General features: G+C 40.4%; 2 protein-coding genes across 7 annotated transcripts; both read right to left on the minus strand.

The window, feature by feature from the left end:
- Window positions 1-12,420: 12,420 nt before the first annotated feature.
- Window positions 12,421-74,984, minus strand: LOC119855859. 2 transcript variants are annotated; one of them, XM_038402699.2, is made up of 13 exons: window positions 74,790-74,984; window positions 72,412-72,503; window positions 68,696-71,269; window positions 64,343-64,534; window positions 54,317-54,484; window positions 52,692-52,793; window positions 46,592-46,702; window positions 39,898-40,076; window positions 24,709-24,866; window positions 22,414-22,456; window positions 17,149-17,335; window positions 13,384-13,519; window positions 12,421-12,669 (listed from the first exon to the last, which is right to left on the minus strand). In XM_038402699.2, exons 2-13 carry the CDS (start codon window positions 72,467-72,469, stop codon window positions 12,570-12,572), a joined length of 4,008 nt encoding a protein of 1,335 aa, XP_038258627.1. In that variant the 5' UTR covers window positions 72,470-72,503; window positions 74,790-74,984; the 3' UTR covers window positions 12,421-12,569. The 2 variants fall into 2 exon arrangements, with proteins under 2 accessions (XP_038258627.1, XP_043370097.1); XM_043514162.1 differs by lacking the exon at window positions 74,790-74,984 and having other exon boundaries at window positions 72,412-72,707.
- Window positions 74,985-86,446: 11,462 nt separating this feature from the next.
- On the minus strand, window positions 86,447-110,368 carry NUDT12 (nudix hydrolase 12). Of its 5 annotated transcripts, XM_043514166.1 has the most exons (9): window positions 110,221-110,368; window positions 106,917-107,130; window positions 100,989-101,569; window positions 99,361-99,528; window positions 93,158-93,271; window positions 90,865-90,909; window positions 90,122-90,321; window positions 89,124-89,216; window positions 86,447-86,640 (listed from the first exon to the last, which is right to left on the minus strand). In XM_043514166.1, exons 2-8 carry the CDS (start codon window positions 107,120-107,122, stop codon window positions 89,160-89,162), a joined length of 1,371 nt encoding a protein of 456 aa, XP_043370101.1. In that variant the 5' UTR covers window positions 107,123-107,130; window positions 110,221-110,368; the 3' UTR covers window positions 86,447-86,640; window positions 89,124-89,159. The 5 variants fall into 5 exon arrangements, with proteins under 5 accessions (XP_043370101.1, XP_043370098.1, XP_043370100.1 ...); XM_043514163.1 differs by lacking the exon at window positions 89,124-89,216; XM_043514165.1 differs by lacking the exon at window positions 89,124-89,216 and having other exon boundaries at window positions 110,180-110,240.
- Window positions 110,369-144,179: the final 33,811 nt, after the last annotated feature.

Genomic DNA, 144,179 nt, shown 5'->3' on the forward strand with positions numbered 1-144,179 from the left:
AATGTTCTGCTCCTGGCATTTGTTTAGGAGTTTCCACAGATTACCTCCTGTTATCATGGTCCTGGATTACCTCCTCTTTGATATCTTTATAGATTGGCACTATATTTGCCCTTTTCCAATCCTCTGGAATCTCTCCCATCTTTCATGACTTTTTGAAGATAAATGCTAATAGTCATAGTGGATCACAAGTTAAATACAAGCTAACAATGTAACACTGTTGCAAAAAAAGCAAACATTATTCTGGGATGTATCAGCAGGAGTGTTGTAAGCAAGACAGGAGAAGTAATTCTTCCGCTCTGCTCCTTGCTGATTAGGCCTCAGCTGGAGTATTGTGTCCAGTTCTGGGTGCCACATTGCAGGAAAGATGTGGACAAATTGGAGAAAATCCAGAGAAGAGCAACAAAAATGATTAAACATCTAGAAAACATGACCTATCAGGGAAGATTGAAAAAACTGGGATTGTTTAGTCTGGAGAAGAGAAGACCGAGAGGGGACATAACAGTTTTCAAGTACATAAAACGTTGTTTCAAGGAGCAACCTCTGAGGATAGGAGGAGAAAACCTCTGAGGATAGGACAAGAAGCAATGGTCTTAAATTACAGCAAGGATGATTTAGGTTGGACATCAGGAAAAACTTCCTAACCATCAGGGTAGTTAAGTAGTGAAATAAATTGCCTAGGGAGATTGTGGAATCTCCATTATTGAAGATTTCTAAGAGCAAGTTAGACAAACACCTGTCAGGGATGGTCTAGATAATACTTAGTCCTGCCATGAGTGCAGGGGACTGGACTTGAGGTCCCTTCCAGTTCTACGATTCTGTTTTCTTATACATTTAGAATCTTATCAGCTATGATCTGGCTGTCTAGGATTCCCTTTAGCATAGGTGCTGGAACTAGAGGTGCTGGGGATGCTGCTACACTCCCTGGCTTGAAGTGGTTTCCATCATATACAGGGTTAACAATTTGGTTCAATGGCTCTCAGCACCCCCACTATAAAAATTGTTCCACCACCACTGCCCCTCTAGTGCCTATTTCAGTTTACACTGGAACACCTCTTGGACTGGGTTGATGCCCAGAGGCATTCTCACCCAATGATACTTTCCAAAAGATGTGGCAAAAGTTATTAGGTGGCTGGCTCATCTGGCTTAATATGCTGGAACCCATTCTTGACATCACAAATAGTTACTACTTTTGGCCTGGATAAATCGGGTAGTATGTACTCAGTCATTGGTAATATTTAGTGACTTCTTTTCAGTGCTCTGTTCCGGTGGCGTGGGATCAATGCAGGTCCTCAGTTTAACTAAAGGTTTTCTTAACACAATGAGGCTGCCGGTTCACTCTGTGCTAGTTTCAATGGGTGTAATGATGCCTCTTGTTTATAGGCTTGCCAACTCCTTGTTCAGTGGCTCCCCCAGAATTCTGCATTTTAGTAGTCTAGTAGGTTGCACAAGGGTCTATTTGTAACTTTGTCTTGGGTGTTAATGTCCTTAAAATATGTCCTTATATTGTTAGAATGCTGGACGGGACCCACAATGACAGTTCTCCCTCCTCTCTCAAGTAGATGATATTGTAGTGTTGTGTTTTCTCATTGCCCTCAGAATGGTTTTGTTGCATCTCACCAGCACCTAGTTACATTTCTTCAATCTAATATTGCTGCTTATCAGTGTTGTTGGGATTATGTTGCAGCTGGCTCTGCAATCCATCCGGAATCAAATTAGTAGTTAATCCAATAGCAGATATGGCAATAGAATGGCTGGTAGCTTTCTTCTGCAGTGCATGTACATTGAGAGTTTTTTGATCTGCTCAACTCATGTTGCAAGATATAGGAATGCTCATTGGAAAGCTCGATATCATCAGTCGCTGCTTGTACTGCTTAATTTTCTTCCTAGGGTTACTGTGGCATTGGGACATAGTGTTTCTGCTTCTCACAACCCTTACATTATTGCCCATAGGCTCAGTATTTTTCTATTTTTTGTATTACTTTTCAAAACCTATACACTGGGGACCATGATGCCTCCATGCTTGGTCGGTCTGTCTCTGTCCTACTTCCTGCATTACATTAGCTTGAGCCTGTGTACTTGTTCTGAACTAGAGGCTGTCATTGTTTAGATATTTTCTCTGGAAAGTTCAGCTGCCCTTGCTGTTCGGAAACATTTCTTTAGGATTAGATCTGTTTCTTTCAACAATCTCTCCTGTAAGCTGGAATCACGTGTTCCACAGATGATCCTGTCTTTAATTAGGGAATCTTTAATTTCTCCAGAATTACATGTGGAGTTCAGAATACTCAGCCATGTAGCTGTTCCCTTGTTTGCATCTTGGCTTTGCAAAAAGAAAAGGAGTACCTGTGGCACCTTAGAGACTAACAAATTTATTAGAGCATAAGCTTTCATGAGCTTCAGCTCACTTCATCTGATGCATGCAGTGGAAAATAAAGTGGGAAATTTAATATACACAGAGAACATGAAACAATTGGTGTTACCATACAGACTGTAACAAGAGTGATCAGGTAAGGTGAGCTTTTACCAGCAGTAGAGTGCGGGGTGGGGGGAGGGGGAACCTTTTGTAGTGATGATCAAGGTGGGCCATTTCCAGCAGTTGACAAGAACGTGTAAGGAACAGTGGGGAGGGGGGGAAATAGTTTTAGTTTGTGTAATGACACATCCACTCCCAGTCTTTATTCAAGCCTAAGTTAATTGTATCCAGTTTGCAAATTAATTCCAATTCAGCAGTCTCTCCTTGGAGTCTGTTTTTGAAGGCTTTTGTTGAAGAATTGCCACTTTTAGGTCTGCGCTACATTGATGACATCTTCATCATCTGGACCCATGGAAAAGAAGATTTTGAGGAATTCTACCATGTTTTCAACAATTTTCATCCCACCACCATCTCAGCCTGGACCAGTCCACACAAGAGATCCACTTCCTGGACACAACGGTGCTAATAAGCGATGGTCACATATCCACCACCCTATACCGGAAACCTACTGACCGCTATTCCTGCCTACATGCCTCCAGCTTTCATCCAGACCACACCACATGATCCATTGTCTACAGCCAAGCTCTACGATACAACTGCATTTGCTCCAACCCCTCAGACAGAGACAAACACCTACAAGATCTCTATCATGCATTCCTACAACTACAATACCCACCTGCTGAAGTGAAGAAACAGATTGACAGAGCCAGAAGAGTACCCAGAAGTCACCTACTCCAGGACAGGCCCAACAAAGAAAATAACAGAACGCCACTAGCCATCCCCTTCAGCCCCCAACTAAAACCTCTCCAACGCATCATCAAGGAACTACAACCTATCCTGAAGGATGACCCATTACTCTCACAGAACTTGAGAGACAGGCCAGTCCTTGCTTACAGACAGCCCTCCAACCTGAAGCAAATACTCACCAGTAACCACACACCACACAACAGAACCACTAACCCAGGAACCTATCCTTGCAACAAAGCCCGTTGCCAACAGTGCCCCCATATCTATTCAGGGGACAGCACCATAGGGCCTAATCACATCAGCCACACTATCAGAGGCTCATTCACCTGCGCATCTACCAATATGATATGTGCCAGCAGTGCCCCTCTGCCATGTACATTAGTCAAACTGGACAGTCTCTATGTAAAGGAATAAATGGACATAAATCAGACGTCAAGAATTATAACATTCAAAAACCAGTCGGAGAACGTTTCAGTCTCTTTGGTCACTTGATTATAGATCTAAAAGTGGCAATTCTTCAAAAAAAACAAACAAACAAACCTTCAAAAACAGACTCCAATGAGAGACTGCTGAATTGGAATTAATTTGCAAACTGGATACAATTAATTTAGGCTTGAATAAAGACTGGGAGTGGAGGGGTCATTTCATAAAGCTATTTCGCCTTGTTTACTTCCCCCCCCCCCCATTGTTCCTCACACATTCTTGTCAACTGCTGGAAATGGCCCACCTTGATCATCACTACAAAAGGTTCCCCCCCACACACCACTGTCCTGCTAGTAATAGCTCACTTTACCTGATCACTCTTGTTACAGTCTGTATGGTAACACCCATTGTTTCATGTTCTCTTTGTATATAAATCTCCCCACTGTATTTTCCACTGAATGCATCTGATGAAGTGAGCTGTAGCTCATGAAAGCTTATGCTCAAATTTGTTAGTCTCTAAGGTGCCACAAGTACTCCTTTTTTCTTTTTGTGGATACAGAGTAACACGGTTTCTACTCTGAAACTTAATAGAGGGAGTTTTTCTCTTCGGCTCCTCCCCAGTCCTCCTCTCCCCTTCGTGACCGTGTTGTCCATGTCCACCCAATAGTGATCACACACCATCTTTGTGGTAACTATAGTTGCTTATATAGAGAAGTAATATTTTTACATAATTTAATTACTATTGCTCTTTTAATGATAAAGCAATCTAAGCCACTGGCAAGTGCTCCAAAGTTTGAGACTTACTGATCTAGGCATTTTGGCTACCACATGTGTGGTGATGGACTCTTTGCAATGAAATAATTGGTTGTGCTATATTTGTTTACAATTCCAATATGTCCTCTTATACTTCCAAAGGGTCATGAGCATAAGAGTAGTTCTGTCTAAATGCCAGGAAAGACAGAAGTGCCAAGGATCTGGTTTAGTTTTTATCATCTTTGAATTAATTTTGGATAATTGAAGAGACACAGTGGTCCAGACCCTCAGCTGTAGTAGTTTAATGTAGCTCTAACTAAAGTAAGTGGAGCTATGTTGTTTTACACCAGCTGAGGATCTGGACCAGTGTAGTTGGCAAAATATCAATCCCAAACTGAGTCAATTTATTTGTCTGTGTTGCATATTGTGTTTTCTATGATTCTTTTCTCTGCCAAGGAATCAGAATGCAGCATTCACCTTTCTTTCTCTTACCAGCTGAGGCCTCCAGAGATTAGAGAGTTCTTGAATGGTGACTGTTTAGCTAATATCTCAGGAGGTATTTTTACTTGTGGAATTATGAATGATTATTCTGGGAAATTATTCCTGCTCTCTGATGGCTTATTTCCATATCTTTCCTGAAGTGAAAACATTTATGGCCTACCTGTTAAAATTAAAGAATTGTTTGAGATGTGACCAGCAATAAAATAACTAGGCAGTATTATGTCTCAGTAAAATTATCTTATTATTACTTAAAATGCCTGTGATTGTGACTGCTAGATGCTTCTTTACAAGTTCAAAAGCCTCTCTAATAATAATAATAATAATATGTACTTGTAGGGTGACAAGTTTCATCATCTTGCATCAACCTCTAAGTGGTTTATTAATTATGAGGGAGACCTAAATGGAAACAGTAATTAACTAAAGGCCTCAGAATGTCACTATTTAACACGTTGCACATGACATGCCTTTCTCTTTTCATGTACAAAATTCTGAGCACCAAGACTCTTTAGAAAAGAAAAAAGAAGGTGAAAACCCTTATTGATACTGACAGGTTTCAGAGTAGCAGCTGTGTTAGTCTGTATTCGCAAAAAGAAAAGGAGTACTTGTGGCACCTTAGAGACTAACAGATTTATTAGAGCATAAGCTTAACGAATCCGATGAAGTGAGCTGTAGCTCACAAAAGCTTATGCTCTAATAAATTTGTTAGTCTCTAAGGTGCCACAAGTACTCCTTTTCTTATAACACATAAGTATCAGCACTGAGCCCTTATTCTGAAGTGTCTAGCCAGCCCATTTTAGCATTACTTGCCCCTAAGAGGATCTTTCTGAATAAGAGATGTTAATTCCTGTATACAGCAGAGAATCCATCTGTAAACCTTTAGTTGCCTCTACTTTCTTAAAATTAGCATGTTATCTTGCCAGCATAACGATGTGCATAAGTCTTGATATATAAGAGAAGTCTGGGTATTAGGCAACCTGATTTCCATCCAAGAATGCAGTGTCATAGGTTTGGCTAAGGCATATTCCATCATTCCTGCACTTTAACACTAGATTAACTCTGCTAAATCAGGCTCCAGGAGCTGATGGCGGGGGGGGGGAAACAGAACCAAACAAATAACCGTCCTTGACCAGCCCTCTATTGCCAGCAATTATGTACTTGGCAAAAACATTTTTGCGGCACAACTGTGTTTCCTGCTAATTGCTCAGCCCAGCGTGGGAAACATATAGGTGACCTTCTGTGGCTTCCTCTTGTGTACATTTTCTGCTGAATAGGGCAGAAAAAGAGTTCCAGTTGGAGTGTAGCAAACCTGCTTAATAAATCATGCTTCAAGAACATGACCTGCAATATCATACTCAGCTATACTGAAACGAGAATGCTTCCATTAGCAATCTTTTTCCTGGCAGAGGTAAGAAAACCTTGAATATGGATGGATCTTAGCAATAACTATACACTTTTGAAGGCAAACAAATGAAACCATACGAATTACTGATAATGTAGTAATTGCACAGCAATCCCCGTGCATCCTGCCCTGAAAACACCATCAAACTTAACTCGCATCTTTCCCCGAAGTTTCATTTTTGAAACTTAATAGCAACAAAAAACTAACATGCTATTTTGTTTCTCTTCCTCCTCCTCCCTTAAAAATTAAAATTAAAATCTAAAGTGGAACTGAATCAAAACTTGGGACTCCAAGCACCTCCCCCATTGGGAAAGCCTGGATTGGGAATTGATATTCCTGGCTGACTGCTATTTCTATCCAACTCTAGTTCCATACCCTGTCAACAGTTTAATTGCTGACTAGTGGTACACCAGCAGTGAGACCAATACCTGTCTTCTTCTAATAGAAAATGGAGTGTCATGATTGCTTTCAAATTTAGACCTATATAACACTGGCTTAGTACTTGGATTATTAGATATTTTTGTAACCCTTTTGCAGCAGGCAGGGCCGAGTTCAATATCTAGAGGTTCCTTTTCAACAATACAACATAGTACCAGCTTGAGCTCCCACCCAGTAACCTGGGAAAATTACACCCCACTCTTGGGCACCCCTGAGAAGCAATACTTCCCCCCCTCATAAACAGAGTCTGAGTGTGGAAAAGAAACTTTTAATGAAAGGAGGGCAGTCACCCAACATTAATTAGGGAAAATGTCACAATCATAAAACTGTGATCAGGACACCCACCCTAGAGTGTGTGTGGGGCAGTGCCTTCTGCCTCATGTTCTTGAGTTCTATAACCAACAGTTCCATTACTGTGCCCCCTCACCATACCCCACTCATTGTAGTTGCCCTTGGACAGTGAGGACACAACTCTGTGTGAGTTCACCTCCCACCCGGAGAAGAAGGCACCTTGCTTGCTGTGCCATTTGAGCATATGCTCTGGCTGGCCACCCCCGACAGTTTTTCACTGCCTGGCCAGCCACTGTTCCTCAGCCAACTGCTTGCCACTCTCCTGATGGCCACCTGTCACTCACTCCTGCTGCTATCTGCCTCTCTGCTGTGACTTCTGTAGATCAGTCTCTTAGTGATTTTTAGCTCTCAGCAGACTGGGCAGAAACACTGCCCCACCACAAGTGATTTCAGCTCTTATTGAGTACTTAGAGATAAATAGGCTTCATTAGGAGCCCTTTGTTATCCTGTCTTTGAATGGTGGGGAGAAACAGGCTCAACCAGAGTGGGGCCCCTTAGGGAGAGTCCACATCCCCTGGCTGGGACACCTGTCCCCACCCCTCTTACTTTCTCAAACACATGGGCTGGGGGGGGCTATTTCCTGCAGCCTGCCCCCGGCCTACCTCCAGGCCAGGGGTGGGCAAACTACAGCCCGTGGGATTGCCCCCCAGTGGCACAGTGAGCCCCACGCCACTCCCTGAAGCAGCCGGCAAACGGCCTGGGGACGGGGATGGAAGGGGGGGGCAGAGGGCTCCGTGCAGTGCCATGGCTTCCAGGCACCGCCTCCCACATCTCCCATTGGCTGGGAACAGGGAACCGCAGCCAATGGGAGCTTCGGGGGAGGTACCTGGAGGAGCAGCAAGGCAGTACATGGAGCCCTGTGCCCTTGTTCCCCCGGGCTGCAGGGAACATGATTCCGGCTGCTTCCCGGAGCAGAGCAGCGCAGGGGCTGGGGGCCAGGGCAGGCAAGCAGCCTGAACCCCTTGCTGCACTCTGACCCCCTGCTGCACCCCAACCCCCTCCTGCATCCACTGGGGGTGGAGTTGGGGTGTGGACTTTGGTGAAGGGGTTGGAATGGGGGCAGGGAACGGGTGGAAGAGGTGGGACCGGGGGCAGCGAGGGGGGGGGGGGTGTCAGAGTTGTGGCCTTTGGGCCAATGCACTGGCCCTTGGGGTCATTTGACCTACGTTCAGTACTAAAGTGATTTGTAACCCAACACCAGCCAAAGTTGATCAATTTGAGCAACACAGCTCTATCTCCTGGATAGCGTGGCAGAGTAGGTGGGTTCATATAAATACAGTTTGCTCCTGAAATCTCTCCTCCACCTAGCTAGCTGTCAGGGGAGAACTCTGTCAGCCCCTGCTTACATTTTAAAACTTCCTAGCTCAATGCTGTTGACTTGGACTGATATATTTATGAAGCTTTTAATTCCAAATGTATGGTTGACAACCACTAACAAGTTTATTCATACAAGTTAGAGAATTGGTTCATGAGTAGTAGATTGTGAAACAGAAAAGCAAGATATGTGGGGGGGTAGCTAATTTTCATTTCAACTTCTGTTAGTGCCTATCTAATGCTTCAGTCACTTTGCACACTGCAAACCGCACAGTAATAAAATATTACATATTAAAAGACTATATAATGTAATCAAATGCCTACCTGCTAAATTAATAAAATAATAATGCATCCCACAGCTAATCATGCTTTCCAGCCTCCTACCCACAATGCCTTCAATACAAGTTGCAAGTGCTGCTCAAGAGCAGGCGTGAGCATAATGTTTCCTATATTGAACAAGTGTCTACTCTCATCTGAACCACTATGTCTAATGATGAAACCCTCCTGCGTTAGGGAAGGTGTAGTGGATGCTAAAAAGGTCCAGAGGAAGGCAATGACAAGGGCTTAGGTATACGGGAAAGTTAATGTGGTGTTGTGAGCTGGCTTAAACTTGATGGATTGAGTTAAAAACTTGTGGCAATTGATGGGTGTCTGGTGTGAACGTTTGCTTCACATCATTGTAAAGCTGAGTTAATCACAAGCCCCCACCTTAGACAAAAGGAGTATGTGAACCCACGCACACGCTTTGGATTGTGTGGGTAGAAGGTTGGGGTTTTTTTTTTTTTTTGGTCTGAGTATTGTTTTAGAAAAGTGTGTGGAGGTGAGAGAGAGAAGGCAGAACACAGACACAAAGAGCAACCGAGACAGCCTAAAGAAAGCCACACAGGCGCCTGTATGCTGGGTGAAGCCACAAGGGAGAATTTTGAGTCTGATCCTAGGCAAAGAAGCTACCCCTTGTTCTTGGTTCCTCCTGTGTTCAGAGAAGCAGGATTTTGTACATTCTTTGTAAATTAACAAGAGTGCATCAAAGAAAATACCAGGCTCCATCAATTTTTCTTCCCAGCTGGAACATCCTCAGGGCCCTGAACTTTGACTAGTCACTTGGATCAAAAAGGGGTAACAGTATGATGAGAGATAACAACTAGGATATTTACCAGGGAAAGGACAAGAATCAGAGGAGACTAAACTGAAGTATTCAGGATTCTGAAGACTAAAAAGTGACTAGGCCTTCCCTATGTTATTCTGTCTTCCTAATTCAAGAAGTGTGGTCTTTTGATTAAATAAATGGCCACTAAAGCTAGACAATCTAAACAGAAATACTTCATCAAACAACATGCAATCTGTGGACTTCACTGCCACAGGAGGTCATGGAGTTAACTACGTTAGCTGGATTTCTAAAACGTTGGGCTAACTTTATGTTCATGACTAACATTTTATGCTGCAGTTCTATGTATGCTAAACTAAGGGAATCCTATCTTGTGATTCAAGGTGTAAGCTGATTGCTACAAGGGTGAGAGGCTTCTTGCTGTGTGAAGCAGGGGACAATTGACAGGATACAATTTTTTTCCCCCCTTCCTCTGAAGCAACACAAGCAGGATTCTGGACTTGATGACTGAAAGGTCTGATAAATCCCATGGTTCTAATTATGTGTTAATTTGTTTTAGTGAGTGAGCTGCAATAATGTCAAACTAATGCAGAAAAAACAAACACTTGCAATAATATAAATGGATTTTTTCCAATCTCCCCCCACTTTTCAAATATAATTAAAATGATGAGGCATATTAAAAAAAAAAATCAATCTCTACAGCCAGAAAGAAACAATCCCCTTCAGGTATCTGGGAAAAAACTCTTGAGGGAAAAATGTAATAAACACAACTTGACAAACACCATCAATAAATTTTAGTGACATAAGGAACTCGTAATTAAACTGATTCAAATGTATGAACACTGAATTATATAGTGCTATTTATAATTACAGTTGTCCAATTAGAATTAGATTACACGTGTATTGAAAAGTCAGATTGAGAAACTTGTGTGTGTTGAGGGAACATTATTCAGAAAAATTCCTTTTGGACATCTGCAAGGAGACTGGGAAAAAATCCCAGGAGAAACCACTCAAACAAAATATTATACATCAGATAAGAGTGCTGTGAATACTTTAAAAAATGAAAATAAAATTAGCCACATTGATGACAGCTAATTATGACCCTGAACTACTGACTATTATTTCTGCTGGCATGGGGTCACCAGTAGGTATAGAGAGCTCCTTTGTATGCCAGCCTTCTCGACCCAAACACCATTGTCTCCCAGCAGTTTTAGGAATGGGAAGACGTATGCATTGCCCTATGGCAATTTCTGGCTGGCAAATTGCCACTCAGGCAATGCTTCCATTAGCTACTTGACATAAATTAGAACAACTTTCAGGCTGCTGTGATCTATGCAGGCATTAGTGCTGGGCGAGAACCAGCTCTGGTTCAGAGAAACGTGACAAGTCATCTTTTGGATCCTCTTCCTTTGTGCCCTATAGAACCTGGCTACAGCTGAGAGCTGGCTTGTTACCTTTAAAAGCAGTGATATATTTTTCACAGATGGTTTGTATTTATGATCATTTGGAGAAAAATGAAATAGTGATACTTTTCCCTTCAATTTGTTATTGATTTTGCTTCCATTTGGAAGCATCAGAATCAAAGAGCCAGATCCTGAAGCTATACTTATTTACACCAGCTAAGAATCTAGTCTTGATTCTACAGCATGGAAGTGTAAATCTCAAAAATAAACACTGATTTATTCTGCATGAGACTATATTTTGAGTTCTGATATATTTGCAGTAGAACTATAATCATACTTTTGTAAAAATTAGAATTTATCATATTACGTCATTGAATAAATTATTAGATGACACTTTTTTGACTCACTTGATGCAGGGTTATGGTGCTCTCTCTCATCCCTAGGTTCACAGGAAATAGTTCTTCTTAGCCTGAAATCCATTCCTCTCCATAAATGTGGTAAACTGATAGCAGTTGGCCAGACCAAAAATACTTTACAATTAAAATTTACATTAATATAGAGTGAACATGAACAACAAAATAATATACATTCAATTCCATATACACAGCACTGTGCTAGTGGATATGGAGCCTTTGGCCTCTCTGTCAAAATTCTTCTGAACTCAGTCAAAATGCCTCAAAATGGTATTTTGAGCTTCTCTCTTTCACCAATAGAAGTTGGTCCAATAGAAGATATTATCTCACCCATGTTGTCTTTCTAATATCCTGGGAGCAACTTGGCTACAACTTCACTGCATGCTCTGTTTGCGTCTTTTCTCACCCTGGCCCCAACTTTGAGTTAGACAGTCCATATATTTCAGAGAAAACCCAACTGAGGTATCATCTTGTAAAAGTAAATTCTCACAAGGATTACATTTGCATGATAAAAACATATGCATAAAAAACAGTAAAATGTACACTGAAAGTCGGTGCTTTCTCCCTTTAGATTAATACAACAGAACTTCGGAGTTACGAATACCAGAGTTATGAACTGATCAGTCAACCACACACCTCATTTGGAATGGGAAGTATGCAATCAGGCAGCAGCAGAAACCAAAAAAGAAAAGCAAATACAGTACAGAACTGTGTTAAACGTTAACTATTAAATAAATAAAGGGAAAGTTTAAAAAAATATTTGACAAGGTAAGGAAACTGTTTCTGTACTTGTTTCATTTAAGATGGTTAAAAGCAGCATTTTTCTTCTACATAGTAAAGTTTGCAATGTTCAGTTTCAAACTTTTGAAAAAACCATAATGTTTTGTTTAGAGTTACGAACATTTCAGAGTTACAAATAACCTACATTCCCAAAGTGTTTGTATCTGAGGTTCTACTGTATTATGATGCAGCAAGAAGTGTAGTTTATCAATTAAGGCAAAATCCCTGTTCACTGGTATAAATCCAAAGTGACTCTGCTTAAGTTAGGAGACCATGGACCACAAATAGAAACATAAAAAGACTATCCACAATGTAGGTAACATAAATTAGCTTTTATTTACTAACGTTTACAAAAGATGTGTGGTACATACCACGGCTAAAGTTCACCTGGTGCTAAAATATCTCGTCTGTTGGGATATATTGTCTTGAAATGTATTATAAAGAAAAGTATGAAGAAAAACTATATATTTTTTCACATCTTTGTCTCTTCCAGTGGTCGGTTCATGAAGTCTTGAATGGCCTGGTGTAGGGTTATCCATTTATTAACTGAGATTTTCAAAGCAGTAATCCATCTGAAAGAAAGGAAAGACCAAGAACTGCCACTGAATGGGTGTCATATGTGCACTTGGAAGATAAACTTCTCTTGAAATTGTTTTTTATAAATCTGTTGTACTGTCATGTTACTAAAAATGCTAATAATAAGTGGACTGGAGAGGGTGGGAAGGGAAGAATTGGCTGTAAGAGCAACATATCTGAGCACAAGTTTCCAAATTATTTAATAGCTTCTCATTATAAGTCAAATTCTACAACTTTTAGTCTTAGGGACATCAGTGGGAGTTTTTTCTGCACTAAGACTATAGAATGTAGCTTTTAGAAAATGACTTCATAGGCAGTTTTTTAATTATGATGATCAATGTTGGAAGTAATTCATCTGTGAGAACTAGAAGTACCTACTTTTCACTTAGTCTGACCTATCATGAAAGGCACTCAGGTGCTTCCATTTAGTATGACTACTCACACATCCTTATGAGAGATACCATCACAAGGTTCCCTCTTGAACTGCCGCAATTCAGCTTGCTATAACTCCAGTGATGACAATAACAGAAATCATGACTCACATGTGCCAGCATATTTTGCTGCAGTGTGACTAAAACTAATGTTACGGAGAGATGAAAGCAAGCAGGTGAAAACAAAATGGAAAGATGTTAGCAAACGTTCTTGAACCACAGTGTTCTTACTTGCTCTAAGAGTTGGCAAAGAGAAGTGAAACAAAGATCTCAATTTACCGTTTGTTTTCATTTACAGTCTCTGCACATAAGTAGAAGGTTTGAAACTCTTCAGATGGGGGTTTCATTTCAATTACAGATCTCCTGGAGCCAAGTGACTGTTCGCTTACAGTGTAACCTTGCAGGTAAATCCCACCTAGAGAAAGGGAAACAGCACAAATAGAGAGTGGCATGAACCACTCGTTGGTGTAAACTGCATATGTGCCAAGTTCTTTCCTTCTATTTAGCAACGGAAAGGTTTTTACATTCTCTTTTCAGAGACCTAGGCAGTGATGCTTCCAAAAATCATGTAACAGAGAATTAAAATACATATACATAAAAATATTTAGTGAAAAACCATTAATGTCCATTTTTACTTTGAAAAGTGACTGGAGAAATGGCAGTTCCTCAGTTACAATGATTTCCAGATCAAATGTATTCAGTTTACAAGTAAAACAAATATTTGTTTTTCTTACCTGCCAGCCCTGCAATTCAACCTGAGATATGAAAGTCAAACTGAGTTCTTTTAATTTTGCACATCATCACCATCAATGAAGGTTCTACAAATCTTTGGATGAAAAACATTATACCACTGCTAAATATTTTTATTATTACAGTCCAAATTTTGCCCTCGGTTACACCTGTGCTCTCCATGGTGTTGCACAGATGAAACTGATCTGTCCCTTACTGGAACTTAGTAAATAAATTTGTTGCTACATGAAAAGTATTGAAATCCAGCTCAGTGCCTTTTGGCTGTACTGACTGTACAGGGATAATGGAAATAAAAAGCATTAGAAAGATACTTTTGTCACTTATGTCAGCAGATATGAATATGAATACACAAATAGCAGTTCCTTTGAGTAAGAAAATGCCATTTTACATAGCACTTTTAAAACGAAACACGGCACTAGGGCTCTGACTTGAAGTGTCAATAGCAGAGTTATAAAATTAAGACTTAAAATGATTATGGGTGCAAATATTCACAATAGCCTTAACCCATGTTCTACATTCATACACAGAAAATCATGCAGTCAGCTTTTTGAACACACAGTTTTGGGGGCAAACCTCAAAATGTGGATATGTAATTTTGGTCATGAGAATTTAGAAGTTGCTTTTGCAAATGTGGCTCATTTTGTCAAGTACTTTAGACACATCATTTTACCTGCTTTCAAATAATTATTACCTGGTGATGGATCCTGCTTCCACTGAAATCAATGAAAGTGTTACAAGCAGCTTTGATGTGAATAAGATCAGCTGTAAGTAAGGAGTGTACCCCATATATTTCTTTCAGTGTGTTTACTACTGAGCTGTTAACGTGTACAATTCCAACACAGTGCCAGTAATTTATATAATTCCTTTTCATTTGTAGTTGTTCATGCTGGCTGGCATTCAGGTTGGCAGTACCGATGTAAGGATTTCTTAGAAAGAATTTAGCTTGTTATTAAATATGAATTGACAAAAATATATATATTTTGATAGTTTTTGATTTTTATTGTCCCTTTAAATTCAGAAAGAGATGCAAATTTCAAAATTCCAAGCTCCTGCTAGTGGTAGTAATTCCCTTTCTTTGAAGTGTTGCCCAAAGTAGCCAAGACAGTTAACTCTGAAGAGTGGGTGTTACCTATATAACAGCTACGTACTTTTCATGACCTATTCATCTATGCCTCAGTGTCAGCGACTACACTTCCCTAAGAAATAATAACTGTTCAGTTTATGGTTACATGGTGGATAATAGGCTTGAAAGTAATTCTGGGTGACATTTTTCAGACTTTTTAAAATGAAAAATACAGACTTGAGTTGACTGAAACATTTTGCAAATTCATGTTGAATTCACCAAATTGTTTCTCCAATTGAAATACCAAACCCAAACATTCCGTCCCAAAACCTTTCATTTTGACTTTTTAAAACTAAATTTCAATTTGTTGATTTAAAAGGACTTTTCCTTTCAAATTTTACTTTAATTTTACTTTAAAAGATTTTTAAAAATCCTCAAATGAAATGTTTTGTTCAACCCAAAAGGAAATTTTGAGATTTTCAATTTGTTGGAAAATTTTAAAAGTTTTTGTTTCAGGTCAACCTGAACTGTTCAGCCACTGAACTGAAACATAAGTTATTTACAAACTCTACCTTAAATGTCCCAGGAAGATGATTCAAAGTTTATCAAAGTTTGTCTTCCAAATTGTGAGTCCTATATTAATAGTCCTACAGACATCTTATCAGGTATCAGGGAGATACCAGTTAATACAGTGTCAGTGGAAACTGTGTTTGTAAGGTACAATCTGCAATAAGATTGGAACAGTTCAGAAAAGGAGTTAGGGTAGCAAGAGAAGATCCGCTATAATGTCAAAGAAAGCTGGTTTGGTTTATTTTAAAAAATAGTGTATTTAAAGACCAGAAGGGCATGAGGCTGAGAAGTTAGAGCACAGAACTAACCTCCCAAAATACCTGATCACTAATTCTAGTTCTGCTACTGATTCACCGTACGACTTCGGGCAAGTTTCTGTCTCAGTTTTCGACCCCAGAGAGATGTTGTAAGCACTAGTTATTTCATTGTTGTACAACCCTTTGAAGCTAAAGAGTGCTATATTATTATTATTTATTATTAAAGAGTGCTAAAGATTATTATTAAATTATAATACAAAACCTCTTTGTTGATTGAATTGTAACAAATAGTAAAATATTGTCCAATACAACAGCTAAATGTATTTCCCCAATAGGCAGAGGAATGAGAAAAGAGTAGCCAATCAGGCAGGAACGTACAAGGTGAGAGAAATCTGAAGTGTATAGGAAAATCCTACAGAGCTAACAAGTTTGCTCATGTGTGCAGCTAATGACAGTATATATGCAATCATGTTGGGGGCTTGGCCTCATCCCCTAGCAAGCTTACCATTAGGGCCATACATCCAATTAGTGTTGCTACTTATGCTGAAGGGCAGCCTGGTCCCTCAACACATGTAACAGGCAGAGCTCCACCCTCCTCCTCTCTGCAGTGTACCTGAAGCCCTAGTGAAGTGATCTGTCCTTGATCTGAGAGCAACCCTCTTTAGTGCCTCCTACTTCCAACTCCGCAGGACTGGGAGCAGCAAATTTCCTGGCCCTGAGCCTCATCCCCCTTTCTAGGTGACTGCTGCCTCCCTCCCTGCTGCTCCACCTTCTTGAAACACCCCTTCTCCCCAGTGCTGTGCTGGTCCCAAGCACCAGTGCTAGTTCCTGGGACCCAGCTTCCACCCTTACCTTAGGAGTCTTCTATAGGGAACCCCTGATGCCCTTGCTGTCTTGCTGTCTTCAAAGGGTGGCTGAGTGCCCCCCACGCCCCCCAGTCTTGGAGGAGCTGCCAAGGGAAGTCACTACCTTCCCAACTTACAGAATACCATGAGCAGGGTCTGGCCCCATCAGCAGACTGAGCTCAGCTGGCTCTGGCCCTGTTGGCACAGTGGAAGTTCCACTCCCCCAGTGGACAGAGGAGTTTCCCTGCCTACATAATGGGAAATACCATAATCACATGGAAACCTGCTCCAAGCAATAACTCAGGGCAGTTTGCAGCAGAGTGTGCTGTCAGTGGGATGAAGCTAAGGAGCTTGAGCAATTTTTGACCTGCTCTGGCAGGGTGGCTCTTGTCACTAACATTCAGCCAATACTGCTTCACTCTCTAACCTGCCAACCCCAATACGATTTCTGCCAGGAAGGGCAATATTTCACCTTTAGAATAATAAAATACTTGCATTAAAATAGTGTACACTCTTTCATGTTAATATGAATCATTTAAAAACAAAGAGTATCACCTACCTAGGGCATGTGTGGAGCGAATGCCAGCATAAAAATACAAACAGCCATCCTTCAGAATGCAGTAATGCTGAGTCCACACATCTCTGGTTTTGTCCAGTTGGTGGAGGAGACCCAGACACTCTGGGTTTTTGATAGCGAGGGGTGGAAGGCTGGTGTTGTGCAGGGTGACATCTACCCATACATGTTTCTGTAAAGTTAACACAAAATAGTTTCATGAGGAGCATGCTTTTATTCTGCAAAGGCATTAGCCCCAAATCCCCTGTTCTAAAAATAGCTTTTATTGCTACTGTGATTTGGAACTCAAGGGTTCTGGAAACGCAATTAACAAGCATATATTTTATAGCAACTACTCATCGTCTTCTCATTCCTTCTTAAAGGAATTCTTTGTCTTTTTCTACACATATTCTATACTTCAATTTTTGTTGGTATTAACAAGAATGCACCAAAACTGTACTAAGAGGACTATCATGCTAGCTGTTTTAGAAGTTGCCTGACTTCATTTCTCCTTATTTATTACTTCAGTACTCACTGTTGCCAAAGATAGAACTAACAATCATGTTCTGTCCTCAGATTCTTTCACATCAACAGGAGTTGCATAGAAGTATCTGAGAACAGAATATGGCAATGAGACTTGGATGAATTATGACCATGTGCTAGATGTCTGTGGTTGGCCTTCCAATTCCATTCTAGAAGATGGAATCTTTTTGGCTAGTCAGGGATTTCTGTAGAGCCATTTCTAGAAGATGTAAAAGTCCAGGTGCTAATATTATAGAACAGGCCACAGAAAGATAGCAGAGCTAGTAAAAATCAGGAGGAAATACACAAAAGGTCTTTTAGTACAGCTGAACTGCCTACAATGAGTTTAAACAGGAACCGTGTAATTTCCCTCCTTTTTTTTACTTCTAAAGGACATCTGGATCCAAACTTCTACATCTAAACCTAACATGCTTTGTTTATCTGCAATTTTTAATGTTGCGTCAACTTATGTCATTGTCATCTGAAGTCCTTGGGGAGAGTGTCTGCAATATTGGTAGCATCCTGCTCTGTTACTGTAGGGGTTTTCTTTTTCATTCAATTATTTCTTCCTAATCCTTGGCAAGCCAGAGAGAGAGAAAAGAGTTGATCCTATATAGCTAGCTATATTCTTTACTGTGAAATGGAAACCTCCTAGAGCTTACTGCAGCAGAGTGCAATAGATAAATGTAGTGTTACACCGTGCATTAGTGGAATAGATATCCCCATCTAGGTTCATTAGGAGGACATAGCGTCAGTGTATTAGTGTGTTGAGCCATTGCATTTGAGAAGAATTATTACAGCCTGTAATATTCTTTTGCTGGTGGTTCTAAAAATTCAGTTACAGCACCTTGAGTAGCATTTCAGACAATGCAACAAAAAGCTTCTCTGCTAAAATGAAAAATGAATGCAAAGTTCATTTAAAAAAATGGGAGAAAGCAATTAGCTGAAAACAATACTTACTAATGAAACAAGTTGTACAATGAAATCAGTATATAACCCTCCTACCCCAAAAGGGCTATTGTCTGCTCAGAGACAAAGCTAAAAAAAGTCAAATCAATCAAAATAAGCACCCAGTAACTTAGAAAACAGGTCCATAAATGGCTAATTATGCTGTTAGTGGCTGAATCAAAATAAGATCTTTCTATTGCAAGAGATAAGATGGACATTGATAGCTTAAAGCCTTTTTTATTATGATGTTTCCTATCAAACTAAAGTAAGATTATTACTTTTTTTATTTTAAGTACTTTTTGGCTTGTTTTCTAACCTATGTTTATTTTTTATTTCATTGGTTTTGGTGCATAATTATAATTTTTTGTATTAATTTAATTTACTTTGTTTTCAGGCCCAGTTATTAATTTGCATTCACACTCTCAGGTCAGATTTATTTGGCCCCAAATGTAGGTTTTGTAATAATAAGCTCCTATAAAATCTGAAACCAATAGAAATGTTTCTATTGTTGATTTTATTCTAATGGAAATAATGTAAAAAGAAACGACTAAACATTTCCCTTGAATGTTTGCAAAGCCATCCCTGTAGCACACTGATTGGAAAAATGACTCTTATGGAGAAATGGACTATAATCTAAAGCCTAACTAACTAATTTAAACTGCGAAAAATAAACAGCATGAATATTGAAAAGTAAATTAGATTTTTATAAATTCTTCCCTTTTTACTGATTTAGGATGTAGTTTTTAACCTAAATAAGAAAATTGTTTTAACATTTTGATTTATTTTCTTGACAATGTCCTTTTAAAGACATTTAGATTTTTACCCCAGGCTTGACCCCCATCTTTGAATGATCTCTGCTAAGGCTCAAGCCCAGAGAACGAACAAAGGCTCAAAATCTACCCTTATTTAAAGGGATACTATCAAGATAAATATAATTTTTTAAAAGCTTGAATGTCTCTGTAGTGGAAGAAGGTAGGAATTGGCAAAGGTGGCTTCAACAAGTCTTTGCAGCTCCTGGATCTTGGGAGTGGTCAGGAACTGTTTGCTGTAAATTGTGTTAAGAGTACATAGCTATATAACCAGATAGAAAAAGGAATTGAGGCGTATCATATAATTTACTCTACTTCATCTTTTTACACTTCTGAAAATAACAAACAAAACAAACAACCAAGCGCATGCGCGCACACACAACACCAACCAAGCAAACTTTGTTGTCAATGCATTCTGTCTGCTCTGACAGTGGATGCTAGAATGGCCTAAAATGAGTCAGATGGCTTATAGTTACATCAGATTTCTTTAATCAGTTTAAACCATTGGTGGCAGCAGACGGAACATTGATATGACATCAATCACGCACCCTTTTCCTTGTCCAAGATCCTGATGCAGACACTTAGAGAGGTGGCAACAATTTCTAATATAGCTCCACACCACATAATGATTCCCACTCCACTGAGGAAATCCTCAGGAAGCTGATGTGCTGAGACCACAGGCAATGCTGTTTCAATTGTTCTCCCCTATCTATCTATATTGTACCATCTGTTGTCCTTTATCTCATACTACATTGTAAATTCTCTGGGGCAGGGACTTTTATTGTTTTGTGTTTGTACAGCACGTAACACAGTGGGGTCTGGTCACATGACTGGGGCTCCTAGGTGCTATGGTAATACATATAACAAGAACAGCATTTAATTAATTATATACCAGACATACGACCCTTTTGCAATTATTGACAGGTATGATTCAAAGAGAGTAATGAGAGGGCAATTTTCACAATTAAAAACCTGAGGATAAGATTGCCAGTCTCACAATACATCTCCTGGCCCAACTTTGGGATAAATCAAAGCAAGCAGCAAGGAAGGTTATATGGCAAACATTTACAACCCCCTTCTGTGTTTCGCAAAAAAGCCTGCTAAATATAAAGATTCTGCCCTTAATTATGTACCCACCGCTCCCATGGAAGTCAACGAGAGCTTTGTGCATAACTGAGGGAAGACTTTGGTCCTTAGCATGTGTGTGGTGCTGTATATTTTAAGAGTTTTGTGCAAATGGCATAGAATCAAAGAACTGGAAGGGACCTAGAGAGTCATCTAGTCCAGTCCCCTGCACTCAAGGCAGGACTAAGTATTATCTAGACCAGTGCTTCTCAAACTATCTGGTGTGGGGGACCGGCAATGTTTTTTTCCAATGTGCACGCAGACTGGCAGCCCATGGCTTAAGTAGCGCTGATCTAGACCATCCCTGACAAGTGTTTGTCTAACCTGCTCTTAAAAATCTCCAATGATGGAGATTCCATAACTTTCGTAGGCAATTTATTCCAGTGCTTAACCACCCTGACAGTTAAGAAGTTTTTCCTAATATCCAACTGAAATCTCTCTTGCTGCAATCTAAGTCCATTGCTTCTTGTCTTATCCTCAGAGTTTAAGAAAAAACAATTTTTCTTCCTTCTCCTTGTAACAACCTTTTACATACTTGAAAACTGTTATGTCTCCTCTCAGTCTTCTCTTTTCCAGACTGAACAAACTCAATTTTTTCAATCTTCCTTCATAGGCCTTCTAGACCCTTAATCTTCTTTGTTGCTCTTCTCTGGACTATCTCCAATTTGTCCACATCCTTCCTGAAATGTGGTGCCCAGAATGGACAATACTCCAGGTGAGGCCTAATCAGAGTGAAGTAGAACGGAAGAATTTCTCCTAATGTCTTGCTTACAACACACCTGCGAATACATCCCAGAATGATGTTTGCTTCTTTTTGCAACAGTGTTACACTGTTGACTCATATTTAGCTTGTGTTCCACTGTGACTCCCAGATCCCTTTCTGCAGTACTCCTTCCTAGGCAGTCATTTCACATTTTGTATGTGTGTAACTGACTGTTCCTTCCTAAATGGAGTACTTTGCATTTGTTCTTATTGAATTTCATCCTATTTACTTCAGACCATTTCTCCAGTTTGTCCAGATCATTTTGAATTTTAATCCCATCCTCCAAAGCACTTGCAACCCCTCCCAGCTTGGTATCTTTTTAAGTTTATCTTTAATCTTTATAATCAGCTGAAAACTTTATAAGTGTACTCTCTATGCCATTATCTAAATCATTGATGAAGTGAACAGAATCAGACCCAGAACTGATCCCTGTGGGACCCCACTCATTATGCTCTTCCAGCATGACTCTGAACCACTGATAACTACTCTCTGGGAATGGTTTTCCAAGGACCATTATAAGGACCAAAGTCTGCCCTCAGTTTTGCACCCACCTTATAGTAGCTCCATCTAGGTTGTATTTCCCTAGTTTATTTATGAGAAGGTCATGCGGGACAGTATCAAAAGCTTTACCAAAAATCAAGATGTACCACATCTACTGCATCTACCGCTTCGCCCCCTATCCACAAGGTTTGTTACCCTGTCAAAGAAATGTATCAGGTTGGTTTGTTTTTGACAAATCCATGCTAATAGCTCAGATACGTCCTCAGTCAGCTCCTTGAGTATTCTAGGATGCATTTCATCAGGCCCTGGTGACCTGAAAATATCTAATTTGTCCAAGTAATTTTTAACTTGTTCTTTCCCTATTTTAGCCTCTTCTGATCCTACCTCATTTTCACTGGCATTCACTACAACCAATTTTATAAAATTCTGAGACAGAAGTGTAACGGACACCATTCCACAGATGGGGAACCTGAAACCCAGAGAGATTGAGTTGCTTGGAGCCCCCATTGTGTCAAAGAGAGGAATATCACTCAGGAGGTCCTGTTTCCTAATCTTGTGCTCAATTCACTAGATTAGTTTGCCACCCAAATAATAAAGCATTACCTGATGGACAGGATGCACAGCTTTATCCATAGCCTCCAGCCACCTACAAAATGCCAAAAGAAAAAAAAGAACAACTTGGCTTGGTACAATGGAATAAATATGCTTCACAGAGTCTTTTCGTTTGCTGATATGGACATCTTTCAAAGACATGTGCAACATTGAGGACCATCCTAAGGCTTGAAATTATATAACTATATATCCACACACACACAGGCTTAGAGCGTTATTTACAAGATGACACTTCTAACTAGCTGCAGAAATAATTTTTCAGCAACAGACTAGAATTATTATAAGTGCAGCAATGTTACAGAAAATGGATTCTTTTTAATACAGTTTATCTGTAGACAAATTAACAATACTTTCTGTTTCTTTTGTTACTAGACTGGGTAAGAGTTGGAGGTAAACTTAAAATACTATAAGAAACTGGGTATTTTAAAACAAAGGAGACTGCTAACATCCTAACTGCTCTGACAATGGATGCTAGATTGTCCTAAAATGAGTCAGGCTGTCTGAAAGTGTTGCTTAAAAGAAACATTACTTACATGCTGTTTTTTTAAAAACAGTTTAAAACCTTGGGTGGCAGTAGAAGGAAAGCAGTAGATTTCAAAAGCTCCCTAAGATTATGCAAAAAGAAAAGGAGTACTTGTGGCACCTTAGAGACTAACACATTTATTAGAGCATAAGCTTTCGTGAGCTACAGCTCACTTCATCGGATGCATTTGGTGGAAAAAACAGAGGAGAGATTTATGTACACACACAGAGAACATGAAACAATGGGTTTATCATACACACTGTAAGGAGAGTGATCACTTAAGATAAGCCATCACCAGCAGCAGGGGGGGAAAGGAGGAAAACTTTTCATGGTGACAAGCAAGGTAGACTAATTCCAGCAGTTAACAAGAATATCAGAGGAACAGTGGGGGGTGGGGTGGGGGGGAGAAATACCATGGGGAAATAGTTTTACTTTGTGTAATGACTCATCCATTCCCAGTCTCTATTCAAGCCTAAGTTAATTGTATCCAGTTTGCAAATTAATTCCAATTCAGCAGTCTCTCGTTGGAGTCTGTTTTTGAAGCTTTTTTGTTGAAGGATAGCCACTCTTAGGTCTGTAATCGAGTGACCAGAGAGATTGAAGTATTCTCCAACTGGTTTTTGAATGTTATAATTCTTGACGTCTGATTTGTGTCCATTCATTCTTTTACGTAGAGACTGTCCAGTTTGGCCAATGTACATGGCAGAGGGGCATTGTTGGCACATGATGGCATATATCACATTGGTAGATGCGCAGGTGAACGAGCCTCTGATAGTGTGGCTGATGTGATTAGGCCCTATGATGGTATCCCCTGAATAGATATGTGGACAGAGTTGGCAACGGGCTTTGTTGCAAGGATAGGTTCCTGGGTTAGTGGTTCTGTTGTGTGGTGTGTGGTTGCTGGTGAGTATTTGCTTCAAATTGGGGGGCTGTCTGTAAGCAAGGACTGGCCTGTCTCCCAAGATCTGTCAGCTGCTACTCTGAACCCTAAGATTATGTCTATGCTGCAACTGGGAGTGTCCAAGCTCCAGCAGACAGACACATGCTAGCTCTGTTTGAGCTAGTGCATTAAAAACAGCAATGTGGCCGGGAGCAGCATGGACAGTACATCCCCGGAGGAGACTGGGTGGGCTAGCCTGAGCCGCTGTCCTTGCTACCCCCAGCCATACTGCTCCTTGAAGTGGGAAGCACTCTCCCAGCTACTATGTAGACAATATTCCTTAATTGAGAGCCAAAACGAATGCTATGGGCAATGAGATCCAACAGACTCTTTTAAGTGGGTTAAAAGTTTTAAAATGGGGTAAAAAACAGAATGTGACAGGGCAAGCAGAGGGGAGGGTAAGGAAGGGACTGTGCTCTTTTTCAGTGCTCTGCTGGCCAAAACATTGAGTGAAATTATACTTGGGTGTGAAATTATGTATAAACAAGTAAAAATCCATGAGAGGCTTTACAATTCCATTTAAGTAGTGGGATGAGGATATGGGGGTAAGTGTGTGTGGGGGGGATAGGAGGGAGTGGGGTGGTGGTGGTGATTCTCTCTTAAGGTCACAAAAATCAGGCATGTTTTCACCCAGGAAAATCCTAAGTGGCACGAGGACATTATTTGTTCTGAAAACCTGTAGAAAGCTGAAAAATAATTTTTGGGACCTTTCAAAATCAAACCCTCACTCCTATAGGTGAGTGACAGGTGTCTTTTAGAGATATTTTTGCACAAAACACCACCACAAGCTTTAGAAAAAACAGTAATATAAATGATTGTTTACCTCTTCATCTCTTGGTTTGAAGTTGCACAAAAGTAGAAAATCTTGTTTCCGGTTTGAGGCATGCATTTAAACACGAATGGTTTACCCAGGCTGCTGTCAACACCAATTTCCGCACCTTCTAATTTTGTTACATCTAGAGGTTTGCACTTTCCTTCATCCTGTAATTGATGAGATAAAGGTGAAGGAAGCTTTGCCATGTCTTCAGAGCACAATCATGGGGAATTTAACTGTTTCCTGAAATATGAAAACTGTCACTTTCCAAAGGTCTGGGATAAACTAACAAAGACATTTCCAAAGGCACAAATAGGAGTTTGGTGCCAAACTGACATTTGTGCCTCTGAAAATATTCTCCTAATTTTCATTTATTGTGGCAGCTGGAGGCTCCAGAAAACCTCCTCTCCCTGTAGATTCACTCAAGACAAAATTTTCAAACATTGCCTCTAAATTTGCCCCTGCAATTTTGCTCTCGCAACCATTTTTGCTTCAGCAAAATGTGTTCGCACATCTTCCAACTTTTGGGGGCACAACAGTAATTTTCAAAAGCATCTTCATGGGTGATTTAGGAGCACAAGGCTCTTTGAAAGCCAGTGTGGCTTGTCCCTTACCTTATTTCTGCATCTTTGAAACTCTAACTGTGCAGATCTGAGGTACCAAATTCTTGCACTCTCAAAATCGTGTGCATAAATTAAAAGGCTAGATTGCAGTGCTTTTGAAAATATGGCCGTTAATGTCAATCTCTAAGTCAGTAGTTTTCCCCATTAGCATCAGACAACTTTCAAGAGAGCCCATTTCAAAGTCTTTTGGAAAGTGTTTTAAACTGCTTTGCTTTTTAACTATTACTGGAGCACTGGCAATTGCATCAGATTTGCCAGCGGCAAAATGGAAGCTGACCGTTACTTTTGGGAAACATGGGCAGCATTAGTGCTATTAGCATAATGCTCAAATAATGGGATTTTATAAACTAAAAATGCAGGAATTATGAAATTGCATGACCTTTATCAATAAGGGACAATACTTCAAAAACCACAGAAAGTGCTTATGTTGCATCTGAAAAATATAACAAATTCTGGCATGCACGAAGTATCCAGCTGAGTGTGTAAAATGAATATTTGTGCATGTAATAACCTCTAGGGAAATGTGATTACTCATTTGCACCTGTGCATGCCTTTTTCTGCAGGAGTAAAATAACCACCTAATTTTGAAAAGTAGAATCTAAAAGCACACCCGTAAGCACATTTCCTAAATCCTTGTGCTTTTTTCCCCTCTTTCATAGCAACCAAAGTCAAAGCTAGTACAATATCTGAAAGGCATTCCCAACAGTCAGTGCTTTGTGACCTACTTTATAAGTAATACTTTCAATCATAAAAACACATTGAAATATCAGAATAAATGAACGATGTGTTCAGGCTCCAAACCTTGCTCCTGAATAAGCAGTCTTTGAACAAGGAGTTCCGCAGGAGTAAAGGTGATGGAATTCTAACTTCAGCTCATGGTTTGTGTTCCCTGCTCCAGCCCACAGGCTAATGGCCTGAACAACTGCTGTGGTAGTAGGGGATAGGCCACAGGACCCATACAATGGCAGATTCATATCATCCCTCCTCCAACTCCTTTTCTGTGCTCACATAGTGAGCCCATGCAGATCTCCTTCTGCTCTCAGGTGTACGTCCCCTTTTATGGACCCTCGATGGCTGACTTCCAACCAATCATTTTCATTCCCTTTCAACCTTATGTGCTCATAAAGTGGGTTGGTCAGATCTGGGGTTTACATTTCAAAATAAGATCAAATGTCCTTTATTTGTTACCTCCTAGTTCTGTTTTTGATTAGCCTGAGTTTCGAGGGAACTGTTTCTCCAGAAAAGGAAAGCATTTAGCAAAGTGTGTCAGTCAATAAAAGCAAAATCTTATTTGAGTCTTAGAAAGAGACCAGTGAAAAAGATGGACGTGTATATCTAACACTTCATTGAATTAATTGGTCAGTAATATAGAGTGCACAGCTACATGTTCTCGAACCAGCCCAATTTTATTTGGTGTAAACACATCCAGCGAGTAAATGACATGCAGCGCATTTTAAAGTGATTTGCTATGATCAAAGGATTTTGTTTGAATAGAGTCAAATTTACTATTCTAGTTAAGCTGCTTTGTGTAAGAAAAAGAAAGAACTGGAGAGCCATATGAGCACATTTCATTCCATCTGCAGCAAGTGAACTCAAAATCAAGAAAAGGGATAAAAAATAAAAGATTAAAAATAAGCTATTCAAGAGAAGGCAAATCCTGAGGAGATGGTGCAAAAATAACTTTACAGAGAAAGAAATTGAGTCCTAGAAAAGGAAATATGAAAGGGAATCTGAAATGCAGCCAAAAAATTAAACAGCATTAGAAAAAGTGAAAGTGAGGGATTGGGTGGCTCAGGAGACTAGCAATGGGAAATGTAGGCAGCCATCTCCAGATCACTGGATCAGATTTGGCTTAGCAGCAATTGGAAAGTACCTTTGCCTGTTATCTCCTCCTATGTATCCTCCCATTTTCTGAAATTCAACATGTCAGAAACTGAACTCTTCTTTTCTCCTAAACCATCACCCTTCCCCTCTTTCCCACTGTAGATGACAACTCCCTGTCACTCAAGTTCTCCACCCTGGGGTCAGCTTTGACTTCTCCCTATTTTTCTTCAACTTCCGGAGTCTCTCGCTGACTCCTGTTGCTGCTCCCTGTATAACATCTCTAAAAGCAGCCCCTTCTTCTTCGCCTTTGCTGCCTAAAATTCGGATTTGAATCTCAATAATTTCTTGGCTGTAGCCTTCTCCTTTCTAGCCTCCTTTTCTCTCTCCTCTATAGGGTGGGGCACACTTGCTGGGAGAGCATGAGACTTACTTTTCCTGTCAATAAATAGAAGACTTTAGTCTCCGGAGCTGTATGCGTGGCACCTTTCACAAATATTAATTTAATGAAAAAATACTTATTTTTTGAAAACAATAGACATCTAAAAAGAGGAATAAATCTTAGTGAGAGGAAAAATACCTGAGACAGGCCAAGAAAAAAGAAAAGAGTGAAAAAGTGATTCCAGTTTTCAATCTCCCATGTATACCACATATGAACCATAGTGCAGCCATCCATGGATACAGACAGGCAGTTTTGTTGCTATATGAACACTAATATGATTAATTTTCAAGTCCAGTTTGGGTCCTTTTGCTGCTGTTTTTCATCAGGCCTCTGTGTAGCATCAGCAAAAGTTAACTAATGAAAACACTGTTGACTGTTTACATTTCCTGTAAGGGTCAACTGCAGGGTGCCTTACCTCATAAGAAGTAATCAGCATTTTACAAGATCAAACCCCATAGGAGGAACAATCAATGGGCAGAGTTTGAGACTATCTGAATCAGGATAAGTTATGTATCCATGTGTGTGACTAGGTCTCTGGGTAAGATCATGCAACCTGCTGGTCTACCAAATGCAACTTATGCATCACATCAGTGAACAGTATTTTTTTATTTATCAATGAGAGGAATTCAGAAGAAATGGAGGAGACTCAGGAGTAAGTAGCCTTTTAAATGTAAATTGAGAAATATGTCCTGTAGCAGTGGGAGGCATGAAAGGTGCACAGAAGAAATCAGATTGTATGCTGTCTGGAAATAATGTGGCAGCTCCCTGATTGTGATGATAAAGCTCTGAGCAAGAATGAAGAACAAATACAAGTGGTATCTCTACAAGCAATGGCTCAGTCCTAAATCTATTTATAGCTAAGCCTTTTATACGAAGAGCTTAGGCTTAGCAATGAATACCGAGGCCTGTATAAGAGAACAAAGGACTGGATCTTTGTCAGACTGAAATGCTGTGAAAGGTCCACACACAGTAGGCAGAAGATTTCTTTCTTGTTACAGTAATTGGAATCTGAATATACCAAAAGAAATTAGGATAATTTAAAAGGACTCTCTCTCTCTCTCATTCTGATGCTATATTGCGTGCGTGTGCAATCAACAGAGAGCATGTACCATATTGTCTGATTTTCAGATTTCTACAATTGTACTAAGCTGTCATCTCTGTAGTGCACAGTCCCAAAATGTAGAGGCGAGGTGGAGGCTGATTTGGCACTTTGGAAAGTAGAGGGCTACCTACGTTAAAGCTACCTGAAAATTGCTCTGTCCAATTAGGAGATGTTTTCACTTTATTATTCCTAATTATCCCCTGTTCTGTACAGCATGGGAGTGAAGTGATGTGTCAAACTCAGATATGAACAAAACAGAAGAAAGGAGACCTGCATCCATCTGGTCAGAGGCATGTGTCTGTCTGTGTGTAAATGTTGTTAATATTAAGCATTGTTTGGACCTAAAAGAAACAGAAATTTGATGCTTTCATGGTATTCTGAACAAGAAAGATGTTGGGCAAATCTACTAACACATTGGGGCATCCCCTAATAAAGGCAGTTGCACACTGGCTAGCAACAACCATCCAAGAAACAAAGCAAAACTATTCCACTGAAGAAACCACCATGAATGAGGGAGAGACCTAGATTAGGAACCTCTCGGTTGGAACTGATGCTCTATAACTATCTATGTGGCATCTAGCTGCCACAGAGTTCAATGCATTAAATATATCTTATGTAGAGAAGAGAAGATCGATTGAACTATTCAGATGGATTGGCACAGGTTCTGTAATAGAGACAGACATGATACAACATCTCTCATTCAGGCGAGGTGATATAATACTTGTTTATTAGACTGGGCTCTAATCACCTTTATTGGCTGGAAGGAGATTCTGTTGTTGTGAAATGCACAATCCATTCTTTCCTCTCTCCCCTCAATACTCAAGCTGTCACGCAGTCACCCTGTACCTCAGGGCTTCCTACAAGCACTGAACCTGGGAGCCTACAAAATGCAGTTTTTTTTAAACTGTGCTATATATAAGCATGGTGACTGATACAAAGTGTATTGTCTTCTCCTTCACTGAGATACTGGGAGTACAGAGACACTCCTTAGTTAAGGCAGCAGTGTGCCTATTGCAGGTTTCTCTGCAGGTAGCATGTTTCAGAGTATTATAACTGTGAAAGAAATATATGGAAGGCCAGAATTGTGAGACTTGGGCTGCATGTGCTGGAGGATCTAAATGGAAGAGTGGTATCAGTTTTTATTCCTCTGTTTCCATCTTCACTCATGTCCAGGCCCTCCATAGATCATAAAATTATAGAAATGTAGGGCTCAAGAAGTCATCTAATCCAACCCTCCACACCGAGGCAAGATTAAATATACTTAGATCATCCCTAATAGCATGGGTGCTGGGGGTGCTGCAGCATCCCCTGGCTTGAAGTGGTTTCCATCAGATACATGGTTTATAATTTGTTTCAATGGCTCTCAGCATCTCCAATATAAAAATTGTTCCAGCACCCCGGTCTAACAGGTGTCTGTTCAATCTGTTCTTAAAACTCTCCACTGACAGAGATTCCACAACCTCTGTAGGTAATCTGTTCCACAGCTGAACAATCCTTATAGTTACATTTTTTCCAAATATCAAATCTGAATCTCCCTTGCTGCAAACTAAGCCAATTACCTCTTTTCCTACCCATGCCACTTCTGTCTTTACATCATCTCCAAAATTTATTCCATTCCCAGCCAAGACATTAATCCATGTTTTGGTAATTTCCTAGCCTAATTACAGAAGCCTCCTTCTCTCCACCATCCATTCTGTCAATTTTCTCACCTCCAGGCCATCCAAAATGTTGCCATCAACATCATCTTCCTTATTTTAAAAAGTATGATTACAAAGTTCCACACCATTCTCAACTGGTGGAATTGAGAAAGCAGATGGAATAAATAAAAATGTAATAAAAGTATGAGCAACTGAAGGGCACTAACTCAATCTAGACTATAATTTAGGTGGTCTGTAATTTCTGGAAATGCCAATTAGTTTCTTTTGGAGACACACATAAATGCCATACTTTCACATTTGAGGATGGTCATCTTTGTAGCTCCCCATATACTACAGTCTGAATTACTTTTAGTTCAGTCTCCATTTCAATTACCTGCCTGTGTCTCTCTCGCTCTCTTCTTGTCCTATATGTGCTTATGCTAAAGCTCTAGGCAGTAAATATTAAGGACAAGACATTAATATCAAGACATTATAGATTAGTGTTTTAAGTTTTTCTTTTTTTATGAATACATGTTTTTTGTTGGTTTCTCAAAATCCTATGAAGTCCACTCTTTCTTTCTAGAATCATGGCGCCACATGCTGTATTTTCTTTTAATCTTTCTTATTCAGTGACAAATTGATTTATAAACACAAATGGCTGAAGTCTTGAATTTGGAAGTTATTTTCAGCAGTTTAGTAAATTCTTGTATGATCCTCCATCACCATTTTGTTTGTATTTAACTCCAGTGTGTTGAGTTTCTTGTATAATAAATAACTGGAATGACTTCTTCAAATCTGTGAGATCTGTACTCTATTGTTGATAGAAACCAAACACATTTTCATGATGGGGAAGAAGAATTCTGTCCCATCACTTCCCCAGTGAATCAAAAATATTGTGTATGTAGTTCATTAACAAAAACATACCAGCTATAAAGAGAGGAATACAGACTCCACAGACTTAACATTTTTGGGGATATCTGTGAGTTAATTTGTGTCTAGTACAGTGGGGGATTCAAAGGTGGGGGAAGAGAGAGTTTAAGGGCCAGATTTGTAAAGGTATTTAAGTGTCTAAAGATGCAGATAGGAGACCAGAGAGATTTTAAAAAGCACCCAGGTGCCTAACTTCCCAGGGGAAGGACCTGGAAGCAATGGATCAGATTCTCAGCATAAATAATCGTAGCTCCATTGAAGCCAATGAACCGGCAGCAATTTATGCTGAGCATCTGGCCCAATGTTCCCACTCTGACTCTGATATTGCAGACATGCCCATGAGTAGTCCCTGCTGAATCCAATGAGACGATCACTTGTATAAAGCTACTCATATACATAATTGCTTGCAGAATATAGGCCAGTGACATCAACTCTCTAAAGGGATGACAAAATGGCCTTGCAGACAACGTGACTGAAATATAGATATCATTTCACAAATGTGTGAAGGGCGAGAATAAGTTTTCAACAACCACCATATGGGCAAATTATTATATAAACAACTGCGTGAATATCAGGGCAATTAGTTTAACTTTTTTTTTTATAATTTTTCTGTGGTATGGAAAAGCAAATTTCAGGTTGGATAACTTCAGTTTTTGACCCACATGTCTGGAAAATAGAGCTGAAGGAGGACATCCCTTCACCTCTTAGTGTTTGCTGATATGAACTAAAACAAGAGCTGAGTTCAAAATCGCAATCTGTAACCTATCTGTTGTAAGCAGAGGATCCAATTCTCTTCTCACTTACCCTGCTCTAAATCTGGAGTAAATTAGTTGAGGTCAGAGGAATTACACCAATGTAAAACTTACATTTTTGTGATCAGAATCTGGGCCTGGCTATACTTAGAAATTGGTAAATCCAACTAATTTGTTGGAAGGAGATATGCAAATGTCTTTTTGAAAGTACTTTTGTCCTCTGTGTATTGTTTTAAAGAATGTCTTACATCCACTAAGTGGAAGAATCCGTCTTCATCAGTGAGCTGAGGCTGGGGACATAATGTTTCACGCTTTATCTTATAGTTGACATGGACATATAACTCTTGAGTAAAAATAAGAGCATAATTTGTAATTCTGTTGGAAAAGAGAGAGGGATGTGCCAGACTTATCTACTGTTCTTCCCTTGTACTGGCAGAAATTATACCCAGAAGAAATGACAGTGTCAAAAGGCCTTATTCAGATCCCATTGACTTCATTTAGAAACTGGATCTATCAAAAAGTGAAGAAGTGCATTAGGAAGACCAGACTGAAAAGGTACCTATGTAAAGAGCTCTTCAAAGGTCCATCAGACCACAAGAAGCAGTTGAGAGGGCTTCATGTTTTTTAGGTGTTTAAAAATAGTTTAAATAAATAAGTATTGCAACATTGTACTTTAAGATATTCTTTGGAGTAAAGAAAAAGAGGGAGAGCTGATGATTGACAAGAACTGCATGAACTGATGCAGCATGTGTCCCTATTGTACAAAGACTGCTAAGGCAAGAAGATGAATAATAATTATTAATACAAAACATTTATGCCATGCTCTAGATTTACATACCCTTTACTAACACAGATAAAAGCATATTTCCTGACCCAAAGAACCTACAATCTAAACATAACAAGTCAGGGAGGGTTGTAAAAAAAACAACATTCTTTAAAATAAATCAGGTGGTTAGAGGAAAAATATGGAGTCTTTATGAAGTCAAATACAAATCCCAGTAACAATGAGGAACACTTCTTGTCACTAGCTCATGTTAGTTAGAACTCTACCTGATGGAGCTCCCAAGGAGTACTGAATAGCTGGTTGAGTGAGAAAAGAAGATTGTACAGAAGGCATGACTACAGTTTCTTTAGTTCCAAAGGGTAGAGATGGGTGAACTGGTTTGGATGAAATAAGAAACTCTCTACTTAAAAAAAAACCCCTGTAACCCAATAATAGTACTTAACTCAGTTAAACCCTTTTGAGAGTTTTGATTTGGTTTGATACTTTATTTGAGGCCAAAAGAAATGATTGGAGGAAGGCTGAGATATTTCTGGATTCCTCTCAACTGGACTAAAATGGAGTCAGTATACAAGCCCATCCCAGAACAAGCAAAAGGGGCCTACTAGCCACTCCGGAAAGGTGGGGGGAGGTTCTGTACTGGGAATCAGTGACCCTGAAAAAGATTTGATAGGTGTCATAATGGATATTAGCCGAACATGAACTCCCAATGTAATTCTGTGGCCAAAAGAACTAATGCAATCCTGGGATGCATGAACAGGGGAATCTCAGATAGGAGTAGAGAGGTTATTTTACTGCTGTATTTGGCACTTGTGTGACCACGGATGGAATATTATTCAAGAGTTCAAGAGACACAGTTCAAAAAGGATGTTGATAAATTGGAGCGGGTTCAGAGAAGAGCCTCTAGAATGATTAAAGGATTAGAAAACCTGCCTTATACTGATAGACTCAAGGAACTCAATTGATTTATTTTAACAAAGAGCAGGTTAAGGGATGACTTGATTACAGTCTCTAAATAGTTACATGTGAAACAAATATTTAATAATGAACTCTTCAGTCTAGCAGAGCATAACATGAGCTAATGGTTGTAAATTGAAGCTAGACAAATTCAGACTGAAAATAAGACATCAATTTTTGACTGTGAGGGTAATTAACCATTCGAACAATTTACCAAGGGTTGTGGTGGATTCTCCATCACTGACAATTTTTAAATCAAGATTGGATGTTTTTCTAAAAAATATGCTCTAGAGATTATTTTGGGGAAGTTCTATGGGTTGTGTTAAACGGGGGTCTGATTAGATGATCACAATTGTCCCTTCTGGCCTATTGGTTATTGACTGATGGGGCAAGGGGGAGGGAAGACATCCTCTCTCCCCCAAGAGGTAGAGAGGGCCTGCCATGCTGCTGCCTTCCCCTGCTAGATTATTATTATTATTTGTATTGTGGTGGCTTCTGGAGACCCCAGTCAGGAGAGAGGCCCCATTGTGCTAGTAGTTGCACAAACACACAGCTTGACACCCTTCCCCAAGCAATACGAATCTATTATGCAACAAGCAAGGATAACAAAAGAACAGGGCTCATGAGAGGGTTAACGAAATAAGATCATGTAGTTACATAGGTGAGTTATGTGCACAGTTTGATGGGTCTGAATCATTTAGAAGTTTTTTGTTTTATTAATAATTAAATAAAGTCTGCTAGCTCCTATTGCCCTCTAGTGTAACCATTACTAGTTGGCTAGTGTTTGATAGGAATCTCAGTGGAGGTGGAGAGAAAGGCCTATCAGGTTGCCTACTGACAATGCCAGATGGAGAAAAAAGGTACAGCAGGCTCTCCCTGCAATTGTCAGAGGGGGTAGCAGGCTGCTATAGCTCACCAAGAAGCAGGATCACATAGGAGGAGCCACTGCCTCTTGGGGAAAGGAGTTTTGTGGGGAGGAGGGCTGCAGGACCTTCCAAGGCTGGGATTGTTCAAATGATTATCTGAGCTACAAAAATAAATCTGGTCTCAGAACTTTTTTTGAAGTTTTTCCCCTCACTGTCTGTGAGATTTGTTCAACTTTCTACACTGAGAATCCTACTTTATATGCAAACGCCACAAGGATGGTGACTGAAGGTTGTTGCTCCCTTAGTGTAACTACCGGAAGCTAATCAGTCCTGAATGGAGAAATGAGTCCTTTCTAGAGTGGTGGCAGCAAAGAGTGGGTGGTTGACTCTGAATCTGATCAGCTTCATATATGAATTTTCAGTGAAAATAAAAATAAACTCTGTCCTAAGATATTTCAGGAAGCCCATCCTTTTTCTTTAGAATTATAGAAGATTATGGTTGGAAGAGACCTCAGGAGGTCATCTAGTACAACCCCCTGCTCAAAGCAGGGCCAACCCCAACTAAATCATCCCATCATCTTATACTTGTGTTTTGAATGTGAGCTCTTGTATCTGTGGTGAGCTTCTAAGGATCCCTTAGAATCCCTGAAAAGAATAAATTAAAAGTTTTTCAAAGTGAAGTCTTTCTGAAGTGCACTCACCACTCTTCCTCATACTTCAGGAATATTTAATATAAAGTAACAAATATGGTGCAGTTTAGTGCCTACAAATTTACATTATATCATTTTTTTGAATTTGTGAATTGCCGCTATATATTAGTTGGGGCTGGTAGAACATTCTTGGTTCAACCTGGTTTTTTGTCAGAAAACCGAGTTTTCAACAAAATGAATTTTTTTTTGCAAAAAGTGCCTGCTTTCCATGGACATTTTTTATTTTTTGTCAAAAAAGAGTACCTGAATACCAAAATATTTCAGTTTGAATATGCTACCATGGTACCTCATGGGCGTTGTAGTTTGGTTTCCTCATGTCTCTATTCTCCTCTATGGGCTGTGCTCCTCAGCTAAACTATATATTCCATTATGCACCATAGCCAGGGACTCAGATTATATATTGCCTCCGCTCAACAAGAGGAGAGACTGTGGTGCATTATGGGAGATGTAGTCCAACCCTGAAGCCTAACCTATACAAATGGAAGCAGAAGGTACCACAGCAGCATTTCTGAATCAAAATATTTTGATTTCCTACCCCTCCCAAAAGGAGAAATTTCCACAGAAATCACTTCCATTTTCTGTCTAGCCCTGATATTTATGTAAAAAATGGCTAAACAGTATAATAGACATGCAACATCTCCTGCCCTAGAGAGTCAATACTGTAAGGACAGGTATCAAGTTACCATTGTAGCTAGGGTGACCAGGTGCCTGGTTTTCGACCAGAACACCCGGTCAAAAAGGGATCTTGGTGGTTCTGGTCAGTACTGCTGACTGGGCTGAGGACTGTCCAGTTGGCGGTGTTGTGCAGCGGGGCTAGCAGGCTCCCAAGAAGCAGCCGGCATGTCCCCACTCTGGCTCCTAGGTGTAGGGTCAGCCAGGGGGCTCTGCACGCTGCTCACACCCCAAGTGCTGCCCCCAGAGCTCACATTGGCTGAGAACCACAGCCAATGGGAGCTGCACCTGTGGATGGGGCAGTGTGCAGAGCCACTTGGCCCCGCCTCCATGTAGGAGCCTGAAGGGTGACATGTCGCTGCTTCCAGGAGCTGTTTGAGGAAAGTGCTGCCCAGAGCCTACACCCCTGAGTCCCCCCATACCCCAACCCCCTGCCCCAGCCCTGATCCTCCTCCTGCCCTCTGAACCCCTGGGTCCCAGCCCGGAATACCCTTCTTTACCCCAAACCCCACATCCCCAGCCAGAGTCCTCCCCTCCCCTCCCACAACCCAATGCCCTGCCCCATCCCAGAGCCACCTTTGAACCCGCTGCATCCTGAACCCTTCATTTCTGGCCCCACCCCCAGCCCAGCCCATACCTCCTCCCACACCCCAACCTCCTGCCTCAACCCAGAGCCCCCTCCCATACTCTGAACCTCTTGGCTCCACCCCAGAGCCCCCTCCTGCATCCCTAATCCCTGGCCCCATCCCAGAGCCCACACCCCCAGCCAGAGCCCTCACCCCCTCTTGCATCCCAACCCACTGCCTCAGCCTGGAGCCCACTCCTGCACTCTGAACTCCTCATTTTCTGGCCCCACCCTGGAGTCCGCACCCCCAGCCAGAGCCCGCACCCCCTCCTGCAACCCCAACTCTGTGAGCCAGCCCAATGAAAATGAGCGAGTGAGTGAGGGTGGGGGGAGAGAGCGACAGAGGGAGGGGGGATGGAGTGAGCGAGGCCTCAGAGGAGGGGTGGGGCAGGGCAAGGATGTTCAGTTTTGTTTGAGTAGAAAGTTGGCAACCCTAATTGAAGCTGTGGCTATGCAAATAAGATAAGAGTTAATATGCTAATGCTTGTATTAAGCATGCCCAACAGAGGCCTGAGCAGAGTCAAGCTGAGCTGATAGCTCATGTAGTTAATAGAAGTGATGTGCCCCTCTCTGACCAATCCGCCTCCTGAGTGCTAACTAAATGTTACAACTACTGTAAAGGGTCATTTTAGTCCAGTGCACAAACTCCATTATAAGCCTAGATATACAGTACCAAAATCTGTTCTGAGTCACACCAGTTTACACTGGAGTAATTCAAATTCTTTATGTAAAAGCATCATAAATATCTGCTGCCAGATGTCACCACATGAAGGTGCAAACTGCACTGGGACCAGTGCCTACCAGGAAGATTCAATGTAGGTGAATTTATTTGAGCATAAGCTTTTGTGAGCTACAGCTCACTTCGATGAAGTGAGCTGTAGCTCATGAAAGCTTATGCTCAAATAAATTTGTTAGTCTCTAAGGTGCCACAAGTACTCCTTTTCTTTTTGCGAATACAGACTAACACAGCTGCTACTCTGAAACCTGTTTCAATGTAGGTGGTATTTCTTCCACTAGGGGCTCTGTAGGAGTTCTGCTAGTGTAGGCAGCTGAGGAGATGTGCTGATTCACAGCATCTCTCTATTCCCCATTGGTTTGGCAATACGCCTTCCCTGGCCTGCAACGTACATTTGAGTGGTTCTGGTGCTATGTGCTGCAGCATCCGTACTACCAGGGATTGACTTTCCATTACAGGGGCCTATGCCAGGACTATGCTGATGGAAGCTGGCACAGGCCCTAGCATAAGTTCCCAGAGAAGGTTGATGAAGCCTAAAATATAAATTAGTACAAAATGGAGCTAGATTTGTTTCTATTGAAAAAGGGGATTAAGGGTTGCAATTATGCAAGAGAAAAAACACACCTATACAAGAAGGTACAATTACGATAGACCAATTAAAAAGATATATGTGTTCGGAGCACTAGGCTTTTCCCTGTTCCTAAAAGTTCTATGCCATGGGCACAAGTTAGAATGCTGCAAAAGGGGGCCTCAGTTTCTGGGCGATTGCTTATCTGTCTGAAGTTGACATGTTAGTCCTACGTAAAGGAGAACATTAGGAATAACCGAAAACACGAAGAGTTGAATTCATCCCTGCTTCATTCCAGTTTTATGTCAGTAGTACTCCAGTGATTAATCATTCAGGAGGTGTGCAACATACATCTGAGAGAGGGTGCACTGGATGGGGGGAGAAATGGTAATAATAGGAAAAGCAACTGAAAGGAGGATATATGTTAGAGAGTGGGGCCTGCTGTATATTACATCTTCCTATTATTTTCTGCCTGCTATGTCTCTCAATGCACCCCTTACTGTATACATTACGCTTACGTTGCACATCCATTGACTGCCAAGGCAATGCGAGTTACTCTAATTTATCCCTTGCATCTACTTACAAATATTTTCTGGCCAGCTGACACCACCATTTATGTTATTTGGCCTAGAGACCTCCCTAGAAGATGGGTTTACTCCAGCATGAAGGATAGACAGATCCTCAGGTGGTGTAACTCAGCATAGCTCCACAGAGCTAAGGCTCTAGCCCTGAATTTGACCCTCATATCTTCCTGCATTTAATTTTGCTTTAAAATGGGGGGAACTAATGCTTGAGCTGGTTGGCGTGTATCTTTTTATAAGCTATAAAGTGTTTTACTACAAAAGACCAAAAATAGACACACTTAGAAATCAGTATATTTAATTTTGGAAACATAACTTTCTGCTTGAGTAACTTTGTTGCAAAGTTACATAAGGGAAGGGACTGGTAACTTGTCATTATATCCAACGCTTACTAAAGTGCCTTGCAAATTGTGCTATAATAGGATTGTGTAACAGATGAATTCAGCTGCTCTTCTAGGCATAGCAGCTCTGAAAAATATCCGTTATCAAAATACGCCACCTTCTGGACACAGGTGGAAACGCAACCATTGGAACCTTTAGGAACTGTCCAGCAGTATTTAAAATATGAACTTCTGTTACAGTGGTGCTCAGGGTAGCAGATTTAAAGGGAAACTGTAATTTATGTTAAAGATTTTTGAATCTCTTCATATAATTACAAAGAAGAAGAAACTTAGAAGCACTCATATATTTATATTTGACACAAACAGTAAGCCACCATCTTGCCAGTCTGCTGATTTAAACCTAGATCATGCCATTGTAAAGGTGTGTACAGAGGTCCACACTGCAGTGGAAGTCTTGGGAGAAATTTTGGTTAGTTCAGACATTATCCCTTATGGGGCACCAGCTGGCTTTCTTTTCGGGGAGCCTAGTGCTAGCTATGGCATAAATCTTGTGCAGTACCTGTACATCCCAGTCTTGCTGTGGCTGGTCCCTCCACAAGTTTTCACATGCGTGCAGGAGTCCCATGCTTATGGCTAATTTTAAAAATATTTATCTCAGGAAGTGGGTCTAGAGCTTCTGCACTTCCAAAGTTACCACCCCACTTAATGTCTCTTTGAGCCTGTGTTCTGTCTTTGTTCATAACACACTGTAGAACCCTAACCATGGGATAGAATTAGAATTCACCAAAGCCTAACATTGCTATTCTTGAATTAATGTCTTCAAAGGAGTTGCATGGGCATAAACGAAGGTAGAATTTGGCCATCAGCTTGAAGTGAGGGAGCCTCCTTTTAGCATCTATGCAGAAAATACCCATCCAGGTGATAGCAGTTCTAGGAGTTACATGTCAATATATCTGAACACACTTCCATTGCATGTCTGAGTACAACACTGCTGCACCTCTCCATTGTAAACTATGGCACTGTTTGCTTTCTCAACATACTCTCTTCTCTTTACCTTCTTGTGTTTGTAGTAGTAAAGGCAGCCATCATGTTTCAGCACAAACCATCTCTTCCTCCAGCCCTTCAGTATCCCCGAGTGAGTTCGCTTGTGCAAATATCCTCGACATGTTGGCCTGGGAGTGCTGGGACAGCGGCTGATGTCTGATCCAACCAAGAGAGTCAAGATATCAGGGCCTGAAATTTTTCATTACAAATATTTGAGAGTGGACCAGAACTGGAAATAACAATTAAACTATATTAAAAAGTGTATCCTCTTTCCTCGTAGAAATATAAAACAAGGAATGAACAGAAAAAAAATCTGAACTCCATTTTGTACTGGAGACAGCATTGTACCTTCAGGACCCAGTTTCCAAAGAAGCCTCTGAAGTTAGGCCTGCACATTTTTCGTGTGTACCTGTATGTGATTGCAAAGCCTACATTTGAGGGAAAAAGCTGGTAACTGCATATATACCTGAAGGGGACACTTGTAAATCCAAATCCAGATTTGTGTGCAGAAATGTGAATTCACACAGAAATGTTGTGGGTGCAGCTTAGGAGGCTCCTGTGAAACTTTAGCCCTTAATCTCTTAAATATGTTCCTTGGGAATTCTTTCTTTGCATGTAGGAGTCCTCCTGGATTGCCACAACTTCTGTATCAACCACCCTCCAGGCTATGGAGTACTGGATATGCGCCCAATCTGCACTGTCCCTACCCTCCCCCCGCTCCTTAGTTGGCTGATGGGAATTCCTCAAAAGTGACGTTAGATTGCTAGGCTAGCTGAAAATGTGTTTTCATGATCAAAAAGAAAAGGAGGACTTGTGGCACCTTAGAGACTAACAAATTTATTTGAGCATAAACTTTTGTGAGCTACAGCTCACTTCATCGGATGCATTCAGTGGAAAATACAGTGGGGAGATTTATATACACAGAGAACATGAAACAATGGGTGTTACCATACACACTGTAAGGAGAGTGATCACTTAAGGTAAGCTATTACCAGCAGGAGAGTTAGGGGGAGCGGGGAGAAAGGAAGAAAACCTTTTGTAGTGATAATCAAAGTGGGCCATTTCCAGCAGTTGACAAGAACGTCTGAGGAACAGTTGGGGGTGGGGGGTGGAGGTGGGGGGAAATAACATGGGGAAATAGTTTTACTTTGTGTAATGATCCATCCACTCCCAGTTTCTATTCAAGCCTAAGTTAATTGTATCCAGTTTGCAAATTAATTCCAATTCAGCAGTCTCTCGTTGGAGTCTGTTTCTGAAGTTTTTTTGTTGAAGAATAGCCACTCTTAGGTCTGTAATCGAGTGACCAGAGAGATTGAAGTGTTCTCCAACTGGTTTTTGAATGTTATAATTCTTGATGTCTGATTTGTGTCCATTTATTCTTTTACGTAGAGACTGTCCAGTTTGACCAATGTACATGGCAGAGGGGCATTGCTGGCACATGATGGCATATATCACATTGGTAGATGCGCAGGTGAACGAGCCTCTGATAGTGTGGCTAATGTGATTTTCCACTGAATGCATCAGATGAAGTGAGCTGTAGCTCACAAAAGCTTATGCTCAAATAAATTTGTTAGTCTCTAAGGTGCCACAAGTACTCCTTTTCTTTTTGCAAATACAGATTAACACGGCTGCTACTCTGAAACCTATCATTATGCAAGGCACTGAATTTAGCCATATGGAGTGGAAATCTATCAGCTTCGTGAAAAAACTCATACAGGTACAGACAGACATCATCTTTCTTTCCAAATGCAAACAGATGGACATCATACCAAAAGGACTGAAGGTAAAAAATCCATTGCAATCTACATACCACACAGACTATGCTGACAGCTTGTGCCACACACTCTCAAAGAAACTGCGAAACCACCTGATCAACATCCTCTACAGCAAACAGGGAAAGATTAAGAATGAGCTCTCAAAACTGGATACTCACATAAAAAAACAACCTTCTACACAAACTTCCTCGTGGCTGGACTTTACAAAAACTAGACAAGCCATTTACAACACACACTTTGCTTCTCTATAAAAGAAAAAGAACACTAAGCTATCTAAACTACTACATGCCACAAGGGGCCACAACAGTGATTCCCTTAACCCACCCAGCAATATTGTTAATCCATCCAACTAAACTTTTAGCCCAGGAGAAGAATCTGTCCTATCTCGGGGCCTCTCCTTCTGCCCCACCACCCCCACGAACATGATACAGTTCTGTGGTGACCTAGAATCCTATTTTTGACATCTCCGACTCAAAGAATATTTCCAACACACCTCTGAACAGCATACTAACCCTCTGAGACCTTCCTACCAAAACTACAAAAAGAAGGATTCTGGGTGGACTCCTCCTGAAGGTCAAAACAACAGACTGGACTTCTACATAGAGTGCTTCCGCTGATGTGCATGGGCTGAAATTGTGGAAAAGCAGCATCACTTGCTCCATGACCTCGGCCGTGCAGAACACAATGCCATCCACAGCCTCAGAAACAACTCTGACATCATAATCAAAAAGGCTGACAAGGAGGTGCTGTCGTCATCATAAATAGGTCGGAATATGAACAAGAGGCTACTAGGCAGCTCTCCAACACCACTTTCTACAAGCCATTACTCTCTGATCCCACTGAGGGTTAACAAAAGAAACTACAGCATTTTCTCAAGAAACTCCCTGAAAAAGCACAAGAACAAATCCACACAGACACACCCCTGGAATCCCGACCTGGGGTATTCTATCTGCTTCCCAAGATCCATAAACCTGGAAATCCTGGATGACCCATCATCACAGGCATTGGCACCCTGACAGCAGGATTGTCTGGCTATGTAGACTCCCTCCTCAGGCCCTATGCTACCAGCACTCCCAGTTATCTTCGAGACACCAATGACTTCCTGAGGACACTACAATCCATCAGTGATCTTCCTGAAAACACCATTCTGGCCACTATGGATGTAGAAGCCCTCTACACCAACATTCCACACAAAGATGGACTACAAGCCATCAGGAACAGTATCCCCGATAATGTCACAGCTAACTTGGTGGCTGAACTTTGTGACTTTGTCCTCACCCATAACTATTTCACATTTGGGGACAATATATACCTTCAAATCAGTGGCACTGCCATGGGTACCCGCATGGCCCCACAGTATGCCAACATTTTTATGGCTGACTTAGACCAACGCTTCCTCAGCTCTCGTCCCATAATGCCCCTACTCTACTTGTGCTACATTGATGACATCTTCATCATCTGGACCCATGGAAAAGAAGCCCTTGAGGAATTCCACCATGATTTCAACAATTACCATCCCACCATCAACCTCAGCCTGGAACCAGTCCACACAAGAGATCCACTTCCTGGACACTACGGTGCTAATAAGCGATGGTCACATAACCACCACCCTATACCGGAAACCTACTGACCGCTATTCCTACCTACATGCCTCCAGCTTTCACCCAGATCACACCACATGATCTATTGTCTACAGCTAAGCTCTACAATACAACCGGATTTGCTCCAACCCCTCAGACAGAGACAAACACCTACAAGATCTCTATCAAAAATTCTTACAACTATAATACCCACCTGCTGAAGTGAAGAAACAGATTGACAGAGCAGAAGAGTACCCAGAAGTCACCTATTACAGGACTGCTGAATTGGAATTAATTTGCAAACTGGACACGATTAATTTAGGCTTGAATAGAGATTGGGAGTGGATAGGTCATTACACAAAGTAAAACTATTTCCCCATGTTATTTCCCCCCCGCACTGTTCCTCAGATGTTCTTGTCAACTGCTGAAAATGGCCCACCTTGATTATCACTACAAAAGGTTTTCTTCCTCCCCCCCCACTCTCCTGCTGGTAATAGCTCACCTTAAGTGATCACTCTCCTTACAGTGTGTATGGTAACACCCATTGTTTCATGTTCTCTGTGTATATAAATCTCCCCACTGTATTTTCCACTGAATGCATCCGATGAAGTGAGCTGTAGCTCACGAAAGCTTATGCTCAAATAAATTTGTTCGTCTCTAAGGTGCCACAAGTCCTCCTTTCCTTTTTGCAAATACAGACTAACACAGCTGCTACTCAACTTTTCATGATCCGATTCTCCTCTGAATGCTATGATACTATTTTACAATAATCATACAATACCTTGATGCTATTAGCACATGCATGTATTTATCCCTAAAGACCTGAAATCCTTATTACGCAGATGGAACTTCTAAGCAGCACCGGGACAGACAGCAATCCCTAAAAAACCTTGAAAGCTATGACTATGACACATTTTCATTTGCAAAATGTTTGCTATTAAGGCTGCATGTCTCTGTGGTGACAGTTGATGTTGGGAATACTGCTGTTAAGCCAAGTTTCAGACCATGGGGGAGTTTTCTTGGGTGAGTTAAACAGCCCCCACCCCATGAACAGGAATTTCTCCAGGAAATGGCTGGCACGCTCTTAAATTTAACAGTATGAATGGGTCCTCAATATTTAAAGAACTTGCTATGAGTCAAGATAATTCTGACACTGTTTTGTAAAAACATTTTAATTTACTGAATTTCCCTCGAGCCCCTATCAAAATCATATGTGGGAGAATTAAAAGGACTACAGCAGATTGACTCTCAACATGCAAATATGAATGTATTTTGGTTTTAGTCACTACTGCTACCGGAAAAATATGAATGATTATTATCACTGACAATTTGTTTCTGCAAAATGCTGTGCCCTGAAGTAACCTTTCTGCTGTCCATACTAGACCTGGGTCCCCAGTAACAAAGATATTGCTAATGGGCGCATAGAGTCAGACTGTGAATTTTCCCTTTGAGGAAACATCAGACATAAATAGCATATTGGTGTCTCAGAGGCCCCTGTCAGTAGACATCTCTCTTTGAGGCGTGAGCCCCAAAAGCAATATCACAGAATGTGCTCTTTGTCACATGACATTTTAGCTCAGGTTTTAATGATAGTAGAAGTAGGTAATATTAGCACCTAGAGCAAGGAGAAAATTGGGGTCTTATCTAACCCAGATCTTTATCTTGTCATCTCACTATGCCATCAGTTTCCAGCTGCACTCGTATCACATCCCGATGTCAAACCACAGACAGACACCCATAGACAGTAGAAATAGAATACAAAGTTTGTTTCGCTTTCTAAATATTAGGAGAATCAAGCTTGTAGTGTTTTCAAATGCCACAGGAGTGGAAATTTTAACACTTGTCTGGGCTCCTTTCTGTGATTTGCTGCCTCTCTCTCCTTTTAATTACAGAAAGCACTCACTAACAATGAGACATTTGCAAAACATTCTTCTGAAGGGCATAAACAAGGCAGACATAAGAACATAAGAATGACCATATTGGGTCAGACTAATGATCTATCTAGGCCAGTATCCTGTTTTATCCTGCCAGAGGCAACCAACAGAACTAAGGCAGTTATTGAGTGATCCATCCCCTGTCATCCAGCCTCAGCTGGCAGTCAGATATTTACGAACCCCAGAGCATAGGGTTGTGTCCCTAACCCTAACCGCCATTGATGGACCTATCCTTCATGAATTTATCTAATTCTTTTTTGAACCCAGTTATACTTTTGGCCTTCACAACATTCCCTGGCAACAAGTTCCACAGGTTGAATGTGTGTTATATGAAAAAATACTTCCTTTTGTTTGTTTTAAACCTGCTGACTACTAATTTCATTGGGTTACACTTGGTTCTTGTATCATGGTGAAGAGGTAAATAACACTTCCTGATTCACTTTCTCCATACCAGTCACGATTTTATAGACCTCTCTCATATCTCCGTTCAGTCGTCTCTTTTCCAAGCTGAACAGCCCCAGTCTTTTTAATCTTTCCTTGTATGGAAGCTGTTCTATACCACCAATAATTTTTGTTGCCCTTCTTTGTACTTTTTTTTAATACTAATATATCCTTTTTGAGATGGGATGATCAGAACTGCACACAGTATTCAAGGTGTGGGTGTACCATGGATTTATATAGTGACATTGCGATATTTTCTGTCTTATTATCTATCCCTTTCCTAATGGTTCCTAACATTTGGTTAGCTTTTTTGATTGCTGCTTCAAATTGACTGGATGTTTTCAGAGAACTATCCACAATTACTCCAAGTTCTCTTTCTTCAATGGTAACAGCCAATATAGACCCCATCATTTTGTGTACATAGTAGGGATTATGTTTTCCAATGTGCATTACTTTGCATTTATTAACTCTAAATTTCATCTGCCATTTTGTTTCTCAGTCACCCAGTTTTGTGAGATCCCTTTGCAGCATCCTACCTCCTCAGACAGCTCCTTAACTTGTGCCATTTATCTTTTATCCCAAGATTTTTTGTTTACGATATTAAACAAAACTATCTGTTTTCAAACAAATATTATAGTCTATTCCAGAAAAAATCAAAATATGTCATAGCAGCAATATTTTGAAGCATATTTTAAAAATATTTTTTTAAATCACCTTCCTTTTCTCTCATTCCTTAACTGTGAAGAATTTGTTTGTTAAACTGAGTAAATGAGAATAATGTTGCCTGTTTGTCCATTTCCCCATATGTTTTGGCAAGGCCTAGATAAACAAGTGACTCTACATTCAATTTAGAGGGCTGACATCTTAAATTGCTAATGAAGTTTTCTATGGTGTCTATTCACCATCATGTCCAATTGCTCTCTGCACTGTCCATTGATCCTGTCTCACGGAATTAATGATAAGATCAAGCTTACCCTTTCTTGCCAGATTTGCAGCTTGTGAATGTGGTATGCTGGTGACATCAGTTCCATTGACAGCCAGCACAATATCGCCCACCTGAAGCCCTGCTTCCTCAGCTGCACTGTCTAGAACCAAATAGGAACAAAGGATTTTATTTAGGGAAGGTACCACAATGTATATAATTCTGTTACATTAGAAATATTGTTTGTATTTTGAATTATAAACTTCTCTAATATTTAACAGAAATCTTGTTTCTCTTAAATATGAGGGGACTTGACAGTCACTCTTCCACACAATTCTTTTGTCATGTGTTCACTGAGTACATGAACATATAGAGTCAGATTTTTTAAGTGAACTATACCTCGTCTGTAAGGTTTTTATTATGCAAAGGACTCTGAAGATGCAGAGATCCATCTGTGCTGTGTTCCATGGAGAGCCTAACTTTGTACCCCTAAAGCCTGTCTCCCTATATGTTTCAGAGTAGCAGCCGTGTTAGTCTGTATTCGCAAAAAGAAAAGGAGTACTTGTGGCACCTTAGAATGCATGAAAGCTATCTGCATATGCTAATCTGTATTTTTACATGTGAAAAACCTTGGGCATACAATATTGGGCACACAAATTTTAAGGCCCTTTTGACACACACACACACACACACACACACACACACAGAGTAGATTTTACAGCATCTCTCCCTTTAAAGGACAGTTTAGTAAACATTCAATAAAAAATAAACCTCAGAGCAAGCCCCTGCTTAACCTAAGACGATGCTGTCAGACATACTGCATCTTCTCCCAAAGAATTTTTCCTCCATCTTTTTAAAAATTTTAATTATTGTATCTTGTCCTGTGGGCATGAAACTATATGAAACACTTTGGAATCAAGAAGTGAAAGGGGGAATTCTTAATTCACTTTCAGATGAAAAATACCATGCTGAGCAAACACTTCCACTTGAGCAAGCCAAAAATGGTTTTAAAAATATTATTTTTAATACAGTAGAACTTCTTTTCGATAAAATCTTCATTGTCCAAAATAGGGTTATATCCCTTGCCATGAAACATTTACATAAACATTCGCACTCTTACCTGAAATCCCAATAATCAGAATAAAGTTAAACTCCCCCTATTAGATTGGGGGAAATAAGGTTCTGGGGTACTACACATCTAATAAAGGGCTAAGGCAGGGGTGCTGGAACAATTTGTGTAGTGGGGGTGTTGGTGTCATTGAACCAAACTATAAACCCTCTATGTAATGGAAACCACTTCAAGCCAGGCACAGCAGCATCCCCAGCATCCCTATTTCCACCACCAATAGGCTGAGTGTAGTCAGAGAACAGGCTCCCATTGACTGCAATGGGCATTTGATCAGGCTTCAAAATTGTACTCTCTATGCCAATGGCTAAATCCTGCTTGCCATGTTTCTGTCATCACCCCATTGTTTGGGGACTACTGATGTGAGGAAGGCTAACAGGATTTTGCGCTAAATATTTTTAACCTTTCTCCTTTAAGAGAAAAAGCAATTGACATAGGGACAGTAAAAATGTGCCTGCTTCAGAACTGCTACGAGATCACTTTTTTGTTTATGCATTAGTTCCTGAAAACCACACATACAAAAGACTCATGCAAATGCCAGCTAGGAATGTAGGATAAGTTATATAAGCAGAAAATATGCTCCATTTAGGTACACTAATGCATGATCACTTAAATTCTACCTACTTGTGTCTCAGACTCATTTTTTCTTCTTTTCAGCATGTAATTAAGCATTCCCAAAAGTACTATGCAAAAGGTTCTTCAGAAAAATCACTCCATGCCCTTATTGTTTAAAATACATATAATTTTAAATTACCCAAGCACCATCATTTAGTAAATGTGAGTCTACAATATATTTCAGAGGCTGTTTATAAGCAGTGGGGAGCAAATTAGAAGGTTAATGGTAATGGTAATGGTAGTAGACACAGCAGTAGCATGAGTCTCTATCTATTTCAGAAAAATAAAACTCAGATTATAGATCAGCTGTGTATAAAATGGAAACTCAGCCATTTTGAGTTGTATCAGGCTAGAAGATGCCATACAGGGTTTTAAAAGGTAATTTACGGTCCCCCAGTCTTCTATTTCAAAATGTTAAAAAAAAAAAAATCTTAAGGGTGTCACATGCTGTTCCTTAATACAATTAGCCACATTTTGAAGAAATGGAATTATAAAGCAATCTGGCCTTAAAGACTAGTCACTTTTTAATTATTTTTTTCAAACAACAAAAGTGTTTAAAAAACACACTTAATAGCAGAGATAGATAATTTACAGTAGCTACTTAATTTTTCAATTTCTTTTGTTATACACAGTATTAGTGTTACTTCTCTGTGTATTATCTATGACATATGTATTCTTCAGGCCAAAACTGTCCCCTCATCCTAGCCCCAGATACCTTACATAAACTCTTATTATGGGTTACATTCACTGACAGAAGAGGCCAGGAGGAATGTTTCTGCAGAGCAGAAGCAGGCTGAGCTATTTAGTACCAGCGAGAAGAAGCATCTCCTCTTTTTCTCCCCCTGCAGGGTAAGAGCAGAGGTGACTAACTTTGTATGGGTGGCAACGTTAATTCTTGGTTTCCCAGCTTAGTATCACAGCTGGTTTGTGGGTGGTCAGACCTAGCCATTAGAGCCAGAGTCTGCAGTCACAAAACAGGAGTCAGGAGTCAGCTGGGTCAGGATGCCAGGGAAGCGGGAGCTGGAAGCACAGGGCACACAGCCCAGAACAGGATGGAGCACAGATGTTTGAACAGCTTCCTGTTCCTTCCTGCTGCTGTCTTAAGTAGGGCCAGCAGACCAATCAACTGCTCTGGGACTCCACCAATAGATCTGCAGGGGCAGAGCCTCATAGTGGGGCTGGGTTCATGGGGCCCAGGTAAGCAAATACCTGCAGGCTGCCAGATGTAGAGTGGGACCATGGCTGCTCTTTTAAACCCTGCAGACCCAAGTTTGAGACCCACAGATCATGACACCTTGCAACCCTTTATGGCAACTAGCTGTTCCTAGATATGTCACCACATTTTCACTACTTCTAGCAATGATAGGCGCATGTGGTAACTTGATATTTCTGCTAAAATCATCAGTAGTAAAATCATTAGCAATGCTGACATTTAGTTTTGTCATCATTCTGGTTCAGAGTTAACACCCCATTGATAGAAGTGTAAGCAGCTTACAGTTCTCTCAAAATGACTGTTTCAAAATGACATCAGTGTCATTTTATACCTGATTCATACTGTAAAGGTAATCTTCACAACAATCACAGCTAGAGATTTCCTTCTTAAAAAGAATGGAAGCTTAGCTCTGGAGCAAAATTACATGGCAATTTCTGGAAACAGGGCAATTACGGGGCCATTTGAACCACTGCATAATCATATTATAGCTGGGGTCCTGTGTGTATGTGATTCAAAAGTCAAGTTTTCCTAGGCTTGCAATGTTGTCTAGCATTTGATCTCTTACAGGACATATTAATGGTACACATAACATATAGATAAACAAAGCTATAATTTTCTAGGAGGTGTACCAAAAAAGTCATGCTTATTTACTTGCATACTACATGTTAGGCGATCATGGGATAAATCCTAGACAATATAGCGAAGGAAATGTAATATAAATTATCCATTTCTAACGTATTACTTTTTTTTCCACTGGATAAGCCTGTCCTTTGCATGGGAAGCTCTTCTACTCTGAAGGTTTTATTTTTAACATTTAATAAGCAGAACATTTGCTCTGAGGCAACAGGTTAGAATGACTTTTAGAACTGAGCAGATACTTCATGCACAAAGCATGACTGATATACAAATCTAACCATGTTCAGACCTTAAGGCTTTCTCTGGGTTTCTGATTGAAGTCTTAAAGCTGGTAAGATTTTTGACCTTTTCTGCTATGTTTCTGTGCATCAGCTTCTCTATACTCCATTTCTTTCTATCAATCCTGATTTTTTCTCCAGTGCAGTTTTAGTATGATACTGTTTGATAGCGCTACACAGATTGACCTGAAATTTACTTTTTAAGGGTTCTGCACGGTTGACAGATTTGCAACCTCTCAGGTTCAAAATTTAAAGCTCATATAAACTGGCTGCATGCTGGGCCATCATATTCAGGAGACAAGACATTTTGGTACATAAGGCCAGGAAAAAAGCCCTGCTGCACAGCTTTGAATAGCACAGTTGTTCTTGGTTAGGGCTTGTCTATACTTACATGTTACAGTGCTCTAACTTGCTGGCTCAGGAGTGTGAAAAATCACCCCCCGAGCGCAGCAAGTCTGAGCGCTTTCAAGCGCTAGTGTGGACAGGCTCCAAGTGCTGGGAGTAGAGCTATTCCCCTCATGGAGGTGGATTACCAGGAGCGCTGGGAGAGCTCTCTCCTAGCCCTCGCACGTGACCACACTCACACATCAAAGCGCTGCCGCAAGAGCGCTCCCATGGCACTGCTTTGAAGTTTCTAGTGTAGACGTAGGCTATGGCTACACTTGCAGATATAGAGCTCTGGGAATTAAACCAGCCCTCGGAGACAGCAGCAGGGAAAGCGCTGCCATGTGTTCACACTGTCAGCTGCAAGCACAGTGGCGTGGCCCCATTAGCAGCTCTTGCAACACCACAGAAAGCAGTGCATTGTGGTAGCTATCCCAGTGTGCAAGTGGCTGCAGCGTGCAGCAAGTGGCTGCAGCATGCTTTTCATATGGGGGCTGTGGAGTGTGACCGGGAGGGGAGAGACAGTGTGTTTTGGGGCACAGAGAGTGTGTCAGCATGCTGTCTTGTAAGTTCAGAGAGCAGCAGGGGGAAACCCTGATATCAGCTCCCACCCCCCGCCTCTCTCTCTCTCTCTCACACACAAAGCTGCCTCTGCAGCAGGAGCATTCCACAGCAATGGTTTGCTTTGTGTCCCGGAGCAGATAAGCATGCCAGCTGTCAGAAACAGAGCTTTGAAAGGGGATATCTACATGCCTGGACCCGAGTTCAAAACAATGATGAGAGTGGCCACTTGACTTCAAGGGATTATGGGACATTTCCAGAGGCCAGTCACAGCGCAGTAATACAACACGTCATTCACACTGACACCCCAGCCTTTCTGCCAGGGAGCAGCAAGCGTTATGCTTCCCATGGAGGTGGATTACCCGGGGCACTCCAGCCACGGAGTCCAGGTGCTCTAAGTGCCTTGCCCGTGTGGACACCTCAGGAGTTAGGGTGCCTTGGCTGATTTAATGCACTCTAACTTGCAAGCATAGCCAAGCCCGTAGTCTTCCTCCATGCTACTGGAGCCACACAAACAGGGGATGGTAATATACCCAGGACCAGAATAACATTCATTGAGTGGCTCTACCTGCATGTGTGAAGAGCAGGAACAGATACTGGATAGTCTCTCTTTTTCCCGCTGAGTTTCTGCTGTTGCATGTGGGAATAAGGAGCCTCTTCTGGTGGTTGGAAGAACTCCTACATTCTTTTGGAGTAAGGAGCTACCCACTACCAAGCTGATGTTTGTGCTGTGAGCACAGTGTGCAAGACTTGCACAATTAAAGGAATTTTTTCTCCTCTCCCGTTAGGCCTTTGAGACTAGCCATCACCATTCCTTGACTTGTTTTTTTATGCATCTCCTCTTTGGGATTCTTGCCTGAATGGAAGGCAATTGGGGAAAATCTGTCCCATGCTGTAAGTTGGGGGGAATGTTCTTATTATGATCAGTGCATCTTCTATGTCATTCCCAAGGGCTTAGTTGCCATTTATGGCAGTCAGACTAGCAGAGTTTCAGACCCCATCTTTGGGAAGAGGGTTGATTCAGGCAGCTATATACAGCAGAAACAGGTTTTAAGTGGCCACTTCTGAAGGGGAAAAATTCCTTCCTAGTAAGGAGTGTGATAGCATCTGTGGTTTCAGGGTAGCAGCTGGGTTAGTCTGTATCCGCAAAAAGAAAAAGAGGACTTGTGGCACCTTAGAGACTAACAAATGAGACTTGTTGAGCTCCCAGCTGACTAGATCCCTTAGATAGTTTGCCACAATCAATTCAGGGATATTGTTAGCTTGTTTTATTGAGTACTATGTAAGTCACTTTGGTATATTTTCATAATAGAAATTAACCTGTACAGGCACCACTTACTAGTATCCACTTCAGTCACAAGAATGGGCTTTGAGAACTGGATTCGGAATCCCCAGGGGTAATCACCAGTTCCTTTTGTGATCCTCACTGTTCGTTCACGAACTGTAAAGTAAGGAAAAGGATTGACCTCAAAGACTCCCTTTATCTTTGCAAATCAAACTCAGTTGAACAAATAGACACACACTTTTAGAGCTTGCCATCTAAGTTGTGTCTGCAAAATATGGGCTGAATTCTTGAACAAGTATAACTCCATCTCTTCCTAGGGCTGTCGTTCTTTTTTCATGCTGAAAACCTATTTATCTTCTGGAGATGTGTCCCTTCTTCCTCTTCATGGCTATCTTTTTTCATCCCTTCTCTTCCATAACCCCCAGCCTCTCCAAGACCTTGATCCTACGTTGGGAGCTGCCTGCACAGATCCTTAAGCCCATATGGACTGTCTTTAAAGTCAGTGGAATTCAGCATTGATACAGGAATCAGCCTCAATGCGAGATCAGGGTCTAAGCTTCTATTCAAATCCAAACCTGTCTCCCCAATAGTAATTGAAAAGGGATAGAGTTAAGTGGAACTTACACTCCTCAGAAGGTCTGATTCATTAGGAAATGTTATACTGATGAGCGAGTTAAAAATATGCTAGAATGCACTCCTCAGAACTTCAGCTTTTAGCAGTTTGATTCCTTCACCAGGTATTTGTTTAATGGGAACCCATATTAAATTATTTATCATAGCTGTGTTGTCTCCAAATTGTGTAACATTTGGAAGGCAGAAAATGCTTCAAAGGTTACATTCAGGCAAATTGACTCTCTGTGTGTCTAAAAGAGGGTAGACACTGAAATAAATATTTTAAGTAGTGTGCTTTGGGAGAAATTCCTTTGGGAGAAAAGGCAATCAAAATGCACAACATGCTCCTGATACATTTTAAGAGAGATTTTTACAGAACTCGAGATTTATAGAGCACATTTCATTTGCTACAATCTTGGGAATAATCTATGAGCTCCAACATGGGACCAACTCCTGGAAAGCTACAAAGGTATTGCACCTTCTTAGTTGTTTCAAGAAATTTAACACTGAAAAAATGGGTTCTTGATATTATGTTTGCATGACTGGGGTTACACATTGAAAACGGAGCAATGAGAACATTTTCATGCTCCCAGCAAACTGGCACTTTTCCCATTCATTCTACTTGAGTGAGACAGTGTTCACATCACTTGGCTGCAGTGGAAAGCAGATACTGTGGCTGTTATGTGCCTTTTTCTGATTGTGAATAGTCCCTCCTGAGGTTGCCATACCTGCAAATGTTTTGAAATTAACCTTGCAACTCAACTTATAGACTTTGCCCATGCCAGTATTCCCACTGTTCAGCAAATGACTGGATTTTAGTTCTAACCTCTTACAAATAAGAATTTTGTCAAGAAATTAGAACATTCTATCAGAAGTTAATTAAATAAAGAACTACTTTCTAAACGTTTATGCCTTTTTGAACTTATTGGATTCCTCCACTTCCTGCCCTCAGCATCAGTGTTTGGGGCCCTGCCCATAGCTAGAGTTCTCTCAGCATGACCATACCTCCACAGAATACCTAGAGACACTGTGAGGACACTTTGTACTTGTAAGGTTAGAATGCTTACCTGCTACTGGCCTAGGCCTTTTGCTGAGACATCTAGGACTATTATCTGGACTGATATCATCACCTCTGAAAACCCACGAAGCTGAATGAAAGTTCTCTGTGTAGAAACCTCTCTCCTCATTTTCACTACGGAGACTCAGATCCACTGAACGGGCTTCCTCTGAGTTTACTAGGAAGATACAAATGAGAATAATTTAGTTTCACTGCCAAAATAAAAAAATGCAATATGTGTAAAAGGAGTGACAGCAAAGGATGGAGAATAATCGACACACTTTATTATGAGAGAATGAGGCTGGAAAAGGGAAAAATTTTAAAAAATAAGGTTGTGTTCTTTTTTGATTCTTTGTTTATGTATAAAGAATCTGAAAGGGTTTAAATTTTTCTTGCGTCAGGCAGGATGGGATTAGTTCATAGAAAAGAAAGTAAGGGACAGGGGATATTGAGGTGGGGGGGAGAATATGTGAGAAAGAGGGTGAAGCTGACTAGGAGTGGAAGGGTGGGGGAGAGGACAGCAAAGGAGAAAATGTCCAAATGTACTATAGCAGGGGTCGGCATGTGGCCCATCAGGGTAATCTGCTGGCGGGCAGCAAGACATTTTGTTTATGTTGATTGTCTGTAGGCACAGCCCCCCACAGCTCCCAGTGGCTGCGGTTTGCCGATCCCAGCCAATGGGAGCTGCGGGAAGCAGAAGGCAGCACATCTCTGCGGCCTGCTGCTTCCCGCAACTCCCATTGGCCGAGAACGGTGAACCACTGCCTCTGGGAGCTGCGAGGGGGCTGCGCCTGCAGATGATCAATTTAAACAAAATGTCTCACAGCCCGTCAGCGGTACCCTGATGGGCCGCGTGCCGAAGGTTGCTGAGCCTTATACTACAGTATTCCATATAGTTCCTAATAAAATATTCATAACCTCTTTAAATAGTTCTGTAACTTTGGTGCTGCTCAAAATGCATGCTCTCAAAGCCAAAAGATAAAAGATAACACTACCTGAATGCAAAGGTGTAATGCAGTCTAACTCTTCTTCTAAAAGTGGAAATATTTCTTAAATGTGAACATGTCTTTCCTCCCCATTCTTGGCCAAGTTCAGTCTGGTGTAAATTCTATTGGCTTGTTTCGGTTTTCACCAAAAGGTTGGCAGTGATTGGATGTCTAACATAGTGAATGCCAGTGAAAATGAGATAGGATCAGAGGCTAAAATAGGGAAAGAACAAATAAAAATTGCTTAGACAAGTTAGATGATTGGAGTCACCAGGGCCTGATGAAATGCATCCTAGAATACCAAGGAGATGACTGAGGAGATATCTGAGCCATTAGCGATTATCTTTGAAAAGTCATGGAAAACAGGAGAGATTCCAGAAGACTGGAAAAGGGCAAATATAGTGCAAATCTATAAAAAGGAAAATAAGGACAACCTAGGGAATTACAGATCAGTCAGCTTAACTTCTGTACCCGGAAAGATAATGGAGCAAATAATTAAGCAATCAATTTGCAAACATCTAGAAGATAGTAAGGTTATAAATAACAGTCAGCATGGATTTGTCAAAACAAATCTTGTCAAGACAACCTGATATCTTTCTTCGACAGGGTAACAGGCCTTGTGGATGGGGGGGAAGCAGTAGACGTGGTATAACTTGACTTTAGTAAATTTTTTGATACTGTCTTGCATGACCTTCTCATAAACAAACTAGGGAAATGCAACCTAGATGGAGCTACTATAAGGTGGGTGCATAACTGGTTGGAAAACCGTTCCCAGAGGGTAGTTATCAGTGATTCACAGTCATGCTGGAAGGGCATAATGAGTGGGGTCCTGCAGGGATCCGTTCTTTGTCTTGTTCTGTTCAATATCTTCATCAATGATATAGATGACAGCATAGAGAGTACACTTATAAAGTTTGAGGATGATACCAAGCTCGGAGGGGTTGCAAGTACTTTGGAAGATAGGCTTATAATTCAAAATGATCTGGACAAACTGAAGAAATGGTCTGAAACTGAAGTAAATAGGATGAAATTCAATAAGGATAAATGCAAAGTACTCCACTTAGGAAGGAACGATCAGTTGCATACATACAAAATAGGAAATGACTGCCTAGGAAGGAGTACTGTGGAAAGAGATCTGGGGGTCATAGTGGACTACAAGCTAAATACGAGTCAACAGTGTAACACTGTTGCAAAAAGAAGTGAACATCATTCTGGGATGTATTAGCAGGGGTGTTGAAAGAAAGACATGAGGAATAATTCTTCCTTTCTACTCCACGCTGATTAGGCCTCAACTGAAGTATTGTGTCCAGTTCTGGGCGCCACATTTCAGGAAAGTTGTGGACAAATTGGAGAAAGTCCAGAGAAGAGCAACAAAAATGATTAAAGGTCTAGAGAACATGACCTGTGAGAGAAGATTGAAAAAATTGGGTTTGTTTAGTCTGGAAAAGAGAAGATTGAGAGGGGACATGATAACAGTTTTCAAAGTACATAAAAGGTTGTTACAAGGAGGAGGGGAAAAATTGTTCTTCTTAACTTCTGAGGATAGGACAAGAAGCAGTAGCTTAAATTGCAGCAAGCCAGGTTTAGGTTGGAGATTAGGAAAAACTTCCTGTCAGGGTGGTTAAGCACTGGAATAAATTGCCTAGGGAGGATGTAGAATCTCCATCATTGGAGATTTTTCAGACTAGGTTAGACAAACACCTGTCAGGGATGGTCTATATTATACTTAGTCCTGCCATGAGTGCAGGGGACAGGACTAGATGATCTCTTTCGTCCCTTCCAGTTCTATGATTCATTGCAATTGTGTTGGTTTAAGGAACAGGTCTGAATTTGGCCTATTAAGTGCACATCTTTCTCTGCAGTCTTATTAGTTAGCAAACTGAGTACAGTTTACGGAAATTTGGAGTTATGATTCAAGTACTGGAGGTGCTTGGAATCTGCCATACTGTAGAAACTGAAAAACAGCAGGAGTGTGTGGGAAGGAAAAATCAGGAGCTAAAATAAGTGTCATCACTCAAACATTGATTGAAAGGTTTGACTGCCTGTTATATTTTTATTGTTGTTGTAGCCATGTTGGTCCCAGAATATTAGAGAAACAAGGTGGGTGATGTAATATATTTTATTGAACCAACTTCTGATGGTGAGAGAGACAAGCTTTTTCCCTTACACAAACCTCTTCTTCAGGTCTGGAAAATGAGTACCCCCTGCGTACATTTCCCAGACCTGAACAAGAGAAATGGGAAATGTACTCAGGGTGCAATCATTTTCCAGACCTGAAGAAGAGGTTTGTGTAAGGCAAAAGCTTGTCTCTTTCACCATCAGAAGCTGGACCAGAAAAAGATATTTTAAAAAGATATCACCCACCTTATCTCGCTATTATAATTTGGCTCTTTTACCCAGATAAATTATATTTACTTGAAAAGTCCCACACATATAGGTTTCGCAAAAAGAAAAGGAGTACTTGTGGCACCTTAGAGACTAACAAATTTATTAGAGCATAAGCTTTCGTGAGCTACAGCTCACTTCATCGGATGCATTGCATGAAGTGAGCTGTAGCTCACGAAAGCTTATGCTCTAATAAATTTGTTAGTCTCTAAGGTGCCACAAGTACTCCTTTTCTTTTTGCGAATACAGACTAACACGGCTGCTACTCTGAAACATATAGGTTTATAATCTGCACATTTACTGACTGTTGCACTTAAGTCCAAATTTGAATAAGTTTTGAATTGGACTCTGTTACATTTGTACTCATGCAGGTTTCATAAAAGTATAATTAATGACTCACACACATGATATATCCCACTCCAAATCAATACATTTCTATGATGACTTCTGCTAATCTTTCTTTATTAAAAACAGATTTATAAATACATATTGTAAGTGATCTATTAGAGTATGCAGACTATTATGTGACTATCTTCTTGTGTCAGATTTTTGTTGCCCTCTCTAAGTAATACATAACATTACTTTTCAGAGTAGCAGCCGTGTTAGTCTGTATTCGCAAAAAGAAAAGGAGTACTTGTGGCACCTTAGAGACTAACAAATTTATTAGAGCATAAGCTTTCGTGAGCTACAGCTCACTTCATCGGATGCATTGTGAAATGCCAAAAGTAACAATACACATTGATTCACAAGCACACACCAATTTACCTTTGTGTTCTCTTCTTGACCACTGATTGCCCATGTGTAATCAGTACATTATTTCTGTGAAAATCCTGAGATTCTGAGCCTTTAAAGCATAGTGATAATTGTTTATGTTCCATTGGATAATGTGTTAAAATAGGGAGTTTCTTAGGAACAGATCTGATTATATGGATGAGTGATTCACTGTTCATTCAGTTACAAAGACAGCACTAATCAGCATATTGTTACATAAGCTGCAGCATAAAATCTGTGTTGAAGTCTTATGAACCAGCAAGACATTATTTATATACATGGCATAGCTGCATAAACAGGACTGTGCTTAACTTCTTCAACGCAGTAGAATTTGAACCATTGATTGTGGTGTATTGAAAACAATGTTAAAATAATAAACTATCCCTTTAAATTCTCAGGGGGTTTCCTTGTCCTGATTGCATGCTAGGGGACTCTGTAGGGAAGTGTATGAGCCAGGGCTTCAGCAGTCAGTCTGTAAAGAGCCAGCCTAGAGCAAGGTGGGGTGAGTTGTGCCTCTCTGCTTTACAGAATAGATTTGAGTATTGTGTGTTAGGGGTCTGGATTCAAAAATGAATTCAGTACTTGTGAAAGATGCCAGAAGGGGACAGCTCTGAAAACTGTAGTTTTTGTCCTGTAATTTTCCACAAAACAGGGAGACTGTGGGCAGCAGAGAGCAATCTTTACAAACTGCTACATCAAAATGGAGGAATCTTGAGTGTTGAAGTTATATTACCTGTGCATCTGGCTTGAGAATACTATGTCCAGTACTTATGTCCACACTTCAAGAAGGATGTTGAAAAATTGTAGAGGATTCAGAGAAGAGCCACAAGAATGATTAAAGGATTTGAAAACATATCTTATCATGAAGAAAATAAGAAGCTCAATCTGTTTAGTTCAACAAAAAGAAGGTTGAGGGGTGACTTGATCAAATCCTAGAAGTACCTACAAGGGGATCAGAAATTTGATAATAGAGGACTCTTCAATGTCTGGAAGTTGAGGCTAGACAAATTAACCCTAGACATAAGGTGCAATTTTTAACAGTGATGTTGATTAAGCATTGGAACAATTTATCAAGGATTGGGATGGATTATGCATCACAGGAAATTTTAAAATCAATATTGGATGTTTTTCTAAAAGCCATGCTCTAGTTTACCGCAAGTATTGGACTTGAAGCAGGCATTAATTCAGGAAAGTCTGATGGCCTGTGTTATATAGGAGGTTAGACTAAATAATCCCAATGGTCCCTTCTAGCCTTATAGTCTATACATCTGTGAAAATGCTAGCTATGACCTGGAGGGTATCCCCACAGGATGGAAGGATAATCTGCATGCTAATTCTATCTTTGGCTTCTTTACTGACCATGCCAAAAAGTTTCCAATTAGTGCAAACTGTGATAGTGATTTTTGTAAAGTGGACATCTATCTACTAGGTAATGAGATCACTAACTTAGATCTCAGAGACAACCACTCAGCCATCAGATGAGATAGTAGAAATGGTGTACAAACTGACTATCCCCCAAATGTTCAATTTTCTATGGACTTCATTGGGAGGTTTTCACATAGGAGAGTCATGTGCAGAACACTCAACCTTTACTCTTTCAAATACCAGGCAGTTTGTCCACTGAACCCTTTTAACAAGTGGCAATATCCCATATCTTCACTAGTATCACTGACATGCTAATATCCAATGCTTCTGTATGGAGAATTGTTTCATATTTCTTCAGTAAGATAAAGTGCCACAAAACTATTTACATTCTAACTAACAGTATACAATGTTGGGCCATATATTTAAAGATGTTATTATGGAATAGTCTCATCCAGCAGAAAATAGCTTAAGGCAGATTTAAGCGATAAGGGCAGGCTTTGCCTTGTTTAGCATGTATTTGGATGCAGAGTCATGTGCACCTATCATTTCAGAATTGAAAATAAAAAAATTAGATTTTTCTTCCTCAGTTTGCGTTCAGCAAGTTATTTACCAGATGTATGTTACTCAGCATTTTCTTTAGCTCTGACAGATTGATTAACTGTGTTTACCGATGTAAAAGCATCACATCTACTGTCTTGTTATGCAGAAAATTTGAGATGAGTAAGACTAGCAGTTTGAAGAGCACCAAATGAAACTCTGCACTGTAAAGTTGTCATTTTAAAACACATATTAGGTTGATAGCATTTCCTGAGTCTAAAAATGAAGGATAACTTAGGCCACATACTAAACAACTGCTCTACCTGCTGGACTGGATATTTTGAGTGTTATGATCTTTGGCAATAGTTCATATTTCATTATTAAGACGGTAGTAGCATTCAAAGTGCTTTAGAAACTTCCCAAACACAAGGCCATATTCTGTGTTCCATTCCTGCCCCCCTCACATTACCCTGATGATGGTAAATGGGCTATATAGCTGAGGGGACCAGCCCTGGGAGAATACACAAAGAAATTCCACAAGTGGTGCAGAGCTGCAGAAATGGCTCTCCACCCCTCTCCACCACAGCACTTTGCACAGGGGACATATCAAGATTGGGTTAAGGAAGGAGGAGGCTGATCCAAGAGCATGCTGCACTTTGGCTCTTAACTACTGGAACAGCCACTGGGGTACACCCCAGACAAGTACAAGTTAGAATTGTTCTGAGTGAGTGCATACACCAGAGAATAGGCTAAGAATACAGTGAAGTGCAATGATGGCTTAATGACACATTTCCATCACCAAATCATTTCCCTCACCTGAACCAAGTAGACCTTGGGATTAATAGACTCTAATCCACAACAGACAGTCTAAAATATGGAATACTATAATTCTTAATTAAGTAGGTCAGAGTCACTCATGGATTCCACAGGCAACAGCCAGGGAGAACCAGGTTCAGGACACCTGATGGCAAAACATTAGCCTGGAGGGAAGCATCAGTAAGTACAAGGCCCCCTGATACCCTAGCTCCGCAAGTTGCACTTTTGGATTTTTGTTCCTGTTGAAATTGGAGTGTATTTGATCAATGGAACATTACAGTATACACATGATCAATTCCCACTGAAATCAATCAAAGTTCTGCAGGCAAATTTTGTCCTGCTATGTCTGCTTGTAGAATGTTGTGGTTCTTCTAACTCAGGAGATTTGTAATAGATGCTTTCCATGTCTTCAAAGCTGGTTTGGATCTAGCCTAGGTTGGTAACAGTTTGCAGTTGCTACTATCTGTTAGGATATAGATATTCAGGTCTGTCTGTAAAGGCTTATAACTCTAAGAATTTAGGTGTATTCTTATCACTTAGCTAGTTCTAGAGGTATAAAAGAAAGAATCAAAATCACTGTCTACTTGTGTAAGGTCCTTCTCTTACCATGACAGTCTGAGGCCCTGTGCTTAGGCTAAGGCCTTTGGCTAAGCAGCAGAGGCAGCCATAAGCTGGGAAGCGACCGGTCACCTCCTCACATTCCAAACTAGTCACATTGAAATAAGGGCTATTGGGCTGTTAGGAACACAATCCTGTCCTGATAGTGCCTATTGCCTCCAGAGAAAGGGAAGTGCCTAAAAGATGTAAAAGGAAACTTAGTTTGATAGCAAGAACTCACTTATCAATAACTGGGATGTGTAATTCTCATTTCTGTGTTTGTTCTATCACTGTAGTCCCCATTTCCCTATTGTTTGTCTGTATAATCTCTGTCTGGTTCTGGGATTGTTTCTGTCTGCTGTATAATTAATTTTGCTGCGTATAAACTAATTAAGGTGGAGGGATATAATTGGTTAAATAATCATGTTACAATATGTTAGGATTGGTTAGTTAAATTTCAGTATAATGATTGGTTAAGGTATAGCTAAGCAGAACTCAAGTTTTACTATATAGTCTGCAGTCAATCAGGAAGTGGGGGGGGGAAATGGGAACAGGGAATGGGGGTGGGAAAATTGGAATCATGTTTAGCTAAGGGCAGGAATGGGAACAGGGACACAGGTGTAAGGCTCTGTGGTGTCAGAGCTGGGAAGGGGGACACTAAGGAAGGAAACTGGAATCATGCTTGCTGGAAGCTCACCCCAATAAACATTGAATTGTTTGCACTTTTGGACTTTGGGTATTGTTGCTCTCTGTTCATGTGAGAAGGACCAGGGAAGTAAGTGGGTGAAGGAATAAGCCCCCTAACACTATCTAACAGCTTTTAGTGGTCTATGTAAAATGAGTTAGTCACCTCAGTCCAGTTCTTAGTAGATATCTAAGTCTCATTGACTTTTCACCTCCAGCAATTATCCCTCCAGTACAGGATTTCTAGATACAACATAAGCAGTGGCAGAGTGAATTGTAATCATTCTGTGAATAAACTGAAGACATCAGTCCAAGGGCTATCAATCTTCAGTAAGTTCATTTTAGTAAGCAAGCAACCAAAACAACCTCAATGACAAGTATTTTTGCTGGAAGTGGAGCAGTATGTTCTGCATGTGGATACAATTTTCAGATATTTAAAAGGATAAAAAGTTCATTTACCTGTTAAGACAGTTTGTTTAAATTAGCTAATATAACAAACAGAGGCAAAGCCAGTGTTGTGTGAGAAGTACAACATATGTTGTTTCCTAGTTGGGGAATCCATCTGCAAGAAGCATAAATTCATTAAACAGCTCAACTTGAAAATTCTGCCCAAAGAAAATTCTGAGACAAAGAGCCAGTGAGTTTGATATACTCAAACATGTGAAAAGGTGACAGATTTCTTAATGAGACAGTGTGATGGGAGACTGTCTTCCTAGACCGTGTCTCCTAATGGTCAGAGCACTGGCTAGTCATACCACTTTGTGGGTTCAAGTCCCGGATTGGTGGTAGGAGAACCCAGGCCTTCCTGTTCCTTCAGGTTCCTTCCCAGGGCCCTGTGGCACGCAGTTCAGGTGTGCAACCTGGACCAGGGTATCACCCAGCCTTATCTCTGGGTTACAGCCCACAACTTGTCCTCTGAGGAGGGGGTCAGGAGCTTCCCTTCCCCACTCATCAACAGATACTCTGCTGTCTCTTTTGCCATGCTTGTGGTTCTGAGTTGAAGTCTGCTTCTGGAGGTGTGGGTCTCCCAATGGATTTCTGCAGGAGCTACCAATGCAGGTCTGCTCCCTTGGACTGACTGCCCTGTGCTGCGCCCTTTTAAGCTCCACCTTCACTGAAAGCATGCCCTGGAGGCACGGGTGGGCAGAGTCTCCTGTGACCAGAACAACAGTGTAGGGTTGGTACACCCCCCAGTTACAGGTATAGCTGTTCCAATAGCAGAGGGACAGTGAAGGGCAATCCAGGTAGCAAGTTTTAGGAAAAAGGGCTTGATGAATGAATATAAGGAATATAGTGATGGGAAGAGGACACAGCGGACAGCAAGAATTCTACATTATACATTTAGGACCGGACTCTGCCACCATGCCCCTTGCTGAGTAGTGTCTTATTCCCTGACAAGCTCCACTGACTTTTCAATAAGACTACTTACAGTTCAACTTAATGTGAGAAAGGGTGGGAAAATCTGAATGACAGAGGAGCCTAGCTCATATGAGTGGGAAGAAGGAAACATAGCTCAGTTGAATCAGATATAATCACAAGAAGTTTGGGAAGGCATACTTGTATCTATGAATATGATTTAGGTTTGTAACCTTAGTCATAATCCTGGAGAAAACAGAACTGGAGAAAAGCCTCAGGATCAGGAAGTTATTTCTGGTTTACAGTGTGTACCCAATTAAGGACTAGATAGACATCGAAAATGAATGAAAAATTCAGTTTAGAGGACAGTGTCAATACACTCAGCAGTGTATTCTTCAGCAGTGAACAATAGAATCTCTCATATATATGGATATATGGGCTGTGCAACCTGAAGATGAAATCTCCTTGGCTGATAGTTCTGATGGCATTGTCAGTCACATAAGAGAAGAGGTACAATTGCAAGACCATTATGTACTCACTTGATATCTCAGTGATAGTGCTGTTTATGGAGCTCCCTCCAGTTGAACTGCACTTTTTACTGTCTTTGAATTGCTTCCGTTGCCTGGCCCATCGGTCTAGGGCTTCTTCCTGGGAGCTATCACTGGCTCTTGTATCTTTTAACACTGGTTCACCGGGTAGCTTTATGGTCTTATTCACTTCTGACTTCAAATCTAAATTAAGATCAGATTTTATCTGAGAGCTAGATATGTCAGATATAACAGTTCTTTTACAGTTATACAAATTATACAAAATGTTCTGTCAATTATACCTTTTTAAAATTGAGCTTTTCCTCATTATAAATGATGAAATAATGTGTATAACAATAGTCTGTCTGCAAATATATGAGGGACAGAAAATCAAAATAGCAAATAGCATTTTAACTAGTCATGGGCCACATTTAAAAAAGATATCGAAGGCTTATATGAAAAAATGTGGGCATGTGTAATTGCCTTGCTTGTACACATAAAGCAGATCGTGCATGCAGATAGCTAGTTAAGCACCTACATAGCCATCTGCCTGCATAATCCCTCAATTTGCAAACACAAGCATGTTTATTGCATGTGCAAAGGAATCTGTGCATTTATGTGTATGTGTAAAGCATGAGTTTCAGGTGTCCTTATTTAAAAATATGGCCTTAAAAATATAACAAGGAGAAAAGGCAGTTAAGAAGATAGTACAAAACTCAAAGTAGAATACTTCCATATTAATTTATTTCTAAGCAAATTATAAATATAGTAGTACTACTTTATTGCTATTTCAGACATTAAAAACAAATCTAGAAATAAAGACCCTGGGTAAATTCATTTACATAAGTGCAAGGGGTGCTAGCTGCATCTATTTACACCTGGAAGGACAAAGATGTCTGAGCAGAGAGGGCAGGTAGGATTACCAGGAGAGGGTAGGACTAGGGAGACCTAATCTATCTGGAACTCCATTTGGGATGAGCTGAATGAGTGCCTCTTCCAAGCACCATTGTCCCAACAGCCTCTTTACATGGTTCTCAATCCCTGGATGATCAAGGTTTATGCCACTGTGCCTCTATTCCAGACAGACATTCTTCTGCTGAGTGGCAGGAAACTAAATCCTACGAGGGTAGCTTGTTTGGTGGCAAATGATGGGAATATTTTTGATATAATTTACTGTTTGAAAAAAAACCTCCCCCCCCATATACTTTATATCCTTAAAATGATAATTTAGTTTCAATAATGTTTTGAAAACAATATTCAAATTAAGGAAGCTTTTTTCTGGGTGGCATACTTTAAAGATAACATGTTATCTGGAACGCTGACGCTCAATATATTTATTAGAGCTATCATTTCATTTCAACATTTTAAATTGAAATGGGATGATTTGACATTCCTGAACTGTACTGGTTTGATTTCGTTTGTTGAACCAAATCAAAATGTTTAGTGTCGGATCGGTTCAATATTAAACTACATCTGCCTGAGCCATCATGGTATGTCATGTCAGCTGTACTTCATGTGCTTCACGTCCCCATTCTCTTCTATGGGTTGGTCTCCCTCGCCAGACTATATGTTCTATGATGAATTGAAATCACTGATATCCCATGATGCATTGTTGCAGCTCAGTCAGAGGGAAGACTACATTGCATCATATGATCTCCAACCAGAGATCCCACCCCAGAAGCAGAATAGGGGCATGAGGTACCATGGCAATTGAGGCAGGCAGACAAAGATTAACGTTGAATTCACCCAAAATGAAATGTGTTGATATGGTTTCACAAAACAAAATGTTTCTATTTGAATCAATCTGATCGGAAACTAAATATTCTCTTTCAATTTTTCCAACAGAATTTTTTTTTGGAGGGGAAGGGCGAGAGGCACAAAATGTCATTTTCCTACAGAAAATTTTGATTTTGCAAAAACCATAATTTCCATTGAAAAAAAATTTTGATGGTAAATTCACAAGCAGCTTTAATATTTATGTTATAAAAATTGATACACCTTGGTTTTCATGTACAGTATTGGATGCTGAATGATTAAATATTAATATTAAACAAACATAAACAAGGATATTTCCCCATAACCGGACCCTGTTGTAACTAGCCATTGTTGCACACGCTACTCTTCATTAGTGCTTATTACAACACTGGATGGTGGTATCTTTTCTATGTCATGGTAGTACAACACCACTAGATTAAGGTGGTGGTGGGTTGTTTCCTTTCTTTTTTTAAACTTTGGAAGGCCACCGTGGGCTTAAGAACGAATATAGTAATTCACTTATTCAAAGTTTTGCCAGGAAACATGGGAACTGCTGCTTTGTTTCAATGGTGATCTATAAATAAAATCCTGCTGGTACCAGGAAAAGTAAATAAAACTAGAGGAAACATATTACTGGAATTTTATTTGGCCTGGACTTTTTTTTTCCTCCTCTTTCTTTTCTTCCTTTCCCCCTCCCCCCATTGAAACTGCTATATATGTCCCTTTCAAGTAAATTCTGTTGTTGGGTATGGCAAGCCACACACTGCCTCTCTATCTGCAGACTGTTCAATGAAATGGCTGCACTTGACCAGTTGCCTGACAGAGCAGGATGCTGCCATATCCTAAAATGATTCTGTGACCCTTATTTACGCTATATAGTATCTTACTCAACAGCAAAATCAATGGATACCATTCCTCACAAATGTATGTGGTAGAATCAGGATCTTAAGAATTATTTTGGATTCAAAGAAAGAAAAGGTCATGCTTTTCAGGCCATTGGAAAGGACTTCTAAAGACTGAATGTGTGGCCCAGAGCGAACTTGTCTATGTGTTTCTGGCGCATTATTTGAAACAAATTCTAGGGAGGGCAAAATTGTGTCAGTATATAGAACATTACATCGTATCCTGCAAAGTTGGGAGACTGGGTAGGAGGGTGGTGGAAGACATACTGGAACACATAAGCCTATGAAAAGTCAAGGGAGGGGCAACTGCACTCTTCCCCATAGCAAATGATACTCATGATATGTTTACACAATACAAATGAAGTGTAATTCACTATCAAAAATCTTTGTTAAAAAAATAGTGGTTGAATGTATGTTTCACTGGAGTCCCCCTCCCCTTCCCCCGTTACACTTGCTTTACAAAAATCTAAACCTTAAAAATACCTCCCTAAACATTAATAATGTCTGGAAATGAATGGTTAAGGGATCCAGTCAGTTGCCTCTTCTCATATAATACTTCACTACTATCAACTCCCTGATTTACCCTTCCCACCCAACCATCGCTTTGGCCCCCTCCCCTGTTTTGGTCTGTACTGGAACATTAATTTTATATAGGGCACTATTTTCAACAGTGCATTGCACTGGCCTAACTCCACTCCCATTCAAGATAATGGTAAAACTCTCATTGGCCTTTCTCTGGTCCCATTAACATCAATGAGAGTTTTACCATCAACTTCAACAGGCGCAGAGTTAGGCCAATGCTGAGCATTTTGAAAATCTCAATTTAAGTGTGTAAAGTTATATATCTAAAAATTTTAAGAAAGAATTAAGGAGCGATCATGGTTACTACATTGGGAGTTATAAAATTAAACAAAAAAAAAAGTCAGCTGAATTTCCAAAGGATGATCTATATATAGCTGGTAACAACTTAAAACTGTTAAGGACTAGATAACTCAGTCTTTTACATTGCTATGATACAATTTTTTTAAATTGTTACCCAGGTATTCTTATGGGATGTTTGGATGGTAGAAAGGAAGATAAATAGGAAATTTCAGAACTGATGCAGCATCTTATTTAAAAAAAAAACTTCTCTGTACCCCATTTTCTCAGATAGGTATAGAGAGGCAGAAGGAAAGTCAAATGATTTGATTAAGGTCATCTAATGTGCTGAAGGCTCAGCCAAGATTAGAACCAGGATGTGCCTGGCTTTCAGTCTTTTGCTGAGGTCACTAGACCACATGCATCCTTAAACATACTTACATATGTTTCTAAATATAGTACAGAGCTCTGAGAACATGTCTCATGACACCTGTATTAATCCTGATCTGGTATTTGCTTTACTCACTAGGAGGATCACATTGGTAGTGCTTTGTTACAATATATCAAACTCTGTGTAGCAAAGCTGTTTTAAAGTGTTTTTTTGTTAATAAACTATTGGCCCACCTGATTCTACACAGAAGGGAGTGGTGAGCAGAGTACAATCAAATAGCTAAACATATCACCAAAGAGATGAGAGAATGGGATTAGGAAACAGTATGACCCTTGTATATTAATAATTCACCTGTTTTTTCCAAGCTATAAGTCGCCAAAGCACAAAGGGCTAAGCCATTCCCCAAATGTGCAGCATATGCAAAAGGATTAATCATGCAGAGAATTCTGGAATGCCTACCTTTTTGACTAATCTGCTTTCTTGGTGACATTGGTGTGTATGTGTTCTGGCAACAATCCTTTGTCTCACATTTTTTCTCAATTTCTTCAGAGCCGGATTTAACTAGCTGCTCTATCTGACATGCTACAGGCACTGTTCTTAAATGATCAGATATTTGGCTTGTTATCTCTTGTTCACTGCAAAGGTTCTCTTTTGTTTCTTTGGTAAATGTACCCTCAGTGCAAACTTGCTTATCTTCAGGATGCACTGAGGAGCTGGACACTGAAGTAATATGTGTGGAATCATCATGGAAATTGGCTTCATCAGGAATATTCCTAGATGTGTCCTGGACCTCAGAAAAGCTCTGTAATTCATTATCTATATCTGACTCCTCAGCATCCAATAAAAGGGACATAAATGATTTTTCTCGTATGCTGCGGGGTAGCTTAGGCTCATTTTTTATCCCAGAGCCAAAGGAATCAGCTATCTCCTTATTGTCGCCTTGAATGATGAGCCTTTGTTCTTGCTCTCCAGTTTTTACAGTCATCACTGATCCTTTCCATTTCTTTATTGTTACCTCAGGCTCTGGGGTAGCTGGATGAACACACTTACTTGGTTGTAATGCTGAATGTTGGCTTTGGACACAGTCTATGGCTACTGTATTAGCTATGCTTTTGTCACTAACATGGCCATTTGAAGGGCTTCTGGAAAGGGAAGGGACTTGAAATATCAGGGCTTTATTCCGTACTTCAACATCGCCTTGTACATCAAAGTGATGATCACTTTCTAGTGTCTCCTCATCAAAACCACTTTCTGTAAACTCAATGTGTTCATCACATACAGCAAGATTCTGGAGAGGCTCTGAGTATTTATGCTCCAGTTTTCGTTCTACATTTGAATTGATGTTGGAATAAGATGTTTCCACTAATGTCGCTTCCATTTCTTTACAGTCCCCCATATAGTCTTCATAGTGAGTGAAGAAGAAAGCATCATCTATACTTCCTTCCAGCTCAGAATGGTAAATGGTCATGTCATGATTGTAGGAGGTGAAGGCATACTGATAAGATTTGAGCACTCTCGGACTGCTGACTGATGTGAAGCTGAAACACTTACAAAGTTCTGTACAGCTGTTATGAGACTGAGTATTCTTGCTGTAAACATCTACTGCTTTGGCCTGCTTGGGCAGTACTTTTAAGGATAAAGATGGCAATGAATAAAAGCCAGAATCCCTTCTGTGGTGAACTGGTGACAATACATCAATGGTGACATCTGGAAAAGATTTTCTTCTAACTGCTTTTGGCTCCGGGTGTGAAGCTAATATAGTGTTCCTTATGTCAATGAGACTGTTTCTTATTTGCCCTGCTTCATTGGCCTCATCAATAGGTTCTTTACCAAGGATTTTTTCACTTGAACCATTAGTATCTAAAGGACAACCCCCATTATAACTAAATTCTGAGAAAAATATCTTGTCTTTACAGAAATCTTCCTTTTCACTGGCAAAATCTTCAGTCCCAGGTTCTTTTTGTTTACAGATATGATTTCCTTCCTCCCAAGCTGGTAAGACTGCAGGTAAGGTGTCAGGTTCTTTTTGATCACTGATTGGGAGTAAGGATGCAACCTCTGTAGTGGTATCTAAACATATTTCTTTGCTGTCAGCAAACTCTTCAGGTGGAGGAAGAAGTAGATACCAGTCTGGACATGTATAGTTTGTAAAAGACTCTTCCTTTTCATGAAGGCTAAAATCTGATTCATAATCAGTGCTGCAAGATACCTCTGTTACAGAATATTCTGTATCACTGGAATAAGTGTTTCCATATTTCCTGCTGCAAGTTTTGCCACTTGTCTGTGTGTGTTCACCTGGTTCTATATGAATTATTGGATTCTGCTTTCTATTGTTGTATTTCACTTTAATTTCCTTTCCTACAATGCTCACTTTCAGTGAGGTGTTCTTGTTGCTGGTAATTTGTATTTTGTGTTTAGAGGATGCCTTGTAATTCTCATTTTCATCTATAGAATGGGCAGTTGATGGATCCTGACACTTATGGCACTTGGAATAGTGGCTTTTCTGATATTGCTTGTCACGATAGCACTTTCTGTTCTTTGGACATTTCTTTTTCTCAATTACAAGGCTTGTTCCAGAATCAAATAACAAGCCCTTCTTAATTTCTACTTTCATATTAAAACCACCACATTTTAATTCTGCAGTAAGTACTTCACTAGCCAAATCAAAGGGTTCTGCAGAGCTTGGGTTGTGCTTCAATGTAATTTTTCCTGTTGATAAGGCTTCTGATTCATCGAAGGTTACCACTGCAAGGACCTCTTCCTGACTATGAGAGAATGATGGTGGAGGGCAATCTTTTTCCTTCCCTCCTTCTTTTTCACTGTCATCTGTATTTTCTTGTTCTTTATCTTCACATTCACCTGAATTATTCTGTTGCCCAGTCAATGGTGTACAAGAGTGATCTTTCCTGTTTTCTTCAGATCTCTCCATGTCCACTGGCTCAGGGAAATTAGCTTCCACTGGGTCCTCATCCGCTTTATTTTTAAGGCCTTTTACATTTTGCTGGCATTTACAAACAGCTGGCAAATGTTCATCTAAATTGGAAAAAAGGAAGAAAGGTTTTTGCAGTGGTCTATGTAAGCAGCATCTAGAAATGTATTATAAGGCCTTACAGTGTTTTTCATATTCAGTGCTTATGTCACTGAGGAGCTATACTTTAGAAATACTGTATATACCATAAGAACTGACCTATTTTTCTTCTTTTTAGTATCACTCGACTACACATTTTTATTTAAATGTAATTTATTTGTTTTACAATATGAAGCCAAGTAAACAGTGTCTCTCACACTAAAAATCAGCCTACTCATATGAAATTAGTAAGAACCATACAATTTTGTCTTTAAAATGCTCACACGAGATTTTACACAGTACAAATGTACTATGCTGTAATGTGTTCATTTAGAAAGATCTACTTCTCTCTCTCTCTCCCGTGGGATATTTGTTCCTCTCCTCAGCACACAGTGGAACAATCAATATCCTATTGCATGGTTGCAATTTTGGGTACATTACTTGGGACTTGTACTTATTATAATCCTTTTACAAATGAGCAAACAAGGGGATTAATTAATGTAGCCAAGGTAACACAGCATGTCAGTAGCAAAGTACCCTGGCATTATAATGTTCTAACTATTAGACAATACTGTTTCCCAATGGGAGTTGTTCTGTGCAAGATTTCTTCTGTAAATTACATGAAAATCTGTCTTGTTTGAGACCTTTTTGAATGGATTTTAAATAGCAAGGACAATAGATTATAGTAACATCTACTTAACCAGGATTAGTTCAGCTATTATACTTTATTAATTTTCAGAAATATATTGTTCTCATTTTTGTCCGTACTATAATTTCTGCACACAAGAAGTCTGAAATAAATTTGGGACATTTAAACAATACTACCTCTGCCTGCACATGCCCAGAAAGAGACAGGATAGCAACTCAACAACAAACCAAGTCTCAGGAAGAAATCACCTCTGTTTATATTTATTTAATATGGATGCCTTGGCATAAGCAGAAAACTAATAGCCCAAGCAGGAAATAACTTTAGGGAACTAAGATGCACTGATATCTGTCTTTAATCTTGCTTTAATTATGTTACTATAACTCAAGTATTTCTAGAAAATGTCTGGAAAATGACCAGACATTGTGCTATACATTCAAACTAACCATTTCATGAACTTACATTCTCTGGGATCTGAGCTTTTTCTGCCCTTGCAGCTTTTTCTTCTCTTTCTGCTCATTTCTGAGACCTGAGGACATCCAGATTTTACTCTCCTGGGTGGGGAAAAAAAACCATTGAATCATAAAAATTATTCCCTATTCAACTGCAAGGTTGTTTTCTTTTCTCTAACTTGGCTTCTCTTTCCGAGTCCATAAGCCCACTGATCGGAATTCTGAATTGGAAATAGGAGCTTGAGCATCTAGTTGTTTCACTTGGTCAATCAGCGCCAGATTTTCAAATCTATTTAGATGCTAAGGATGCAGATAGGGCCAAGTGAGATTTTTCAGAGGCAAGGTCACAATCAAATACCTGGTTCCTCCCTTGCTTTAGGATGTATGTTAGAAATAACTCTCACCAGCATCATACCTGGTGCAGGTTACTTCCTCATTTGTGCTGGGGGTGCAGTGGAGATGGGAGACCTGAGCCAAAGCTCCATCCACTCCTTGCCCTTTTGTATCGGAGTGGGTGTAGCAACCCCAAGGAGGCTGCTCTCCCACCAGGGCTGCTACCCACAATGTGGGTAGTCCATGCAAGGGAACAAGAGAACAACTTACATCACCTTGTGCCTATGTAGTGTAGTTGTAGCCCTTCTGGACTCTCACAGGAAAATGATAAAAGTCAAAAACACCCAATCACCTGTGGGTGAATATGTTTCACAACGTGATCATTCCATATCTGACCTATTAGTACTCATCCTCAAAGAAAAACTGCGCAACGCTTTCAAAAGACGAGCCTGTGAGCTCTACTAGTCACTAAAAAATCAAGAACTGAACAGACACACTGGGATATATGGCTTATTACAACAATCTGTAACTCCCCTAACCCCCTCTTTTTGTCCTATGACTACAGAGGTGTTAATAGGCCACTCTACCTTGAATGACCCTTTAGAATATGTTCTAACTACACCTTGCATTGTGCTGTGAAGCCATACCTTTCCCAGACCTGAAGAAGAACTTTGTGTAGCTCCAAAACTTGTGTCTCTTTCTCATTAACAGAAGTTAGTCTAATAAAAGCTATTACCTCACCCACCTTGTCTCTCTGACCACCTTGTATAGTCACATAAGGCAGCAAACAACTGAGCCACCAACAAATTAAAAACCCCTGTGAGAAGCAGTGCCCATCTTCCCATAGATACTTCTCCTGTAGCCCTCAGAACATATTTTGTGTTTTGTAAAGTGCTGTGTACATCAACAGTGCCCTATAACATATAATAAATGCATTTATCAACAATTAAAATCCTATATAATTTAAATATAGCCTTGTAAATTGCCAGTGTGGATGTTGGTGCTTATTGTCAGGACAAATATTGGTATTAGCACTGGAATACAATATTTTATGATGCAAGCTGAGTTTGAGAAAGCAGTTGTATAGTGAATATATTGCTTTCAGCCACATCACTTGTTTGACGTTCTATTTAAAGAGTGCTCTTTTTTTTAAATGAACATTTTACCAGACAAGGAAATGATGCTCTGTAGTTCAAACAAACAAAAAGGCTGAATATAAGCTGTGCGCACACATATAAAAGCATCTTCTCTCCAGCTATAAATCTTGCTAACTGTAAGATTAGATTTCAAGTTAAGGCTAGTTTGGTGTGTCAAACAAAAAAGAGTGCTGCTCACATTCATTGGGGTGCAGCTCCACTACAAAGTAGAAGTTTCATTTGTGAGGTCCTTTCAGGGTTGGTGGGTTTTTTGTTTTTTTTTTTGCAAGAATTTTCCAAATCTTTCCCTACAGGAAATGTCACTGTCGGTGTATTCAAGCTTAATTCAACAAATATCAGTACTAGGGAGGAAGTGTGGCCAAGTGGATAGTGCACTAGACAGGTACTCTGGTGACCTGGGTTCTATTCTGAATTATTTTTCAAGCTTCATCATGCACTAGTGGTATCAACCAGCAGGGACTGCCATGGTTTGGCCTAATGGCAACTCTAATTTCTTCTTGATGAAGCTAGAGATTTTGGCTTGTAGTCTAAGGCTAGGGTCCAGGTCTGGGTGGCTCAGATGGTTAAAACTGGTTGATGGCTTCTTTCTGTGACAAGGAAAGCTGGATCATGTGTGATTTAGTCAGGGTGATTGGCTACAGTTACCCCTTTGTGATAAAGACTATGCTTGTTTATCAATTTACATTTGTGCGTTGTTATTATTAAAATTGTGGACTCTGTGAGGTGTATTTGTTCGATCCCCAGGGTCAGAAAACAATTGGCAAGTAAATCCTAAAAAGCACATAAATGAGCAACCATAATGTTGTTATTTCTACTACTTCTCCTGATATTATTTATGCTTCTTTTTTTCTCCTGTCAGATTCATTGCTTCAGGTAAGAAAATAGACAAAAGTCTTACGGTTGAGGTGACTGCTTGGTGTCTTTTCCTTCGCAGCTTTTTCACTGTGCTTCTTCTCACATGTTATTTTTTCCTTTCACTGTACCAGTGTATCTACTTGTTTTTTGTTGGTTCCACACCTTAGATTTGTAAATTTTGATGAAAATTAGGAATCTTATCACCTGTAATCCTTAGTCACATGAGCAGTCCCATTGATTGCAGTAAAGATTACTTGAAGGGATAAGGATTGCAAAATAAGACTCTTAACTAGGACTCAGCTCTGTGCATTGCTGTGAACTTCTTGTGAGAAGCTGAGCACTGACAAGTCTCATCAGCTCAAATGGGAGTTAAGGGTGCTCAGCAGTTTGCAGGATTGAGCCTGAAATGTATTGGCATAGAGCTCTATGTGCTAAGGTTATTCCTGATATAAGCAGCAGCACTCTGGCTGGCTCAGAATAAGTGACTCATATTTATATCTCCTTAATTAACAGACATGCTTGAAAGATTATCCACAACCATAAAGCTAATTAAAGCTTCTGTTCATATCTTTGTTGTGAACACCATTCTAGTTCCTGTTTATAATAAGGGGCAATGCATTTCATTACTTCTTACAAGCCTTGGTATTAACTCTCTTAGACCAAAGAAACAGTCTTAACAACATATATATTTGAGATCCCACTGTTCTCTGGCAGGTGTGAATTGCTGTAAGATTTTTTGTTTGTTTGTTTAACTGGTAGCAGGAATTAAAATTTTAGGCTGTGGAACACAGTTAAATCTATTTTATGATGTTTTAAAAAGCTTGACCTTCTTCAAATTCTTCAATAATGGTCATTGGCTTGAAAGGGCAAAAAGATAGCAAATTAAAGAAAAATATGGAGGAACAAAGTATAGTGTAATAATATGTAACTAAAGAAGAAACAATAAATCAGTATTAATTTTTTTATAGCAGTGAAGAAAAATACCTTTGTAAAATGTTTTAAAATTCTTTCAGGATAAAAATTAGCTTCAAAGTAGTGTACATTTTTTTTTTGTAATTAATTATAGTACGTTTTAGATGGCCTAGCTGTAGCCATAATACACACAGCAATGTTACATTGAACAGTCCTATTCAATCCTTAGCTAAAATGTTTCACATTCCAGAAACATATAGTGCTGGTGATTGCACAATAATTAGTTCTCCTAGCTAACCAAAATGTCATTGCTAAAATAACCTGCCTCTCGTCCTTCCTTCCTCTCCCATATGAATCTCTTACCAGGCCCTAAATCATTTCCTGTCTTCAAATTCAACATTCTTGCCTTCACATTCAAGGCCCTACATAAACTTATCCCTACCTACTGTTCTGTTCTCATTGCCTTGCATTACCTCTCTCACTCCTTAAGCTCCTCAATATCCTCTCTCTCCTTACTGTTGTGTTCATCTCCTTCTCCAACTTGTCTTTGCTCCTTGTATCATGTTGCCAACTGCATTTGGAACAGTCTGTCACTGCTTGTTTCCCAAGTATCCTCTTTCCCTCTCCCTCCTTCTTCAAAGACATTCTTAAATCGGTTTCATAGTAGCAGCCGTGTTAGTCTGTATTCGCAAAAAGAAAAGGAGTACTTGTGGCACCTTAGAGACTAACAAATTTATTAGAGCATAAGTTTTCGTGAGCTACAGCTCACTTCATCGGATGCATTTGGTGGAAAAAACAGAGGGGAGATTTATATACACACACAGAGAACATGAAACAATGGGTTTATCATACACACTGTAAGGAGAGTGATCACTTAAGATAAGCCATCACCAGCAGCAGGGGGGGAAAGGAGGAAAACCTTTGTTCCTGAATACTTCCTGTGTTGCTCTCCCCACCCAAAATCAGTTGATCTCTACACCCATTTTTGTTTTGTTGCATCTTGTCTGTATTCAAATTTAAACTCATTCTGTTAGAGAGCAGATCTTGTTCTTCATCTTGTAAAGTGCCACGTACATTGATTGTACTCTACTACTAACAATAATAACCTTACCTAATTAACCCAATCATTCCATCAAGTTATGTAGGCAGAGAGATTCATATTCTTGATACCTTTCATATTTTCTCATATGCCTTGTTCCACACTGCCTCTTATTCTAGGAATGCCCTTCCAACATCAGTTCACCAAACCAACACTGTCATCTCATTTAAATCACTCCTAAACACCCATTTCTGCAGGATGGCCTGCAAAAAGAATTTTTTTATGTTAAACGCACAAATTCACACACACACACACACACACACACACACGAAAAAACACATGCACTGCCAAGACATATAGACCTCAATTAAGTAATTTTTTTCTTATCTCTTGCCTCTACTGCTCTACACCTAATCCCCACTTGTCTAAGTTTTCATTTATACTATATGCTTTCAAGAGAAGAGAAGAGACATGGCTTTCTTTAAAATATCTTTAGTGGAGTGCCTAGTACACTTACTGGTACTATAAAAATCACCACAAAAGAAATGGGAGGTAAGGCAAATGGGTGAGTACTCTGTTCAACAAGATCCTGAAACATTTCATAAAACATGAAAATAATTTGCGCACAGAAATACAGCCTCCACTTAGGCAGAACTCTTCAACAATTTGAACCATCCAACAACATTATGTGCTGGTTCAGAACAGGCAATAAATAAGAATAGCATATCCAAATGAAAGTGTAGGTATGGGAATTAGTCTCAAACTGAGGTCAGGCCAACACACCATGATTAATACTTCTATCCATATGAAATATGCCAGGAGATTTTTAATAGCCAAAGATATTGGGTCTTGGTTTTCCATCTCATCCAAAACAAGGTGCCTCCCACTCCACAGTGCCTCCCAACACCATACTGAATTGCAGGAAAGAGTACTACTTACAGAATTAATAACATCACTTATGCAGCACATAGTTTGGGGGACCTCTTGACAAAGCCTAATTACTAGAACTTAGCATGGCTAATACTGTAACAAAATGAAAATGGAACAATCTAACATCAGACTGACAGTGTGAAACAGCTTTAGATTGGCAGCTTGGAAGCTGGTAGTGCCAAATTGACGGTAGCTTTCATGTGGTCCTTCACACAAAGCCAAACCCCTTCATTGTATTAAGAGCTAAAAGTAGAAGTTATTTAAATGTTACAAAGAGGACTTTATTTTAACTGAGAATTAGAAGTAGTTTAAATACAGGCCAAATTATATTTAAAATTATACTTGGGCTGTCACTGAAGGGCGGTGAAAGGAAAGGGAAGACTTTTTTTCCCTTTCAAGAAAGGAAAAAGACTTACTTTCAGCTTTCAATTGTTCATCATGTGACAAAGACACTTCTGTCATTTCCTGTTGTGAAAGCTATATATGACTCCTGAGTCCCCTTTACTACTAGGCCAAGCTGACTTGTAAATATACCTCTCCCTGCATCGTACAAAAGAATGAAATCAATAAAGACCCTCCCCTTCAAACGGTCCATAAACAGAGCTCCTGCTGACTTAACGGGGAGGGGGCTTCTAATATTTCCAATGACCAATATTAGTTCAGAAGAATGACAGGTGTTCATAATACCATTACTGTATATATGCCTTGTAACTGACTTAAAGGGCTTCTGCACTTAGCTCAATTAAAAAAAAAAGGTTATGTTAAGTTCCTTGCCTTACACCCTGCAGTATACTGAATCAATTTTTTTTTTGTAAAAGTTCTGTCAGTTTAATAAATTCTTCGCTGCATTTCTTTTTTCCGTCTTTTGCAATTTTTGTCTCAGAACTCTTGGCACTATCCTGCTCCCAATGAAGTCAATGGAAAGACTCCTAATGGCTTAAATGGGAGCAGGATTAGCTCCTTTTGATGCAAATGACTTTGTCAAAGCTCATAGGTATTTGTGGTACTGCACATGTGTTTTATAGTAATTTTTATATTCATTTTTGCTTGGCAGATAGTTCTTGATGATAAAGCATGATTCCAGAAAGCTGCCAGGTCAGGTGATCCTGCTACACATTTGGCAGGGCAGAAGGATGTGAAATTATTAGTAGCTGCAGGCTAAATCTTCCTCAACTTCAATAAGAGAGAGTATGATTGCTGTACCAGTGGCCTGGTCAGCCAGTCACAAATAGGGCACCCATAGCATCAGCCAGCTCTGGCTTTGCACACCCCAAATGCTTCAACGATAGTGAGGCTGTTCTGCAAAATGGGCCAAAGACCCAACACACATTGTGGCCTCCTGAGTGTAGTTACTAATATTATGGGTAAAGGACTGTCGGGTTTGTTTTACATTTGGTTTATTTGGTTACTCACTAAAAGCTGCTCTCTATTTGACTTCCAAACCATCTGAGTCTATTGTAACCTGGCACTTAGCAAGTGTCCATTTTATTTTTCCTCCAACCATAACATGCATATTGTTAATCTTAAATCTTTCCTGATTACACTTACAATTCACAAGTCTCACAGAAAAGACTGTGCAATGTTTGCACACTGTCAGTTACAATTTTCTTTGGATGAGAGGCAGGTTGTCATTTAGCAGAGATTATTGTAAGAATTGAACACATAAAAATAACATTATGATTTTAAGTAAAAAAGAAAAAAAAAGACCAAACATTATTATTATTATTATTATTATTAACATGTATTAGATAAAATACAACAGTTAAAACTCCATCCTGGTAGCTTGTGGCACCACAGCGCCCGCAACATCCTCAAGGCTCTCATTCCATAAACCAGAGCAGCTCAGTTACATTGTACAGCACCTTCTGCCCATGGAGCAGCACTGAGGTAAACTTCTGGGGTCACTCTCTGTAGTGTGTCTGTATGGGACAGGATTCAAAGGTGAGTGAGGGGGGTGACGATCATGATAGAATGGAGCGGTGTTTAATATTTAATAGGCCTGCCTGAATTGACTTTTAGTTCCGTCTAGATATGTTGAGAAAACACCTGTTTCTTGGTGAAATTGTTTTTATTAGGATTGATGGTAGAGTGCTTGTCATCTTATACAGGAGTAGGGAAACGCTTCCTTTGAAAAAAGAACAGGAGTACTTGTGGCACCTTAGAGACTAACAAATTTATTTGAGCATAAGCTTTCATGGGCTAAAACCCACTTCATTGGATGCATGCAGTGGAAAATGCAGTAGGAAGATTATTATATATAAACCCACACACATACACACAGCATGAAAAAATGAGTGTTGCAATACCCACTATAACAAGAGTGATCAGTTAAGGTGAGCTATTATCAGCAGGAGAAAAAAAACCTTTTGTAGAGAGAAGAGTTGACAAGAAAATATATAACCAGTTTTAGTTAACTTACTGTCTTATATTGCTGAGTTGCTAAACTAGTAATCAACTCTGCAGTGCAAGAGGCACTGCTGGTTAAGCATCACACCTTTTCATTCTACCTGTATCAGTCCGCACAGTCACTACCTTGCTCCTTTAATTCTATCCTCTACAAATATACTTCCTTCAGAAAAGTGCTCAGATAGTATTACAGGTGAGGGCAATATAAATAACTGGGCAGACAGACTTTAGCTTGTTATGCCTTCTGCTATGTAAAATATTTGTATATTAGTATATTGTATATAAGTCTCATACATAAAATATCAGATTTAACACCAGGAAAAAAAATCTACTCAAAATATCTGATGCTATTTAGCAAACCTTCATTTACATTTAAATCACAATATTAAATTACACACTCAAATGTAATTCAGATTCCTTAAATTGAACTTTTTTTCTTATTGTGTAGAATTTCTATAGAATTTCTATATTCTATAAAAATACAGAAGATGAGACTATGAGTTACAATAATTATATAGCTACAAAGTTCATTTCGGACATTTAGGCCAGTTATTTTAAAACAAAAAAGATGTTTATAAAAGCATTTACTGTCATATGAGCCATTTTTCTTAGCTGTTCACATTTCCCATGTGTTAACACAGAAGCTTCATGAGTAATTTTGTTTTCTACGATAAAGGACATGCTGGGTATCTTGTTGGAGCTAAACAGGCTAACAAATTAAAACAATTTTTCCCTTTGCACTTATCCCTTTCTGTACTCTCAGTCCAGGTCAGCAATAGCAGCATAACTATAGACATGTATCTTTCCAATTACTGAAGGAAAAAGACACCATAGGTAGCTGAAATAAAATAGGAAAAACAACAAACAACTCACCTGGGTAAATACTTTATCAACTGTCCATCTTTTCTGGAAAGTCTGGGTCAATACAATTAGTTACATTAAAAGTAAAGATAAGAGAAGAGACAGAATTGTTCAGTGTGTTGGCCTGCTCCACTTCTTTTGATTTCTATTTCTGTCCCTTAAGCACAGAATCTGATTAGTATATTTAATTCCATGCAGCATCAGGAATGGTCTACCTTTAATCAGCCTATTAGAATCTACCTTCTTTTTCCTTCACATATTTTATAGATTGACAGGTAAGAATTAGAGATGTTTTTGTCACTATTCAAACTTTTAAGATACTTATGAAATTTATCATACAAAATTCAACTTTTGATAGTTATTTATCATGTTAAAATGTGCAGCTCAACAAAATTTGCAAATTGAAACTATTGACATTTTATTTTTCACAAGTTTACATCTTCATTATAATATATTTTAGTTACAAGAAATATGCTTAAGGGAAGGGTTCTGGTACACATCAAATATTTAGTTTTTGTATACAAAGCCTTAGAAGCCTCTGAAGCCTTAGATCATATATGCTATATTTTTAATGCGAGTTTATCCTGATTGCTCAGTGTTTCCTCATATATTTATATTCTATTGTTTTATCTGTTTTTGACTTTTATACATCAAGTACATACGTACTGCATGCATTATATTTTTATGTTTATAATTACAAGGTATTTTATATAGGATAAACATTAATAGTAATCAATGTAAAAGTGAATAGGAAAGAAAAAGTATTTATGTCCTCAGAAACAGCCCTTCTGCTCTCACATTTCCATACAATCACAAATGCTTTTCAGTTTGCTTTGGTATCAAAATGAAAGTGTTTTAAACAAGCACCAAGGAATTTTCTTTCGTTTCATACATTGAGTCATAGAGATGCATCCTTATTGGGATTGAAGCAAAACCACTAAACAGTAATAGTAGTTCAATAGACAGTATTTTTCTCTCTCCAACAGTACTGGTCCAATGCACAGTCATGGTTCTCAGGAATACTCTGCTGGTGTAAGTGCACTCTACTGAGTGAGACACAAAACATTAAAAATGGTCTAATCTTGGTCAAATTCCAATCTGAGTAATTATATTCTGTCTGCTTTAATTCCCCATGCTAAGTTTCAGTTGCACACGTTCCTAACGTGCTGCAGTGCAGCATTTCATGCAAGAGATGGCAACATTTCAGTTAACTGATCCATGTATATAATATTTGCAAATAACTATCCTTAAGAAAATTACTATATATGCAGAGTAGATATTTTTCAAACTAAAATTGAAAATGAAGATTCCAACAACAAATAATTTCATTTTAAACTAAGTGGCAGCAGAGTATAAGGAAAGCCGTGGCACACACCTAGCTAAAATATCCTTTATTTCCCATAACAACATATAAGTATTAATGTTTGATTACAGTCATGTTTGATATAATGGATAGAGGGGATGTAGCTTTTTGACACATCAGCACCTTCTTGAAATGTACAACTATTGGGAAGAGATGGGATGGTCATTTACATGTAGTAGAGAAGAGGGTTAAAAAGGCCTGTCAGTTTAACATGTATATAATGTAATATTTAAAAAATAAATTTCCTTATATGTTACAAATAAAACCAGAGAGGATTAAAACTGAAAGATTATTAAACCAATACTTTGTGTTTCACAATTTACCTTTCATTGTCTTTGGGGGAAGAAATATAAACATAGTATAAGTGACTAGAAGATAATGGGTCTTTCAGGTCCTTTTACATTGGTAGTACATGGGTTCTCAAATTTTTCATAGTGTTGTCTGCATCTTAAGAAAGAGATTGTCTTGTGGGTGCCCGCCTATGAACTTCACTATTCATTCTATCCCTATGGCAACTAACATGAAAAAATATTATTAGGAAAGGGCTGAACATCCATATTTTTAGCTGCTTAATGTGATAAGTGATTTGTCTTTACAATGTCTACATTTGCTCTTCACTTCTTCTCCCCCTCCCATCTGGTCCAGTCTCTCCCCTTGCTTATCTTTCTCCACTCTTAGTCATCATCATCCCCCTGCCCATGCTTACCTACATCAATTAGTCCTCCTCCCTCCTTCACATGCTGCCTATTACTCTTCTGCTTCCCTGAACACACTGCCACCTGATTCCCTTCTCTCCACCCGCCTCTCTTCCAGATGATTTGACAGACATCCAGGTTCTCCAACAGTAGATGCAGCTGGAACAAAGGGAAGGGGTCAGCAACATATGACTTGTCAGCTCTCTGTGGGCTGCCTGGACCACAGTTTGAGAACCACTCTTAATAGTAAAATACTGCAGTTTGCATTGCAAACAATGCACAGGAAAACTTATTTTTACTAGGATTTGAAAAAGGCCATACAAATATTCCTGTTGGATTCAGACTCTGTAATCAATGAAAGAGTCACTTATGTCAAGTTTGGTCTCACATTTTCTACAAAGACATCTAATTTACTCTAACTGAATCTCATAAAGCAATACACTATTTCTGTTTGTGTCTCATATAATTTCAATTTCTTCAGGTCATTTGCATTTCTCTTCAGACCACTACATTCTCTGTGTAACCACAGTTTATTAAATAAAAAGCTTTCCAGTATGATGCTCGCTAGTAGCCCTTTTCCTATGTTGCTCTTAAGTGGCTGTTGCTGTTACTGGGAGTGTCGTCTGACCAAAGGTGTATGAAGTGTTAAGGATGTTTCAGAAGGGATGAGGTAGCCATAGTGTGTGTGTGTGGGGGTGGGGGAGCGAAGTAGCTGAAGAGAGGATTACTCACCCTATGCAGTAGCTGAAGTTCTTCGAGATGTGCATCCCTCGGAGTACTCCACTGTAGGTGCGGCAGTGCCCCCTGCACTTGGGATGGGACATCTTTGGTCACAGTGCCCATTGGCCCGTACATGCACTCCTCCCTGTCTCGTGCTGTGAGAGGCATGCATATATAGCACTGTGTGGTCCAAAGCCCCCATCTCCTCCGTTACTTCTCTACTGCAGAGCTTATCTTTCAGCTCCAAAGCAGAGGGGAGGACAGGCAGTGGAGCCCCAACAGGGACACACATCTCGAAGAACCTCAGTTATGACACAGGGTGAGTAACTCTCTCTTCTTCTTTGAGTGATTTCTGTACGGGTGCTCCACTGTAGGTGACTATATAGCAGTGCCTCTAGTTGGAAGACTGAGGCTTTGAAACGGCATTTAATGCAGATGATAAAACAGCATATCCTAGTAGGGCATCTGATGTTGCGCCATAGGTATTTGTATAGTGTTGGCTAAAAGTATCTGTGGAGGCCCAAGAGGTCACTTTGCAAATGTCAGTAACTGGGAGATTGTTGAGAAAGGCAATCGAGGTGGATAGAGAGTGTGTTGAATGTGCTCAAGTTCCAGGAGGAGGTTGTTGATTGTGTAGTTGGTAGAAAAGGTGTATACATTGTGAGATCCACTTGGAAAGGTGTTGTTTGGAAATGATTGTGCCTATTGGCTTTTGAGAAGAATAAATGTGGCGATTTTCATAAAGATTTACAAATTTCTGTCCAGGTAAAAGGCTAATGCTTGCCTGACATTCAATATGTGTAACCGCTTCCTGCTGGCTGCTATGTGGTTTTGGGAAGCAGCAGGGAAGGCAGATAGGTTGATTTAAATGGAAAGACGACAGTACTTTGGCTAAGAATTTTGGATGTGGACATAATGTGACCTTGTCTTTATGAAAAACTGGGGAAGTGGAGGGGGAGAGGGGTGGTATGCCATGAGAGCACCAATTTCTCCTACCTGTCAGGCAGAGGTGATGGTGAAAAGAAATGCTGTTTTCAGGGACAGATGAATATAAGAGTATGTTGCCATGGGCTCAAACAGTGATCTGGTGAGAGAGCGCAAGGTGAGGCCAGGGTCCCAAGCTGGGGTGGGATCTCATATGTGAGAGTAAAGGTTTTGGAGACCTTTCAGGAATCTCTTCATGAGTGGGTGGGTGAAAATGGAGTGGCAGGCTACACTGGAGTGGAATGTTGTGATGGTGGCCAAATGTACACAAATGGAACTGGTGGATAACCCTGATCTTTTATCATGTAAAATATAGTCTAGGATGAGCGGTAAAGGACCATTCATTGCTACGAAGTGATTGGTGGTGCACCAGGATCGGAACCGGGTCCATTTTGGAGAGAAATGCAGCAAGTTGTATCACATCTGCTATTCAGGAGGACGTCTTTTACTGCCTCTGATCTCCCCCCAATCTCCACCCCTCGACGTGATGTCACAAATATTGCTCATATGCAGCAGCTATGTTGCTGTTACCGAGTGGAAAAATCGCAGTAAGGAAAGTGTTCCCAGGGGAAATGTTGCTCTTACAAGGTGTTGCTGCAAACAAGCGTCTAACTTTATAGCCTTCCGTTTTGAAAGAAAGTAATTTGAATTCTCCTCACTAATTTACAATTAAAGCACAAAATCTGAAACAGTACTGTAAATTGCTAACTTTAAACATACATCAATAAATTAATATTTTTATTTTTCAAAAATGTGTCTTCTCTTCATTACATTTAGATTTGGTATATTTAAGTTACCTAACATTTTTGATTATACATTACTTATATAAACAGCATTCCTTAATGCCTCCAATTTTAGAAAAAACACTATTTTGTATTTAGATGAAATATCACTAATTCTTGTGTCTTTTTTGTCATCTAGTTTAATCTACTTGTCTTCTGAAGTCTCTACACTAATTTGCACTGACCAAAGAAGCCAATCAACTGCAATCTTGTTTGCTGTCTACCAGTCAACAAGTCTGTGATTGTTTATAACAGTATCTAATATTTAGGCTTATGAAGCAGCCATCCTTACCCCCATTTGTTGCAAACACAATATTGCAAAAGGTCTTTAAAATAATTTTTGGACAATACATTAGTGGGTTGACAGGATCCACATAAGATTGCTGGCTCAAACTCTAGCATAAGCAACACTAATCATGCAAGATATAAAAAGCATTACACACCTAGCTTCTAATGAATGTACTACCAGCATGTGATACCTGTTGCTAATAGAGCTTCTAGAATTAAATGCTAACATTGCTGCTAAAATTTAATGCTAAGTGTTCCTTGGGCTGGGGCAATGACGAACGGCCAAAAGTGAGGGAGAGCGTGGAAAAGGGAAAGTGAGGTAGGTATAGAACAAGAAAGAGGAAACAGGAGAGGAAAAAGGAAAAACAAACAACAAAATTTCAGGTAAACAAAGAGGAAAAGAATCTCACTCACAGCAGGCATAATCAGCGGAGTTGTCACAACTTACACCAGGGCTGATTTTAACCCAATGTCTCAAACAAAAATAGTAGATAAGAGCTCAGACAAGTGCTGGAAAATAAAAGGAGGGATAGCAAAGGGCAGAATAATAACCTGATTATAAAAAACCTTCAAAATGATACTTTAATGTTGCCTTTTTTGTTTGGGGTAATCACGTGGGTCCCACGCCAACGAATTTCTGAAAAGAATCACTGAGTACAAGTATATCTTAGGAGTCAAAGGACTAAGAAACTCAAAAATTACTGTAGTAACACACTTTACTAAATGACCAATTATTTCTAATTTATTTACATTATCAGTCACTGGAAACAGTAATTTAACTCAAAGAACTCAGTTCCTTGAATTTAAAGGTTAGCATTCATTCCAATCCAGTGTTTTATCAACTGGTGTGCAATAGCTCGACTTGGTGGCACAAAGAAAGAACGCTGGTTTCCTTTAATGAGAACGTCCACGACCTGCAATACATACAGATTTTGTTTTGGTAAATTAATCTTATAAAACACATGGAATCTATCATGAACGTAGGAAGTTCCATACTGGAGTGATCTTCCCCAAGTCCAGTATCATTTCTCTGACTGAGGCCATTACCAGATGCATCAGAGAAAGGTGCAAGAAACAAGAGGAAAGGCTTTTTAACCTGTCAGGTAGCAAGTAAATTATGTCCTAAAGCCTGCAAGCTTATTATTCTAAAGTAACTGTGTACACTCTCACTAACCATATAAATGTCTAATCTTTTTGTGTAGCTAATTGCTAGGGCAGGAATCACAAGATTCCTGGTGTTGCACTATCTTACAAGTTCTTTTTCTTTGTGCGTGAACAAGCTTTTAGTCTGGGAAGAAAATGTTGTGTTTATTTTTCTGATACATATTTTTGGGGAGCTGTGGTAAGCAGTAATGGAATTTACTAATTCAATTCTTGAGGCAGAGTTGCTCCTGAAAAGCAGGTCTTGGTGTCTGCTTGAAATCCCTACAAAAAGGGATTACCCCACATGCTGTTTGTGACATCTGTGTTTAAAACCTGCACATACTGTTTAAAATAAACAAGTTGCTCTAAGAATATACCCAGACTCTATGCCACTGATTTTTTTAATGGGAAACTGATTTTCAAAGCCCCAACATTTGCTACTGTTTTGAAAGATGGGTGACACTATTAAGATCTTGGCCTAACGGTCCCTCGGGGCAATGAGCTGTAGAGATTATATGGTGTGTTTATTAAAAGCATTTCCTTTTATTAATTTTAAATTTGCGGTCTATTTTTATGAATGGCTCTCTTGGTTTTGTATTATGAAAAACAGTAAAGAGGTGCTCCTAATTTACTTTCTCTATATCATTCATTAATTTATACCTCTATCATGACCTCTCTTATTTGTATTTTCCTTAAACTGAAAAATCCTTTTCAATCTTTCCTCACATGGAAGTCTTTTTGTTCTTCTAACCACTTTCATTGCTTGTCTTAGGATCATTTTCTATTCTGTTGTATCTTTTTTCTGATGGAATGGCAAAACTTGAACACAGTCCAGTTGAGGGTGTATCTTTGATATATACCTATAGTGGCATTATAATATTTTTATTATTATTTTCTATTTCATTTTTTCTCCTATCATTTGGAGTGTGGGGCATTGATCTCTGATGAGGATCGAGAAGATATTTACACTGAATTCTCCGCAACAATGCCTTTGTCTTTTACAACGTGGTCACATTTAATTTAAAACCCAGAAATGTGTACATTAGTTAAAATTACTCCTCCCAATGTGCATTACCTTGCAATTACAGTAAGACATTCACATAGGACCATCACCTTATAAAACTGTGATTTACATGCTATGGACATATTTGCACTATTTTAAAACTAGTTTCTGGTAAACTCTTTATAATTAAGGATAAGATATTGTCATGGAAGTCATGGATTCTGTGACTTTCAGAGACTTCCGTGACATTTTCTGCTTCAGTCCCGTGCCCTAGGGTGGTGGGGGCCCCGGAGCAGTCAGCCCTCTCCCCCACCCCCATTATTTTTACTAAAAGGTCACTGTTTACTTTTACTAAAAATAATTGTGACCAAAGTTTTAACTTTATTTATAATACACAAATCTCTTACAACATGTAAAGCCAAATTCAGAACTGGTGTAAGGCTGTGAAACTTCACTGAAAGTTTACATTTGCCCCATAATCTTTCAATCATCTTTTGAGAAATCTCTACTGTATTTAAAGTATCCAGTTCATCCTACTTTCTGCTTTATGAAAATAATTGGCAAACAGATACCTGAAGTTAGGCTTCTAAATAAAAGTGACCTGATTTTCAAAGGTGTTGAGCACCTGCCCCTGCACCTCCCCTTGACTTTCATAAAATCTGTGGGAGCTCAGCACTTCTGAAAATCAGGCTACTCTTATTCAGTGCCTACATACAGGTTTAGGAACCTAATTTTAAACACTCCCTTTTGAAAAATTTAAAAAAAAATTATTCTCCATTTCCATTACAAACTTGGACAGAGAAACAAAAAAAAGTAATGCATAGGAAGGCTAGGTTTAGGCCCTGTGTATCGTAGAATTCTAATTTACTGAACTCTGATAACCCTAACTTGCCTATTCACTAAACTACAGCATGTTGCCTTGTAAAAATGGAGGTTCACATAGGATTTCAGTACATTGGGAGTGGAGCTGCATGCTTCACTCCTGCACAACTTAGGTCATACAGAAAACTGAAACCAGCAAGGAAATTTACAGTCTGAAGACAGGAAAATCCCAATATGTTACACTTCTGATTATTCAAACTGAAATGCAGATGAGTAGGTGATTCAGATAACTGGGGTACTCCTGTATTACTCAGACTGAACTGGATGCATACATGTGTTTTTCAATAAACTTTATTTTAATTTCTATCATGACCATACAGGATATAGGCCAAAAAAATTCCTGTTTTAATATGCTAATAAAATGCACACCTGCATAGCATATAAATGCTGCACTGATGCTACATACTAACTCCTCTTTCCTTCAGATAGCGAAGAATTCTGTAATAAAAACAGAGCAGGGATCTGTAGGAGATGGAAGTGAAAGCAATATCAAGGTGGAAAAGAATGCACATATCTTTCCCCATAACTTATTTCCATGCTTTTAAGGTTTTAGGTGGAAGGATATGGCCTGATGCCATCTTCACTTTTGCTGAATGTAGTTTTTGTTTGTTACTTATACAAAAAATTTATAGAGACACATTTGCTTTACTTATATAAGACAATAAGGACCCTACTGCAAAGAACTTGCAGTTTAAAGTATATATAACAATGTAAATGTTAACAGACAGAAAAGGTGGGGGAAGGAATTGAGCAACAACAACAAAAAAGCCTCGTGTAATTTGTCTTATAGTTATGCTTAAAATTCCATCCATTGTGTTTTTTATTAGTTTTCTAGTTTTACCCATTTAGACTCTGATCCTGGAGTATGCTGCACAGTACACCTGGCATGCCCATGGACACTGAATTGGATTACTGGGGCCTACAACTGTATGAAAAATATATGTCAAAAAATAACAAATCCTCTTTTTTAATCTCTTAAAAAAATACTTGTATTTCTAAAAAAAATTTTTTTTTAGAAAAAGCTCAAAAATGAATGCTACTTAACAGTTCTCTTATCTAGATCCATACAAAGCTCAAGGAAGTAAATAGAAAGGTAGTAGAATAACTAACAATAAATACTGCCCCAAGAGAAGCACTGAATAGTTAAGCATGGCAAGAATGTCTTCAAATGGGCTTGCAGTGGGCACAGCATTCATCATGCAGTCTTTTATGAGTAGCTATCTTTCTTTTACAATATAATCACTATATGATGTGGTGAGTATAAACACCTATTTAACTTGCTGAAAAAGAGTGCATCCCTATTGTATACCAGAACCGATACAGTCACAGAACAATCAATGAGAGAAAGAAATTAAACTGAACTTTACCTGTTCTCTAGTGAACCAACGGGCATCCTCTATTTCATTCTTGTCAACTCTAATTTCCGTAGATACTGCAACAGCTAAGCAACCAATCATTAGGGAGGAGGGCATTGGCCATGGTTGACAAGAGACATACTGAACATGGCCAATTTTGACTCCACTCTCCTCCTCTACTTCTCTTCGAACAGCATCTTCTATTGTTTCCCCTAATCAAACAGGGCAAAGAACAAGCATCTGATGAAAATTCTCCAAGCAAGGATTACATTCTGTGCTTTGAACTGACTCAAAAGATTTAAAATTGCTTTGAACAATTATGTACAGGCATCCAGTTCCCAGGGTAGCACACAGATCTGAAGTATGAGAATCAGCAGTGTAATAAAAGAAAGGCAGGCACCAAAGCAACATTTATGAATAAAAATAAAATAAAATAAATACTATAAAAATATCAGAATACCAGCATCATACTGTATATTTCCTATGTAAAGCTACCATTAGTCCTTGAAATTGCTATGCGAAATGTACAGAAAATTTAATACACTTTACCTCAAATTAACTTTGAAACAAATAATCGTTTGCTTACTATAACAGGTAAATAATTTTGTTAACTTTAACTTAAGGTTTGTACTATAATTATAATAGTGTGGAATGTTACAGTTTAAAAATTAACAAAGCCTTTCAAAGTATGACAATCAACAGTAAAAAGATAGTAGATATTCAAATACACTCAAACACATGCCTACATTACCCACTCTGACACATTCTTCCTCTCTTCAAGGAGCCTCCTTTGCACCTCACAACATATAAAGAAACACACAACATACACTAAATTCCTCTAATTCAAATTATAATGGAAAACTTTAACTCCACCCTCAGGAACATTAATATTCATATACTGTGGGCATATGTGCACTGGATAAGTTTATAATATATTATTTGTCCATGGGAAATGGCTGAAGTCAGTTACATTTTTCCTTAAATTTTCCTACCTTCTGGCTCTTATTTTTGAAAATCTTGGCCTGCATTCTTTAGGATTCTAGTATCCTACATATTTCCCATAAAAGAAGCAGTTTTGTTCATCAAAGGATGAGCTGTAAGGTAAGACTAAAACATGAATAAATGTCACCTTTATCTTGGAAGATCTCTAGCGTAAAGAAACTGCCAAACTGAATGGTGACCAGTGCCCCTTGGTACAGTAATATGAAACTCAGAATTCTAGCGCTATTATATCCTGACAGTGCCTCTTGCTACTTTTCTTTTGTGGATAACATCCAATTATTTTCTTCCATCTTTGCTTTAGATATGCAAGTGACATCTTCCCTGCCTGAATTAAATTACAACATAGGCATTACTGTTATATGATATAACTCCTAACCTGTTCCTTAAATTCTGTGTCAAAGGCTCCTTAAAGTAGATAATCCATGCATCAACATAGTGCCTTATCTACAGATATTTCCAAAATTCCCTTCTCTGAAGTTTAAACTGGATCTGCAGTCACTGGAATTTCTCTCAGGCAGATCTTAATATACTGTGCATCTTTTTTGTTTTCTATTCTGACTAGTAAGAGGCTAGCCCATTAATGCAGAAGGTTGAGTTCAACCAACTAGGCGCTTAGCTGCCAGATAAGAGGCTGTCCTTTCATAATTTATGTTTGTTCTCCAATGCTTGATTGTTAAAAGATTTCTCAAGTAAATAAATATCTCATGGGTGAACCTGGAAGAGTTGGGAAGCTCATTGGTTGTTTATCCAAACTAGCCAAATCTCTTTGATAAGCAAAACTGGTATGAAGATAGCATGAAAATATGCTGGCTCATGAGATTTCCAATACAGTCTTTAATTCAGCCTGGAAATACTCCAATAACAGGTGTCCTTGTATTTCAGGACTTTATGTCCACTCAAAACCAAAAAGTGCAAAGAGATACGACAATGAAAAATACAAGAGAAGGTGGGACAAGTGAGGAAGTGGAAAAAAAAAATCCCAACTTTTTCAACCTCTAAAATAATATTTGAATCAATTCTTATTTTATCTGAACCAGTTCATTCAATCACATAGCAGAAGTCAGTCACACAGATAATTTTTGGATTTAGCTATGCATTATGTTCTCTTTAGTGAATAAGATGCGTTAGAATAAGTGTTTCATTGAATAATTTTTGCCCCTTTTTTCCAAAACAAAGAAAAGTCAATACAGAAAACTATGTTTAAATCATAGTTGTGAATAGTGACAAAAAACAAGTAATTCAATATTAATCCTTAATCTCTGTCCTTAATGTGTGTAGCCAAGTGCCCTCCTTCTCCCCTGCTCTTAATTTGTACCAAAACCTCATAGTAGTGAATGAGTACAGTTTATTTGTACTAAATTCTCTAGACAATAAAGAAGGGATGCCAACAAACTGAAAATCTCATTTCTCTCTGAAAATTTTGTACCCACTATAATTATGTTACTACCTGAGACTATTATTGCTGAAAACAGCTACCAGAAAAAAATATCTTCACATTACCTTGTGCATTTTACAAAGCTTTTTGAACTTTCACTGTTCTCTGAACAGTCATTTACACTTTGATCCTGCAAAAACTTAAGCACATGCTAAATTTTAAGCACGAATAGTCCTGCTGAGTTCAATTTCAATTTCTTCCTGGCCAAAAGTATTCTCATAAATACCATGAGGGGGAATAGAAAAAAATCCTTATATAGATACGTAAAGATTTTTTTTTTTTAAACTTAGGGCATGGGATGCTCTATCATAAAATGGAATTTTTTGAAATTAACCTTAAAAAATATTCAAGTTGACAAATGTTCCTTAAAAAAATCCCAACTGCCAATACGTAAGGTGTGTGGAATTTTTATTATAAAACATACCTAATAGATAGTATACACATTTAATTGACCTAATGTGGACCACACTTCTGACATTCTTTTCAAAGTACAGTGCTGTTTAAAATCAATTTGCAGGAAAATCCTTTTGAAAAGCTCCAGGCAATTTCAAGTGTAAGCTGGGATAGAAATACAAAATCAATTAACATCAAAGTCATGAAAAAAATCTCACCAGGCTCTACAAATCCAGCAAGGCAGGTAAACATGCCAGGAGGAAACCTCTTCTGCCTGCCTAAAAGGCACTGGTTCCCATCTGGATGAAGGACTTGCATTATCACTACAGGATCTGGAATGCATGTGAAAGAAATATATTTAAACTTTTTGGGGCTCAAAATATAGTAAAAAATTGCAGGCATGTATAATTCTTTGTTCAATATTCATGGTGTAAATACAGATTTAGTTTATTTAAGAGCTTGAAATTCAAATTCTGTAGATGCCCCAATGCAGGTATTATCAAGATGTGTTTTTTAACGAGATCTCTATTCACTTATTTTTGTAATACACATGCCTAATAGGTGTACTTAACTAGCCTAGGCTTGAGAGCCAGGATATACATTACCTGCAACTACATGCAATTTCTTGAAGTACCCACAGCATTAACCTAGTTACACATCCAACAGAAAGCAACAATTTCAGCAGCAAGGATGATAAGCCATCACCTCTTCCTCAGTCACAGATCTGTGGGATGTATTTCCAAATGAAAAGTACTATAAAAGAGCTACATATTATTATAATGATCTAAATGTTGTCATGTTTTTTCATTTTTACCCTTTTATTTCCTTCTCTTGGTTTCTAGTTCTTATTTTCTCCTTTGGATTTTTATCCATTTTCCTCTCCTCTTCCTTTTTGTGTCTTTTTCTTTCTTTTAATTTTCTGTTTTATTTTCTTCCCTTTCCATCAGTCATATCTACATTGAGCCTCTCCCCTTTTTCTATACCAGTCTTCAGTCATCTCTTTCCCTTCTTGGTTGCCTGTCCCTGATTTAACCATCCTAAAATCTATGTTTTCTTTTTGCCTTCCCTTTCTCTCTCTCTGCCTTGGTATTCATCCTACTTGCTTTATCTTCCCTGCCTCACTGATCCTCCTTCTTGTATTTTCCCCTCTGTTAGAATGACTGATTTATCAATCTCACTAGGCAAATGCTTCTCAAAGATTGATGCCTTATTCAAAAAGTACCTGCCATGGAGCACATGGTAGAATTTCAAGTCCTGCTGGCTGCCAGCTTTATGAGAAAAAAGTATCACCAACAAATGCTGGCTCAGCAATCTTTCATTTAATTGTACTCATTTTCTTAGTGTGTTCTGCTGCAGACTGTAAAGAAAAAATTACTAATGATTTTAGGAAGTTGCACAGTCCACAGAGCATGATAGACGAGTGGAGCAGGTAGGATTAATAAAAAGGTGAAGCAACAGACAAAAAGCGAGAGAGAAGGGCCAGACATACAACATACTATGACTGGGAGGGACATACTACAGAGTGAGGGGAAAGGAAAAGAGGTCAAAGGGTGAAGATACAAGAAAAAAGATGGGGAGACAATGGAATGAGAGGAAAGATGCAGTAACTCAAACTTTTGAAAGGCTAAGGAGAGGAAGGATGGTCCAGTGATTAAGACAGGAACTTAGGACTTGGGAGACTACGGTTCAAGTCCCTGCTCTACCACAGATTTCTTGTGTGATTTTGGGCAAATCACTTAGCTTCAATGTGTGTTAGTTCTCTACCAGCAAAACAGGGATAATAGTACTTCCTTTCTTTAAGGGTATTGTGAGGATTTAAAAACTCTGAGGTGCTTAGATACTAAGGTAATGAGGGCCATTTAACTAATTTAAATGGATTTTAAAAAAGCATAGATTTCAAGAAAATAAATGTGGAAAATATATTCTCCATATGGTAAAGGGCCAAGGGGGAAAGAGAGAGACTAAGAAGGAAAGAAAGGAAAAATATAATGACAAGGCATAGGTAGGAAAGCAGTTTACTTGTTTAATTTATTCATGTTACTTCAAATGTTTTATATTTCCCTGGCAGAGAGTCCAGAACTCCATAACTGGAGAGAAAGGATAGAATTCTCTCATTTGTTAACTATGGGCACATATCTTTTTTATATGACAAGGGTTTCAGAAGCAGGCAATTTCCCCCCTGAATTTTACCTGTTCGTTACAAAAGCTTGCTACTTAAAATAGTTTTTTTAGTCTTTGAAGTAAGTATCCTCTCTATGGCACAGCCGTCCCTATTCTAGTTCACAGTACAGATCTAAATATCTTTTTACAATTAAATGAAATAACCACCTTTTGTACAATACATACAACATTCAGAATGCCAAGAAAAACAATTCTATAAATTGATTAGATGTTAAAAAAGATTTTAGATTATGGATTTTGGCACAAGCTTAAGACAACAAATTCTCAAACAACTTTCCAAGTGCAGATGTTACATGGATAACAAAAGAAAAGATTCTAGCTCTATGAGATCTCTCGCCAAGGTCACCATTTATCATGGATTTTTTAGAACTGTTGCAGTTCTTCTGGGGCAGGCCTTTACACACTAATTGCAGAATCATTTTACTGTCTTAAAAATTATTTAAGACTGTAAAATGAAAGCACATTGTGATGCCACACTGTAATGTTTTCTGTATTAGAGTAGCACCTAGAGGCTGAGGCCTTTTGTATGAGGCACTGAAAAAGTATATAATACAAAGAGAGTCCCTGCCTTGAAGAGTTTACAATCTAAGTACCAGACCACAGACAACAGGTGGATAAAACAAACAGATGGCACAAGGAAATAACAGCATGAAACAAAAGCATGAAAAAGAGTGTTTGCAGCAGAAACAGTCGCCTAAGCACTGTAGAACTTTTTTTGTAAACAAAATGGCAGATGAGTTTTTAGAAAGATCTGAAGAAGGATGATGAAGTGGCTTTGTGGATATTTATGGCAAGCCTTTCTTATGATGAAAGACAGCATGAGAGAAAGCATGAAGGTGCTTGCTGGAAAATTTAAAAAAACAGGACAACCAAAATTGGAATCTATTGCAGAATGAAAGCTTGAGTCTATGTCCCTATATCATCTAACAGAAGACAGGTCGGGCAGGGTTAGGTCATGAACGCCCTTAAAAGTAAAAACAACTAGATTATAACTGATGCAGTGGAGAAAGGGGAGTCAGTGGAGGAACACAGAGAGATGCATGACGTGGTCAAAACAATGTCCCAGAAAAATGATTGTTGCACCATCATTTGGAATGGACATAAGTGGGGATAGATAGGATTTGTCAAGGCCAGAGGGAAGGAGGATGCAATAATCAAGACCTGAGATGATGAGGGCTTGGATGCTTGTGGATGAAGAGGAGAATGTTAATAATGTTATGTTAATAATTTGCTTACATTGTTGTAACATAGGATTTTTAGTGTCCTGCATTGAAACACAAGAGGCCGAAGTTGAATTAAAACTTTTTTTTTTTTTGGTCATGCACAACTCAAAGACAGAGAAGCTTGGACTACTTTATCTTGAATAAAACTGACAGAGTGTGGTCTGGCAAGATAGTTAAAAAAAAAATGACTTGGAGGGACTGAGTGAAGAGGATGGGAGAATTAAAAGGGATTAAGATACATGAATACAATGAAGTAAGTAGTGAATAATAATATAATGTGAATAAGATAATGGAGCAAACAAAAATCAAATAATCAATTTGTAAGCACCTAGAAGATAATCAGCTAAGTAACAGGCAACACGGATTTGTTAAGAACAAATCATGTTAAACCAACCTAACATTCTTCTTTGACAGGGTAACAAGCCTTGTGGATGGGGGGTAGCAATAGATGTGATATATCTTGACTTTAGTAAGGCTTTTGATACCGTTCTGATGCCGTATGATTGAATATGACCATATATACCACCATTATGCATTTGCAACAAATCTTGTACAAAGTATATCATTTAAGGTGTCAATGCAGAAGTTATGATTTGCTAAATAAGATTATCCTGTTTAAATCCAAGTTGTGGATCCAAGTGAAGTTATGAATATTGGCTATGTATCTGTATCTCAAATGCGTTTGCTCCTGGAGTAACAACAACAAGGTAGCTTACATCTACTCTCGCCAGCCCATTGTGAGTGGACTAGTCAAGCTTGATGACTCATTAAGGACACTTCACTCTAACAATGGGCCACAGAAGAAACTCATTGCGTCCAATAAGACTTCCTGAGGATACCTCAGCAAGTATATGGGTAATGGCTACCCATGTGAGTCATCAAAGCATGTAAGGATATGTGATATGCTCATGTGACCCTGAGCCAGTAACTTTCCAGGCATATGGCAAAGAGTGTAAAAGACCCCTGAGATATCTCCATTTTTACTTTCCTACCCTGATTCTCTGAAGTATGGACTTACAACAAAACAGAGCATTTTAAACTATGGACTGAGGACTTTCCAATCTTTTGGAAGTTACCAGGGAGACTTTACAAACTAGCAGTCCATTCCATTTACTGCTACAAACATAATAAAAGGACTTTGCAACTATTTGTATGTATATGATCTATTAACCATTTTTAACTCTATTCTTTTTTTCTTTTATTAATAAACCCTTAGATTTTAGTTACTAAAGGATTGGCAGCAGCATGATTATTGGGACAGATCTGAGTTATATATTGACCTGGCTATGTGGCTGACCTCTTGGGATTAGAAGATTCTATATGTGATTAAACTGATTTTCAGTAACCATTCATCATAGAGGCCTGTGTCTGGGTGGTAAGACAATGGATGGAATGCCTAAGGAGACCACATCTTTGACTTCCTGTTAACAAGCATGGTGAGACAGAAGTTTACTTTTGTTACTGGAGTGTTATAATATAAGAATAGAATAACCACCAGTTTGGGGTGAGTCTATCCTATTCTCAGCAGTTTGTCCTGAACCTGGTATTCTCAGCTGTGACCCACTGAAGCATGCTGACAACTGTCTCATCTGACCTTCTCATTAACAAACTAGAGAAATATAGCTTACATAAACCTACTATAAGGTGGGTGCACAACTGACTGGAAAACTGTACTCAGAGAGTAGTTATCAATGGTTCATAATAAAGCTGGAAGGAAATATTGTGTTGGGTCCGGCAGGGATCTGTCCTGGATCTGGTTCTAGTCAATTTCTTCATAAATGATTTGGATAATGGAACAGAGAGTATACTTATAAAGTTTGTGGATGACACCAAGCTGGGAGGAGCTCGAGGACAGGACTGGAATAAGAAATGGTCTGAAATAAATAAGATGAAATTCAATAAGGACAAATGCAAAGTATTGCTCTTAGGAAAGAATAATCAGTTGCACAAATATCAAATGGGAAATGACTGGCTAAGGAGTACTGCAGAAAAGGATCTGGGGGCTATAGTGGATCACAAACTAAATGACAGTAAAAAATGTAATACTGTTGAAAATAAAGCAAACATCATTCTGTGATGTAGAGCAGGAGTGCTGTAAGAAACACATTAGAAGTAATTTTTCCCCCTCTACTCAACACTGATAAGTCCTCAACTGGAGTAGTGTGTCTGGTTCTGAGCACGCTTTTGGAAAGATGTGGACAAACTGGAAAAAGTCCAGAGAAGAATAACAAAAATCATTAAAGTGTAGAAACCATGACCTATGAGGAAAGATTGAAAAAGCTGGGTTTGTTTAATCTGGAGAAGAGTAGACTGAGGAGGGCACATAAGAAGTCTCAAATAGGTAAAAGAATGGTATAAAGAGAAAGGTTATAAATTGTTCTTCTAATCCATTAAGGGAAGGACAAGAAGTATGGATTTAAATTGCAACACAGAATATTTAAATGAGACATTAGGAAAAATTTCCTAATGGTAAGGGCAAGTAAGCACTGGAACAAATTACGTAAGGAGCTTGTGGAAACTCTATCATTGGAGGTTTTAAAGAACAAAGTTAGACAAACAACTATAAGGGACAGTCTAGATCAGTGGTTCCCAAACTTGTTCCACCGCTTGTGCGGGGAAAGCCCCCCGCGGGCCGCACCGGTTTATCTGCCGCATCTGCAGGTTTGGCTGATCGCGGCTCCCAATGACTGCGGTTCGCTGTTCCAGGCCAATGGGAGCTGCTGGAAGCGGCGGCCAGTACGTTCCTCGGCTCGCGCTACTTCCAGCAGCCCCTATTGGCCTGGAGCAGCAAACCACAGCCACTGGGAGCAGCTATCGGCCAAACCTGTGGACACGGCAGGTAAACAAACCAACGCGGCCCGCCAGGGGCTTTCCCTGCACAAGCGGTGGAACAAGCTTGGGAACCACTGGTCTAGATAATACTTAATCCTGCCTCAGTGCAGGGGTGGATTCTAGATGGATTCTATGATATACGCCAGTTTTCTTCAGCCAATTGTTTATTTTTATGATATTCTTACCAACTCTTGGATACAATGTATTGTGAACTCCTTGAAGACTGGGACAGTCATCTTTTACGCAGGTCGTCTTGTAGCCTCCTTCTTCAATCTTGGTTGCACTGCCACATGTTGGGCAGAATTGGTATCGGTTATGCCATGCTAGAACAGATCTAGCCTGGGCTACTACTCCTTTAAAAGAATGCACCAAAATGATAGAATCATATAAAATCAATTTACAAGCCTTCTAATCTTTTAAAATATATAGCACAACAAGAAAATTCTCGTAATTCAACAGGAAAATCAAACTAAAACCACCATTTAAAATGTCCTCTTGATAATCTCATATTATTCAAATTCCCTTATCTATTTTCCCTTTTAACTATGTTAATTTAAGACCTGCATTGTCCTGAACCCTGTGCAGTCATTTACACTAGTGCAGGACATAATTTCAGGGTAACTGTACCTGTATTCCCTCTCCCATGGTCTCTAGATAGCACCCACTATAGGTTTCAGCTCCTAGCAAGCACCTCTTTTGGAGGGAATCCCGTGTCTCTCTCCTTCCTGACCAGGAGTTTTAAGACTGCATAGTGACCTGCCTTACACTACAATATCCCAAGCAAGACAGTCTGCCTAAAGGCCATTGCCTGTGCTTTGCTGTCTCTCCAAGTGCTATAAACAGTGTATTTACTGCCAGCAGCTACAAATTATAACAGAGATTTTTCTAGGCAAGCACATTTATTCTTAAGGTAAAAGCAATACAGAGAAAACAAAGAAAACATTAAACATACTAGGGAGTCACCAATCAGTCTTATTCGGCCCTAGCAGGCCAGACTTTCCAATCTTTCTGCAAGGGTTGGTGCCCATCTTGGATAGAAGGTCCTGTCTGCTTGCTGGTTCAGAAAGGTGGTCCTGAGTTAATTTAAACTCAGTCTTTTTATATTAAAAGCTCTTTCTTTGTCTGTTGGTTTCTGGAAAACCCAGTCTAAACCAGTATACGAAAGCCTTCCCAGGAAGCAGTACTTCTCTGGGAGACATTTATCATTAAGTGATTCATCTTAATCACCCCCTATTGTTTTTAGTTCCTGGCGGAGCAGTAGGGAACCCTCCCCACTTAGAGGTAAATAAAATCCCTGGGCCAGTGTTACACAAACCACTCATACACTTAACACAATATGTTCCCCACAGATATTGCATACAGTTGCAATATTATTGCCTGGTTTTGCAGACATTAGTATCTTTCAACTGTGTATGCAAATTTTTACAAGACCAGTTGTAGCTAGTGAAAAAATCAGGCCATAGACTTTTAATTAAAACCCCTGGAAACAATGGAATTTGCCTGTACTAGTTGGCTCTCTTTTTTTAATTCAATCGTTCTATAAAAACATTGCACCTTTTATGTGAGGATCTCAACTCATACTTCAAACAATTAAACAACAAAACTCTCCTGTGTGGAAGATATATACAGCTTATTATGGGCACCATGGAGGCACACAAATTGGGTAGGGATTTGCTGAAGATCATGCAACTAATCAGTAGGAGAGGGGAAAATAGGAGCCAATACAGGAGCAGCTTCCATGGCCCTGCTCCCACTTCCCATCCACTCTTTTCTGATTAGACAATTGCTAAAAGTTACATTTTGGACACCTTACCAGCTTCTTTTTCAGGCAACTGCAGCAGTGCAGGCATTGGAGGATGAAGAAAATAACAGTCTTCATGCTTCTGTTTAAACTGTTCAGCAAAGGTAGCATTTATGCTTAGGGCAAACCAAGCAACCAGTCCATCTTCTTCATCTTCCTTCAGAACTCCTCCACTCAGAGTAGCCAACTGAAGTTCTACTCCAAGAAAAATCAAGGTGACTTCTTCAGTCTGGCTCATGTATTCCTTTACATCCTTGTGGCACAGCCTGCAAAGCTTGACTTCAGGCTGCTGGGAACCATCTTCCCCTCCACCCAAAGTGACCAATGGGTTTAAATTTGAGAAAAGGATGTATACGGTGGCTGGATGGTTTTGTTTTGTGTTTAACCATTTAGAATCTGTTCTTTTATCACTCCTCCTATCCAGAAGTGTCCTGCTAAAATAATTTTCATGCTCTATTGCATCATTTGGCAGGAAAAAAGGCTTCTGTCCACCCTTAACATTTGCTAGTAAATTAGCTATATGCTTATACCCCCAAAATTTAGCAATGTCTAGTGCAGTCTGGCTTGATTTATTGACAATGGACCTGTCACACCTATAAACAGAAAAGAAAAATGATGGTTACCATAGTGACTGTGATTTTGTAAGAGTCTTGCTGGAGTATATTCTCACGGTGAGATACATCCACACTGCAATTGAGCTTTGGTGGCCTTTAGAAAAGTAGTGCCAATTGGGGCCATGTACGTACTCTTTCACAGCACTGAGCATTTAGAAATGTGATGATAAAATGACCAAATGGTCCCAATACCTTCATTCTCTCCTGCTAAATCCAACTGTTGGAGTCTTTGATTCCAAGGCCAGAAGGGACCACTATGATCATTTAGTCTGACCTCCTGTATAACAGCCACAGAACTTCTTCAAAATAATTCCTATAGCATACCTTTTAGAAAAACATCCAAATATTATTTTTAAATTGCCAGGATGGAGAATTCACCATGATCCATGGTAAATTGTTCCAATAGCTAATTACCCTCATTGTTAAAAATGTACACCTTGTTTCCAGTTTGAATTTGTCTAGCCACTGGATCGTGTTATAACTTTCTCTGATAGACTGAAAAGCTCATTATCAAATATTTATTCCAAATGTAGGCACTCAGTCAGTAATCAAGTCACCTTGTTACTTTCTCTTTGTGAATCTAAACAGATTGAGCTACCTGAGTCTATGAAGACAGGTTTTTCTAATCCTTTAATCACTCTTGTGGCTCTTCTCTGAAACCTCTCTAATTTATCAACAACCTTCTTGAATTGTACACAGATTTCCAGCAGTGGTCACATCTATGCCCAATACAGAGGTAAAATAACTTCTCTACTCCTACTCGTGTCACAGGACAGTAGGACGCCAAAAAAAATCATAAATACCTAATTAACTTTAATGCAATACAACACCAGAAATTAAGGAAGTCTTGGATCAAAACCCAGAAATTGCTCCATGCCTAGAGAGAATAGATTCCCCTGCAGAAGGGGAAGAACTAAGGCAGGTGGATCACATGGCCCTTTTTTTGCTTTGACTCTGAATGTTCAGCGCTGCAAGAGGGAGCTCATGCAGCTGTAGTGGGCAAAGCTTTCTGGAAGGATCCCAAAGATCAATCGTATCAAAAGGCATATTCCACGAGTCAGAATATGGAGAGGCAACACCATCAAAGAAAAATCAGGGAAATAGCCTGTTGGCAAAACATTTCTACTTTCAAGAAAATATTTGTTTGTTTGTTTCTTTGAAAATCACTTTACTTTTCTTGCCTAATTCATTCAAAGAAGCTACATTTCAGCTTTAGTGGCATCACAATGGACTATCTTAGAAACAAGTGTGATACTCAAAAGAGGCAAGACTCTGGAAGCCTTTCTCGGAGGTCTGCAGAATGAGCATTTTAAAATCATGCTTTGGAGGACGAGCTGATCCACAGAAAGATCTTTCTCTTACAGAGCTGTCCACAGAATGAAAGAACTGGAGAAACACTGCCATAAGGCATATATTTAACTATTCATAAAAAATGTTAAAATACCTGGGATTTCAACGCATATAATCTGTTTCAGACTAGGAGGAAAAGATTACAAGCATAAATAATATGAAACCATTCCATCTTCCCATACAATTTGACTTGTGAATTTTCCTTTTCTGATTAGAATTACTAGTTCATTGACATGCAACACCAGTTCTCTCAACTGGGAGCTTAGCACATGCCCTAAGAATCATCTTGTATGGGGAAAATCTGACCCTCACTTTGTAAAATGCTTCAAATTTAAAATATTTTCTTATAAAACAATTTTAAAATCACTGAGCAACAGTATATTGTGAATTCTTATCCTGAAAATAGCAATCTTGGTAAACAGTAAGTTCTGAAATTGAGAACTCGAGAAGTAAGGAAAAGAATGCACTTGTTTTTGTAAATACAAAGCCTGGTGGATGATGGACAACAGCACCACCATAAATTACAAAAAAAATAGTATATTTGGGTCAGATTCACCTATATGTTCCTACTGCTTTGTGTTTCTCCATGAGCTATTTTCTGTTGGTACTGATGCTTGCTTATAACAATTAGTGGAAAATTTACAGTAAAGATTGGATTGGGACAAACAAATGTAAAAAAAAATAAAAATGATTTCATCTTGTAATTCTACTTCCCTAAAGTTTTCACCTTTCAGGAATCTCAGTTCTGAGTTTTAGCTCCTTAGCAAGAGACTGACAAAACTTCCCTAACTCTTAAGGTTTTTTTTACCCTTGAGGGTAATGGGGCAGAGTGAGAGTAAGCCCTCTACTTATCATGTTTAGCACAAATGCTGCCCTTCTGAAAATTTCAATAAACTCCTTTGACTGCTTGGAAAGCAAAGCTCCAGAGAAAACAGTCAATTCAAGATGAAAATATGTGTCCCAGAAAAATGAAAATAAAAGTAGAAGAAAAAATACTTCATAGATTAGTAGACTTTAAGATCAGAAGGGGACCATTAAGATCATCCAGTCTAACATACAGGCCAGAGTATTTCACCCCACGAGTCCTGCCTTAAGTCCATTAACTCGTGGCTGAATTTAAGCATCTTTTAGAAAGACATCCAATCTCGATTCAGACTTCAAATGATTGAGAATATACATCCGGGATAGTCAATTATTTTTTGCCGAGGTCCAAATTTCTTGGTCAAAGTATAGTCAAGGTCCAAACTCCAGAGAAAATAATAAAAATGATAAGTAAATAAAAAGATTTTGGGGACCATTCAAAAGCCTCTGGCGGTCCAGATTTTGGCCCACGGTTCACCTATTGACAACCCTAAGTTACATCCTTTAGTAATGTTCCAGTGGTTAATTAGTCTCACTGTTATAAATTTGCCCCGTATTTCCAGTTTTATTTTTTCTAGCTTCAACTTCCAGTCATGGGATCTTGTTGTGTCTTTGTCTGTTAGATTAAAGAGCCCCATCTTCTGCCTATGTAGGAACCTGTAGATTGCGATCAAGTTGCCTCTTACCCTTCTCTTCAATAAGATAAATAGACTGAACTCCCTTGAGGCTCAATGTAAGGTGTTTTTGTTTGTGTATAATGTTTAAAGTAATTCTTGTAGCCTTAAAACTCCCTTTAATTTTTCAGTATCTTTTTTGTGTGAAAACAAAACTGGATACAGAATTCCAGTAGTGGTCTCACCAATGTTTTATACAGATGTAATATCAACTCCTTACTCCTCATTTATACCTCCAAGGATCATATTAGTCCAGGGGTGGGCAAACTACAGCCCGCGGGCTGAATCCGGCCCCTCAGAGCTTTGCATCCGGCCCGCAGGATTGCCAGCCCAGCCCCACTCCTAGAAGAAGCTGGCACCATGGCCCCTGTGGGGGACAGGAGGGCAGAGGGCTCCGCGCGCTGCCCTCGCCTGCAGGCACTGCCCCCCGAAGCTCCCATTGGTTGTGATTCCCCATTCCAGGCCAATGGGAGCCACGGGGGGTGGTGCCTGCAGCCAAGGGCAGCGCGTGCCCTCTGCCCTCTCCCTCCCCCAGGAGCCGCAGTGCCATCTGCTTCCGGGAGCGGTGCGGGGCCAGGGCAGGCAGGGAGCCTGCCTTCGCCACGCTGCCACCCCGGAGCTGCTCCAGGTAAGCAGCACTGGGCTGGGGCTGACACCCCAAACCCCTCTTGCACCCCACACTCCAACCCCCTGCTGTACCCTGCACTCCTCCTGCACCCCAACCCCCCTGCCCTGCACCCCTTCCTGCACATCATACCCCCTCCCGCACCTCACAACCCCTCCGACACCCTGCACCCCTTGTCCCAGCCCTACTTTCATGGCCCTGCATGCAATTTTCCCCACCCAAATGTGGCCCTTGGGCCAAAAAGCTTGCCCACACCTGTATTAGTATCTCTAGCCTTAGCATTACACTGGGAGCTCATGTTCAATTGATTATCTAACATAAGACTCTAAGTCATTTTCAGAGAATTACTGCTTTCCAGAATACAGTCCCATATCCTGTAAATATGATTTGAATTCTTTGTGACTTGATGTGATCTTGCATTTGGCTACATTAAAACACATTGTTTGTCCCCAGCTTATCAATCAATCAATCCAGATCGCTCAGTATTCGTGATCTTGCCTGCCATTTTTTACCTCAAAGAAGGTATCCTCCAAACTCTAAGGCAGGTGTAAGTTTCCCATCATAAAGCACACATAATCCCACCGCCTGAGGTAATCCAGTAGTAGGAGAGGGCCATAGGACTGGTTCATTTGACAGTCCATGATAGGCAAAGAGGGTGTAATGAGTTAAAAGAAGATATGGACAGACCACCAGTGAGTTTGGCCAATTTGTGGCGGCCAAAATGGTCCCTTGGGGCTGTGGATAGCTTTGTGCAAATTATAGAAGCCACCAGATGACTTATTTAGCCAGGGACTGGACCAGGTATGGCTGATTCCAGGAATGGGGAGAGCAAAAAGGTGACAAAGTCAACTTTGCTTCCCTCTGCTCTGACACAAAGCACAGCTCAATCACATTAGAAAAATCTATCCCTTACTCAGGCTTTAGTTTTGAGGATTTTATACTTCATAGCATTCCAGTCCAGCTTTGTGTTGGATTTGCCTGGGATGTCTAAACAAGAGCTTTGAGGCAATCTTTATTTTCCTTCAAAGCTCACAATTTTAGCAGCCATATCTGAGAGTACTGTGGTTGACTTCAAGGCAGACAACACAACATACGTGGTCGTCAGTCTTTGACATTGGTTTGGTGTGCTGACATGGTATGAAGATACTATGTGGTCTTCCCCTCTCCTTAGAAGCCACGCTTAGAAGTAAGGCAGTGGTGCACACAGGGAAGAGTTGAACCAACTGAGAAATAAGTGCCAAGTGACAAAACAAAGAAAATCAGCATCAAGTAGTATTAAGATCCTCTAACAAAACGTGTGGCACAGTAGCGTCCTCACTCAATTGCCAGTGAGAACAGTGCTAGTGCTGGAGTACTAAGAAATACAAGTAAAAGAAAATACTGCAGAAGTACTGAGGTACCAGTCCACAACTGTGCCAAGAAAAGCACTGAAACAAAACTGTTTGCACTACAATACAAAGGCCAGTGCTGCATTAGAGTTAAGGCTTTGAGGAAAAAAATAAATGTAATAAATCTAAATATTCCAGTTAACATATTCAATTTATACATGCAAGGGGAGGTGTGCAATGGCCAGTTTAGGGCATGGCTCATGCTCTACCCTGTTACCGCTACTCTCAAGAATGAAAATAACCTTAAGAGATAGGAGAGTTCCACTAGTCTGGCATGAGGAACTGACTGAGACCCCAACACAGAAGGTAACTTCAGAGAAGAAAGACGTTCATAAGGATCTGTATATAGTGGTCATTCAGAGACATTAATCAAAGGGGCAGGAAGGGCCTGATTAGATCCTAAGTAAAGGATCCTTTAACTTTCTTACCCTTTTTCAAGAAGAATCTGCACAATCTCAAAGTGTCCATTTCTGGCAGCATACATCAAGGCTGTCCAACCATTCTCAGCAGCTTCATTGATAAGGGATGGAGAATGACTGCACAGTGCTGTCAACCTGATCTTGTCTCCAGTAGCAGCAAAACTGTGCAGCTGAGAAATCATTTGCTGCATGGGATTCCTTTCGGTGTTTGTCATTGTCTCAGCTATGTTAAAAAAAAAACAAAACAGAAATATTTCTGAACAAAATTTGGATTTTATATTATTTAAAAAAGAAAGGATAAAGAAAAAATATACAACTTGTAGAACAACAAAACTCATCCACAATGATCACCTTGAAAATGATACAATTGTAACATTGTCATGTTTAGTGTGAAATTTAAGAAAATCAATTATATTCAGTGTTGATTAATGTCAAGTAATGTATACTGGAAAATACATTCCAAACTAAACATACAAAATAATGGGGCCCAAATTAGCTGTTACAGCTGAAGAAAGAGATCTTGGAGTCACTGTGGATAATTCTCTGAAAACATCTGCTCAACATGCAACAGCAAGTCAAAAAAGCTAATAGAATGTTAAGAACCATTAGGAAAGGGATAGATAATAGAGTAAATATCATAACGCCACTATATAAATCCATGGTACGCTCACACCTTGAATACTGCATAAGTTCTGGTTGCCTCATTTCAAAAAAGATATATTAGTATTGGAAAATATACACAGAAGAGCAACAAAAATGATCAGAGGGAATGCAACAGCTTCCGTTTGAGCCGAGATTAATGAGACTGGACCTGTTCATTTTAGAAGAGATGACTAAGTGGGGATATGATAGAGGTCTATAAAATTCTGAATGGTGTGGAGAAAGTGAATATGGAAGTGTTATTTACCCCTTCACATAACACAAGAACTAAGGGTCACTCAATGAAATTAATGGGCAGCACATTTAAAAGAAACATAAGAAAGTACTTCTTCATACAACCTAGTCAACCTGTGGAGCTCACTGCCAGGGGAGGTTGTGAAGGCCAAAAGTATAACTGTTTCAAAAAAGAATTAGGTAAGGAGGAGGATAGATCCATCAGTGGCTATTATCCATGATGGTCAGGGATGCAACCTCATGCTCTGGGTGTCCCTAAGCCTCTAAGTGCCAGAAGCGAGGACTGGATGACATGGGATGGATCACTTGATAAATTGCCCTGTCCTACTCGTTCCCTCTGAAGCATCTGGCACCGACCACTGTTGCAAGACAGGTTTCAGAGTAGCAGCCGTGTTAGTGTGTATTCGCAAAAAGAAAAGGAGTACTTGTGGCACCTTAGAGACTAACAAATTTATTAGAGCATAAGCTTTCGTGAGCTACAGCTCACTTCATCGGATGCATTTGGTGGAAAAAACAGAGGAGAGATTTATATACACACACACAGAGAACATGAAACAATGGGTTTATCATACACACTGTAAGAAGAGTGATCACTTAAGATAAGCCATCACCAGCAGCAGGGGGGGGAAAAGAGGAAAACCTTTCATGGTGACAAGCAAGGTAGGCTAATTCCAGCAGTTAACAAGAATATCAGAGGAACAGTGGGGGGTGCGGTGGGGGGGAGAAATACCATGGGGAAATAGTTTTACTTTGTGTAATGACTCATCCATTCCCAGTCTCTATTCAAGCCTAAGTTAATTGTATCCAGTTTGCAAATTAATTCCAATTCAGCAGTCTCTCGTTGGAGTCTGGTTTTGAAGCTTTTTTGTTGAAGGATAGCCACTCTTAGGTCTGTGATCGAGTGACCAGAGAGATTGAAGTGTTCTCCAACTGGTTTTTGAATGTTATAATTCTTGACGTCTGATTTGTGTCCATTCATTCTTTTACGTAGAGACTGTCCAGTTTGGCCAATGTACATGGCAGAGGGGCATTGCTGGCACATGATGGCATATATCACATTGGTAGATGCGCAGGTGAACGAGCCTCTGATAGTGTGGCTGATGTGATTAGGCCCTATGAGGGTATCCCCTGAATAGATATGTGGACAGAGTTGGCAACGGGCTTTGTTGCAAGGATAGGTTCCTGGGTTAGTGGTTCTGTTGTGTGGTGTGTGGTTGCTGGTGAGTATTTGCTTCAGACTGGGGGGCTGTCTGTAAGCAAGGACTGGCCTGTCTCCCAAGATGTGTGAGAGTGATGGGTCGTCCTTCAGGATAGGTTGTAGATCCTTGATGATGCGTTGGAGAGGTTTTAGTTGGGGGCTGAAGGTGATGGCTAGTGGCGTTCTGTTGTTTTCTTTGTTGGGCCTCCCAACAAATACCGATGACGGAAATACCGATACATGTACTTTTTCAAGAAAGAGCACACAATCAAAATTGTGTATCATGATCAACCTCCGTGGTTTATGAAAAATATTTCTGGGCACGTTTCTATGGCCTGGTCTGCATTGGGGGTGGGGGGATTGATCTAAGTTACGCAATTTCAGCTACATGAATAACATAGCTGAAGTTGACATACTTAGACCTACTCACTGTGGTGTCTTCACTGAGCTGAGTCCACTGCGGCCACACCCCTGTCAACTCTGCCTCCGCCTCTCGCCGCATTGCTGGAGCAGAGGAGCCGAGAGGAGAGCGCTCGGGGATCGATTTATCGTGTCTAGACTAGATGCGATAAATCGACCCCCGCTGGATCGATCGCTGGCCGCGGATCTGGCGGTAGTATAGACATACCCTATAAAATCAATTTCTATTAAACTGTAGATTTCTCCCGCTTTCACACCTTTCCAGCCCCTTTGTGCAGGCCAATGAAACGGGAAGAGAAGGTGCTAACCCCCCCCCCCCCCCACTTTACTCTTCCAGAGGGAAGCCAGGACTTGTGCTTCCTCCCACCAGGGACGCGATAGAGCAGGTTGAGAACCACGGCGACAGAGGCTGTTCCTGGTCTTGTTAAGGCTGCTCTGGAAAGGCGACAGCCGCACCTCACTGGCAGCTGCCTAACAACTGTTTTTTCAACAGGGCAGGGGAAACCCACGTGCCCGCGCCGCAGCAGCAGCCGGGTTTCCGTTGGGCAGTTTCTGGTCTGATAACCGCTGAGGTGTAACCGACCGGCTACGAGCCCCCAGCAGCCCGACGAGGGGCCGCGCCCGGCCTGCAGCGGCGCGAAGGGCCGCGCCACTGAGCGGCGGCTCACAGGAACTCGGGGCTGGGGCTGGGCGGGAGCCTCGCTCCCCCCAGCGCGGCGGGGAGGGCAGAGGGGGCTGGTTGGGGGCGCTGGGGACCTGCCCGAGCTGGACAAACCCCGGGCCCCGGCGCGCTGCCGTTACCGTTTTGGAGGAGGCCGGCGCAGGCGGAAGAGGAACAAAATATCAGCACCGCCCGCTTCCGGTCGGGCGGACTGAAGCCTCCGCACTTCCGGCGGCTCGCGCGGCGGGGCGCTGCTTGCGCTCTGGCCGGCCGGGGGGGAGGGGCGTTGCCGGGCCTACGGGCGGCAGGCCCCGGGTCCGTTCGGTCGGAGCTCGGGCGCCCCGAGCGTGGTTAGTGCAGGGCCTGGCGGTGGGAGCCTGGTTTGTGCCTCCCTGGCCCGGCCCGCGGTGGCCCGGTCCTCCCGTGCGCCCTGCCAGCTGGCGAGAACGCGCCGGCCGAGTGTAGATCGCGCCCGGCTCAAGCCGGGCTCAGCTCTGTGTCTTGCCCCGCGCAAGCCGGTACTGGGCACTGAGGCCTGGGTCTGCACGGGGATTTAGGGGTTGCAACACCGAACATTATGCTTAGAAAAACACCAGAGGAACAGCCCTGTTAGCTGCAAAGCTTCAGTTGGGAGCCTTGGCTCCCCCATACAACGAATGGGGAGAGCTGGGCACCTAATAAATCGGGTTGTCAGTTTTGTTTGGATGTATTTCTGGAGATTTAACCACATGACATACTCTTTAATTCCTGGAGACTCCAGGCCAATCCTGGAGGGTTGGCAACCGTGGCAAGAATGGGATTAACAGAAACCAGCATGCTAGGTTGGGAGTTGCCTCAACTAGCCAAGGGGAGATGCTGGCAAGAGGGGCCCATGACAAGCCCTTCCTCTTGCACGGAGCTAGGCACCTAAGTTGCGGCTGGCAGGAGGTGCTTGTCTCTGCTAGCCATCCACAGACTGGGAACTCTTCTATTGAAGTCAGATGATTTAGGCACCTAAGCCATTGTTTGCGAGAATGAGTTACATGCCTGCCTTGCTCCACACAAAATGGCTAGAGGCATGAGGAGGTGATGCTGCTGCCCACCTTATAACTTTTAGATTCATAGTTAGAGCACTCACCTGGGAGACTTCAGGTCAATTCTCCCTTCTGTCTTATGAGAAGAAAATAGGTGGGAATCCTAAAAGAGTGCTGTAACCACTGAGCTGTGGATTATTTTGATGAGGGCCCCTCATTCTCTCCTGTTAAAACTGTTCCACTATGTACAAATAATGAAAGAGTCACTGGTGCAGGAGGGCTGGACCCTGCATCTCACACCTTGCAAGTAGTCATGCTCACCCCAAATGTACAGATTCATATTCTCTCTCTAATGACTCTCTTTGGCCTAATGACTCTTAAGTATTTATTCAAGGAGCAACAGCTTCACCAGGAGAGACTGAGAGTGCCCAACTTTAGAATAGCCATAGCTCCATGGTTAGAGTATTCACCTGAGAGGTTGGGAGACAGCTCTCCATCTTCCTATCAGTCAGAGAGGGAAATTGAACCCAAGTTTTTTCCCTACATCCCCGATGACTGCTTTAACCACTGGGCTGAAAGTGGTAAGGTGGATACCATCTTCTCTGGTTAATTTTTGAATGGGACCTGATCTGACATGTGGCCTCTAAACATGCCCACCGGATTGGGCCCCATGGATGAGATAAGCACTTCTCTGACTATTTTTCTTTGTTCCTGGATTGTAGTGGGACTTACGGGGAGATGGGGATCCAGACACCTAGAATGAGACAGCAGTGCACGTGCTCAGGGGCAAATATGTAGGCACCTAGGGAATTTTTACAATGGAAATTTAGGTGCCAAGTGAGTTTAGGCACTTACAGGATTAGGTGGCAGTTGAGCAGGGATTTTGTCAATTTCAGTGGTGTCTAAAACTGATTTAGGCACCTGGCTTCACATTAGAGAGAACTAGATGTAAAAGCATCTGAAATAATAATTGAGTTAATTACAGAGTGGTATGTCCAGTTCTATGTGAATTATTTTAATAGTCAACATTAATCATAGAATCATAGAATATCAGGGTTGGAAGGGACCTCAGGAGGTCATCTAGTCCAACCCCCTGCTCAAAGCAGGATCCATCCCAAACTAAATCATTCCAGCCAGAGCTTTGTCAAGCCTCACCTTAAAAACCTCTAAGGAAGGAGATTCCACCACCTCTCTAGGTAATCCATTCCAGTGCTTCACCTCCCTCCTAGTGAAAAAGTTTTTCGTTATATCCAACCTAAAACTCCCCCACTGAAACTTGAGACCATTACTCCTGGTTCTGTCATCTGCTACCACTGAGAACAGTCTAGATCCATCCTCTTTGGAATCCCCTTTCAGGTAGTTGAAAGCAGCTATCAAATCCTCCCTCATTCTTCTCTTCTGCAGGTTTAATAATCCCAGTTCTCTCAGCCTCTCCTCACAAATCATGTGCTCCAGTCCCCTAATCATTTTTGTTGCCCTCTGCTGGACTCTTTCCAATTTTTCCATATCCTTCTTATAGTGTGGGGCCCAAAACTGGACACACTACTCCAGATGAAGCCTCACCAATGCCGAATAGAGAGGAATGATCACCTCCCTCAATCTGCTGACAATACTCCTACTTATACAGCCCAAAATGCTTTTAGCCTTCTTGGCAACAAGGGCACACTGTTGACTCATATCCAGCTTCTCGTCCACTGTAACCCCTAAGTCCTTTTCTGCAGAACTGCTGCCTAGCCACTCAGTCCCTATTCTGTAGCAGTGCATGGGATTCTTCCGTCCTAAGTGCAGGACTCTGAACTTGTCCTTGTTGAACCTCATCAGATTTCTTTTGGCCCAATCCTCTAATTTGTCTAGGTCCTTCTGTATCCTATCCCTACCCTACAGCATAATTACCACTCCTCCCAGTTTAGTGTCATCTGCAAACTTGTGGAGGATGCAATCCATGCCATCCTCCAGATCATTAATGAAGATATTGAACAAAACTGGCCCCAGGACCGACCCTTGGGGCACTCCGCTTGATACCGGCTGCCAACTAGACATGGAGCCATTGATCACTACCTGTTGAGCCTGATGATCTAGCCAGCTTTCTATCCACCTTATGGTCCATTCATCCAGCCCATACTTCTTTAACTTGCTGGCAAGAATACTGTGGGAGACCGTATCAAAAGCTTTGCTAAAGTCAAGGAATAACACGTCCACTGCTTTCCCCTAATCCACAGAGCCAGTTATCTCATCATAGAAGGCAATTAGGTTAGTCAGGCATGACTTGCCCTTGGTGAATCCATGCTGACTGTTCCTGATCACTTTCCTCTCTGCTCAGTCAATCAGCTGGCTTGCAACATTCAGGAGGCAGGCGAGGGATGGGGAGCCTGCACGCTGTGTCCTCACTCCTCCCCGCTCCCTCCTGAACACCACAAGCCAGCTGATTGCCGCGGGCAGGCCAGGAGGCAGGGGAGGAAGGGCTAAGGGAGGAGCAAGGATGCAGCGTGCAGAGTAAAGGGTGGGGGGGAGAAGAGGCGGGTTAAGGGTGGGTGAAGGGGTGGAATGCGTGGGCCGAGGGTTGGGCCCCCAGACCCTGATGCTTGCAGAGTAGGGGAAGCTGCTGTTGTGCAACGTGCTTCTCCTAGCCTACAGCACGTTCAGCCTCCTTGCCTGCCTCATTGTTTCCAGTGCCAGTGCACTGTGCCTGTGTGGGGAAAGGCGGGGGCACCTCCCAACTATTGTACTGTACTATATGGCAAAAAAAAATTTCCCTGGAACCTAACCCCCTCATTTACATTCATTCTTATGGGGAAATTGGATTCACTTAACATCGTTTCACTTAAAGTTGCATTTTTCAGGAACATAACTACAATGTTAAGTAAGGAGTTACTGTATTTCGAAGTTGTAAGTTGTTCTGACTTGCCCATTAGCGGTCTTTGACATATAAGCACCCAGGATGAAACTCCCCACAGAAAAAGCTGGAATGCCTTGCAATAAGTGCACTCAGTCAATAAGCAAATTATGTGGGTTAAAGCACTCTCCTTTGTCAGGCATCTGAAGCTCTGAGGTTCTTTTGTGTTGAAAAGCAGCTGTGGAAAAGAAGGGTAAGCACTTGACTGGGCCATGTGGTCTTGATGAGCAGCCTTGAAATAGGGATTCTCCAGGTGTAAAACTCTCAGACTAAGGTAGAAAGAGAATATTGTGTATTAGGCGGAGATATGATTGATACCCCGGAGAGAAACAGGTGCAAGATTTCTGGGCATATATGTTACCTGATGTTTTATTTTACTATGTGTTTTAGGATTTTTCTCTTGCACGTGCATGCTAATATACCTATATATATTAAACTACCCCAGTATCAGTTTGTTTATTTCTAAATACTTATAATTTGTTACTTTGGCTACGTTTACACTATGCAGCTTTTAGTGACACAGCTGTGTCACTTTTCAGAGAAGCAGCCGTGTTAGTCTGTATTCGCAAAAAGAAAAGGAGTACTTGTGGCACCTTAGAGACTAACAAATTTATTAGAGCCTAAGCTTTCGTGAGCTACAGCTCACTTCATCGGATGCATTTGGTGGAAAAAAAAGCTGTGTCACTATAGCCGTGCCGCTGTCTGTCTGCAGAAGAAAGTTCTTCTCCTGATGAAAAACTTTCACCCCCAATGAGTGGCGTTTCCATGTTTGCTTTGTTGTTAGGAGAGCGCTACTGCTGAGAAAGTGCTGTTCACACCAGCGCTTGTCATTGGCAAAACGTTTGTCTTTCGGGTGTGTGTGTGTGTTTTTAACACTTCTGAAAGACAAAAGTTTTGTCATTCAGTTGCCAGTTTAGACAAACTGCTTTAGTGCCATATTCTGGGCCCCTGGGCAAAACCTGAATAAATAGGCCTGGGGCTATCGATCTGTGTGGGAGCTGCATCTATGAAATCCTTCCCTCAAAGGGTATGGAGTGCTCATCAGAATCTGCTAGGCCCTATGAACCTCCTTCCTGATTTATAATTGCAGACTCACACCTTTGTATCTCCCATGGTCTACCTGAACTCCCCTATTCTGTCTTGCTGAAGAGAACTGCTGTGGAACAGTTTCCCTGAATGACCTCTCCATGGACAAATCTCCTCCCCCAATAGAAAGGAACTGTGGCAATTGTACAGTCATTAAGGGCCTGCCTTACTTATATAGGGGCAGGTAGCAGGATTTGGGTCTTAGATCATAAGCTTTTTCCAGGGGAGATTTTGCTGTTAGTTACGAGTAGTATCTTAGCTGTTGTAAGAATCTATGTACCGCAAAAAGAAAAGGAGTACTTGTGGCACCTTAGAGACTAACAAATTTATTAGAGCATAAGCTTTCATGAGCTACAGCTCACGTCATCGGATGCATTTGGTGGAAAAAACAGAGGAGAGATTTATATACACACACAGAGAACATGAAACAATGGGTTTATCATACACACTGTAAGGAGAGTGATCACTTAAGATAAGCCATCACCAACAGCGGGGGGGGGGGGCGGGGGGGGGAGGAGGAAAACCTTTCATGGTGACAAGCAGGTAGGCTAATTCCAGCAGTTAACAAGAATATCAGAGGAACAGTGGGGGGTGGGGTGGGAGGGAGAAATACCATGGGGAAATAGTTTTACTTTGTGTAATGACTCATCCATTCCCAGTCTCTATTCAAGCCTAAGTTAATTGTATCCAGTTTGCAAATTAATTCCAATTCAGCAGTCTCTCATTGGAGTCTGTTTTTGAAGCTTTTTTGTTGAAGTATAGCCACTCTTAGGTCTGTGATCGAGTGACCAGAGAGATTGAAGTGTTCTCCAACTGGTTTTTGAATGTTATAATTCTTGACGTCTGATTTGTGTCCATTCATTCTTTTACGTAGAGACTGTCCAGTTTGGCCAATGGCAGAGGGGCATTGCTGGCACATGATGGCATATATCACATTGGTAGATGCGCAGGTGAACGAGCCTCTGATAGTGTGGCTGATGTGATTAGGTCCTATGATGGTATCCCCTGAATAGATATGTAATTCACGAAAGCTTATGCTCTAATAAATTTGTTAGTCTCTAAGGTGCCACAAGTACTCCTTTTCTTTTTGCGAATACAGACTAACACGGCTGCTACTCTGAAACCTATGTACCGCAGTAGTGCTATAGAGATAATGACATTTCATTTTGTTGTGTATTTAATAAATTAGCCACCATGACACAGGAATGTGCCTGAAATGGAACAAAATTAACATTACTTGAAAGATTTTTGTGGGCATGGTGAGGTTAATGGATACAATAAAGTCATCATTGAGTTGTTCACATTTCATGTCAGTTACTTGGCTTGATTTCTTCTTCTGAATATTTAGATTAAATAGCACTTTGGTGGCTTTATTGTATTTTAATCTACTTAGTCTAAAGTATTACAGAGCTGACTGTAGCACTCAGTTACCATATTCAAATTGAGTCACTATATTTAGTCCAAATACTATACTATTTACCCATGTGAAGCTTTGATTCCCCACTTCTTTTTACATTAGACTCTCTTTGTTTATATGTGTATGAGTTTTAATGAGGGTTTAAAATGTTATTTAATCATGTGTTTATGCTCTAAACACTGAGGCTTTAAAATAATTATTTTATTACTATCATTAGATATGGACCTGAACAGGAAAATCAAAACTACCCACTCACCCTAATGAAGTTTTAGGGGAGGTTAGATTAAATTCTCTGGCTACATACTAATCTCTACACTTTTGGTTCTGTATTGTATCCAAACCAGAAGGGGCCTCTTTCCTAGGTCTGATCAGATATGTCCTATGCTAGTAGAAATATTGCAAAAGTAGCTTGTTTGATTTCATATATTACAAATCCTATAGTCTATACTTAATCCAGATGCAAATTGCATCCTCCTATCTCTAGTTGTTAATATTTTCAGGCAGTTTTAAGTACTATACAGTATGTCTTTGAATGCACACAAAAGCAGAGAACATTTTCTCAATCTGTATTTTTTGATCACCTATGCTTTTGCCTTTAAATTTGATTTGATTGTGATCACACCACCTAATCTTTCACCTGGAGAGACACAAAGCAGTTCCTTTCAAGAGCAGTGAGTGCTCAGTGTATTCTCTAAATTGGCTGGTAGGGAATGTTGCCCAGGCAATGCAGTCAGTGACCCTATACTGAGAGAGTATCTGTAATGCACATTAATTCCTTCAACAGAGTGGTCAAGAGCTCTGAGTCTTCTACACTCTGCAATGGATGGAATCCATGCCTGCTGCACTGTAGAGACAGATAATTTAATATTTAAAACCACAGAGCTTTTGCCTTGCTGTGTATTTTCTAGTTTTGTGTAGTGGTAAATTTATTATTAGAGAACAGTAATGTGTTTCTGAATCAGAGAACATTACAGAAGTAAATGTGGGAGTGTATATCTGCAAATAACTTTTTAAAAAAAAGACTTCTTCACACTGATTGAAGGGTACCTGGCAGCCCGAGAGTTTCACTGTATTATCTTCCAGTACTCCAGAGTCAGACAAATTATGGAGAGAGCACTTCTCTCCTAGTGCAGTGAGGAAACAATACACACAAGTGGGTAGAACACATTTGTTTTATAAATAATTTGTTGAAAAAACCGTCTTGTGTGATGTCTGATTATGTAGATTCAGAGTTTATATTAGAAGTGTGAAATGTGATATTTATTGTCTAACAAAACAAAAAAAAATGAGGAAAAGATGGATAAATCACATTCAAGCCTGAATAAAGTCTCAGAGTTGGAGTCAGATTATAGACAAATAATTTCTTTTGAAGTTATTCAGACTCATTCTGAAACAGCAGCAAAGTCATAGAAGTTCATCATTTGTGCCTGTATTGCATTCTTATTACCTCATTTTAACATGTTTTACAGCAACTCCATTTTTCCCCAAGGGTTACCACATTCGGTGAAGTCTAAAAAGGCAGCTTTCATTATAAATTGTTTATTGAAAGTGAAGAAAAAATAATAACAATGAATCTGGGAAAAGAGTATGTTGCCAAACATTTTGGTTTTTGTACAGTGCATTATAATGGATTAATCTTAATACTTTGGCTTCAGTTCAGAACTGAAAGGCAGACCTAGGGATTTAAGGGTGTATGAGGCAGATGGAAATCAGTATGATCGGACGGGGATTCTTGAATAGCTATTGTAATGCCCCAGAATAATCCTCTCAGTGTTTCTAACCATGACTGTGCTACAATCAAAGTAGACACAATCCCCACAGACTCCATCCTAAGAACTGAGGCTTGCTGGCATATGACATGTAGGGTCTAATCCAAAGCCCACTGAAGACAACAGGAATCTTTTTACTGATTTCAGATTAGGTCCTTAAAGACTTTCAGTTAGTTCACTGGAAGATCTTTAGCAAAGTTGGATGTACTCAATAAAGCTTCTTATTCCCTCAGTCAACTAAGTGGTATTACTGGAAGGCTTTTTGTTAGCTTTGACACAACCATGACATTCTATTCTTGACAAGATAGAAGGAATCAGATATCATTTGAGTTGGTTATTTCTTTGTTTCCTTACATGAAAGGCATTGCTGTGTTGAAACCTTGGCCTTTTGACTGTTTTATCTATTTAATAATGATAAATATATTTGACTTCTATAGGTACTAGAGTTTTAGAAGCTACCAGCCCTGCCTATCTTCCTAAAAAGATTGTGATTAATAGTTTGAATGGAGTGTAAAACAAAAACATTAACCCTAAAACTTGCACATATTTGATTGTATTGTTATTTTAAAGGAAGTAGGTAAAAGTGCTGAACTTTAGAGGATGAAAGTTGGTAAAAGGTAAACATATTTGTGAACTATGAGCCATTAGTCATAATGTTTGAGAAAAACTCAGTGTTTTGAATGTCTATCTACTTCTGAAATATTCAGATTTAGAATAACTGCAACACCAATGAAACATCTGTAATTTCTGCATGAGTATTGGCTACAAAGTTCCAATCATATGGGGGTATCCAGTATTGTAACGTCAGCCAAAAATTAGAGAGAAGGTAGATACTAAAAATTCCTTGCCTTTCCTTAATGCCTGAATAAGCTCCCTTCCTAATACCCCCCTCACCCAAATACTCTTTTCTCTGGGTACTTTTTGAGATACCTTAGTCTACCTACTTCCCCAAAGTGGCACCTCTCTCATTACAGTATTCAGCATATCAGCAACCTACATACATTATTTGAATACTCAATATTTGCAGCATCACACCCAAAACTACATTAAAAGGATTATTAAGGTTGTGAAGTCAAGCACTCACTGTTAGGAAATGCCAGAATTAAAATTGCCTGTACAACCTTAACTTGGCCCTTCAGTTGCATGTTCACATCATGATGCAGTCTTCAATGACTTGACTATTTTTTCCAAAGGACCTCTGCATATGGACCCTGTTCTGGCAATGAGTCAGGACTGTGTTGTGAAAAAAGCTGTTGTCTGCAAGACTCCTGCCTCATCTATTGCAGAAGTTGTAGAGTGTATAGTACAATAACCAGGGGACTGCAGAGAGAGAGAGAGAGAGAGATCTCATGGTTAAGGCAGCCAAATGCTGGCTCAGAGAAGTGGATTCTGTCCCTCTCTCTGACAGATTTCCTTTGTGATGCTAGGCAAATCTCTTAAAGCCTTCACATGCAGTCATCCCCTTTCTGGGTCCTTTACCCCTCCCTGGTTTCTTGTCCTAGACTCTTTGCTCAGCCAGTCCCAGTCCCCACCCCAGCTCCTTGTCAGATCTCTCACCTTTCCACTCATGGTAGTGTTCTCTGCCTACTGGTTCCCAGTTCCCTTGCCCAGCCAGTCCCCAGACTCCCATCCCTGGTTCCCAGTCTTAGAAGTATCCTTGTCCAGCTGGTCCCAGTCTCCCTTCATCCCCCTGTCCATCTCCCAGTCTCCCCTGCAAACTCCCAGCCAGTTTCTCTCCTCCTGCCCCAGTTTTCCCAGCTTCTGTGTCCCAATCTTCTCCTTCACCCCCTCCCCATCCAGCTTGTCCCCCCCTCTGCATTTGAGTCCCCCCCCTGCTGTGCGTGGAGGAGGAAAGTGGGGGTACTGATAGCAGAGGAGGAACAGTCTTCCTGCTCTTAATTCCAGTGCCTGGCCCCATCCTTGCCAGAAGGAACTGGGAGCACCAATTACAGGGGAAGTCCAGCTTTGTCCTTGTAGCGATAGGTTAGAGCATACTCACTTTGTTGGGATGGCACATGTAGTCTGGTTGCACATAAGAAGTGTTAGGGGCTAGAGGATGCTCAGTATGCATGGATTTTTTAGAAACTTTAGCTGCTAAACTCCGCAAAGTCTCAGAAAAAAAAAATCTCACTATGCACATACACAAAGGCATAACTTGACCAAAACTGGGCAGATTTTCACAGAAACAGCAAGAGGCACATTCTTAACAGGAGGTCCACCTCCTTCCATCCTTGCTCCAAAACATGGGGGCACTAAAGCTTCGAAGAAAAAAGTCAACATTACCAAAACATTTTTCCTTAGCTTCATTCTTATAAATGGCTGAACTGTTTTGGCTGAAGCTTTCAAAAAAATACTCAGCCTGAGGCAGACACCCAGGATGGAATTTTTTTTTAAGCCCAAGTATTTAACATTTAGGAAATCTATAAGCAACTGAAAACATGGAAAGTGCTAGGGAATATTAATAAACAAGGAAGTGCTAAAAATTGTAGCTTGTAATTGTACTAGGTATAAATGAGTATATGTTATACATTGAAATGAGAAAAGAACTACTAGCAGCTCTCAAAAATGGAGTTATAGTGGACAATAAAAATAAGCCTTCAAAATTAAAAGAAATTTGACTAAAATGCAACAATTAGTCTTCAAAGCTAACAATATAAAGGCTTACTTGTGAATGTTGTGCTGTTTTATAATTTATCATATACTATTACTTATTTAATATAGACTATATCTATCCACTTGTATTGTGTTCATCATATCAGATTTTTGTTGCAACTTTGATTTACTGGCTGGCTGAATTAATGTGTTATTTGTATATCTTTAAGCTGCTGACGGAGTTTACATGTTATTTGTATATCAGTATTGAATGCCAGCAGGTGGTCATAATTACGTTATCATACATTTAAGTAACTGTTAGTGCCTAGAACTTTTTGTATGGATAACTTTTTTGTTAAATCTAAATACATACATAATAAATCAGATTCAGAGGGTTATCATACATTCTAGTGCTCCTTCACAATGTGTGCACATTTGCCTCATGCAACCTCAACTGTTAGGTGTTTTATGATGGAAATTAGCTGTCTTTTTATAGTGTTTTAAAGTAATGTTCATTATTTGAGTGTTGCTTATTATTACTGTTGCCACAGGACTCCTATGAAATACTCCTGAGCATATTCAGTGTGATGATTTAACCTGTAGTCACTTTCTAGAAACTATTCAAGGCTTCGCTGTGAGCTGCCTTATGTGCTTGTGCAGGCTAGTATGATTACTTAATCCCCTGTATGGGGGGTGTGTGTGTGTGTGTGTCAGTCCCCCCAGTACTCTCTGTACCAAAAGTGCTGGAACAATTTGTACAGTTTGGGTGCTGAGAGCCATTTAACAAAACTGTAAACCTTTTATATGATGGAAACCTCTTCAAGCCATGGGGTGCAGCTGCATCCCCAGCACCTCTAGTTCCAGTAACTATGTTCTGTACCAGGGTTAGCTACCTTCTAGTCATACACTCATGGTAGGGGGTAACTTCACAGGCATCCTTTCCCTGTTAGCCCCCTCTTGCAGGTTCCTTACAAGCTCCACAGTCTAATTTGAGACTAATAGTGCCCCCACCTGGGACTAGTTTAACAGAAGTGGTTCAGACAATCAGAACATGAAAGTTCACACAGACCTAGTTCTTCTGCCATATACAAAGCTCTTCTGTCCTAGCCTGCTTCACCCAAAATTGCCAGTCTCAGCCTTTCCTAGCAGAGTTCAGCTCTCTAGGCCCTAAATTACATCCTGTACAGGAAACCCTGTTTCCAACCTGGAATGCAGACCCTGGACTAGGCTTAATAGGCTGCTGACTGGACCAGCCAGAGTGGTTGCAACAATGCAGAAGTTTGACTTAGTCCAATCTTCACAGTGTGACTGTAGGGCAGCAATATGGATGGTCAAGAATGTGGTGGAAGAGGGCACAATTAGATGGGCGGGTGGACCTTGTTATCCTTGATGATGCAGCAGTTAGATTGCTGGACAATGTATATATCAACTTGTGACTCATACAGAAGTGGTCTCTTATGCAGGGTTTGTATTAACTCCGAAATCTTGCTGTAAGAGTAATAGAATACGATTACAATTACATTGTATTGTAATGCATATGAACAAGGGAACACAATTATGCCCGTGACAATAGTCCTTGATGGTCGAACCAGGGCTTTCTGGATCTAAAAGTGTGGGCCTCTCCTGCTAGAGCTAAAGGACCAGCTCTGCTAGCTTGGAGATAGTAGCAGATTCATAACCTCTATATGTGATCTAGCCACTAGAGGTGCACAAAAAACCCAAACAAATCCAGATTTGCATAGCACTCTTAGCTTTTGTATTTCTAGACTTCTGATTGTTTAGCTGAGCAAGTTTAATACTGCCCCAATACAGTTTATGCCTCCACTATGTAAACCTAAAACAGTATTTCATTGTTCTCTATATTGCCTTAGTACATAACATATGCTAAATTTTCAAAAAGAGTAGAGTAAGTGCAATTACAGATGTATGCTAGTATATATTATGCCTGCATTGGTGCATACAGGGTGACATTGGAGGTAAAAATGGGAAATTGTGCATGCAAATGAGTCATTAGCTATATAATTACCTGATTTGTCCATGCACATATCAAGTTGTATGGGTGAGAAAGATGCAACAGCATTTTTTTAAAAATAATTTTCCTGAGAAGCTTAGGGATGTGATATAATAGATATATAATGGAATCCACTATGGTGTCCTTTGAAAAAAAATTGCCTCTATGATAGAGTATGGTTAAGCCAGTGTTGCTGGGGAAATCAGAAGTTAATTTTCTGACTCCATCTGACAAAAATATCTTTAATGCTGCACAGATTTTAATAATTGTACTTAATTTCCTTGTTTCAATTGAAGCCCCTTCTCCTCCCTACAAACCAATGATTTTGGTGGAGGATGGTGAATAGGCCATGGAGTCTCTGCTACTTTCCATACTCCTGACTTCAAGACGAGAAGATCTACTTTTTTGGGGGGGAGGTGTGTGTATATGTGCAAAGTATATTTTCCTTTGTGATGACAATGAATGTGCCAAGTTATTCTTGATTTTAGCAGAATATTGCCTGTATAAGAACTCGGGACAGACAGTAGCAGGGAAAATTAATCTCAAACTTATTTTAGGTGGGTAAGAAGCATTTCAGCTTAAGTTTTAAATACAGTGCACTTCTTGCATGAATTGTTCAGTACATTAGCATTAAAAAGTTTAACAATCCAAGGATATGGCCTGAGAAATAAATAAAAATCCCACTATATCCTCCTAATACATTTTAGTCACATCTTATTTCTATAATTTAAGGTAAATATAGTAATAAAGTAATACAATTACTTTAAAGCCTTACTTTACTCTTTAAGACTTTTAATTTGTTTATATACACAATTTTTTTTTACAAGCACCCAAGAACCACATAAAATTACAAATACCAGAAAATAGGGGCTTTTTAATATCATTATTCTGTTTAATCTGCCAAAACAGGAGAGACAAAGATTGTCAACTTCTGCCAGTGGAATCTGAAACAATGAGTGATGTTTAAAAGGTTTGAAAAAAAAAAATCAATATAGATGATGCTTGTTCCTTATTGATTAGGCCAGTTTAACTATACAATATTGGTGTTCAAAAAGTAGTCAGCTGGAAACCAAATTAATATCAACAGCAGGTGGCAGTGCTAGCAAAGCTTGTGTGTCTATGTGTAATCAGCCAGGACTAGGAATATGACAGCTGAAGCCAGAAGTGAGTTAATTTATTTTGCATAGAGCCAAAGTCATGTGACATCTTTGTAAATGACTAAATAGACTCTAGTTACAGCAGTTGTTTCAAAAGTTATTCAATGCTGAAAATTTAAACTGATAAGGTTAGGTGCATGTCCTTTCAAGATTCTTATCCAGAGTTCTTCCAACAGGTTTTTCTTGATCAGCTGTATCTATAAAATACCAAGCTTGGTTTATTGCTTGCTTTTAAAGTATAATTGATTTTTAACTCTAAAATTTCAGAGCTGGGGCTCTGAAATTTGGGTCTCAGAGCCCTATGTCCAGCCTAAGCATGAACATTTATACTGCTGTTTTTGACCCTGTAAGTGAGCCTCAGGAGCCTGAGTCAGCTGACCTGAGCTCAGAGACATGCTGCCCTGAGCTTCTCCCCCACCCCCCTTTTTGCAATGTACATGTACCCTCTGTGTCTACAGCCTTGGTTCATTATATGCATGAGAATTACTAATATATTTCTGTTTTAATTAAAATATGTATTTTTCTTGCTTCTCTGTGTACATACAAGGAAAGTCATGGGCTTCTCACATTGGTATAAACTAGGAATGATTCGATGGGGTTACACCACTGTGAGTAGAGTTAACACTCTCTGGCATGCATGGGGAAGTTCATTCCTCTCAGACCCGATGTCTCATGCTCTGGGCTAACACAGGCAGACATCCCTTTTACAAGTTACAACCAAGAGGACTCATTCCTTTTTAAAACTGATTCTCTAATGTGATCAACTAATGCCAGAGGCTCAGCAATGGACTAATAGAGCTAGACCAAGGCATAGAAACTATTTGGTAATAGGGTATAACTGTAACAACTGCATATTATATAAGAGGAAGAGCTTCTAAATCGAAAATCTTTCAAGGTGATTTTCAACAAGGTGTCAGCAGATTTTTAAAGTTTTTTAATATTCATCTTGAATTCAGTTTCACATAACTTTTGTTAAAAATTATTATGATTGGTAAACAGTGTAAGAGGGCCCTGATTGATTGTATGTGATTGTCATTTATAGAAGTAAAATGAGAAGCCAGGCAAGTCACCATTTCAAAAAGAGGGTCAGGTCATCTTCAAAACCAAGGTACCATGCCTCAAAAGGTCTGACTTGATAGAGTTCGGACTGTGGTAATCTACATTTTAAATTAAAGCACAGCTTATTCCAAATCAATATAATTAATTGATTTGTATATGTTTCAAGTAGAATTGCTTTCTTTGGATTTTGAGTATTGAATGTGTACTGCAGTTAAAGCATCTTTTCTGCATAATTAAATCTATATTTGTTGGCTTTTTCATTGAGTTGAAATGGAGTTTAAAAGGCAGAAATGTAAGGTAAAGCAAAAATTATGCACCCCCATTATTTAGTCTCTCTTTAAGGTATGGATGTAATTTTTTTTTCTCCATGAAAAATAAAAGATGGAAAAGGAGTATCCTGTGTTTTGGTTTAATTTGCTAAAACTCTTAACTGTTTCAAGTCTGGATGCAATGGATCAGAGAGCCTCTTTTAGTGGAATTGCCAGAGTGCCCAAACGGACATTTTATTGTTCTGGTGCTCAGCATCCTTTTGAGTAGTGATACCTTTGCTTAGAAATGTAGCACTGTGTGGTAATGTGGTGCAATTTTTACATAGTACTATGGGATAAAGAATGGATGGTAAAGGGATGACTTCTCTTAGGGGTTATGGAAAGATTTAGGCGTTGGTCTTCTGTGGGGGTAAAAGGAATCATAGGATCTGATGATATGGGTGACTATGAATTGGTATGAACCAAAAGCAATGGTCAGTATTATCAGAGCTTTGCTAAGGCAAAACCTGGATAAGTGTCTGATCTGTTAATAAACTTATGAATATGACTCCTTCAGCATTATTAAAAAGAAAAGGAGTACTTGTGGCACCTTAGAGACTAACAAATCCACTGAACGCATCCAATGAAGTGAGCTGCATCTCACGAAAGCTTATGCTCAAATAAATTTGTTAGTCTCTAAGGTGCCACAAGTATTCCTTTTCTTTTTGTGAATACAGACTATCACGGCTGCTACTCTGAAATCTGTCATTCAGCATTATTATTTGTGTTTAATAATGCCCAGAGGACCCAGTCAGAACTGGGTCCCCACTGTGTAACGCATAGTAAAAAAACAAACAAAAACCACATTTTTAGAGATGCCCCCCTCCCCAAAGTGCTTATAATTTAAGAAAACAAAGAACAGACAAAGGAAGGTAGAACAGGATGTAAACAGAAGGGTGACTGGCACATATGTAGTTAATTGACTTTTATCAAGTTTGTTTTGCCTGTTCCCCAGAAGATAAGAAACATTAGAGTTGGGAAAAAGGGAAACAGTTAAAAAAAACAATATACATATACATTGACTGTCATGGTGTGGTACTCACCCCTGCGGCGCCTCCTGCTGGTCTCAGGGAATTAGCTCTTCCAGCCTCCGGAATGCCCTCTGCAGGCCCATGTCCTGCTGTACCCTGGTGCCCCTTTTACTCAGGCTGCTACCCCCTGGCAGTACCCCCACAGCCTGAATCTCCCCTCCCTGGGGAACCCCCACCCACTATCCCCACTTGTCTTCAGTCTTTGGCTACTGCAGTCACCATTGAGCCCCTGCACACTGGGACGGACTGCAGTGTATAAGCCAATCATCACAGGCAAGGGGGGTTTGGACCTGCTGCCTCTGCCTACCCGTGGGCTGCCCCCTGCAACCCCAGTACCCTTTTTGGGCTTCCACTAGGCCTGCAGCCTGGGGGATTTCCAGGCCAGAGCTCCTCTGGCTTTCCCCCAGCCCTGCTCCACCTTAGGTACCCAGATACACTTCCCCAGCAGCCAGACCCTTCTCCCTCTAAAGGGAGAGGGAGAGTGTCTGCTCCTGGCCCACTGCGCTCTTATAAGGGCCAGCTGAGCCCTGATTGGGGCGTGGCCATAGCCAAGCCTGCTTCCCCCAGTCAACCCAGGCTGCTTTTAGCCCTGTCACAGCCCTCTCCTGGGCTGTTTTAAGCCCTTTAAGGCTGGAGTGGGTGACGACCCTGCTACACTGACCATCTGTTTCTGATTCTCTGTCCGTTCAGATATCCGGGCAGAGTTCCTCTGGGTGGTGTCCACTGGCTCCCTTGACGTCTTCGAGGAGCAGTGGGTGCTGTCCAAGGTGTCCCCATCAGGCTCCCTTCTTTTGACCCTTTGACTGCACTCCTGTCACTGTTATTTCATTAGTTGTCCCCCGAAATCATTTGGTTTCCAGGTCCTGTACAGATCCTCCCCTTAGGCTGAGGGATGTGTGTGTGTGTGGGGGGGGGGTGGTATTTCAGCAGTGGGCTCCCCCACACACACTTCCCAGAACCTAATAGGTACACTGACCATCTGTAATTGGCATCACTATCTCAAACATACCTACTCACACACAATCTGATATCTACACTGTCTGAGAATTTGTACTAGAATCTCTATTTCACAGGAAACACTAAAATATATTCTGTTTTTAAAACATCTGGTTTGTTTAGCTAAAAACAGACACAAAAAGTTCTTTCTATAGGAATGCTTTTTCTGCTTTAATAGTTACTATGAAGAGCCCTTTTAGAAGACAGTGAGAAAAAAAATCAGGGTAAAATAAGTTAATGTTCTCTGAATATCTCTAGCTGTGTTTAAAACAGGTAAGGATTTTTAAGTTATGCATTTGCATTGATTGGAACAAGAATGTAAGAATGTTCTAAGGAAGCTGAGGTACTTAGTAAATATTTGTATAAACACTAATTACTAAATATTTGTTTTATAGACCATTACATTGTATTGTTATACAGCAGAGAAAAATATCAGGTGCCTGATAGATACTGGAAATAAAAAAGCTTCATATGGAAGGGGAAGAATTTTTCCTATAAGCAAAAAGATTAAATGCTAGATCCTCTACAGTGTAGACAGTGGTTTGAACACTTGCTTTGCTCAATTGCAAAACTGGCCTGCATCACTTTCAGGATTATAATAAGCACAGGAGAGAAACTTACCATTTTGTTGCATGTAAACCAGTATCTAGTTATATGCTAATACCAAAGCAGTAGTTTTTAGGATATTAGTATAAATAGATTGTTGAATCATTGTTCCCACATTATACTAGAAAATCAACCATTTCCATTGCTGATATTACAAATGGATAAAGACTACCTCATTCTTTCTTAATACAATGCAAAGGGTTCAGTGGACATTAAGATTTATGTGCAGACTTGATCCTCAGTAGAAGTAAATTAGCATAACTCCACTGACTTCAATGGAGCTATAGCAATTTACACTATCTTAAAATCTGGCCCATTCTGTTCAAACGCCATGCATCTGGCAGTGTGGTAGCGTACCTTTGAAACCAAGCATACATTAACTACAGTATAGTACAGGAACCTAATCAGTTAGTTATATGGGAAGACAGATTTACTCAAACAGAAGCTGTCCTTGCTGTGGACACAGTTGAGCTGTCGGTTCAAGAACAAAATATGTAGTAAAGGATGAAATGATTACTGATGTAGAAGGGAAACCAGACTGCACAGAATTCATGGTATGAATCTTTTGAAGGATTGCTAATCCTTGCATAAAGAATTACCCTGGCCATGCCAAAGTCTGTTTATTTGGAACCCTATATTCAGACCTGATATCTTCATTTACTGTCATTCTGGGTACCTAGCACTGCTGAAAATAAGGCATCTGTGGCATAAGCCTCAGTCGTGTAAACTAAAGGTGCAACATGGCCATTATTCATTGTTAACTAAAAATTACTGGGTGGCATTCTTCCCTTTGTTATGATAGCTGTACATCACAGGGACTGTATACAGAGACTTTAAAAGCTCCTCCACCAGTGAAGGAGAATTTCTCTGGCTCAGGCTCAGACTCAGCATAGGACAACTTTAAGCTGTTCTACACAGTCCTCCTTGCTTTAGGGGAATACCTGCGGACAGTGATACCATAACACATTCTGATGTGGCCATTCTGGGCAGCTCTGGGTTGCAGGACTGCTGTAACTTACAGCAGCTCTGGGCTGCCTCTGCTAATGGCCCTTGAACAGGTTGAGGCTGTAAAGGTGGCTTGTAGCCACCTTTTCTTCACCACCACCTGGGCTCTGTATTTGCGCTGTCCCTCTGAGGCACCACACACAATCTCACTAAATGAGTAGTTTTAGAATTAGTATTCCTTGTTTAGTAATTATACTTTCTCTGAGATGGATTTATATGTTCCTATGATTATCTAGCTTTGTATTCCAGATGTGTCAGAAAATCCAAGTGAGCTGATTACCTGTTTCACCTATTAGGAGAATCACATTCCACAATTCTACTTTGCAAGCTACAAAAAAATTGGTCTTCAGGCATATTGTAGCATGTCCTCAGTGAATGTTCTAGGCTTTGAGATGAAAAGTGATACAGAAAGCTCTTTGATTATAGATGAAGAAATATTATGTTAATTTGGAAACGGAGTCTGTGACCTCCATTACAGTAACCATTCCTACCAAAGCATACTATCTGCACATTAATACTATCATGACTGGCTACTTATATTAAAGTGTTGCTGCTGCCTTAATTAAAAGTTCCTCTTCTAAATGTGCTCAGATGTTGTATGGCATGAACTATAGTAGATCTATAACACAGATGAAAAGACACAAATATGTTAAATAAAAGCTCAGCACTGCTATGTGCACTTTGCCCTGCAGTCTTGCCGACAGAGTCCTCTTGAATACCTAGAAATATAAATTTACCACTAGAGGGTGCACAAGGGCCAGGTATTGCAGAAAAGAACAAACATTGCTCTTTGGATTTTTGTAAGGAGCTGAGAGAACCACGTCTGAGGAACCCTAAATGTTTAACATTTCAAGGGGCATTCAAAGGTTTCTAGAAAATTTTTCTGAGCATCTGTCTGAGCCTACAGCAGAGTATACTCAGGGCAACTTTAATGTTAGCTTTCTTTCACAGTTTCTTCTGAAAAAGAAGTTGTCATGTTCATTCTTGCAAATCTAAAAATGTTTGGTTTCAGAGTAGCAGCCGTGTTAGTCTGTATTCACAAAAAGAAAAGGAGTACTTGTGGCACCTTAGAGACTAACAAATATGTTTGAAACTCTAAAATTGTAGAGTCAATAAAGAGTTCAATTTACACTTTGATAATTTCAGGTATTGCTCCTTTTTACAATATGAGCCTTGTAGGATTATTGGCTGAACTACAAGTAATCACAGAAAGTTCACCTACATTTCATATTATACCATTAACCTAAGAAAGCTTTAACAAGAACTTCACTTCCCCTGGGGAGTCGAGATTAAGTGCACCATAGAAGCAGGGAGCATTTGGTAGCATTGGGAATCAAAGAATATAATTGAGGTAGAAGATTATATGCCATGAAAATTCCTGCTTTGAAATTTTCAAATACTGAGAAGATTGGATTGTTCAGTCTAGTTTTTAATCTATTGGGTGAAATCCTCATCCTTGCTCCAGACTCTGTGTGCTGCGCAAAAGTCAGGAGACCTTTAAAAACACCCTAAAAGCCCCATGTCCAGCCGTAGAGCAGAGATTCCCCCAGTGCAGAAATTGTGGGGGGGATAGCCATTAGGCTGTCTTCTGAAAACATTCTTGCAAGCCCTAGCAATGGGAGCCTGCCAGGGGTGGAGCTGGATACAGAAAGCATGTGTCGGGGGTGAGGCTGCAGCACACAGCACTGCTGTGATTCCAAGTAACGCTGTGGTCCATAGGGCAGCCGGAGGAGGTTTATGCAACTTAAACAGGCCCTAAAGGCTGTCTCCATCCTCCAGAGCAGCCCAGGATCACATCTTAAAGCTACCTTAGCCTTTTCTTCCCTCAGGCTGCGCGTTCAGTGCTGCATCTCATAGGGTGTGTCTATATTGCTGCTGGAAGCATGTTTGTACTCAGGTGGCTAGCCCAAGCTGCCACTTGAGCTACTCTCAGCTACGCTGCTATTTTTCATGCACTAAATTAAGCAGAGCTAGCATGTGGCTAGCATGCTCTGCTGTTATGAGTGTGCCTCACAGTGTAGACACTCTTAGAAGGGCACCATAGGATCTCACCTTTAGCTCTAGGCTTTAATTATATCTATTTTTCAAAATAGATACATTAAAAATAACCCACTTTTCATTCTTCTGAGATACTGGTCTGGATTCAGAGGAGTAGGTAACAAATAGATGTTAATTTTGCCAACAATTCCAATACCAAGTATAGTGCTTTCTACCATGAATATCCCAAGTGACTTCAATGGGACTTCATCTGATAGTAAATGTTCAGAGGATTGTGCCCTTAATGATAAAGAACCAGATTTTCAAAAGAGCTCAGATCCCAAAAACTCCCATTGAGGATGCTTTTGGCTACTCTTTTAATTAGTTGCTTGGTGTCTGGTTTTTGACCAGAACACCCAGTTGAAAAGGGAGCCTGGTGGCTCTGGTGTGCTGACTGGGCTGTTAAAAGTCTGGTTAGTGCAAGACTGTCAGGCTCCTTACCCAGCTCTGCATGGGTCCCAGAAGCAGCACCATGTCCCTTGGCTCCTAGGCGGAGGGACAGCCAGGGGGACTCTGTGCACTGCCCCTGCCCTGAGCACCAGCTCTGCAGCTCCCATTGGTCAGGAACTGTAGCACAGAGAGTCCCCGTTTCCCCTGCGCCTAGGAGCTAAGGGACATTTTGCTGCTTCCAGGAACCACCTGAGTCAGGTAAGCACTGTTCAGAGACTGCACCCCCTCCCACATCCCAACCTCCTGTCCCAGGGTTAGTAGAACTTGAGTTACCAGGCTCTGGCTTTGTTAACCTGGGGCTTGAGCCCCCTCCCACTCCAAACTCCTTCCTGGAGCCTGCACTCTGAACCCCCACCTGTGCCCCAACTCCCTGCTGCAGCTCAGAACCCCATCCCGCACTCCAAACCCCTCACCCCAGAGCCTGCACCCCTAGCCCAGAGCCCATACCCCCTCTCAAACCCCAACCTTCTGTCTCAGCCTGGAGCCCCCCCACACTCTGAACCCCTTGGTCCTAGCCCAGAGCCCCTTTCTGTACCCCAAACCCTCATCTCCAGCCCCATCCTTGAGCCCACCCCCAATCAGAGCCCTCACCCCCTCTCACACCCCAACCACCTGCCCCAGACCACAGCCCCCTCTCATACCCTGAACCCCTCATTTCTGGCCCTGGAGCCCATACCCCCTGCTGGAGCCCTCACCCCCTCCTGCAACCCAACTTCCTTTCATAGCCTGGTGAAAATGAGCAAGTGAGGATGGGGGAGAGCAAGCAACAGGGGGGTGGAGGGGATGCAGTGAGTGGGGGTTGGGGCCTTGGAGAAGGGCAGGGCAATGACAGGGCCTCAGGGCACAGAGTTTGGTTTTGTGCAATTAAAAAGTTGGCAGCCCTACTTTTAAAGTGTAAGGTTGTCTAAGCAGGGAAGTCTATTGTACAGATTTGACCAATAGCAACACACAAGTTTAGGTGCTGTGATCCTTTTAAATATTTATCTGAACTTAATTTGTGTTCCAGAAACATCTCTGTTTAATTAAAAAAAAAACACAGTAAAAAGGTAATCCCCAAATTATCTGCTCTCAACCTTTAATGAATAAGAACGTTGCTAATTGATTAAATGTAAAGAACAAAAATAAAAATCCTTTTGTTAAGTATTTGATAAATCAGGCCCTAAATGTCATGTTGCATTACAGTGGTTTTGATCATGTTGGCTTATGGAATGCATTTCCCATCTTAATTTTTTTAATTTGTTACAGATTACTGCAGATGTCAGTTTTGTATCTTTATCTTTTGATTACTGAAATTCTTGTTGGTAGAAATAAGTAGGTACCCCAAGCCAGCCCTAGGATGTGTGAATTCTGTGGTTTCTTGTAGTACCCTGTTGTGGGGCAAGTATATCCCATCATCCTTTGGGGCAGAGGGAAAGGTGTTATAGCCCCATGACTGAGGCCATAGTCAACATGGCTGCCCTCTCTTGCAGGGTCACATGGCCTAGTGCCCAGAGTCAATATGGCTGCCCTCTTAGTCAGGGCTGTGTGGCCAAACAATCACTGAGGAAGTGGGCCACCATCCAGGGGTGGGTGGAGGCCAGGCCCTCCCTGCTCCACCAGATCACAACCCAGAGCCCTGATAGCAGCAAACAGATTCACTACTAGGACAGTGGGGATCCATCTGAAACAGACTGCCTTTGTCCCAGTCCCACAACTGAAACTACACCTAGTTCCCCTGGGTTATTTCCACCCTGTTTTCCAGCACTGATGTCCACAAGCATTCTGGGCCTCTGGGGTCATTGGCTTGCACACCTCCTGATGACTCCATCCCCTTTTGGGCTTCTGCAGGCAGCCAGGTATCCATCTAGGTCTCAGCATGCTTGGCCTCTGCAATCTGGGGCTCCAGGAGGCAGCCTGCAACATGTATCCTCTTTCCCCAGCAGTCCATCCCAACAGAGCTGGGCTGCTCCCTTTTATACTGAGGCTCCAGTTTGAGGATGCACAGGAGTGGTGAGCAGGTGTGACTTCCTCTGCCCACGAGGTAGGGTTAACCCCTTCTTCTCCAGTGTGGGCAAGTACATCCCGTCACATAGCCATTTTCCTATGGTACTCATATGTGTCTAAAATAGCAGTACTGGGTGCATCAGTTGTAAAATTTTCCTCTTGGAGTATGCCTATAGTGCAATGCAAGCCATGGGTTGGTAGAACTTGGGTTAGCAGACCCTGGGTTTGTTAACCTAGGGCTTGAGTGTCTATACTCATTTGTAACCCTAGGTCAGGGATCGGCAACCCTTGGCATGTGGCCCACCAGGGTAAGCTCCCTGGTGCGCCGGGCTGGTTTGCTTACCTGCTGCATCCACAGGTTTGGCCGATCGCAGCTCCCACTGGCCGTGGTTCGCTACTCCAGGCCAATGGAGGCTGAGGGAAGTGGCGTGGGCTGAGGGATGTGCTGGCTGCGACTTCCCTGCCCTAGGTTATGAATTGTTGAACCCTGTGTCTCAACCTTGGAGTCCAGCCTCTACATGGCATTATGCAGGCCCGAGTCCAACTACCCATATCCCAGATTTCCTAGTGACCTCTCAAAATGTGGCTGCTCTAGCCCTTTGTTAGTGGTGCAATGTGGGAAAACTTGATTGTCCTCCAAACCTGAAGACAAAGAAAGTCAGCCCATGGGATCATGGAATACTTTTGGCATTCTTCCAGAGCATGAGTCCAGAGGGGTTGTGTCTACACTGCAAAGCAATATGGCTTGAACCCTGGTTCCTGATTGACTTAGGCTTGAACCCTCCATGCCTGTTGGATCCTGGTACCCTTGGTCCAAGCCCTGAGTTAGTGCAGTTTGTGTGTAGGTGGAAGGAGGATTAGACTAGAGCCTGAGTTCAAACCGTGGGTTTACACTGCATTGTAGACATACTCTGAGCCTAGAAGGCTGAAATGAGGGAGAGAAGCAGGAACCAAACTGGGGCCCTGATCATCCTTTCCCACAGAAGGGATGATTTAAGGGAGAAAATATCTATGGAAAAACACCCCCACAACTTTTTCCTGTCAGGGAGGGGTGGTTACCACAGAGCCTACCCACTAAATCCATCAGGCCCCTGGGGATTAGTGGGAGTTACTGATGCCCTTTCCTATTCACTGGCTCTGACCCATGACTGGCCTCCTTTGTCTCCAGTTCCTAGGCAGATTGGGAGCTATGGTACCAGGCCTTCTCTGGAAGTGGCTAACCCCAGGAGGAGGGGGTGCTGTAAACAACTTTAAGAGACCAGCAGATTTTATTATCTTTTTTGACTAGTTTCTTTGGGGCCCCACTCTTCTTTGCACTCCAATCTCTGGCCAGTTCAGTTCACACTGACTTCCCCTGCGTGAACCCCACACTGCACAGAGATCTCGCCAGAGTCTAAGAAAGAGGGGGTGATACTGTGGAGTTGGCCGTCTTCTCCTTCCATGCTGAAAGGGTTCACTATCTGGCTCTGGGGAATGGATGGAGGAATTAGGGTGGGAGCCTCCTAACAGGGATAAATAGAACAGGATTAAAGTCAAACTGCAGGAGCTTGATGGATCAGCAGTTGTTATCTGAGTTATAAAATATCTGCTTATCTCTAGCTTAGAGGCAGACTCTGTTTAGTTCTTCTTCTCCAGATATAGCATGGTGCCTGTTGCTTTGCTGCAGAAGTAAATGCTGCATTTCCAAAGCCAAAGTGCATTGAAAGGACCAGAGAAGAAACTGAGAATTTAGAATAGGAGAGGTGATATTTGGGGGGAGGGAGGAGAAATCATGCTGAGAACTCAGTTGGGGAAGAGACAGTGTTACACCGCCATGTGTGCTAGACATAAAGTCATGATTCAGCTGCAGTTACACTTAAAAATAAATTATTAGGGACTCAGTTCAAGATGCTTGAACACTCTGACAGATAGAAATGACTTACACTGCTCAGAAAAAACAACAAAAATTATAACAATTTGATTTCACATTTTTAATTCTTAAAAAGTTCATACAATAGAAATATTCTTGTGATAATCAATTAATTACATTTGTAACTTACCTTTAAATAACCCTTGTGACAATTTAGTGGTATAAAAGATGCTATAACATCCTTGAAAAAGGAAGCCCACTATTCACCCACAGAAAAAAGGGCCATAGTGAAAGCTTCCCCTTACTGCTCAACCACTGTGCCTAAACTCTGAGCTGAAGGCACCAGCTCCAGGGCTGAGCGAGTGATTCATTTCCCAAGTGCATTAATTATTTGTCCGTGCTACCGAGACTGCCAGCAATCGTAACTCACACCAGTCATGGTGGATTTCTTAATATGGAATGGACACCTGGGTCACCAAATTCATTTAATATAAAACCCCAACCATACACTAGATGGTAATGACATTTAGTCATTATCACTCTCACATGGATTTGAACTTGTCACCTAGAGGAGAAAGGCAGTAGATATAATTATTCAGCTTCCTGAGCTCTTCAGTTCCCCCTCTTTTGTAACCTGCCCCAGTTTCAAACTACAGGCTTTTATTAAACAGTCAGTTAAGGACTATTAATAATATACACCATTTTATCAAGAGTACAGAGCAAACAGTTTTGGGGAGCGGGAGAGGGAAGATCAAAGCAGGACACACATTTTCAACATAAAAAAAATGATTGAAGTAGAATCAAGAAAATTCCTGTTCGCTGTGACATCATTTATTTCCTGATAATTGATTTGGGAGGTCAGAGGGAGAAAATATTTCTTGTTCTCTTCTAAAAAGAATCAGTGGCTGTCCTCTTACAGTCTTTCTTTCTTTCTTTCTTTCTTTTTTTTTTTTTTTTTAAAGTCATGATTTGTGTTGAGGTGCTTTAAAGGATGTAGAATAACAGAAAATGGAGAACAGCTGTCAGGCAAATTATTTAGGGAAAATAAGAGGAGGGAGAAACACCTGAATACTCTTCTGCTCCCCAGCTTTTATTCATAGCTCCCTTTCTGCCTTTCATCTGGTCACATCTGTTTCTCACCATTGGTGTTTCTCTCACTCCTACCATGATGAGTCATCGAGTCCTTGTGCAGAGCTTTCAGTGGCAGGCAGTAGATGATTCTTCCATTAACGCTGATTGAGAGTGGGGAAAGACTGGCATGGCAACTAAAAAGGCCTGGAAAAGTGAAGGGCCCTCTGCTATGGCCCCTATACACTGCATTGGTGTGTAGGAACTGTCTGAGAACAAAAAGAAAAGGAGTACTTGTGGCACCTTAGCGACTAACAAATTTATTTGAGCATAAGCTTTCGTGAGCTACAGCTCACTTCATCGGATGCATTCAGTGGAACATATAGTGGGGAGATATATATACACACACAGAGAACATGAAAAAATGGGTTTTATCATACACACTGTAAGGAGAGTGATCACTTAAGATGAGCTATTACCAGCAGGTAGGGAGGATGGGGGGAAGGAAGAAAACCTTTTGTGGTGATAATCGAGGTGGGCCTTTCCAGCAGTTGACAAGAACGTCTGAGGAACAGGGGGGGGGGAGGGCAGGGGGAGGAAATAACATGGGGAAATAGTTTTACTTTGTGTAATGACCCATCCACTCCCAGTCTCTATTCAAGCCTAAGTTAATTGCATCCAGTTTGCAAATTAATTCCAATTCAGCAGTCTCTCATTGGAGTCTGTTTTTGAAGTTTTTTTGTTGAAGAATAGCCACTCTCAGGTCTGTAATCGAGTGACCAGAGAGATTGAAGTGTTCTCCAACTGGTTTTTGAATGTTATAATTCTTGATGTCTGATTTGTGTACATTTATTCTTTTACGTAGAGACTTTCCAGTTTGGCCAATGTATATGGCAGAGGGGCATTGCTGGCACATGATGGCATATATCACATTGGTAGATGCGCAGGTGAACGAGCCTCTGATAGTGTGGCTGATGTGATTAGGCCCTATGATGATGTCCCCTGAATAGATATGTGGACAGAGTTGGCAACGGGCTTTGTTGCAAGGATAGGTTCCTGGGTTTGTGGTTCTGTTGTGTGGTATGTGGTTGCTGGTGAGTATTTGCTTCAGGTTGGGGGGCTGTTATTCCCACCCACTATTCCTCAGACGTGTATATAAATCTCCCCACTGTATTTTCCACTGAATGCATCCGATGAAGTGAGCTGTAGCTCATGAAAGCTTATGCTCAAATAAATTTGTTAGTCTCTGGGTGCCACAAATACTCCTTTTCTTTTTGCGAATACAGACTAACACAGTTGCTACTCTGAAACCTGTCTGAGAACATTAAGTGGTAGAATTCCATTGGTGCAGGAGCAATGTAGAGATTATATAATGGACCCTAAGATCTTTCTCCTTTCAAGCCTTGCTGTAGGAGATGTGGAGGACAGACTGGGGTCAGGACTAGCAGGAGGACCAGTGTCTAAGTACTCTGGGGATTTGGACTGCTGCACAGCTCATAGGCAAACCTAGGAGGTTGCCATAAGTTAAAGTAGGTCAGAATCTAGACTGAGTAAAGGTGATCTAAACCCATCCTTTCCTACTTACCCTTGGGCAGCCTTTCTCAAGAGGCTAGAATAGAGTCTAGACCAAAGGAGTCAGGCCACCTGGGGGCAAAATATGAGAAGGGTGAGAAGTTTGCACAAAATCTATGACTCCATTCTTACATAAATACTATCAGATCTGCACCTGGCAGCAAAGTGTGCCACTCAGCAGGGCATGTGACTGCTTTGCAAAATGGCTGAACCTGAGACTGGACTCGATGTGTTTGGCTTAGAAGAAACTCCAAGACAGGAAACTCTTTTTGTTATATTTCCAGTGTTTAGTTAAGAGTAGTTCTTTTCCTGGTACCTTAAAATTCTCCCTGAGAAAGGGGCATGACTCTGACAGTGTGGGACTTCTTTGGCTGAGCTATTACAAAATAGGATGGTTTGAGAACATTGTCTGTTGCATTATTGTACTTCATGCAGAAAATCCCATTTACAATAGCTGTGCTGCATAATGACAACACATTTTGTTTTTATTGCACTTGTTAGAAACATGTGACTCATCACACCACACCATTTGTAAACCCAATAGATATCACCATGTGCTAACAAGTCAAGTTAGTGTTTGCAAGATGGTGTAATAGATAAATTACTAGTGTGAAAATTGCATTGGAATGGAATATAGCAGTGACAACCACTACAGCAAAAGTCATTTCAGTAACAAGTAAAGGCCATCTGGCCTACATACCTGCCCTTTTATAGCCTATTTTAATTCCACCTTTCTACTTTTTCAATCTCTGCCTTCTACAGAAATCCATACATGTCTCTTGACCTCATTTACACTAATTTATTTACTCTCCAAAAGCACTAACAGCCTTACTCTGCAAGACACTGAACAATCCATAACCAATAAGTTGAGGGTGCTTAGCACCTGGCAAGATCAGACCTCAAGTATTGTTCTGCGGAGAGCTGGTAAGCAGCTGCTGTGTTGCACTGCAGAGGAAGATGTATTTCACCGATGGGTGAAACGATCCCTAAATATCCTTTTCCAACCTCACAGGGGTTTTGTCAGGATGAATTAGCAAACTATTCTGAAATGTTTTGAGTTCTTTGGGTGTAATGTGTTATATAAGTGCAAAGTATTATTATGATTGTTATTAATAAGAATTATTAATGCTAATAAGTAGGGAAAGGATTTTGGTGAATGAGTTTGATATAATTTCACTGTGTTAAAAGCTATTAAGATGTGGTGCCATTGCTTCTTGAAAGAGTAACACAATTTACAAGACTATTTGTAAAAAAAATAGGTCATAACATTTTTATTAAATACACTTAATATCCATTTTATTTTTAAAATGTACATATTACACATGATTTGCCTAAAACTGCAGGATCATTCACTGATTGCTCATAATTTTTATTAACCATGCATATGGTGAAAATATTTAAGGTGTATTATGATTAATGAGGAGAAGCAGGTGAACAATTTCTGACCTTCAGCCCCCCTTCACTAAACCTGCTAATACCAACAGCTTTAACATTTTTGTATTAAAACTACCCATTGAAAACTTGTTACAGCACAATTTAAATGTAATGCTATTATAAATGAACTCTACATTAAGAAACTGGAATGGAGCCAACATTTCCTCCCAGATCCTGAGTGTCAAGGTTTCACATGGAACCTGCATTCTTCAGTGGTAGGCTGCCAGTCATCTCACGTAAAGCTGTAGTTACACTTTCTTTGCTGGGAGTGAGAACTCGCCTTTCTGTGTAGGCTTGCTCCCTGAAAACATGGGTGTTCTTTGCAGTTATAACTGTTCATTGTTTCTCCTCTCTGTAAGAATAAAATAAAGTAGAATAGAACATCTCAAGGAGCATAAACAAAGGGGGAACAGGAAGGAGCTTTTAAGTGGTTTTTATTTTACAGAAGCACAAGTGCACAAAAGACAAAATTTGCTGCTGGCACAGGTAGTCAATCACATTGAGTTCAGTGGAGTTAGACCAACAATACATTTTACCTGAAGTGTTAGTATGAATAGTAGACACAAAGTTTTTTCTCATAATTAAAATCTAGGCAAACATAGGGGTATGAAGGTGTATTATGGTTATCATTGCAGTTATATTTCATTATACGCATGTACTGATGTAAATGGGAGTTCTGCATGTGCAGGGAAAACTGGCTTGGGTCTATATTGCGAATTAACAAATACCTAACAGCACAAAAGAGAGCATTACCAAACTGGATTACATGAGGGCAGCCAAAGAGTTGCAGTAGCTTTTTACCTTCCAAACTGGTAATTACTAGATTCCACATGATGAAATATAGCCAGACTTTGAACTAGGGTTGCCAACTTTCTAATCACACAAAACCAAAACACCCTTGCCCTGCCCCACCCCTTTGCCAAGGCCCCTCCCCCGCTCACTCCATCTCTTCTCCTTCTGTCACTCGCTCTCCCCCACCCTCACTCACTTTCACTGGACTGTTGGTTTAGAACAAATAAAAGAAGAGGGAATATAACCACTGCAATCTCAAAACTGAAGAAGGATCTGAGGGTAGTGGTTGACGAAATCCTAACAGCAGTAAAAAGCAAAAAAATTCTAGGATGCATAAATAGAAGTATCAAATATAACATGAGAAAAGCATTCTAGCCCATGAGGCTACATTTGGAGTACTGTGCATGGTTCTGTGTCCAACAGTCCACATACCCCAACTCCAAATGTGTGTGTGTGTGTGGGGGGGGTGAGAGTCAGAAATTAGCTGTAGCTACAGAAAGAGCTGCTTTTGGTTAGTTCTCAGAAATTATTAGGTTGGATTGCAAATTGCTGACCAAGTTAGGAAACATAGAACATAAGAAAGTCTCTCTTTTTCTCAGTGGACTTACTATGTGATATGTGTAACTTCTTGGTACTAGTTGTTTGTACTGCTGCTCTCGGTAGTTTATGCTGTGTAATACAAAAACTGTACAAAATAATTCAATCTAAAAGCTTTTAGTTCCCTGACTTCCTTAATTTAAACTCACATGTCTTTGTTCTGAGCTCTTACTCTAGGACAAATAACCTACTGCATTTTCAGAAATTGTGTCCTGTATCTCCTTGAGGTATCCTTATAATATTCTCTTTTTAAAAGAATATAGACTCACCTTTTTAGAATAACCAAGTTCCTTGAGTCCTTGCATTAATTTGGTTGCCATCTGCTATATTTTCCCAATTTTTTTATTTTTATAATGATTTGTTATATTAAAGTGCACACAGAACCATAGTATAACTGTTACTTTATACAGCATGACTGTACTTTATTCTTATTATGACTAATATTAAAAGTTACCTTGTTGTCCCAGAAAAATGTATAAATATAAGGAGCAGAAGTTAAGTGCGGAGTGATTTTTTAGTGGTTGTTGACATAAGAAATTAACAGTACTGTTTAAAATATGGGCCACATATCTTGAAATAATTAACACCCTCAATAGAATAACAGTTATTAATTATTTTCTCCCATCATACCCTTATATTGCAATATGTAAATTAGGAAGCATGGTGTTCTGTTTTTTTTATTCATCCATGTTTGTCACTAGTAATGAGTAAAAAGAAAAGGAGTACTTGTGGCACCTTAGAGACTAACAAATTTATTAGAGCATAAGCTTTCGTGAGCTACAGCTCACTTCATCGGATGCATTTGGTGGAAAAAACAGAGGAGAGATTTATATACACACACACAGAGAACACGAAACAATGGTTTTATCATACACACTGTAAGGAGAGTGATCACTTAAGATAAGCCATCACCAGCAGCAGGGGGGGGAAAGGAGGAAAACCTTTCATGGTGACAAGCAAGGTAGGCTAATTCCAGCAGTTAACAAGAATATCAGATTTCAGAGTAGCAGCCGTGTTAGTCTGTATTCGCAAAAAGAAAAGAAGTACTTGTGGGACCTTAGAGACTAACAAATTTATTAGAGCATAAGCTTTCGTGAGCTACAGCTCACTTCATCGGATTCATCCGATGAAGTGAGCTGTAGCTCACGAAAGCTTATGCTCTAATAAATTTGTTAGTCTCTAAGGTGCCACAAGTACTCCTTTTTTTTTTTAAGAATATCAGAGGAACAGTGGGGGGTGGGGTGGGAGGGAGAAATACCATGGGGAAATAGTTTTACTTTGTGTAATGACTCATCCATTCCCAGTCTCTTTTCAAGCCTAAGTTAATTGTATCCAGTTTGCAAATTAATTCCAATTCAGCAGTCTCTCGTTGGAGCCTGTTTTTGAAGCTTTTTTGTTGAAGGATAGCCACTCTTAGGTCTGTGATCGAGTGACCAGAGAGATTGAAGTGTTCTCCAACTGGTTTTTGAATGTTATAATTCTTGACGTCTGATTTGTGTCCATTCATTCTTTTACGTAGAGACTGTCCTGTTTGGCCAATGTACATGGCAGAGGGGCATTGCTGGCACATGATGGCATATATCACATTGGTAGATGCGCAGGTGAACGAACCTCTGATAGTGTGGCTGATGTGATTAGGCCCTATGATGGTATCCCCTGAATAGATATGTGGACAGAGTTGGCAACGGGCTTTGTTGCAAGGATAGGTTCCTGGGTTAGTGGTTCTGTTGTGTGGTGTGTGGTTGCTGGTGAGTATTTGCTTCAGATTGGGGGGCTGTCTGTAAGCAAGGACTGGCCTGTCTTCCAAGATCTGTGAGAGTGATGGGTCGTCCTTCAGGATAGGTTGTAGATCCTTGATGATGCGTTGGAGAGGTTTTAGTTGGGGGCTGAAGGTGATGGCTAGTGGCGTTCTGTTGTTTTCTTTGTTGGGCCTGTCCTGTAGTAGGTGACTTCTGGGTACTCTTCTGGCTCTGTCAATCTGTTTCTTCACTTCAGCAGGTGGGTATTGTAGTTGTAGGAATGCATGATAGAGATCTTGTAGGTGTTTGTCTCTGTCTGAGGGGTTGGAGCAAATGCGGTTATATCGTAGAGCTTGGCTGTAGACAATGGATCGAGTGGTATGATCTGGATGAAAGCTAGAGGCATGTAGGTAGGAATAGCGGTCAGTAGGTTTCAGATATAGGGTGGTGTTTATGTGACCATCGCTTATTAGCACCGTAGTGTCCAGGAAGTGGATCTCTTGTGTGGACTGGTCCAGGCTGAGGTTGATGGTGGGATGGAAATTGTTGAAATCATGGTGGAATTCCTCAAGAGCTTCTTTTCCATGGGTCCAGATGATGAAGCTGTCATCAATATCGCGCAAGTAGAGTAGGGGCATTAGGGGACGAGAGCTGAGGAAGCGTTGTTCTAAGTCAGCCATAAAAATGTTGGCATACTGTGGGGCCATGCGGGTACCCATCGCAGTGCCGCTGATTTGAAGGTATACATTGTCACCAAATGTGAAATAGTTATGGGTGAGGACAAAGTCACAAAGTTCAGCCACCAGGTTAGCCGTGACAGTATCGGGGTACTGTTCCTGACGGCTTGTAGTCCATCTTTGTGTGGAATGTTGGTGTAGAGGGCTTCTACATCCATAGTGGCTAGGATGGTGTTTTTAGGAAGATCACCAATGGACTGTGGTTTCCTCAGGAAGTCAGTGGTGTCTCGAAGATAGCTGGGAGTGCTGGTAACGAAGGGCCTGAGGAGGGAGTCTACATAGCCAGACAATCCTGCTGTCAGACATCATCTTCCTCTCCAAATGCAAACAGATGGACATCATACCGAGAGGACTGAAGGTAAAAAATCCATTACAATCTACATACCACACAGACTATGCTGACAGCTTGTGCCACACACTCTCAAAGAAACTGCGGAACCACCTGATCAACATCCTCTACAGCAAACAGGGAAAGATTAAGAATGAGCTCTCAAAACTGGATACTCTCATAAAGAACCAACCTTCCACACAAACTTCCTCGTGGTGGACTTTACAAAAACTAGACAAGTCATTTACAAAACACACTTTGCTTCTCTATAAAAGAAAAAGGACACTAAACTATCTAAACTACGGCATGCCACAAGGGGCCACAACAATGGTTCCCGTAACCCACCCAGCAATACTGTTAATCTATCTAACTATACTCTTAGCCCAGCAGAAGAATCTGTCCTATCTCGGGGCCTCTCCTTTTGCCCCTCCACCCCCACGAACATGATACAGTTCTGTGGTGACCTAGAATCCTATTTTCGACATCTCAGACTCAAGGAATATTTCCAACACACCTCTGACCAACATATTAACCCACAGAGACCTTCCTGCCAACACTACAAAAAGAAGG

Source organism: Dermochelys coriacea, chromosome 5 (assembly GCF_009764565.3).
Source record: "Dermochelys coriacea isolate rDerCor1 chromosome 5, rDerCor1.pri.v4, whole genome shotgun sequence".
NCBI lineage: Eukaryota > Metazoa > Chordata > Testudines > Dermochelyidae > Dermochelys > Dermochelys coriacea.

What these genes read in the sequence shown, in the direction of transcription:
- LOC119855859 (XM_038402699.2), bottom strand. Translation starts at nt 72,469, where the DNA reads ATGAGCAGAAAGAGAAGAAAAAGCTGCAAGGGCAGAAAAAGCTCAGAT. An exon ending in TGCAAATCTGGCAAGAAAGG is followed by an intron (nt 40,077 to 46,591) that starts GTAAGCTTGATC and finishes GAAAAATTTCAG; the next exon opens with GCCCTGATATCTTGACTCTC. An exon ending in ACTGTAAATGAAAACAAACG is followed by an intron (nt 12,670 to 13,383) that starts GTAAATTGAGAT and finishes CCTTTCTTTCAG; the next exon opens with ATGGATTACTGCTTTGAAAA.
- NUDT12 (XM_043514163.1), bottom strand. Translation starts at nt 107,122, where the DNA reads ATGACAAACACCGAAAGGAATCCCATGCAGCAAATGATTTCTCAGCTG. An exon ending in CAGATTCTTCTTGAAAAAGG is followed by an intron (nt 101,570 to 106,916) that starts GTAAGAAAGTTA and finishes TTCTGTTTATAG; the next exon opens with GTGTGACAGGTCCATTGTCA. An exon ending in GAGAGGAAGAATGTGTCAGA is followed by an intron (nt 90,322 to 90,864) that starts GTGGGTAATGTA and finishes CTGTTTGATTAG; the next exon opens with GGGAAACAATAGAAGATGCT.